Genomic DNA, 138,303 nt, shown 5'->3' with positions numbered 1-138,303 from the left:
TCATAACATATCCAATTCAAAAATTCTGAAAAATTCAAACTCCCTACAATAAAATATCCCTAACATACATAAACATACCACTATCAAATCATACCTACACATATCATAACATACCTACACATTTATAAAAACATACCTTCACATATCATATCATACCTACACATTTATTATAAAATACCTACACACATATCATAACATACTTACAGACATATCATAACATACCTACACACATAATCCCATAACATAGGGGCATCCGTGCCCAAGGTCATTGACTTCAAACCACTTGCCCTTCACATCTGTTGGTTTGAATCCCTACAGAGACCTTAGATTCTTTCATGTGAGAAAGCTATCCAGATAGCTTACGGAATGTTGCTGGCTCTGAGATAAGGTGCCCATTTGTGACTGAAATAATGCATGGAAGGGCACCTGAGGTGTTCCTCAGTCAAGCTGGAAAGTTGCCATATGGCCATTACTGTGTTGGTGTGACCCAACCCCTCTCTCCCCCTCCTCCCCCCCCCCCCCAAAAAAAAAATCCCTTAACATAATTATCTACATACATAATCACATATATCTAACCTCAACATACCTTTACACTTAATCTTATAACATATCAACAAAATAATCCTTTTTACAAGCCTACAAACATAATCTAGACTATTTTAAATCTCAAAAAAAAAATAAACACTTACCTAAAAGAAGAATAACAAGGGCAATAGCAACGCCTTTGGCGATCCAAGGATTGTTAATGCCTGTCAGCCCCATTATTGATTCACCAAAACCCATAACTGACAGAGAGCATGTCACAGCCTGTGTCAGTAAAAAAAATTATTTGCAGCATTACCAGCATGTTTTGTTTGTTTGTTTCATTTTACCCCTTTTCCCAACAGTATTTCAGTCATATAGGCGGGTAGTTTCATAACCATCATTCCTGGAGAGTTACACCAGTACTAGACTACCTTCCTCCGTGCTAAACTACCAAAGCATCTCCCGGGGATACAACCAACGCCAGAAAGGTAACTGGGTTAGTATGTTTCTACTTTCAGGATATGATAGTATTTTACTTTCATTACAACCATGCTTATTATAAGTCTTCATCGATTTTTGATCTCAGTTTTAGTCAAAGACATGCTAAAATACAGAGCAAAGCAGTGATACCAACTTGGTACATTTGTATGGCATAATATTTATATAATTTGTTACAAATATTTTTGTCAGGTTATATGGCCCTATTTAAACGGCTGTTGAAGGTTATAATGCAAACAACCATTTTTTATGGTCATTTAACATGTCAGGAATATTTATAACAAATTTATAATATAGCAATTCTCCTTCTTTTTTTAGAAAAAGTGACAATTCTTTATAAATTGACAGCATTCGAGTATATAAAACTATATAAATGTCACGATTATCCAATAAAAAGTGATATTACAAACATGCAGTATTATAAATTGCTCTATAATACTTCACCATCTTCAGTCTAAATGTTCATAAGTTTATGAAATTTTGAAATTACAAACAAAGAACTTGACGTCAATTGCTAGATAGCAAAGGCTTTCAGAGACACTACATATATTGTCAATGATGAAATTGTCAGGTAAAAAACATGCGTCAAGTCAAGAACTTGATCTAAGTCCCAGAACTGTGCTGTAAACCTAATGCAGTATCCACTGTGCAAGAAGAATCATTCTTTAAACATAATTGGTACTAAAAGTCAAACTAGTCAAAGATATTAAAATCATAACTAACAATAATTCTCTTGTAACATTACCACATGAGTAATTTCTGTTGTTGTTGTTTTTTTGTTGTTTTTTTATCATGGAACTGCAGTTAAAATTTTTCTTGCTCACATCGCTTTTCAAAAATGTCTTGGTTTCTTAAATACATGTATCTTATCAGAACATCTTTTAACAGACAAAAAAACTAAAAGTCTCAAGCAAATATTTCCTAATCTGTCTAACTGCAAGGTCATTAATTGATCAACATAAGATAAATCATACCTGAGCAAAACAGTAGACTACTCCAACACTGCCACCAATTCTGGACCCTAGGACATGAGATATAAGAAAATACACCCCTCCACTCTCCACTTTACACCTCTCACAAACACCTATACCACTGAGTGCTACTATAAGTACTACAAGCACGGCAAGTATGATAGTCAGTATAGTGAGAACAATCCCAGCATTCCCCTGAAACATGTAAATATAAATCATAACATTTCTGTGCATAGACAACTTCATTCTTAATACTCAGCACTCATTACCTCCCTTGAGATGCACAGTGATATTGCTATTATTACCTCCCTTGCAATGAGCAATATTTATTATAAGCATGGCATTTATTACCTCCCTTGAAATGCACAGCAGCATAGTATGTATTACCTCCCTTGAAATGCACAGCAGCATAGTATTTATTACCTCCCTGGAAATGCACAGTAGCATGGCATTTATTACCCCATTGAATGCACAGCAATGTTTATTCTATCTCCTTTGAACATTTTATGCTCATTACTGGCAATGGGAATCACAACAATTACCCTCAAAGTGCATAACAGTACAGCACTTATTACCTCCCTTGTGAAGCAACATAGTGCGTTTGCAACCAGCATGGATCCAGACCAGCCTGCGCATCCGTGCAGTCTGATCTGGATCCATGCTGTTTGCTATCAGTTTCTCTACTTGTAATAGAGTTGGTAAGCTAACAGCATGGATCCTGATCAGACTGCGCGGATGTGCAGGCTGGTCTGGATCCATGCTGGTCGCAAACCCACTTTGTTGGTTTTGTCATGACGCAGCTCAAATATATTTACCACAATCCAGCCCATCCTAAGGAAGATTACCACACCCAGCAAATTGATCATACACGAGGTAAACACCCCGTCCCAGGTACCAAACAACACTGGCTCACTGATGAAAAAGTTGGCCTTCCACCACATTTTCTGTATGAGATTCTGAAATATAGACACAAGGACCTCTAGAAATAGAGATATCTAATTCAATATTAACATGCTAATGGTAGGAGAATAGATAAATATATGTTGAACTTCACAGATGGAAGAAATTTGATGAAATTTGATCAATCAATTTCCTTATATTTTAAGTAAAATGTATATATATTTGTAATAATGCACTCTTCTGCTTGGCCTGTTTATTATATCTCGGAATCATTTGTAGAAATAAATGACCATTCACTATAATTTTCAAAATGAGAATTAATCATATAAATATAAATTTCAGTCTTATTACACAATTTCATATTTCTGTTAAGTGGTATGTATTGGGTTATGTGTATTCATGTAGGTGGTATGTAGTAGGTATTGTGTATTCATGTAGGTGGTATGTAGTAGGTATTGTGTATTCATGTAGGTGGTATGTAGTAGGTATTGTGTATTCATGTAGGTGGTATGTAGTAGGTTATGTGTATTCATGTAGGTGGTATGTAGGTTATGTGTACTACTTAGGTGGTATGTAGTAGGTTATGTGTATTCATGTTGGTGGTATGTAGTAGGTTATGTGAATTCATGTCGGTGGTATGTAGTAGGTTATGTGTACTACTGTAGGTGGTATGTAGTAGGTTAAGTGTACTACTGTAGGTGGTATGTAGTGGGTTATGTGTATTAATGTAGCTGGTATGTTGTAGGTTATGTGTATTCATGTAAGTTATATGTAGAAGGTTATGTGTACTAATGTAGGTGGTATGTAGAAGAATATGTGTATTCATGTAGGTAATATGTAGTAGGTTATGTGTATTCATGTAGGTGGTATGTAGTAGGTTATGTGTATAAATGTAGGTAGTATGTAGTAGGTTATGTGTATTCATGTAGGTGGTATGTTGTAGGTTATGTGTATTCATGTAGGTAGTATGTAGTAGGTTATGTGTACTAATGTAGGTGGTATGTAGTAGGTTATGTGTGTTAATGTAGGTGGTATGTAGTAGGTTATGTGTATTAATGTAGCTGGTATGTTGTAGGTTATGTGTATTAATGTAGGTGGTATGTAGTAGGTTATGTGTATTAATGTAGCTGGTATGTAGTGGGTTATGTGTATTCCTGTATGTGGTATGTTGTAGGTTATGTGTACTAATGTAGGTGGTATGTAGTAGGTTATGTGTATTCATGTTGTTGATATGTAGTAGGTTATGTGTATTAATGTAGCTGGTATGTAGTAGGTTATGTGTATTAATGTAGCTGGTATGTAGTGGGTTATGTGTATTCATGTTTGTGGTATGTTGTAGGTTACGTGTATTAATGTAGCTGGTATGTTGTAGGTTATGTGTATTCATGTAGTTGGTATGTAGTAGGTTTTGTGTATTAATGTAGTTGGTATGAAGTAGGTTATGTGTATTCATGTAGCTGGTATGTTGTAGGTTATGTGTATTCATGTAGTTGGTATGTAGTGGGTTATGTGTATTCATGTATGTGGTATGTTGTAGGTTATGTGTATTAATGTAGCTAGTATGTTGTAGGTTATGTGTATTCATGTAGTTGGTATGTAGTAAGTTATGTGTATTAATGTAGTTGGTATGTAGTAGGTTATGTGTATTCATGTAGCTGGTATGTAGTGGGTTATGTGTATTCATGTATGTGGTATGTTGTAGGTTATGTGTATTCATGTAGCTGGTATGTTGTAGTTATGTGTATTCATGTACTTGGTATGTAGTAGGTTATGTGTATTAATGTAGTTGGTATGTAGTAGGTTATGTGTATTCATGCAGCTGGTATGTTGTAGGTTATGTGTATTCATGTAGGTGGTATGTTGTAGGTTATGTGTATTCATGTAGGTGGTATGTTGTAGGTTATGTGTATTCATGTAGGTGGTATGTAGTAGGTTATGTGTATTAATGTAGCTGGTATGTTGTAGGTTATGTGTATTCCTGTATGTGGTATGTTGTAGGTTATGTGTATTCATGTAGGTGGTATGTTGTAGGTTATGTGTATTCATGTAGGTGGTATGTTGTAGGTTATGTGTATAAATGTAGGTGGTATGTAGTGGGTAATGTGTACTACTTACTGTAGGTGGTATTTTATAGATTATGTGTATACATGTGGGTGGTGTGTAGGTGGTTTCATGAAAGAAAGAAAATCAATCTGAAAACAATTACCTGATCTTCCTGGAAAAGTTCATTTTTATTTCCAACGTCTGCATGCTGGTACCCAGCTTCTCCTCCAGTATCTACACTGGCACTGTAAGGAGCTTTTGCTGGTTCCTGGCTAAGTCCATACTTTCCCCAGTCTGGAGGTGGTGGCTTCTTTCTACTCGTTCCCCCTTGGCCACCACCGGTCCCCTGTGTTTCAGGCATTAGACTAGTATGCTCTGAATCTGACATTTTTAGAAGTCCCTCACTTGTTCCTGTCCAGATTCACTGCAAGATGCATCACTTCATGCTTCACCGCATTTCACTCTGTGTACAAAACAAGAAAAGAGAGCAAAAATTACATATTAATGAAATATACTTTTACTCCTTAAAACAACAGACCACAGTGATTTTAAGAGCCAATTTGGGGTCAAAATTTGGTGTCATTTCCCTCCAAAGAAAGTATTTATTGAAACAAGAGGGCCATGATGGCCCTGAGGTCACTCACCTGTATATAGCCCCCCCCCCCCAACCCCCCCCCCACCAACGTTGCAGAGCCAATTTAACCAAAGGGCTTTTATTTGCACAAACTTGGTAGACACCCATAAAAGATGTTTCATGCTAAACATTTAAGCTCTAGCTCATTGGGCTTTTTAAAAGAAGATTTTTTTTAAAGTTTTTACTATACACATATAGTTAAAAACAATGACACCCCTGGGGCCGGGCCAGTTTTGACCCCAGGGCTTTTATTTGAACAAACTTTGTAGACACTTACTAGAAGATGTTTCATGCTTAATATCTAAACTTTAGCTATTTGGGTTTTTTCAAAGAAGATTTTAAGTTTTTGCAAAACACATATAAAGAAAATCAATGACCCCCGAGGCGGGGCCAATTTTGACCCCTGGGCTTGTATTTGAACAAACTTGGTAGACACCTTTTAGAACATGTTTGATGCTCAATATCTTAGCCATAGCTCTTTGAGTTCTTTAAAAGAAGACTTTTTAAGTTTTTACTATATATGCATATAGGGAAAATCAATGACCCCCCGGGGCGGGGCCAATTTTCACCCCAGGGCTTTTATTTGAACAAACTTGGTAGACACCCATTAGAACATGTTTCATGCTAAATATCTTAGCTCTAGCTCTTTGGGTTCTTTATAAGAAGATTTTTTAAGTTTTTACAATATGCATATAGGGAAAATCAATGACCCCCCGGGGCGGGGCCAATTTTGACCCCAGGGCTTTTATTTGAACAAACTTGGTAGACACACACTAGAACATGTTTCATGCCAAATATCTAAGCTCTGGCTCTTTGAGTTCTTTAAAAGAAGATTTTTAAGTTTTTACTATATGCATATAGGGAAAATCAATGACCCCCGGGGCGGGGCCAATTTTCACCCCAGGGCTTTTATTTGAACAAACTTGGTAGACACTCAATAGAACATGTTTCATGCTAAATATCTTGGCTCTAGCTCTTTGGGTTCTTTAAAAGAAGATTTTTTAAGTTTTTACTATATGCATATAGGGAAAATCAATGACCCCCTGGGGCGGGGCCAATTTTGACCCCAGGGCTTTTATTTGAACAAACTTGGTAAACACTCACTAGAAGATGTTTCATGCCAAATATTTAAGCTCTAGCTCTTTGAGTTCTTTAAAAGAAGATTTTTTAAGTTTTTTACTATATGCATATAGGGAAAATCAATGACCCCCGGGGCGGGGCCAATTTTTACCCCAGGGCTTTTATTTGAACAAACTTGGTAGACACCCATTAGAACATGTTTCATGCTAAATATCTTAGCTCTAGCTCCTTGGGTTCTTTAAAAGAAGATTTTTTAAGATTTTACTATATGCATATAGGGAAAATCAATGACCCCCGGGGCGGGGCCAATTTTCACCCCAGGGCTTTTATTTGAACAAACTTGGTAGACACTCATTAGAACATGTTTCATGCTAAATATCTTAGCTCTAGCTCTTTGGGTTCTTTAAAAGAAGATTTTTTTAAGTTTTTACTATATGCATATAGGGAAAATCAATGACCCCCTGGGGCGGGGCCAATTTTGACCCTAGGGCTTTTATTTGAACAAACTTGGTAGACACTCACTAGAAGATGTTTCATGCCAAATATCTGAGCTCTAGCTCTTATGGTTTTTTAAAAGAAGATATTTAAAGTTTTTTTCTTTCGGTTGCCATGGCAACCAGAGTTTTGCATGGAATTAAATTCTTTGAACAATTTTTAAAGATGACCACCAAAGGAACATTCCTGTGAAGTTTGGATGAAATTGGCTTAGTGGTTTATGAGGAGATGTCATTTAAAGTAAAAGTTTACGGACGGACGACGGACGGACGGACACCGGACGAAAAGCGATCACAAAAGCTCACCCTGTCACTTTGTGACAGGTGAGCTAAAAAAAAAATCATTTTTTTGTTAAGGACATAATATTAATGGTACTATATTACAATTTGACAACAAATAAACTGTTTCCCCCCCCCCCTTTTTTTTCGCCTCCACATTGTGGTCTGTACTGGAATATTCAGTTGCTACCAGCAGTCTTAAGGCTGATTGTGGACTGTACTGGTCATATGGGAATATTCAGTTGCTACCAGCAGACTTAAGGCTGATTGTGGACTGTACTGGTCATATGGGAATATTCAGTTGCTACCAGCAGACTAAAGGCTGATTGTAGTCTGTACTGGTTGTATGGGAATATTCAGTTGCTACCAGCAGACTAAAGGCTGATTGTGGTCTGTACTGGTTGTACGGGAATATTCAGTTGCTACCAGCAGACTAAAGGCTGATTGTGGTCTGTACTGGTTGTACGGGAATATTCAAGTTTCTACCAGCAGACCAAAGTGCTGTTTGTGATCTGTACTGGTTGTACGGGAATATTCAGTTGCTACCAGCAGACTAAAGGCTGATTGTGATCTGTACAGGTTGTACAGGAATATTCAGTTGCTACCAGCAGACTTAAGGCTGATTGTGGATCTGTACAGGTTGTACAGGAATATTCAGTTTGCTACCAGCACACTTAAGGCTGATTGTGGTCTGTACTGGTTGTACGGGAATATTCAGTTTCTACTACCAGCAGACTAAAGGCTGATTGAGGTCTGTTCTGGTCATTTGGGAATATTCAGTTGCTACCAGCAGACTAAAGGCTGATTGTGGTCTGTACTGGTCATTGGGAATATTCAGTTGCTACCAGCAGAATAAAGGCTGATTGTGGTCTGTACTGGTTGTACGGGAATATTCAGTTGCTACCAGCAGACTAAAGGCTGATTGTGGTCTGTACTGGTTGTATGGGAATATTCAATTGCTACCAGCAGACTAAAGGTTGATTGTAGTCTGTACTGGTTGTATGGGAATATTCAGTTGCTACCAGCAGACTAACGGCTGATTGTGGTCTGTATTGGTTGTACAGGAATATTCAGTTTCTACCAGCAGACTTAAGGCTGATTGTAGTCTGTACTGGTTGTACGGGAATATTCAGTTGCTACCAAGCAGATTTAAGGCTGATTGTAGTCTGTACTGGTCATATGGGAATATTCAGTTGCTACCAGCAGACTAAAGGCTGATTGTGGTCTGTACTGGTTGTACGGGAATATTCAGTTTTCTACCAGCAGACTAAAGGCTGATTGTGGCCTGTACTGGTTGTATGGGAATATTCAGTTGCTACCAGCAGACTAAAGGCTGATTGTTGTCTGTACTGGTTGTACGGGAATATTCAGTTGCTACCAGTAGACTAAAGGCTGATTGTGGTCTGTACTGGTTGAACCGGAATATTCAGTTGCTACCAGTAGACTAAACGCTGATTGTAGTCTGTACTGGTTGTATGGGAATATTCAGTTGCTACCAGCAGACTAAAGGCTGATTGTAGTCTGTACTGGTTGTATGGGAATATTCAGTTGCTACCAGTAGACTAAAGGCTGATTGTAGTCTGTACTGGTTGTATGGGAATATTCAGTTGCTACCAGTAGACTAAAGGTTGATTGTAGTCTGTACTGGTTGTATGGGAATATTCAGTTGCTACCAGCAAACTAAAGGCTGATTGTGGCCTGTACTGGTTGTACAGGAATATTCAATTGCTACCAGCAGACTAAAGGCTGATTGTGGTCTGTACTGGTTGTATGGGAATATTCAATTGCTACCAGCAGACTAAAGGCTGATTGTAGTCTGTACTTGTTGTATGGGAATATTCAGTTGCTGCCAGCAAACTAAAGGCTGATTGTGGTCTGTACTGGTTGTATGGGAATATTCAGTTGCTACCAGCAGGCTAAAGGCTGATTGTGGTCTGTACTGGTTGTATGGGAATATTCAATTGCTACCAGCAGACTAAAGGCTGATTGTGATCTGTACTGGTTGTATGGGAATATTCAGTTGCTACCAGAAGACTAAGCAAGCCATCCATCTATAAATGGGTGTAAAATGATATTTCATGGCACAAATACAAACACTTTAAAATCCAGTGTTATCAAATAATGTAGAAAGAAATAATATAAAAAAATCAAAATTTGATTATAAACAAGAAAAATTTGTTCAACGTCTTAGAGCAATTTCAAATTTTGAAGTCATAAATCTTCTCTGACTTTTTAAATCAAGGGGATCTACTTGATATTATCGTCTTAAATTATTGAACTTAAGTTTGTGATATCTATGATATGTACAATATGTACACATGTAAATTTTACACTTGTTAACAGGATACTTTGTTTTACAGATCTTGAATTTTATGTACCTTGACTAGATATAAAAAACATGTTAAATTCATCACCACATATTATATTTAATTAATGTCTTTTTGAAATAAACATACTGGTTTAGATTGCATGTTTTTCATGAGAATATTTGAAATATGACAAAGATTTACATTTTGATGATTTCATAATGAAATGAATTATCAAAATAAAATTTCACTGTAGTCAAACTATATTTGAATGTGGATAAAAATCGTAATCATCATAAATCATAACATTCTGAAATATAATATAAATGTCTTCTTCATAAGACTGTACAAGAGATCATGTTGTGAAAATATACGAGCTGGACTGACTGTTGTTGGTATAGAGCTTGGGCAATTTGTTCTTTGAACGTAGATGAAAAGTGAGAAATCAACAATGAATTACCAGTCTGAGTCATTGTTGATATCAGATGTATCCAACAAAACATCCACATGATTATATTGCAACATGGTCTGATTGCAACATGATGTGATTGCAACATAAAATGCTAACAATATGCACAACTAGACTTGGTACTGATCATTCCTGTAAAGTTTGGATGAAATTGCACTAGTAGTTTATGAGGAGTAGTCCGGACAAGCTTTTGTGTATCTGGCAACACACAGAAAAAAACACCTTTTTATCAAAGGGCCATAACTCGGCCAAAAATCGATCAACCGGAAAACCAGTGCAATATGCGCAAGGACTTGAGCTACAGATCAATCCTGTAAAGTTTCATTGAAATTGCATTAGTGGTATAAGAGAAGTAGTCCGGACAAACTTTAAAAATAAAAATTATTAAAGGGCTCTAACAAAAATCATTGAACCAGAAAACGCTGACAATATGCACAACTTGACTTGGTACTGATTATTCCTGTAAAGTTTGGATGAAATTGCACCAGTAGTTTATGAGGAGTAGTCCGGACAAGTTTTGCGATGGACGGACAGACGACGGAGAAGTGATCCCTATATGTCGCCACTACTCCGTAGAGGCGACACAAAAATCAACAAAAAGAGAAAAAAAAACAAACAAAAAACATACAACAACAATTTACCTTCTTCAGGACTATTGTTGCAATTATTTCTGTTATATTGTAGTTGTATATATTGTAAATTATGTTTTTCTTAGAGGCCCACATGGAAGATTGGGAAACCAAATGTGTAGCCTCGATAAATAAAGCCTTTACTTACTTACTTACTTACTTACTTAGTCATTTAAAATTGTTAATAATTTCCCACACGGAAGAATATTACAGTTCAACAAGTAAAAAGAAACTTCTCACACCTAAGTTTTTCTGACAGTTTTAACTGACATATTCCAATATACTAAGTTTAAACACACATAATGATATCTACTGCATTAAACCAGCTATCTTTTATAATACAATTGACTGTAAAATGTATACATTGTACACCTATATCCCCATACAAAACATAGCTACAAACCTAACAAAACATACTCAAACTGATAAAGGATTTAAATAGAGAGAAAGTCCTTAAATCATTACTGTCAATATTGATGGAAAGATAAAAGCTTTATATCACAAATTCAAAGCATTGTAAATTTATTGTTGTTGTTGTTGTTGTTAAAGAAGACTTTGTCAAAGAATTAACAGTGTTAAAATTATGTTAATTTATTTTTTACATTGAAGCAAAATTATATAATTATGTAAAATAATGTAAATTTATTTTTTAAACTGCATCAAAATTACCAGTTTTTGTAAAATTACATTAATTTATATTTTACATTAAAGCAAAATTACAAGTGTTTGTAAAATTACGTAAATTTGTTTTTTACGTTGAAGCAAAATTACAAGTGTTTGTAAAATTACATTAATTCTTTTTTTTACATTGAAGCAAAATTACAAGACTTAGTGTTTGTAAAATTACATTAATTCTTTTTTTTACATTGAAACAAAATTACAAGTGTTTGTAAAATTACATTAATTGATTTTTTACATTGAAGCAAAATTACAAGTGTTTGTAAAATTATGTAAATTTGTTTTTTACATTGAAGCAAATTACAAGTGTTTGTAAAATTACATTAATTTTTTTTTTACATTGAAACAAAATTACAAGTTTTTGTAAAATTACATTAATTTATTTTTCATGGAATCAAAATAATACAAGTATTAAAAATTTTGTAAAATTACATTAATTTATTTTTTACATTGAAGCAAAATTTCAAGTGTTACTTCTTATGTTCATTTAATTTTTACATCGAAGCAAAAATAATTTACTTTTCACTGTAAGGTAATATGTTTATATGATTTTTTTTTAGTGTGCACACTAAAACTGCTTGTTTTAACACATAATTATCTATTCCCAGAAGATCTATCCCATTTTAAAAGCAACCTTCAGCTTTAATTTTCTGTTGGAAAAACAATTCTGTGTTGTGTCAAACTAAGTTTTTCAGTAATTTTATCTTGGAAAAATGCATCACATACCTGATACCTTATTGTTTTTGTATTAACTATTTAATCCTAGCAAATTTTATTTCCCTCCTTATTATAAATTCTTTTGATTTGACAATTACATGAAACAGTTTATCTAAAAACAACATAAAATGTATTTAACTTTTAGAAAAGCTCAAGGCCCCTTTAACATATTTTGTTAAGAAAGCATTAAATAAGCTGTCATTTACAGTGGAACATTGTCACAGTGTTCTGACAATGGTAACTATGACAACGTGTATGATGTGAAGGATAAAAATACAATAATGGAAACTTGAAACTTCGCAAGCAGGAGGGGAAAAAAAAAACTTTTTAATGAAACACCAAGTACAAGTATGTTGCTGTTACCTAGAAGTTTGGTGAAATAAGCTTTAAGGACAATAAGATTTATATAATTTATGGTGACTTAAAAGATATACTGTAAAATTTGGCAAATATGGGATTTCTCAATTTAATCTCAAGGTACAAATAAACTTTTGCAGTTAATCAAATGTGATTTCCCCCCCCCCCCCATCTTATCTAAACTTTTGAAGTTTAGCAAAAAGTGATTTATTGCCCTAGCAGGCAACACAAAACGGAACATCAGTGTATAATCTAGACAAACTCAAAACCAAAGTAAAAAAGAAAGTGGCGGCATGGCCTGGCTGAGTGGTTAATGCGTCAGACTAGTAATCTAATGATCGCTAGACACATATGGGTTCCAACACAGGCAAGTTGTTGTTTCCTTGAGCAAGAATTTTTACACTCATTGCTCAGTACTGGTTGGTTCCAGGAACGGATTCAAAAGTTTGTCTATAAGCTTATAGCTTCCTACACAATCAAAATAAAATAAATTCTGTATTATTAAAACCAATAGATAATGGATGTAGAATTAAATATAGGACTGAAGAAAACTTGAACAAAAGGGAACAAATATCATTTTAAATGTCTCATTTATAACACTGTATGTTTGAAAAACGATTTGAACTGACTCAATTAAAGTGCAACAATATTAGTAAAATTTCTTTAGAGTGTCAAAATTAAAACAGATTTTATATAAACCACATTTTTTTTTTTTGGATTTGCAACATATAAGCAAAGTGTACATTAAAGTCACTCATCTTAAAATGTTCTTGGAATTTAGAATATAGACTTATTAAGTATAATCATTATACACATAGGGTGGTCTGCAGTCCCCTAGTTCCCAGAATAATTATGTCTACACAGTACTTATAATTTTCTACGGTCATTTAACTTTTTTCTCTCCAAACCTTACAAAGATAATTAATAAATGGTCTTTTAACTTTATTCTTTGAATTCTTTCATCTTTGCTCAATTTTTACTTGATCCTCCATCTATTGCACAGTCAAAGACAATTATGTGGTTAATTATCAAAGTCATTACCCATATAAACATTATAGTACTTATATATAAGCCAGCATAAAATTACATCAAAAATTTTCTACAGCATTATTAATTCCTTTCCAGCTTTATTGAGAAACAGTTGTGGACTATTCCTGTTAAAGGGTTTAAATCTATACCTTAAGAAATATTTTTATAAAATTTATCAACAATAAAATTATATTGGTTCCATTATTATATGGTTGTTTCCTGAAAAAGTTGTACCATATATTGTCTCTGTTATTTAACACACCTCAACAGAATAAAATCTTCCGGAACAAAATATTATTTTGCTATTTTAAGTAGAATTTTATCCATTAAGCAATTACTTTGAGCATGTGCCACTCCCTTTAAGGCAATTTATTGCCGTTTTTATTTCATACAATCATTTTGGAAGTATTCTTTTTTTTGAAATCCAAACAAAAAATTTTGCATCAGATATATACCTTTATACACTTTAAAATGTATATTGTAATGCCTCAACACTTCTTTCTTCATTTCGAGAAAAAAGTGGTGTACATATATAACTCTGTTAAATAATCCAGTTGTAGAAGTAAAATAGATGATATCCGGAACTTGGCAAGTGTGGGTTTTATCTGGCAGATCCATAGGTACAAACAAACTTTTACCATTATAGCTTCATGGTGCATTACCCGTAACAATACTGATTAGTCAACCTGTTGCGCTTATTTTGGAGCTGTAACTGTAAAAGTTTGTACCCAAGGCAAGGATTAAGCTGGGAAAAACCCAAATATCCTTAATTCCAGAGTAAGTCTATTATGGGAGAGGAAGGGAAACGATTAGTCTTAAAATTAACAACACTCACATTTAAGCGCCCGAAAAATATCAAAACATGTAAAATCATGGTCTTAAAACATTGGCTACTGTTGTAAAAACTATGATAACAAATAAAAAAATAAGGTGATATACTTATATATATAATATATACATGTATATATTATCTAATAAACCATGATGATATGTGATCCAACATGATTTACATATGATTTTCAGCCCAATTTCATTATACTGGTTGGTTTGTTAAATTTACATTTTCAGGCCCAAATCTAAGTGTCACAGCATGATTTTACTGCATTTGTGTGACCGCGTATTATATATTGTATACCTTAATTGGCGATGAACGGTGTTCCGAACGTGGAAGTTAGAGTCACCGTCCTCTTAATACTCTTTAAGGGAGGTGTCTTTCAACACTCTTTTAGAGGGGTCACTTCAAGTGTGCCACCTGTTGGAACACTTTCAGAGAGGTCTCTTCAAAAGTTATCTGTCCTGCTAACGTACACTGAACTAATAGATGTTATCTGAAACTCTGCAAAAGTTGTTTCTTTCCTATTTTATCTCAAACTCAAACATAGCCAGTACCCTTGTAGCTTAACAGTACACTAATGTTCACAATAGAATGATCGTTACATAGATACTGTAAATGTTTGTTTGTACCCACATAATTCTAAGACCAGGGAAGCCCCATTAAGTATCTCTGATATAAAGGTTAAGAAAATAAAAATTAGTTTATCAGAATACTGCAATAACATACCTCTTTCTACAGTCCAAGCTAGCCCTTTCACCCACTCTGTTCTGCTTGTAAGTGTCAATTTCAAAATATTTCACCACATTTTATCGTTAATATTCCAGAAAATGAATACTTCCAGAAAAAATGTTGACACTTTACGAAAATTATCAAAACATCAATGTCAATTACTTTCAGCTAGTATTATGTCCCTTACAAAGAAATTAGCAGGCCAGTCAAGTTCCTAACTTCCATTTCACAAGAGACTTTGGTAGCGAGTGTGTAATGATTATCCTCTCTCACGCACTGTGTACCTGCATCGATGACGTCCACTTGTGTAATATCTGAAATAACATTGATCCGTATAATATAATAATATACCTAGAACTGCCATCAGTTAGTGGTCTTATATATCTTATATGATGGTAACAGCATGCTCATAGAAAATTGTCATAAACTTATTGATTTACTAACAACACACCATTATAACAACTAACAATTAAATACAAGGTTTAATTTTCAGCAACAATACTAAAAAATAATCAGCGTTTGATGCTTTCTCTCTACTCTTTATCTGAAAACTTAACATAAGAGAGAGAGTTTAGATAATTGGAAACAAGTTTTTAAGGCAATTTTAAGGTCATTTATGGTATTATTTTATAACATATGTCTGTGTATAAGATTGAATAGCACTTTATTCAAACATATAGGAATGTTCATAGAACTGTTTGAACATTATATTCATAAATGCATTTTGCCCCTCCCCCCACAACATATGGTGCCATTTATTACATACAATGCAACACGTTTTCCACACACCTTTACAAAAACATGTACTCTTTTTGTCAAATAGAAATGGCATGTCCATTAAATTACTTTTCTCTACTTGTAATGAACCAGAATATTTTTATAACAAATATACCTATCTATAGCTCCTTGATAAACCTTATAGGAAAATATATACAACAGACAAAGCATTTATAGTAACCTTCAGCTTTTCTAAAGGTTAAATAATCATGTTTTTTTTAGAAATATCGTTTCATACTATTATCAAATCAAAAGAAATAAGATGAAAAAAATGAAATTTGCCTATGATAAAATACATAAACGATAAGGAAACACCCCCATTCCTCTAATCTATAGAATCCCCTCTCTGTATTTAAATTAGTAAATTTGGCGATTTGTTTTTAAAATTTTCTATTTTTAGAACAATGTCATAGACGCATTATAAATAGCTGTTGGGACGCTGTTTTGAAGAAGGCTTTACAGTGATGTCAGATGCACTTTTCTGAGATATAATTTCTGAAATACTGAAGGGTTTCTTAAAGGCCCATTATGCCTATCATTATTTCTCATAATCTTATTGATTTTGGTGTATTTTTACAGTACCCAAAAAGTTACTCCATGGCCAATAACTGGAGCCATCATTTTCATCCATTGCATTTTGACAATAAGTACAGTTATAGAGAATTAGTTATCTGTATGGAAGTCAAAATACTACTTTGTTTACATTTTGCTACTTTTATGACTTATCGCTACTTTTTCAGGTGACTAGCATCTAAGATTTCTCCGAAATCATTATTTAAACATTATAAAAAATTAATGTTTTCCTTTTCTAAAGAAGTAAACATTTATTTGTTTCTGAGGCATAATGTGCCTTTACTGGGATGGTAATTCATGACAATTTACTGCAGATTAAATGAGCCAAAAAATAATAAAAAAATAGAAAAATCTCACTGGCCAAATTTTAAACCACTAGAGAACATTTAAAGGCACATTATGCCTCAGAAATTTAATTATACTTTTATTTCTTTATAAAGGGCAACTAATTGAGTAGTATACCATTTAAATAATGGTTTAAGAACGTTTTAAATGCTTCCTACCAGAGGAAAGTAGATATAATTATTCAGTTATTTATCATAAATTTACCAAAATGTAAACAAAGTAGTATTTTGACTTCCATACAAAATTCTCGGTCACTAAAACTTTACTCATTGCCAAAAAACAACATAAGAAACAGATTGTTCAGGTAACTGGCCAATGAACTTTTTTGAAACTATTAATATACACAAAAAAAAAAAATCTTTTTAGAAATAAACAATACAAGAGGGCCATGACGATTTACGATTGTTGACGCATGACGACGGAGGCCGCAGCATCCCCCTTTGATACCAATAGCTCACCCTGAATCTTCGGTTCTGGAGAGCTAAAAGGCATTTCTGAGGCATAATGGGCCTTTAACATGCTACTAAATTAGTATAAGATATGAAAAAAAATGTGTTTTTATAGGGTTTTCTTGGGTTGTGTTTTACGTCGCAGCAACACAGTTTTTAGGTCATATAGCGAATTTCCAACTTTACTGGTGGATGAAGACCTCGGGTGCTCCTTTGTGCATTATTTCAGGCACAAAATGACATCTGAGTAGAACCAACCACATGTTACAAGAATCCAAAGACGCTGTCAGGGCTTAAACTTACAGTTACTCAGGTGAAAGGCAAATGATCTGTTGCTCAGACTTTTATAGTATTTTTCAACCCGGATTTTTCACGAAACATTATGAAAGCATGGTGTCTGATTTTTCTGATTATCAGATCAATTATTCACAGCTGATATAAACACCAAACACAAATGTACATGTATACATATATAATTATTAATAACATTTATATAATATATATATAAAGCTAACAGCAGGATCCTATTGTAAAATTGTGTCAAATATTCAGTGACCAAATGAACAGCAATATTGATTTTTCCCTCATTGTTTTACTATGTTTTCAGACAGATCTCCCCTCCACATTGCACAGATTTTGTGTTATCACAAGTTATCACTACATCTATTGGGAATCAGAAATCAATAAATTTGAATTATTAGTAAATGAAATTGTATCATAATTATATACATGTATATACAGTATTTTCAAAGACTTTTCTAAAAATAAGTGGTATTTTAACAAATTAAAGAAATCTCCCTATTTTAATATCAGAACTTTCTTCTTTGTTTATTGCAAATTCTAAAATCTCCCTCTTTTTGAAGAAAAATCTCCCACTTGATCGTCGAAAAAAGTTTACATGTATGCCATCAATTACTGTAAGATTCTGAAAACGATGTAATTTTACTGTTATTTAACTTTTTACATATTTTTCTTTTCAGATAATTATACCTTTATGCCTATTAATGAATTAATTAATATCTTGGATGCATATATATGCTTATTAATTAATTAATATCTTGGATGCATAATGAACTTATGAGGTTACTGAAAGTTCAATATTTAAAGTAACACTGTACATGTATAAAACGTTCCATTAACGTATTCCATTATAACTTCATACTCGCTGATTTTCTATAACATATGTTACTACATCCCATGTACTCTCTACACAATACATTCCAATAAACACCGTGAAACTGCTTCTATATATGAACTATCATCATCATTACAGTTACAGCTGCATAGCATCATATATAAAACATGTATAAATAATTAACATATACATCTATTCATACCTTACATGGAAACATAAATTTGTGTGTATCCAGATAAGCTCACAATACAGAAGTATTGATAAATGATCACAAAATTCTTGTCAACAGAGAAATGCCCTAGTCTCATAGATAATTTCCTCCTGCTAAAATCAATATCTCTCTCTTACTTCTTAATACAGACATTTTCTCCAATACTCTCTTATTTATGCATTGATTAATTAAGGGAAGTAACTCACTGATGCATATGAAACAAATTTAAATTTCAAGGGAGAGAATCATCTTATTAATCAATGATAAGCTAAGGGAAGTAACTGACTGATGATTAGGCAGCACACCACACAGCTTCGAATGGCCAGGGAGGATTTCATGGATATAGTGACTATTGTGGATTTAAATGTCTGGTTGTCTTTAAAATGCATTTTCAGCATGAAATTTGTTTTTGTGACATGTAATATGATCATTGGCAAATTCGAAAACATGGTTAGAAATCGCATGCTGTTAATTATAGATGTAAAGGCCGCCATTGTTTGTAAACACTGCTTTTGAACAGCATGCTCGATGAAAACAAGTAATTTTACACGGGGGTACAAACTTTCAGCAATAGGAAAAATTCTACAAGGCCAAGCACCTATTTCTTTGGGATATTTTGCATGTATAGGGAGTTGCTAAAGCAGTGACACAGTTGCTGTAGCCCATATATTTGCAGGTATTTTTTGCCGGCAGGACGAAATATGTTGTTTTGGGTCTCGGACCACTATAGATTTTTGGCTTTTACGGAATGAATTGGAATTTTTTTAACTGCCTGACTGTTGCACATGGGATGATTTCATTATAAATTTGCAATGTTATGACATATATGTTCTTAACAAAATGTGTTTTCTTTTTCCAGGTTGTGTAGTTTGGGATCAGATTTATCAGACATATTGCTTGTAGGACACTGACGGCAGAAACTTGAAATTTAGTGTGGAGTGCTACCTTAGGACAAGTTTCAAGGGAGAGAACCATATAAATGAACTTGGAGAATACCTTATAGGCTAGGCATTTTAGCCAAAAATAAGACCCAACCTCAAACAAATTCCTTCAGAAAAGATATTTGCATATTTGTTATCTACTATATATGTGTTGCTACAGGAAAAAAGTCCTCAAAAAAATTCGAAGTATAACATGCTAAAAATGTCATGTTTTGAAATCATGTGTTTTCAATTAGAATAATCTGTGAAGTTAAATAACCCAGATATTCTACGCAAATATGGTAATTAACAAAGTAACACATTAACACACAAACATGCTTTATTTAATCCAAAACATTTCAACCAATGTTGATTACATTCAAAAAGTCGCAACACTGCATACATAATACATCATCATTTAGACTGGTATAAAACATTGCCCCACCCACTAATGATATTTTTTTTTTTTTTACTTTAAGTCAGATTCCATTTAATATTCTAACAAATTAGCTCTACCAAGATTAAAGTTGTATGAATCTATCTAAATTCATATTATAATTCAAAATTGCAATACATTTTACACAAATAATTATTATAATTATTATTTATATACATTGTATTTGCATTTCTGTTCTGAAAATCAATCCTTCAATTAAATATCTTACCAGTGCTAAATTGCACTTACTTTACCATGGAAGTTTTGTAAGTAAAAAGACATTTTAAAATAAAATGAATCTTGAACTGAATGTTAAGACACTGAAAAAACACAATGTTATCTCATCATTTTTGTCACAGAGACCCGACTATCCATATAGTCTGACAACGCTACACGTGTATATATACATATTGCCCTGCCCTTGTTCAATGCTGAAATTATATCTCCACTTTTTCGGCCGGTGCTGTTGAAACCTTTAGCCTGCCCTTTTCACAGAGACACATTGTTTCGTATCTGTAAAATTGTTACAACATAATATGATAAATAAAAATGCGAACTTTGCATTCTGCTTTTAAAATAAAACAATTTTATGTCAAACTGAAAATGTAGGTACATGTACTATGAAAAGCAAGATAGATTGTGCTTTTAGATATATATTTTTATATTGAATTATCTACAAATAATCAGGTACGTATATTAACATACGTACCTGAAATAATTCATACATTAATGAGGCACGTTTAGCCTCAGCAAAAACGTGCCTCAGCTTTCTTCTTTAGAAAATATGTTTCATGTTATGTTGTTATAACAAATTTAAAGCATGTAAATTGCCTATCGGCTGAAAGAAGCGCTGACTGTGAAACATCATAATGTGCCATATAAGTAGGAAATACTGAACAAAACAGCACCTATACTTTCATACAGATAACTAAATTGGAAGTTTTGGTCGAGTGTTTAAGGTCACTGACTTCAAAACACTTGCTTCTCACGGTGTTAACGATGTAGGTTCGAGTCCTGTCTGGGTTTTGGAATCTATTATCTGACATAGCTTACCCAAACTAGCTTTATAGAATATTGGTGGTTCTACGCGCTAAAAATAATACCTATGTCACACTGTTTCCTTCACCAGTAAAGCTTGAAAGTTATTATATGACCTGTAAAGTGTTGATGTGACATAAAAACCAACAAACAAATCTCTGATCTTAGTAATTCCGAGAATGTAAGAAAACTGCAGTTTTGGACACTAAAAATAAAACACTTTTAAAAGAAAACCATTTAACTTTTTTACAAATGTGAATTCCCTTTAGAAAAGTTATATAATTATGCAGTAGCACACAAAATTGAATCTGGTACACCAACTGTGTATTAAAAATATAGAGGGTTTTTCTTTGATTTACCTGTTAATTGCTTTTCAAAAATGCTGGATCTTTTCAAACAGAACCCATTTAGCCTCTCCTAACTTGGAAATATGGAAAGCTCTTGCCACATCCAATCAACGGATTGATTTATGTTTGCCAAAATATAAAAGGCTGGACTCTCGCTAAATATTGTCTTCTGCAATCAACCACCCCATACTATGTTTAGCCCTTCCTCTGAAAATAAGATATATAAGTCCATAAAACATTATCAAAAAGATATTAAAAAGAAATAGTATTGAAATGATATAGTAGGGAAACGCCTGAGAAAATGTTGGTATGAGCAAACACTTTTGTATGTGCATTTATTATAATCATGCTGTAAAACAATGATGTAAATTTGTGTTGATATATCAATTTCTGTTGTATTACCAAACCTGAAAGACACCCAATTGTTTTGTTTTCATTCATTCAATAAGATATATCTACGTAAAAAACATTTTTCTCTCACAGCCCATTACCCCTTGTGTAGAAGTCACGTGTCTATCCATCTTCTAACTAATTATACAACAACTTTTCTATAAATGCTGACAACAACATGGAAAACATTACTTAAAATATACATACTATCGTGAAGGTAGATTATCAAGCTACACAACATTTTATTTAAAAGAAAACAATTGAAGCAAATTTAATATGTTATAATAAGAATCAAATGGTTAAGGGTCGGAAAAGATATGATTAACATCTATATCAAATGCAATTTTGAAGTCTGGTCTGTTTACACCTCATTTTAATTTTCTCTTTGAATATGTTATCTTAGTATTTAAGTAAATTTTGTGTTTTAAAACCATTTTGATAAGTGAAATCTATTGCATTTTGACATTAGATTATTAGACTTATCCAAATTGTCTAGAATGATAGAATAAAAATAGTTAAAACATAAGATATAAAACTGTGTAAAGAACAGAACAGAACAGAATTTTATTTTGGATTTGTACATAGTGCATCATCACTACAATATAAATACACAAATTGTAAAGATGTCACGTTTCTATTTAACAAATAATATAGGATTTTATATATATTATTGAATTTCATGTAAAGCTAGAGAATGAACAATAATGATTTAAGAGAATATTATTAACACTTTAATATAAAACAATTTGTTACGCAGAGTATACAACAAATCAATTGAATTTTTAGTATAAATGTGTAACAAAATTTCAAAATTCAGTTGTTAGTACTAACAATAATGTTCCTGATTTTAATCGATTCTCTCAAATATTTAGCTAGATTAGTGAGTATAATTTTATTATTAGAAGAAATCAGTCCAATATCTACACATTGACGGACATTTGTAATAATATCGTTTCACATATATTTTTCCTTATGTCAACATAGCATGGGCATATCAAAACAAAATGGTATAGTCTGATTTTATTGACCTGTCAATTATGAATACATTATAGGACTCATTTAAATATATTCGATCCCACTTCGGTATGGTCCGTGTAGTTTACGAGAATTAATGTGGAGTATATTAGTCATGGATTGAAAGTCACGCCAGCTTAATGTAAAGGTTTTCGTTAATTCACAATAGGACAGTCGGTAAAGAGAATGACTGATAATTGAGAGATCTGTGGTTCGATCCGTACTGTTACCATTGTTTTAGTACTCTTTCTTTATTTTTGCAGTATATTTTAATGGAACAGATTTGTAGTATGTTTTACGGCATTGAAAAGACATTTATTGATTTTAATCCGTTTTAATTTTAAACATGAATTCTTAAAAGACATGTTATTTAAAAAGAGTATATACATAACAAAATTAAGTAAAACATAAACAAAACGAACAACATAAAATAATCATATATAGATTCAATAATGTTGAAAGTATTAATAAGAAAAAAACATGGACCAACGCGGCCTCGAACTTAAAACACGTGTTGCACCTAGATTATAAACTCGTGATTTACGCTATTGTGCTATAACGCTGAGTACACTTAGTTTAGCGATACAAATTAAATTAAATTCCATCGTATAGCGTACATCTCACGGAACTAACCGAACATCTACCGAAGATTAATATACTGTGTGCATCGACCGTGTAATCAGTATGTAATTGACAGGTTAATAAAACCAAACAATATTCATCTTTTTACAACATAAACAATATCTTTCACTCCTTGGGGTTTTATTCTGACCATATAACCCGTTTGTACTCTTAGTGTATGTGCAGACATTCTAATTCTTGTGATGTAAAATCTAAGATCCTTTGGTAATATGTTAAGATAGTTTTCGTATGAATATAATTCTTTACAATTTTTATAAAGTTCTAAAACAGAATTACTAGTATTTTCTACAGATGAATGCCATATTTGTATATAATTATCAATAACTCTTTGTTTAAATATTTTTGGAAATAATTTACTATCTACGATATTATTTTCAAAAAAGTTTTCGGATAAACCATATATATCTAGCATTTTTTTTAATATCTGATACCCAGTTTTTTACATTTATAACAGTCAGATAAACTTAATTCATATGTTTTCCGTAAAATTATATTATCAGTATTTATCAATTTGCACCAAAACTTAATTATTCTTACGTATCGATTTATATACAATGGGTAACGCCGAGTTCGCCGTATATACGAACAATGCTTGTATTGGCTCTAACATTTAAAATTCTTTTACAATACTTCAAGTGAATACGCTCAATTATCTTTTGATTTGCTATAACCCCATACTCTCAGATGCATATGATATGATTGAACCTACAAAAGAATCAAATAATTGGCATAATAATTTGGGTTTTAAATCCATGTTATCTGTTAAGAAGTAAAAGTAATGTATAAAGTTTCAGTAACAGCTTCCTCATTAATAGTTAATAAATAGTTTTAGCTTGATTACACCCTATTGGATACGCTGTCTATTTTTCATATAACATGCTGGAATATTATCATTTCGCTTAGAAATGCATTATGTATTACAAAATACGTTTGTTTACATCAAGTTATCATATTATTTGATTTAATTATGATTTCCACAATTCATAAAACATGCCAACTCTTTGAAATAAGTCAAATTTAACATTTTAAAAAATATCCCTAGATTTTCGTGATTTTGGTCACAACACGCTTCCGTAGAGAAGAAAAATTTACATAACTTGTGCATACACATTATTTTAAATACTCAGTAAGATGTGTGGTTAATTCTGTGCCATTTTAGATAATTGTACAAAAGAAAACAATATAGAACAGTGAGTAAAAGATAAACTCTCTTTTAATGATTACCTTATTCAAAATTGTGTTTAAAATCGCGAAATTATATGACACATTTTGTCATCTGCATAATCGATTGATTGGTGGTCAATTAAATCTATCTACTGACATATTTTTTCCTAAAATTTATACAGAAGAATATAAAACTGACTAAAATTACTCACCTTTGCAATAGGAATGCTGGATTGAAGTAACTTCAGATCTTTCAACGAAAATATAATAAACGTGACGTCACCGAACGTGCATAAAGTTAAAGTATGGTGTAATTTAAGAGACACATTTAAATATTGATTTTTACTAAATCTTTATGATCGATTTTTCAGGATTCTGCAGGGAGATTTTTTGAGGACTTTTTTCTCAAAATGAAGATAATGTTTATCTTTTATTTAATCGTGAAAACATTTCTGAAGGAATTAGTTTTACCATAATTTCTATTATGACTGGCCTATTAAAAAAAATAGAATGTTGGAGAAAATGCAGTTACTTGTCATCATTTTTTGGTTTCTAATCATAGAAGTATAATGATATCCATTGTAACCATATTATATGGACATGTTAACTATAACTTTTCATGGCACAATCAATCTATAGTTCTGGGGATGTGCACCTTCTTTTACTCATGTGACAGCAAGGCTCTATATGCTTTTAGGTCACATCAGTTGTAAATCAAAAATTATCATTTTATCAAACCAAAAAACTTAATGGTGTGTAAATACAATGAAGATTTTATTATTTATCAGCATAATACAAAATTCTTTTTAGTTAAATTTTGTTGATTTACATATTTTATGCAATGAATGACTAATTACATGCAGTATTTATCATCATATTTATACTGCATGATTAATGCAAAAGGGGTATTTTTACATAGTTTGACTTTAAATATTTAGTACCGGTAGTTTATTTGGATTGAATGTGCCATCTACAATTTGTAGGTGTAGAAGTACTTTCTCTGTTAACTTAGCAATGTTTAAATTTTAAATATATTTTCAAAAATTTTATGAAAATTAGCATGAATCTGGAGACATTATCTCTAAACTTTTTGAATTTGATGCTGTATATAACTATATATACAATGAAGAATAGGTGGCGCGATAGCTCAGTTGGTTAAACCACTGACTATCACTCCTGAGGTCCCGGGTTCGATCCTGGGTTACACCCTTGGGATTTTTCAGAGACACTTTCAGTGTTTCCCACCTACATAGAGGTGTACTGGTAAGAAATCCAGGTAATTCTCGCATGTATCAGTGCTATACACTGGGCATGTAAAAGAACCAAGGGGTCTATTCAATAAGAGCTAGGGACTGGTTCCCGGATTCCCTTGTATCTTAAAGCTGTTTCTTAAATGTATACAATGTATACCTGCTTAGAGTGATCGAAAACGATTTTAAAGCAGTATGATGTAGAAAAAAAAAAAATGTAGAGAATGGAAACACAAATAATAGCATGGTAAGTAGTTAACAATGCGCTTATAATTTTTTTATGGCATATTCCTTAATTCAAACATTGTTACTATAATAAAATAGTTAAAAGTAACACCACAATGTTTGCCATGTGTTCTCATAGCCATTGAATGACTCTTACAAATTTTAGTGTGCAGGTGTTGGTTTGTTAAAATAATTAATTTGTTGAATTGATACCTAGATCATATTATTATTATGAAATGGACTCTTCACAAAGTATTTAATTTTCAACTGAAGAAAACTTTTAAATGGTAACTAGAATTCTTTGAAGAGAGAAATTTTTCATATATTTGTGAAATGTCCCTCACAGTCATCTTGTTCAGCTGAACATTAACATTTGAGCTATTATTTTATAATAGAAGATCATCCAAGGATCATTCCTATATAGTTTCATCAAAATCATAGCTAAGGAGATGCTATTTAAAGGATTTTCTGTCTTAAGCTGTAGGAGTCTTTGTGTTTGCAAAAACATTAACAACAGACAACAGGCAGAGTATGGTGTGCTCAGGTGAGCTAAAAAGATCCCTAGTACTAGTATGTACTAATAAATAATAATTGTTCCACAAATGAAGCATCAATGACAAATCAACAAAGTCCTATATAGTAGTTAGTTTGAGCAAAAGCTTTTATAATGTTTAAAAATCTTTTTTTATTTGTTAATATACATTTATCTATCAATCTATCTTCTGTTAATGTCAAATGTACCCCTCACGGGGACCTAGACATGTTGACCCTTTGCATGCTGGGAAAATTGTCGTCTGCTAATAAATTAATGTTGTATGCTTAACTTCCTTTAATTCTACTAAACTTTCTGCAATAAAAACATAAAAGGTGGCAGTCAAACAATCAGGTACATGACTAGTTTAACAAATTGTGCACCAGGGCTTTTATTATGCAGACAATGGTCGCCCTTCATACTAGTTAAAGTCATTTCACTTCCTGATTGATTTCTTACATGGGGCATTCTTGCCCGAGTGGTTTAGGACATTGACTTCAAAACACTTGCCCTCATCACTGTGGCTTTAAATCCTGTATAGGACTTTGGATCATTGTAAGGAAAAGAATGCATACACTACAGTACACAATTTAAATAAAGATCAACATACAAAAAAAACGTTCATGCAAATGAACTTAATGTTTATTAATGAAACAATTCAAGCCATATTTACGCAACACGTAAATGATCTCAAAATTATGTCTCCATTTTTGGTACATTATTATTATTTTAAATCTACTTTGCTTTCATTCTAATAAATTAACATAAAAGGGATACAAGTAAACGTCTGGACGGTTTTTTTTATATCCGAACAATACGACACTTTTGAATATTTCAGGGCAAAAAGACAGTTAAATAATGTTTCTTTAGCAAGGGTGTGATGTTAACCTTGTGTAGTTGAAGTACTTAATGTGGCTTCCCGTCAACTGTAAAAAATTATCAGCTGTTGTTGTCCTGTTTCCTTAAAATCCTTTTTGTTCATTTCCGATCCTTTTCGCTCAAAATCATGATAAACGCCGTTTTGAAACTCCGGTAACCATGTCTAAACTCTGTTATTATTTTCACTATTTTTGATCATGTATGTATCTATTCTGTCAACACCCTCGCGATTACGTAGCCGGTCCACGCGAAATATTAAAAAAGGAAATAAAAGAATAATAAAATATTATACACTATATAGTGTAGAAGTAATGTATGCAGATCATAATGGAAGGAAAAGGATTGATTAAGTGGTTTAGGTATTTTTCTCTCAACAATTGTAAGTTTGAACGGCCATGCTTCCACAGTATAACAAATATAGCATACATGTATACATTTGTATATATTTTCTGTTTTTTTTTTATTTATAACCCTTTGTTTAAAATGCTTTTAATTACTAGCCCGCTTCTTCTGGTGGAAAATTGGCCGCGACACTTTGGTTCACAAAGAAAAGATCAGGCTCGGGATCAAATTATCCTGATTTTATTTTCATTGCTCTATAAAACTAACATAGTATTTTTTGCTACAATTAAATGGAACATATTCAAAATGTAAATAATTGCTGATTTGCATTGCAAAGGACCAACCTATTTTAAGTTAAAATCAACGAATAACAAAACAAATACAAAAAAGAATTGGCTCAAAATAAGGATCAACTTTAGGATCAAAATCAATATTTGGATCAACTGTAAAATGTCCGTATCTTGCAAAAATAACAATAAATTTATTATTAAAAAATCATAAACATGTTATTTAAAGTCCAGTTTTATCAAAGTTAATATTAAATATTTAGTCTATTAGGATAAACAACGGAGAATATATGAGTTTTTAATTTGATCGTGATCCTTAGATCTTTGTGAAAACGGGGTTCTCAAAAATGTGCAAAATTCCAGGTTGTAATTATGACCGTCAAAATTGTTATACATGTATATAAACAATGCACGTCCGTGCAATACACGTGCACGATATGAAGCTTATTGCTAACGATCCCAGAGTAATTGGCAGTTGGTACCTTTTGTCAATATTATAATTTTAAAATATTTCGATTGCTTTTGATAAAAATATGCATGTATACACAACAACCAATTATTACAAAATTACAATATGATTAATGAAAGTGGGCGAATTCACATGGACTGCGCAGGCTGGTCTGGATCCATGCTGGTCGCAAACCCATTATGTTGGTTTTGTCATGACACGGCTCATATGTAAATCTCCGTTGCGTTGAAAATGTTTCCATTTCGCCGCCATATAAATATCATTTAGAATGTCCTATTTTCAACATATTCCAAAATAAAGGAAAATAAATCATTTATTAAAGGGCAATTACTTATCATTTTCAATTTCTTTTACTTATTTCACGATTTTAAGTTATTTTTAAACATAAGATCTACCCGTTATGCAAATCTTTATATTTTCCGTTGCGCCGAAATATGTCCATTTCGCTGTCCATTTAGAATCTGATATATTCAGTATTCTATATACATATTATAGGTAAATCGAGTGAAATAGATTTAGAAGGGTTTTTATATAATAATTTATATCCGCAATGCTAAAAGAAATATTTCTTTAATAATGCTTCTGACATTTACCTATCTGCAGTTTATTTATGGGGAGAAAATTCACCCATTGCAAATTTGATAGATATAGATTTGTTCGACTGTTTACAAAATGATATAGAACATTTTACGTCGAAACGCACGGTGTTTGTTTCAGGAGATTGTAATGCAAGGACATCATGCAAACATGACTATATATTATGTGATCAATTTGTGCCCGACATCGTCTCAGATGATTATTGTATTGATACAGCCTTGCCAAGAGATTAATTGACATGTGTAAAGCTACCTCCCTTAGAATAGCAAACGGTCGCTTAGGTGACGATTTTGGGAATGGTGTTTTTACATGCTATAATTATAATGGTGCTAGCTTAATAGATTATTTATTATTGTGTGAAAAAGATTTTGAAATGATAAACAATTTTCATGTATGTAATTTTAATGAATTCAGCGACCATGCTGCCTTAAATTTCGACATTTTGTGTAACTCGGTTAACGCAAATGGTTCAGAAGTATTTTTAATTACGCAGTCCTACGCATAAACCCTTCCAGCCTGCTGAATCTCAGTGAGGGCTTATCAGCTAGTAAATTACTATTAACTGTATATCTCCCATTAACACGTCCATTGAGTTGAGAGTTTTGTCATTATTTATTGCCCCTCTGTATTCTTATCTAATGGCCCCAACTTTGAAGGATCAAATTTCTACAGAAGATACAGTAACTAAATTTATCAATGTTTTTTCTCCTTTCTTTTGTATATGGGTCTGTGGCCCAATTGAATTGTGAAACCTAGCAATTATTTGTAAATATACTTTATAACATACGATATTTTTTTAAATTAATAATAAATAAAATAAAGTTCAATTGTTAAGTGTCGCTGTTACTCATCTTACTGACTGAACCCCCTCCCGGCCAGCTAAAAAAACAAAAACAAAAAACTGTTCATAGATGTAACTTTTTCTGAAAAGTGCAAGACTCTTAACTAAAATGACCAGATAAGTGATATTTTTATTATTAGCTCGAATATACTAAGAATGTGGTGAGTTGTCCTACTCACCTTGGTTTGCAAGTCAACCTCAGCGTCCGTACTTTAAATAAATGTTTATGCGCCTATAACTTCTTTATTTCTTAAGGTATCAATTTCAAATATAAATTCCTTATCATCGTCCACATCATTTGATAAGGTGCAAAACTCTAAAACCAGTATTTCCTGAACTATATCCCATTGAACTTAAAATTATGTTATATTTTACTCTAACATCTTTATTTCATATTAAAGTATTGACTTTAAACTTCAAACATGTGTTCCTTATCATCAACTTCATCATATGTGTCAATGTTTTTTAGCTCACCTGTCACAAAGTGACAGGGTGAGCTTTTGTGATCGCTTTTTGTCCGTCCGTCTGTCTGTTAACTTTTGCTTCAAATGACATCTCCTTATAAACCACTAGGCCAATTACATCCAAACTTCACAGGAATGTTCCTTTGGTGGTAACCTATAAAAAATGTTCAAAGAATTGAATTCCATGCAGAACTCTAGTTGCCATGGCAACCGAAAGAAAAAACTTAAAATATCTTCTTTTAAAAATCAAAGAGCTAGAGCTTAGAAATTTGGCATGAAACATCTTCTAGTAAGTGTCTACTAAGTTTGTTCACATAAAAGCCCTGGGGTCAAAATTAGTCCCACCCCAGGGGGTCATTGATTTTCCCTATATACATATAGTAAAAACTTAAAAATTCTTTTTTTAAAGAACCCATGGAGCTAGAGCTAAGATATTTAGCATGAAACATCATCTGGTAAGTGTCTACCAAGTTTGTTCAAATAAAAGCCCTGGGGTCAAAATTGGCCCCGCCCTGGGGATCATTGATTTTCTTTATATGTGTATGGCAAAAACTTAAAAATCTTCTTTAAAAAAACCCAAATAGCTAGAGTTAAGATATTAAGCATGAAACATCTTCTAGTAAGTATCTACAAATTGGTTCAAATAACAGCCCTGGGGCTAAAACTGGCCCCGCCCCAGAGGTGTCATTGTTTTTAACTATATGTGTATAGTAAAAACTTAAATAATCTTGTTTTAAAAATGCCAATGAGCTAGAAGTTAGATTGCAGGAAACATTTTTTGTGGGTGTCTACCAAGTTTGTTCAAATAAAAGCCATTGGCTAAAATTGGCCCTGCCAAAGGGGGGGGGGTCATTGTTTTTCATTATATGTGTGAAGTAAAAACATAACATCATGAAACATCTTCTAATAATGAGTCTCTTCCAAGTTTGTTCAAATAAAAGCCCTGGGGTTTAAACTAGCCCCGCTCCGGGGGCCTAAATACAGGTGAGCGACCTCAGGGCCATCATGGCCCTCTTGTTTTAAACTCTAACACCAATTTTTCCAGAATTATCTCCCAATGAATTTTTTCCTCTCAAAAAATGTTACTTTTTACTTTCTTTTTTATTTCTTAAGGTATCAACTTCTAACTTCAAATATATTTCCTTATCATTTGTGACAAGATTCATAACTGTAGCATGAATATTTCCAGGATTATTTCCCCCATTAAACTTTTTTTTTAAATAAAAATTGATATTTTTTAACTTTAAACAATAACATGGCAAGCTTCATAACTCTAGCTAGCATCAATATTTTAAGAATCATCATTCCTATAAGTATGACCTTGACTATGAAGGTAGGGATAGGGGTCTTAGTTGCGACATGTCGTCTTAATGTGGAAGATATTTATGCCTAGTTATTTTGTAATCCTTTGATGCATGACAGTCTTGATGTGAAAGACATGTATCCCAAGTTATTCTTCCATGCATGACAAAGTTACTTTCCGGACACAAATGTGTGAACCTATAAACTTTTATTGTGAAAAAGTGAAACTTCAAAATGTTAGTGTGACCTTGACCTCTGAGGTAGGGACGTAATTCTTGGACGCAAGATGTCGTAGACATTAATGCCTAGTTATTTAAATATCATTCCATGCATGACAAAGTTATAGTCCGGAAAGGAATGAAGTGGGGATGCACAGACAGACGGACGTCCAGACAGACAGACAGAGGGACAGTGCGATTTTGATATGCCTCCCTTCGGCGGCATAAAAATGTTTTTATCAACACCTATATCAGGTGCGATTAGATTTATAACTCAAGTCCTGTATTTCTAGAATTATCTCCATTTCATTTTTGAATTAGGGATTTATTGAAAATTAATATATTTCTAACAATTATCCTTGTTATTATAAATGACATCAACTCTAGACTTTTGATAAATGTCCTTTGTCATTACTCACATCATGCATGACAAGGTTTTTAACTCTAGTATCCTTATTTCAAGAGATATTTCCTCTTTGAACTTAGAATTTTACTTTAATAACTTTATTTACTTTTTCTTGTATCATTTTGGTACCTTTTTTGATAAAAAAGTCACATTCATCTCTTTACCTACTAGATTGAATGACAGCCTACGATAATGCTTTGAATCCATTATTATTATTACTAAACATTATTTTGCTCCTTCTGAAAAAAAAAAAAAGAAAAAGAATGTAAATCACTGAGGTATGATATAGGCCTTTAATATGAAAGTAATTTACAAAATTATTTTCATTGTGAGTTGTAAGTGATTAAAAACCCTTTTTTTTAAATACTGTAATCCAATTTTTATTTGTCTTTTGTCTTCTTTACACTAAAAAGTTAAATATTAGTTTTTCGTTATTACATCTAAAATGTTCTCTATATCTTCCAGCTTAAACTACACATTCTTGAAACATAATAGGGTCATAAAACATTCAAGGGTGCTGCTATCAGTAAAACAGTGACAAGCCATGTAATTATAATTAAATGCTCATCAGTGACCAGAGATAGGAAATTTTGGGGAAAACTGGAAATCTTGGGCTTATGCGTAGGACTGTACGAGTATATTAAATCACGGATTTATATTACAAGTAATATAAATCTGTGATTAAATGGAGGGATAATGATAAAGAATTATATCGCTCTGGTGCCTGTTTTAAATGATCTATTACTGAAATGTAATGTAAATGATGTAAATAGTGTAAATAATACGGTGAATTTATTTACGAGTGCTGTGAGAGAAGTGGCAGATCCTCTTTTCAAAAACATGGTTGTACATTTCCAAGATTTGATGTAACTGAAATTGATGATTCCTGTAAATGGTTTGATTTAGATTGTAGGGAAACAAACCAATTGTACAAAAATGCATTAAAACAGTTTAATATGTCACACACAGAGACTGATGGATTAGAATTAGTTCAACGTAAAGCGAGGTATACGTAAATATGTTGTTAGGAAAAAACGTCGTTCTTTTAAATGGCAACAAACTAGAAATTTTGAAAATTTAAAAAAGAGTAAACCACGTGATTTTTGGCGCTATTTTAAAAAGCAACAGTGTAATATTTGGTACATTGTAAAGACAATAGTCTATAATATTATAATGACATCTAAGTCATAGTATAAACAACTAACACAGAGTGTGTCTTAACTGTTTAATTAACTAATTCCAAGTGCGCTGTAGCTGCATACATTTAGGCGGGAATACATAATACAGAGAATCATGGGAAGTATAGACTTGCTATAGTGATAACATAAATGAATTACAAGTACATAATTCTACAAACAGGGAAGTAATAATTGTGAAATACCTTTGCACGATTTTAAAACATATTTTTAAACTATGTTCTCTGAAGTAAATTTTTCCTTAAAAAGAAAGAGCAGAAGATTTTAACAATGTCCATGATTTTAATGATTTTAACCCTGTTCTTTCTGAATAAGATGGAAATATTACTTTACAGGAAGTACTTAAGGCAATTTCTATGCTTAAACGAAATAAAGCGGCGGGGAAAGATAATCTTTTAAACGAATATTTTATAGAAGCAAGTGATATTTTGTCTGGACATATAACAGAGCTATTTAACAATATTTTAGAATCTGGCATTTTTCCCGAAATCTGGACAAGAGGTTGTATAAGACCATTACATAAAAAAGGAAATAAAGAAAATGTACAAAATTACAGAGGAATAACTTTATTAAGTCATCTTGGTAAATTGTTTACCTGTATTTTAAATCAAAGAATAACTAAATGGTGTGATGAAAATAATATTATCTCTGTTTTAAGAAAGGTAGTTCGACTACAGATGCTTTTCTGTACGAAATCTGCTGTGGTCATAGTATTATTTTTACAATAGCTTTATCTCTTAGATTTGGTTTGCTATATTGCTAATCATGGTCATGCAACTACATAGTTAGGTGAAGAAGCAGGCGCTTGTTTTGGTTGAGTCTATTATGTTTTGTTTAGGGGGTGAGTTGTCATACACACATTTACAATTTATATGCATGTATTTTGTTCCAATGATTGTTATTATCTTAAATGCTTCTGTGATTGTTGTTTTATCAATTCATTTGTAAATAAGATTGTTATTTATTATATGCTTTTCAGTGGATTACTGATTTATCCGTGAAAATTATATTTGATAATTTCACAGTGAAAATTATCAAAATATAATTTCACTTTTTTCAATGACGAAACTACTTTTTTAAAATTTTCCCCATGTGGTACCTCAATTTTATTTTTACTGACAATTCTGACAATGTCAGGCTGTTAAAAGAAATAGCAAAGCTGAAATAGATAAATAACTTGAATGTCAAAAGTAATAAAGAGAGAAAACTTACTTCTATTCCTTCAAATTCCAATAACAAAATTTCGTCTCTAAATTTTTTTGTTTCCTTTTTACCACAGGCAATCGGTGCGTGGCTAGGATAGTATACATGTACATGACCACGCCCACTTATTTTTTTATAAATATTTTTTTTTCTTATTAATAAAATATTTTTTATTCAAAATGTTTTTAAAATATCTTATTTTCAATAAATCAACAAAGAAAATTTGTTTTTAAAAAAATTCATCCATATATACTATTAATATAGTAAAGGTAGAAAGGTTCGCCAGCGGACCTACCACCAGGCCTTATGTTACCTCCCAGATCTTTGTTAATTGTCAACCAATTTTCACCAAATAAAGTGCAATCTACGCAGAAATGATTTCTCTTTCGAAAAATGTACAATATTAGAACAGTTGGTACGACAAAAGATGGAATTTTAAAGCAAAAATGCACTTTTTGTCTAGGTCGGCCATCGCTTGACCGAGCCGAAAGTAGACGATTTTGAACATAAATCGATCTTTTTCTTAATAACAAACTAATGTCAGTGCATGCAAACAGTTGAAATAGAAAAGGCAGCTATAATACTATCGCTTACCGGTCCAAAGTAAATCCAAAACGTCTATATTGCTTCCAAATTTCAACCAAAATTGTAAACATTATTGTAAGAGATTTTATAAAAGGACTTTTCATTACTGTAATCACATAAATATGAAAATATGAAATAAAAATAATGATAACAAGCAATTTTCAAAAGTATTAAGTACTACCATCCCAAAATGGGGAATTAAGTCTCTCTATAAAATATTGAACAATATAAATAATATTTGTATAGTCTGAAGACAAATTGAATTAATTTTAAAACTGTACCTTTAAAATACTGCTCAGACAAAATCTACCAACCCAACAATTGGGCTCCATACAAAAGGAATTACGGCGTGAATATGTCCGTGTGACAGCATTTACTTTCCTCATTTGATAAGATTATATAAATTACTATTTTGACTTAAGAGAGCAATCTTAATTCTATTATTGATGCAATCAAATACTACCACCCAAAAAAGGGCTCCATACATGAGGAAATGCGGCTTGTATTTGACATTATTTCTTTCTCTTTAAACTTAATGTTGTTGTCTTTTGTCTTCGTTTGCGCTGACATGGCTTGCGTCCGTTTGTCTTAGGGGCTATGACTACACTCTGTCCGTCCGTCGAGGTAACGAGTTTTGTATGTTCCGGATTGTAATGTCTGACCCTACGGTAGTAATTATGTCTTTGTTTGTCCGTCATTGTTGCCCAATGCGTCTTTGACATCTCAAAGTGCTTGTAAGCGTCAGTCAGTCTAAAGTCACCCACATGGCAAATGGCGTTTCTTATACGATTATACTGACCTTTAACTAAGTCCTCTACATGTTTAACAAGATCGGGAAGGGACTGAGATTTCCAGTCTACCGTTTGTTTGAGAACGTGGTTCATCGACTCACAATTGTTGTTTGTCCAGTGGCTGATGACATTGTTCTGTCTTTGAGGGGCATTGACCTTTTCTTTTATTGACGGTAACAGACGTCTTTGGAAGTACGTCAAAAACTTCTCCGAAACTCCATTAAGTTCTGTTTCAATGTCAGAGGCTAATTCGTCGTAGCATATACTGTCGTCAGCGTCAACAAGTCCGTCTTGGCCAAAGATTTTTTTAAGAATGTCGTCTCTTTGGGTCTTCGTAACAGCATCGTCAGTCTGTATGTGTCGTGCATTTTCTTCTCAGTGTCGGTGCAAAGAACATGTGTTGACGTCGTGATTGCTTTTACAAGCGCCTTTTCATCATCAGAGCCAATGACCAATTTTGACAATGGGGTATCGCGCAATTTAAGCCTTAATTGAAAAAAAGAAGTGGCTGAATGTTTCGAAGTCACTGTTATCGTGAATAAAAAGGGGACCTAAAAATATCGGAATCGGGAAATTATTACCGGAATCGGCCTGTAATTTTCTTATTCATTAACTTTAAAAAAAATCTTGCATCTTTTATAAAATATAGAAAATTAATGACATATAAAAGATTTTTATTTAAAAAAAACAACACACATATGATTAATAAAACAAGAGATTTAATTAAGATCAGCGAGTTGCTACCATACTGCCGGAATCGGGGAATTATAACCGGAATCGGCCTGTAATCTTGTTATTCATGAACTTTTTAAAAACAAACTTGCATCTTATATAAAATATAGAAAATTAATGACATATAAAAGATTTTTATTTAAAAAACACGCATTTGATTAATGAAACAAGAGATTGAATTAAGATCAACGACTGTGACAATCGGGGAATTATTACCGGAATCGGCCTGTAACTTTGTTTGTTATTCGTGAACTTTTTTTTTTTTTAATCTTGCATCTTTTACAATAAATAAGCTATTAGTGACATGTAAAGGTTTTTATTAAAAAAAAAACAACAACACACATTTGATTAATTAAACAAGAGATTGAATTAAGACCAGCGAGTTACTGACATACTGCCGGAATCGGGGAATTATTACCGGAATCGGCCTGTAATTTTGTTATTCATGAACTTCTTCAAAAAAATCTTGCATATTTTATAAAATACAAACAATAAATGACATGTAAAAAATAATTTTATAAAAAAACCACACATTTGAGTTATATAACAAGAGATTTAATTTAGATCAGCGAGTTACTGTCATACTGTGCGAATCCGGGAATTATTACCGGAATCGGCCTGTACATTTATCATTCATGAACTGTTTTTCAAAAATCTTGCATCTTTTATAAAATATAAACAATAATTGACATGTAAAAAATAATTTTATAAAAAAAACACACATTTGATAAATTAAACAAGAGATTTAATTAAGATCAGCGAGTTACTGTCATACTGTGCGAATCCGGGAATTATTACCGGAATCGGCCTGTACATTTATCATTCATGAACTGTTTTTCAAAAATCTTGCATCTTTTATAAAATATTAACAATAATTGACATGTAAAAAATAATTTTATAAAAAAACCACACATTTGATAAATTAAACAAGAGATTTAATTAACATCAGCGATTTACTGTCATACTGTGCGAATCCGGGAATTATTACCGGAATCGGCCTGTAATTTTATCATTCATGAACTGTTTTTCAAAAATCTTGCATCTTTTATAAAATATAAACAATAATTGACATGTAAAAAATAATTTTATAAAAAAACCACACATTTGATAAATTAAACAAGAGATTTAATTAAGATCAGCGTGTTACTGTCATACTGTGCGAATCCGGGAATTATTACCGGAATCGGCCTGTACATTTATCATTCATGAACTGTTTTTCAAAAATCTTGCATCTTTTATAAAATATTAACAATAATTGACATGTAAAAAATAATTTTATAAAAAAACCACACATTTGATAAATTAAACAAGAGATTTAATTAACATCAGCGATTTACTGTCATACTGTGCGAATCCGGGAATTATTACCGGAATCGGCCTGTAATTTTATCATTCATGAACTGTTTTTCAAAAATCTTGCATCTTTTATAAAATATAAACAATAATTGACATGTAAAAAATAATTTTATAAAAAACCACACATTTGATAAATTAAACAAGAGATTTAATTAAGATCAGCCAGTTACTGTCATACTGTGGGAATCCGGGAATTATTACCGGAATCGGCCTGTACATATATTATTCATGAACTGTTTTTCAAAAATATTGCATCTTTTATAAAATATAAACAATAATTGACATGTAAAAACAAAATTATAAAAAAACCACACATTTGATATATTAAACAAGAGATTTAATTAAGATCAGCGAGTTACTGTCATACTGTGGGAATCCGGGAATTATTACCGGAATAGGCCTGTAATTTTATCATTCATGAACTGTTTTTCAAAAATCTTGCATCTTTTATAAAACATAAATAATAAATGACATGTAAAAAATATTCTTATACAAAAAAGCACATACAAACAATATAAATGTACAAAGAATTTTATAAACAAAATCACGCTTGATTAAACAAGAGCTAGATGTCATACTAGATGTCATACTGTATTGTTATTCGGGCAGTTTGGCATTAGCTCGCCGATATCATGCAGAACTCTTGTAAAATTAATCAAAAGCGATTTTATTTACATTTTTCTACATTTAATTGATATTGTATATAATTTAAAAGATGCAAGAACCTTTTTTAAAAATCTTTATTTATATCCAAAATAAAGGCCGATTTCGGTAATCCTTCGCCTATTCCGACAGTATGACAGTAACTCGCCGATATTAAATATCTTGTTTAATTAATCATTTATCAATGAGATTTAATTTACAACATTCTGATGACATATCATTGATATTGTTTATATTTAATCAAACATGCAAAGAAATGTTAAAAATTGATAGATAAGGAAATTACAGGCCGATTTCGGTAATTCTTCGCCCGATACCGGCAGTTTGCCCGTTTTCGCTGATCATAAATATTTGTTTATCATTATTATTTCTAAGCGATTTTTTTCAAAATTTCTAGGGAAATAAATGATAATATTAAAGTTTTATAAAAAACATGCAAAAGTAAGATTAAAAGTTGCAAAAACAACGAAATAACAGACCGATCATCACTCGCTGATTCGGGCCGTTGGGCAGTAGCTCGCCGATATTAGATCTCTTGTTAAATTATTCAAAAGCGATTTTATTTACAAAAATCTTTTCATAAATCATTTACATTGTTTAAATTTCATAAAAATGCAAGAAAAAACTTAAAAAAATTACTAATAACAAAGTTACAGGCCGATTCCGGTAATTCACAGCCGATTCCGGTCGATTCCGGTAATTTGGCCGATTCCGGTAAGTCGTGTAACCGATTGCCTGTGGTTTTTACAGTCTGAAAAATACATTCCTTCCCCATGCTAAACTGCTCTTGATGACATTTGGGCATATTAAAGTATCCTACGAGCAATAACTGCCGTATGCTTTATGAAAAATTGAAAAGCATTGACAGCCATCACTCGTAAAATAAGTAAAATAACCCAGCGTTCCTTACAATGCCTTAGCAAGCTTCCAAGTTTTCCATTTTCCTAGCTCCTTTTCTGAATGTTTTCACTTCTGTCAACACTTTTTTTTTGTCTGTTACAATCCTCAAATAAGTTTTCTTTCTTTTAAAAAGGTGTATGACTAACAAATCCAAATTATATCCTTCTGAATCTTACACAATTATTTTCCTCTGCCGCTTACATTTTGGCTGTGACTAAAAAAAGGATTGGAGCACCACACTAAATACCGTATTCCGGTATATACCGGACAAGGCGCTTGAATGATAAAATGCTAAAATCTTGTCTTTTTACCCAACGGAATGAACTTTAACAGGTCTAATTCATCTTTTGACACCGAATCAAGTACGATAATCAAGGAAAAATGTAAAATTCGGCGAAAAAAACGATATTTGTCTATTTTGTGATCATGATTTCTGCAAGCGTCTAGAGGTACTGCTCCAATCCTGTATTGAGCTAAATCCTTTACAAAGCCAGGTCTAATATAAATTCGCAGTAAGTAACAGAAATATGGATGGATGGTTGGACTTTTTCTCCTACAATAATTGTTTGTTTTTATTATTAAAACAAGCGATCATTCATATTTTTTTAATAAAATGAATAAATATCACCGTCATTTAACCTTGATTGGCGGACTTATTTCTCAGCTCAAGACTTCTTGTTTTTAATGAGAAATTCCCTCTGAATGGGGCTCTCATTGGGGGAAACAGATTTTAATATTAACGTTAAAATTATGGAAATTTCGTTTTAACTTGTTTTAAAGCATAAAATAAAAAGAAAATTTGTCTGTTTGTTGTGTAAGATGTAATTTTATTTCATCTCGTGAACTTTAAAAACAGTATTCTCACTCGTGGCTACGCCACTCGTGAGAATACTGTTTTTAAAGCCCACTCGATGAAATAAAATTTCATCTTACACACAAACAAACAAATATCCTCTATATGTCTATTAACGGAATAATTTTAATGAACACGAAATTAGTTCACACCTACATGTGTACTGGTAACGTGATGGTTTAAGCCAATGAATACACATCAATATTATTACAATCAGGCAGAGAAAAAGTGTGCAAAGAGTAAATCGATAATCTTCATGTAATAAACAAACTTTGAATTGCAAGTATTTTTCATATCTTTTCGGCAGGATAAACTATCCGAGGAGGGCCAGGCATTTTCGTATCGTAAAATGGCTGCCATTTACAGTATCAAGTGATTGTCCCAAGCACCACCGCGACTTTGCGCGGGAATTTTAATTATAGCTAACCTCGGCGCGTCGCATAGGATAGAAAATACCTTTTTCATATTTTATTGTAATAAATATTTACAAACTGTGTCTTTCGGGGTTTTTTTTATCAATATATAACCAATAATGATGTTAATATGAATAAATAATCATATCTCAAATCTGTGACTCAAATTTGTGATTATGCTTCAAAGCAGTCAATTGACCGTGAATTTTCTTTTCATATTTTGATTTCCTTGAAATCATTTTTCTCATCTGAAGGCATGCAACTTTAATATGATGATACATTAATTACATTCCATGAAAATGTTTAAAGATATAAAATATCTCATGACATGTTTGTTCATTTTACATTACACCTTTAATTCAGCAAACATAAAGTCTTTACAAAAAGTAGTATGCAATCGTACCTATATTACATACGAATGTATGTAATATTTTTCTTGTTATATTGCATTCTATAATTGAAAAATATTTGAACCAGAATAAAAGATTGTATTGTGCTTTTATTGTTTTAAACCGTTGTTTTGATTCTATATACGGGAATGCACTTTGGTTTAAGATGTATTATGCTGGTTTGAATGGTAAATTATTAAGAATAATAAGAAGTATGTATAGCTCTGTTAAATCTTGCGTTAAGTCCTGTGGTAACTATTCTGATTTTTTTGATGTTTCGATTGGATTCCGTCAAGGGGAGATAATTTCCCCAGTTATGTTTTCCTTGTTTATTGAAGATCTAGAACTTTATTTGCAAAATAACTTAAATTCTGGTATAGATCTTCAAGACATTTGCCTAATTTTACTTTTGCTTGCTGATGATATGGTATTAATTGACGAAAATCCTCTAGATCTCCAAAATTCATTAAATAAGCTTCATGAATACTGTAATAAATGGGGATTAGAAATTAATGTAAACAAAACCAAAATCGTAGTTTTTCGTAAGAGAGGTGGTTTAAGAGCAGGAAAAAACTGGTTATATGGTCAAGATAATATAGAAATTGTAAATGATTTTAATTATCTAGGTGTCACATTGAATTATAATTATACAGGAAATTTTAAATTAAATACTCAAACTTTATATGGTAAAAGTTTAAAAGCCCTAAATTATTTAGTGGCAAATTTGAAAAAATATGAAACAAAACCAAAAATAGCCCTACAGTTGTTCGACTCTTTTATTGGTTCTATTTTAATGTATGCAAGTGAAGTATGTGTTTTTTACAAATCGAAAAAGTTAGAAAATATTCATTTGAAATTTTGTAAAACTATTCTTGGTGTTAGAAAATCTACTAGTAACGTAGCTAGGTATGGTGAACTTGGAAGATATCCGTTCTATATAAACAGATATGTGACCAAATTGTAAAATTTAGGTTTAAGATAATAAGTTCAAGTAATATTATTATAAAAAAAATTGTTAATTCATGTATGTCTGATATAAATATAGGGTATACAAACTGGTTTGCAAATGTACGAAGTCTTTTAGAAAAATACGGTTTTTTATGTATGGTTAAACCCTTTAAGCGTTAATCAAAATTGTTTTATTGTCGTTTTTAAACAGAGATTAAAAGATGAATATTTACAAGAATGGAGAGCTAGTATTAATTGTTATGATGTATTATTTTTATATAAATCAGTAAAGGACATGCAGTTTTGAAATGTCACCTTATTTAGAAAATATTGTATCAAGAAGACTAAGAATAGCTTTGACAAAACTGCGTATTTCAGCTCATAATCTTAGAATACAGACAGGTATTCACGTGAAAGAGTAGAACGTAATTTAAGATATTGTTTAATTTGCAATACAAATGAAATTGAGGACGAGTTCCATTTTGTGTTTAAGTGTCCTGCATATGAAAATTTAAGAAATATATATATATTAAGAATTATTATAGAAATAGACCAAGTATGTTTAAGTTTACTCAATTATTACAAAGTGATAAAAAATAAAGAAACAAGTATGCTTTGTCAATATATTAATGAAGCTTTCAAATTAAGATACCAGATTATTAATGCTTAGATATGTATATGTATTTCAACCTACTTTTATGTATACCTAACAGGTCCAAACTAATGAAAAGTTTTATTGTGTATACTACTGTATGTAATAGCCATTATGCTTTAATATTTGTGTCATCTCTATTTTGTTTCGTCCATCCAATATAAATTAATTATTATGTTTACTTTCATGTCATTGTATTTTTCATGTCATTATATATGTATGCTTGTATATATGTTAATCACGAGGAAACTTGTAGTTTAAATGAAATAAACGTTCTTCTTCTTCTTCTTCTTCTCCTTCTTCCTAATAAAGTCAAACATGTACAATATATGTTAAAAATATTACCAATACCAACATTTTATATAACTATTTTTCTGTTTCAGAGATAAAAAATAAACAGTCCATTGTTTAAAAAAATCTCCCTTTCGCAAAAATTCATCGGTGCAACGGTGTTATGAAAGTTATTACAACAATACAATGAATGCTTAGTATAGGTTAGTGTTTAATAATATGTATTAACAAAAATAATTGGTCAAGCCTGCCGCAGGCAGGCGACCAATTATTTTTGTTAATGCATATTATCAGTCCTACGCATAAACCCAAGATTTCCAGTTTTCCCCCAAAATTTCCTATCTCTGACCAGTGATGAGCATTTAATTATAATTACATGGCTTGTCACAGTATCACTGATAACAGCACCCTTGAATGTTTTATGACCCTATCATGTTTCAAGAATGTATCGTGTAAAAAGCTGGGGGATATAAGGAACATTTTAGAAATAAGGAAAACTTTATTTTCATAAGCTACATTTTTTTTATAAGTGTTAGAGCCCGTCTACACCTATCCAAGTCTTGAATGCAAGTATCATATTCTCTTGTATTGGATAGTGTAGACACCCTACTTGAATGAGTTTTAAAGAGAAATTATGTGACATCCAAGAAGATAATTCCTTGCAAGAAAGTTAGAACACGTTCTATTTTTCTACAAGTTTTTGGCTGTCAAGACACTGATAACACCGGTTTGACACAAAACATGTGCCCGAAGGTTTGATAGTTTCAGTTTCAGTTTATTGGCAAATCGGCATATACAATATACCTTTGGCCATTTACAATATACAAAAGGATGGCCAAGATAATACAATTTACATTTAACATAAATACAATAATACAATACAGTTATAATACAAGAACCTAAGAAGCAGCAATAATTGCAAGTTTTTCATTTCTCAAATGCATAGCATAAAATACAAATTTGGCAATATTCCTAATAGTTCTATTATTATTTGAAGACAATAATCTAGTAAATTTATTAATGCATGGAAAAGAATAATTAACATTATATTTTCGACGAAGGTTTCTATAGAGTGGACAGCATAACAAAAAATGATATTCAGATTCAACATTAAGTGAACAAAGTTTACAAGTTCGTAGGTTTCGATCAATACCTGCAAATCTACCACTTTCAATTTCAAGAAGATGGGAACAGAGTCTAAAACGAGACAATTCTTTTCTTTGATGCTCATTTGTAACAATATCTAGATACTTTTCATATTTAAACTCACATTTGAATTTTCTATAATAATATAACTTAGATTGATTCATTATTGTATCATTCCATGTTTGAACGTACTGATCACGCAGCCTTTGTTTTAACATTGGCAAATAATTCATATCAAGGTTTAGAGAATTCCATAAGTAGCTATATCCAAGACTATCAAGTTGTTTTTTAACAGACGATGACCAAGTAGACATGGTATTATAAGGTAACAAAGCACATTGTTCCAAAAATATTGTATACATGTACTAATGACCCTGGATATTTCATTATATTTAACCAGTATTTAAGAGCACGTTCTTTACATATAACAGATAAAGGAAAGCGACCAAGCTCTCCAAGCACAGCAGCATTGGAAGTCTGAGGACGAACACCAAGGACTATTTTACAAAAACGGAGATGCAATTTGTCGATTTCTTTGCAGTTATATATTCCCCAGACTTCAGATCCATACAATAGTATTGGAACAACGAGAGAGTCGAATAGAGACAATTTAGTTTTAATGTCTAGTTTTATTCTACTAAACACGGACAACAAATTGTTATATGCCTTCAGAGCTTGGTCGCTTAAAGTTTTTACAGCATTAACCATAGAACCAGTATAAAAGAATTGTATACCAAGATAACAAAATGAATCAACTATTTCAATAGGCTCATTATCAACAAACCAGGTATAGTTATGTCTAGATTTTTTTTCTTTTCAAAAAATACATATTTTGGTTTTATCTACATTAATTTTTCAAACCCCATTTTCCGTGAATACTCATATACTTGGTTGAGTTGGAGTTGTAGGCTGTCAGGATTGGTAGTAAATAGTGCAATGTCGTCAGCAAACAATAACATGTACATAGACAATAAATTTACATCATCATTAGAAAGTTGTGAGAAATTAATACAAGAAGATATATCATTAACAAATAAAATAAAAAGAAAAAGATAGTGCTGTTATTTTTATTATTTTCTGACTTTTTGTTGTTGATTCAGTGTACATGCCCTTTGAATTTCAGTAAATGATTACAATGTATTGGTCAAAGGAACAAATCAATACGCTGATACACAGAAGAGCAAAAAAAACTAAATAAATAAATAAAAATAAATACATTGTAAAAAATAAAAAAGAGCTCTTTTTCAAGTAGAGTCAGTTTTAAAAAAGAATGAACGCATTTCATTTACTCCATTCTGTTTTTGCTAATTGCATCATTTTCCCGCTTTTTTCACATATTTTACAGAAACATGATAGTCTTGCAAAGACAAAGGTATAAATCCTGGGCTATCTTAATGAGACATTTCAGTAAAAATTGTGCTTGAAAAAATGTTGAAAGGGCCATTTATTTAGCTTATCTAAATGTGACATGTAAGAAACTTGAATAGGTGTAGACACGGCCTTAAAGACAAAAAAGATTAGATTACATTTAAAAAGTTTTTAATCACTTACAACTCACAATGAAAATAATTGTGTAAATTAATTTCATATTAAAGGGATACTCAGGCAAATATATGGCAAAATATTAAATTTTCCATATTTACATAAATCACGCTAAAATGAAGTTTTTAAAACTGATTTAAAGTCCCAGCATTTTTTCTTCTGTATATATATTATATAACGTGAGTTTAAAACTTAAATAAGTCTACATATATTAAACCAAATGAAGACTCAGATAGAATCAACATGTAGTTTTCAAACAAGTCATTTGACAATAACAAACCCTGGAGGTTAAAAAGGCTGATATTGTTGGTATTGTAAGATTTAAACAAGCATAAGTCGCTCATTTGACAGGTTCTTTTACGTTTTTATAATTCACGGTGATAACTATGGTGAAATCTAAATGCTCTAACCTGACCCGCGTGGGTCAGGTTAGGAAACCAACATTTTTTTCTTTATATGGAGAAAATCTTTGTTCCCTAGACTGCTTAGATTATTCATTTTGATGACATTCATAGAATATTGGATAGAAAGTTCAAATCGAAATTATGAAAATTTTGCCTGTGTCTCCCTTTAAAGGCATATTATGCCTCGGTGATTTATATTATTTTCCTTTTTGAGAGGAGGCGAAATAATGTTTAGTAATATATTAATGGATTCAAAGCATTGTTTATACTTATCTTTCAATTTGGAACAAAAAAGAAATGTAAAAAAGGTAGAAAAATATAAACAAAGAAGTATTTAAACTTCAATACAAAATCACTTTAACTATATACCAATTGCCAAAGAACAGAAAAGAAAGATAAATTTGCCAAAGAACAGAAAAGAAAGATAAATTTGATGACCTTTAAGTTATTTTAAGGAAACCATAACTGGACAAACAGCACGCTGGACTATTTAAATGCTAAACACAGGAAAGGAAAAACAAACTGTGACAAAAATCAGTTATGATATATTTTTGTATTGGTACATAGAATTTTTGAAATATGAATTAAATAATATAAAGGGATGATTCTAAATATACTGATGCTAGAGTTATGAAGCTTGTTATGTTATTATTTAAAGTAAGAAGTAAATTCTTTCATAAATAGAGAAGTTAGAGCAAAAATTATCAGTTTTTGTAAACAAAATCAAGTTCAAGGGGAAATTATTCTGGAAATATTCATGCTAGAGTTATGAACCTTGTCACATATGATAAGGAACATATATTTGAAGTTAGAGGAAGATACCTTAAGTAATAAAGAAATAAGTAAAAGATAATTTTTGAGAAAAAAATGTATGTTCATGTGATAATTCTGAAAAAATTGGTGCTAGAGTTATAAACATTGTCACATATGATGTAGTTGATGATAAGAAATACATGTTTGAAGTCCTTAATTTGAAATAAAGACGTTAGAGTAAAAAAAATATTATTTTAAGCAAAATTATAGTTTCAAGGGGATTTAATTCTGGAATACTAGTTTTAAGATTTTGCACCTTATCACATGATGTGGATGATGATAAGGAATATATGTTTAAATTGATAACCTTAAGAAATAAAAAAAAAATACAGATAAAATTGGTAACTGCATATAAATATTCATTTAAAGTATGGATGCTGACGCCGACTTAAGAAACGAGGTGAGTAGGACAGCTCTCCCATATACCTAATATAGTCTAGCTAATAATGAATATATACCTGGTCATTTAATTAAGACTTTACTGTAAAAACATATATATCAGTAAACAGTGTTTTTTTTTTGTTTGTTTTTTTTTTTTTGTTTTTTTTTTTTGTTTGTGTTTTTTTTTTTTTGGGGGGGGGGGGTGGTTGTATTCAGTATCATAACGTGGTTAGTAACAGTGGCGCTTAAACTATGGAACTTTATTGAATTTTTATTAATAAGATGACTATTACTTATAAAGATATGTAAAAACATAAAATTCATTTAATAGCTAACAGTTATCTTGTGATTGTAAAGTATATTTACAAAATAATTGCTAAATTTCACAATTCAATTGGGGGCAGGGACCAATTCAGAAAAAAAACATGGATAAAAAAGTGAGTGTATCATGTGAAAGCACTACATCTAAAGAAATTGATCCTTCAACGTTAGGGCCATTAGATAAGAATACAGAGGACCAATTAATGATGACAAGACTCTCAACTCGGTGGACATGTTAATGGGAGATATACAGTTAATTAGTGATTTACTAGCTGATAAGCCTTATGAGATTCAGCAGGCTGGAAGGGTTTATGCGTAGGACTTTTATTAAAGCATTAACTATTTAATGATCAACATTATTTTTTTCAACCAAAAACAAGCATTGCTCTAAATCAGCGTGATAGCTCGCACCCTTTCACTCTACACAGATGTCTACACCTTGTCAAGTTGTTTAAATGTCACATTTAGATAAGCTAATTAAATGGCCCTTTCAACATATAATCGGCACATGTTTTTACTGAAATGTCACAGAATTTATACCGGTTATCAGTTGTTTCTATAAAATATGTGGGGAAAAAAACAGCCAGGAAAATTGAATGCAATTAGATAAACACAATGGAGTTAATAAAATGTGTACATCCTTTTAAAATAAAATGGAAAACTGTGAGCAAAATACATTAGTAGATTTTTAATGAAATTGATACAGAATTGTTATTCAGCTTTCAAGTTATTTCAACTAACATTTAAAATCCGCCTGATTTTGCTCATTTGAAAAAACAGGGTTCACTTTTTTCATTTTTCTTAGTTGTCAATTTAGGTTTAGCAGGTCCATTTACCAAATTGAGTTTTCCAGCCACAAAAATGTAAACATTGGTTCTTCTTTGAATTGTCAAGGAATTGTTAATCGGCAGTTCATGGTGCTATCAACTGGATTTTGGAAATATAGAGTTTGAAACAGTCAAGCAATTTATTAACAGACATTGTTTCTTAAGAGTTATAAAGGATATAACCAAGAAAAATATTACATACATTAGTATGTAATATTAGTACGATTTGCATACTACTTTTCTGTAAAGACTTTATGTTTGCTGAATTAAACGGTGTAATGTAAAATGAACAAACATGTCATGAGATATTTTATATCTTTAAACATTTTCATGGAATGTAATTAATGTATCATCATATTAAAGTTGCATGCCTTCCGATGAGAAAAGATTTGATCAAGGAAATCAAAATATTGAAAAGAAATTCACGGTCAATTGACTGCTTTGAAGCATAATCACAAATTTGAGTCTACAGATTTGAGATATGATTATTTATTCATATTAACATCATTATTGGGTTATATATTGATAAAAAAAAACCCGAAAGACACAGTTTGTAAATATTTATTACAATAAAATATGAAAAAGGTATTATTCTATCCTATGCGAGCGCCGCCGAGGCGTTAGCTATAATTAAATTCCCGCGCTAAGTCGGCGGTGGTGCTTGGACAATCACTTTGATACTGTAAATGGCAGCCATTTTACGATACGAAAATGCCTGGCCCTCCTCGGATAGTTTATTCCTGCCGAAAAGATATGAAAAATACTTGCAATTCAAAGTTTGTTTATTACATGAAGATTATCGAATTTACTCTTTGCACACTTTTCCTCTGCCTTATTGTAATAATATTGAATGTGTATTCATTGGCTTAAACCATCACGTTACCAGTACACATGTAGGTGTGAACTAATTTTCGTGTTTCCATTAAAATTATTCCGTTAATAGACTATATAACAATCTTATTTACAAAATGAATTGATAAAAACAACAATCACAGAAAGCATTTTATAGATAAATAACAATCATTGGAACAAAATAAATGCTATAAAGTGTAAATTTGTGTATGAACAACTCACCCCCTAAACAAAAGCATAATAAGACTCAACGCTAAAACAAGCGCCTGCTTCTTCATCTAACTATGTAGTTGCATGACCATGATTAGCAATATAGCAAACCAAATCTAAGAGATTAACCTATTGTAAAAATAATACTATGACCACAGCAGATTTCGTACAGAAAAAGTTACTATGTAATCATTGTCTCTGCGTGCCCCACATGTATTATCTGTGTAATAAATTTGATTGTATCAAACACCTGACCTTTAAAAAAGTTTTGAAAACCTAGATATTTTACAATTCAGAGTGCAAACCATACCTCTAACTCCTCCCTAATATAATGCATTATTGAAATTTGTTAGACTGTGGTTAGACGACAGTGAATTTTATTTAGTTAGTACACATTAACCAAAGTTAGACTAAGCAGAAATTTGAAAAATACTGCCATGTGATTGGACAAAAAATAATGTTGATCATTAATAATAATAATAAAGCTTTAAGTTTATTCTGAAATTTCAAAATATTACTTTATTTAGCATATAACTAATGCAAATTCAATAAATAAAAAGTACATTGTTTGCTAGTTTTGAAAAAAAAATCTCCGTTTCGCAAAAAAATCATCGGCGCAACGGAGATATGAGCGGTATTACAACAATACAATGCCTATAATAAAGAAACTATTGCTTTTAGATGATTTCTATAATTTCAAAATCATATACTACGCAAATTAAAAGAAAATGCATTGCTAATCGTATTTTATTTAAGAAATAATGTATCCCAAACTGTGATTTTATTGCTCAATAACATCACTGTTTGGAGTTCGGATGCGGGGAATTATATCACGAGGGCGTAGCCCGAGTGATATAATGATGCGCATCCGAACGACAAACAGTGATGTTATCAAGCAATAAAATCATCGATTTGGATATATTATTTCGATTCTAACACGACGTCAACAAATAAATGCTGCCGTACATGATAATTAGCTAAATTGCGTCTGATTTGTTTCCGTACTTATTGTCAGCGCGTCACATTTTTAGTGGTTACGTCACGTGTATAATGATTACGTCACATGTCTAAATATAGAACGTCAAACAGTGATTTTATAGCATAATAACACACACTTTCGGTTCTTCAATGTTCAATAGGGAAAAATGCGGGTCGTGTTAGAATATTATATTTTAAATTTTGCACTCCGTTGTGCCCGTTGCGCCAAAAATCTCCATTGCGTATTGTCATAAATATCATGCTCAAATGAAGATTTATCAATATTGTAAGTTCCAAAAAGCATTATTTGTAAAGATATTACCGAATGTACATTTCATTTATTTCTAAAAGTCTAAGTCATTTGTTTTTTAATAAAAAATGAATGCATATATTTTAATGCTATATATTATGTGGACAAATATTTGCAGTACATATTTTACATATTCTTCGCTGTTTGAAAATTGTATTAGAAGCATAATTATACACACATATATAATTTCACTTTAGTGTGGTTACAACCATAATTACAACATACAGGATCTTTAAATTGCTTTTAACTTTGATATAACTTTTTACATACTTCCACACAGAGGCAGTATAACAATGTTATGGAATTCTTATTTCATCCTACGTGTAAACCCTGTAATTGTACTATTGAATGGCCAATATCACCCGAATATTATTGATATTAAATATATTTTATTCGAACAACAAAAAGCATATAGATTAACATGTCAAATGGTATCAAAGAGGCACGTCTACTCTGAGTTAAACCCACGTGACTAGAGAGGGAATAAGAGAGTATATAATATTACACAACAGTATAGGATCCCGCAGAGAAGACGCAGCTATCAGCGGCCAGTGGTCATTTCGAGGAATAAGCAGCTGCGATCAACATGTGTATTTGAAGTTGTGTGTATATAGACCTGTTAGTGTCTTTTTGATTGTTAAAACTTGAAAAGTTTGGAATATTATATTATATTGAAAGGTATGTTTGCTGAATTATTGTACTTTTATAGTAAGTTCACACGGAATATATGTCTGAATACTATAGACAATATATTCGTGTGTATAAATTTATATATAATATATAACAACAATTTGTAAAAAGCAGATTTTTAAAAAGCTACTTATTATCTAGTCCTTCATTGAAAGACATCGCATTTTCTTTTTTTTTACAGTTTTTTTTTTTTACAGTTTGACGTTAATCGGAAAATGCGGGGTTTAAATCAGTCAATAGCGATTTTGAGATTGTACCCCATTCAGTTGCTTTACAAGAAGCTAGATGTAATGATTCTTACCGAACATAGAAGAAAGTTCATGTTTTCAGAAATTCATGATTGTGGGTCTACATGGACCCGACTCGATGTTCACGGTGCATATCCATATCGGTACCCTCTTTGCGAAATCTGCTCAAATGGTACGGGTCCTCTCTGCACATGCACAGGCTATTCTTTGCTTAAAACAAACCAGCGATGGATAACATTTCACACTAGGAGGTATGTTGGGATGGTGTAAAAAGTAGTTTTTAGAATATATAATCATAAATCGTGTACTGTTTAGCCAGGACTATAAATTTATATTATATATATTATATATAAAAAATATATATACTATATATAATATAAAGTCTGTGTGTGTGGGTCATGAAACAGTACGACAAGCAACTACTGCCCTTGGTATCCGGAGTCCTTTAGTAGCACTTGGACTATCCTTGGCAGAAATCTCCAAAACCCTGGTGACAGTTGGTGCATGGTTTTTAAGTCCAACTTCATTTCATTATTTTCATAAATAAATCATCCGACTTGAAGTCCCAAAATTCAGATTTTTTAATGAAATCTAATGACTCGTGACTGTCCATAATATATCCATGTGTTAAACTGAAAAAATGCGCCAAACCTTGTTTCAGAGTTCAAAAGAACGCCGACGTAAAAAAGAAAATAATTCAGCTCTTCCCAGACTCTATACCCCAGACAAAAAATAGGTTACTGTGAGAAACAATGGTTTAAAAATAATTAAAACTGATGCATGAAAAAAAAATCATGGAGATATTAAATGCTCGAACATTTTGCAGTTCAAAAATAAAATTTACTCATGAATTACTTAGTAGTTTTATGATGATAATATTAATGCACACTTTTATTTTTATTTTAAGGGAGATGTTGATAGATTGTTTATGATATATGCATATTGCGCATGCTCAATAACATGTTGATGTTAAAGATTTTAGAAGAGTTACTTTTTGGAAACTTAAAGCTACGCCAAAAATAAAGAGATGATTGAAGGTTGAAAAGTGAAATGAAAGCATTCCGTGGGCCACTGTGAAAGGGAACAGGATCCCTTTAAACATTTTATAGCAACGACGAAAACATTTGAACTTATCTGAGAGCAACAGAACAGATGGCATTGCATTGTAAAGGTCGGCCATTTGTATGTTTGTTTACATAACGTCAAACGTAGATCATCACGGTTCCGAAATGCGAATTTAATACAATGTTGGCACTCATCGCATTAGCGCGGATGAGACAAAATAATAATACTCGCACTAAATTTACGACAAACATCGAAACGAGGTCAGGTCAACAATAGTTTTAGAGAACTTTACAACCTTTACAAGCCAGATAAAGTGTGTATCTGTTCTTGTAAACTTGTTAAAAGTTTAGGTGCGGTCAGTACCATAAGTGATTAATTACAGAGGACGCAAGGGTTAGGGGATACCAGTATATATATATCACTGATATCAATTAACCATTAAGCGCATAGGGGGGACTTTCTAACAAACAATTTGTCGCTTGATAAAATAAATCATGCAGATCTTTTGGGGTATATTAAGCGTTACAGACCAGACGGTAAATAAAACAGTGCAGACTGGAGCAATGCAATGGCAGATGCCTTTACGTTTATAGACACGGCAGGGTATTCAAAATCTTTAAATATAGTTGGCGTAAGAATCAATGAATAATGTTTTGATCTATTATCTGCATTAATACCAGATACTTAATTATTACAGTAATATAAAGAAAGCTTCATGACAGGTTTGTAAAATATGGAATTATTATGAACATTTTAATATATTCTTCAAGGGATACGAGCTTAGTATGCATGCATACCAGTTAAAATTCAATTATGGAATACATTAGTAAAAGAAAATGTGTTGCACAGCCGAAACGTTTGCAATAAATAATTACTGAATGTTCGTGCTTGTTTGGCTTATCTGTTTATATTGGAATAAATGAGTGACATAGGAATAATTTAGTAAAAATATATTGACGTGCCAAAGCTCGATTCTGAGATATTTTCGTTTGGAGTCTAGAGGCGAAATATTGCCCAGACACAAAAATAGAACAATATCTCGTCGCGCAGTACAATTAGTTGGACTAACCACAGATTTATATTACAATATAAATCCGTGGACTAACATAGCGGTTATCAAAGAATGTAAAATTATAAGTTATCAGTTTATTTGGACAAATAAAAAATACTAGCGTAGGAATGATAAGTAGGTTGATTATATTATCGCATTCGGCAAAAAAGGGCGGTCGAGAGGACATTGAAAATCTTTTAGCTAATCACTGTTGCTGGTCTTGAGTAAGTTATATATTATGAGACGAATAGGGACGGCAATTAATAAATATATTTAGACTATTACGGTTATTGTTGATTTTATTCCATTTCTGAAACATTGCTGCGGAAACTAATGCAAATAAACATGTCATTACATGGGGCAAGTGTGTCAATATTGGCACACTTGGTTCAAATTTGCCCCCGGGCTAAAGCCCTTGTACGTGTACCCCCTTGTGTAATCTTTTTTCTTTTTTTTTCTTTTTTGTTACTTTTGTACTATGTAACAATATTTGCGTTGTGCATTAATTACATAAATGTACGTAGCCTACCGGCTAGAACCAAAATGAAAACCCCTGTCTTCGTTATTTGTATATTAAACCTTGAAATTTGATAAGGTTATAAAAACATTCCAGTGGTATGACAGAGAGACTGTAATGTTTGATCCATATGTTGGCATAACGTGCACTAATAATTCACTATATGCGTCATGACTTTTTAAGTCATAGAGAAAAAAACTTATAAATATCATACCTGTACTGTATATAGAAATTTGATCATTCAACTTGATACATGCAATAGGGTCATAAGATAAAAATACAGAGGGTACGACTTTCAACGCTGTGGGCGTGACCATTGAACAGTGTGCGGGGAAAAAGACATGTAGCGAGCAAAAAAAAAAAGTATTAGCAGAGCGAGGTTTCGATCCTCGGACCTCTGGGTTATGGGCCCAGCACGCTTCCACTGCGCCACTCTGCTGTTGCATACAGTTGGTTTAAGCCTAAATTAAATCTGTAATACGTTTTTGTTCACGCGTCAAGCGAGATTTGGCTACGTTAGTTCACGTTATTACGATTTGCAAAGAAAAACAATCGCAATTTTATGCGTTAAAACACATTTTTTGATACACGACTGTCAAAACATTTCCTTTTGACAAGTATGTGCCTTTAACTCCAATTATCAGGGCTTAATTATACAAATGTTCACTTCGTTGATCTACAAAAGACTCTTTATCTTGTTATTCTCGCGTACCCCACCCCCTTTGAAAGTGTCAGTGTATATCGACGTTATCATCCTCCCCTCTTTTGCATAACTAGGTCCCGTTTATGATTTATTTCCCACACTGTTACCACATATTGTTTTTTTCTACTAATAAAGTTTTAATTCATTCTTGATATCTATTTTTTTTCAGACAGTAAACTTAAAAATGTGGAGCCTGACCGAGACTCGAACCCCGGACCATTCTGAAGCTATCCAGCCGCTTACAGTTACACATCTCCCTTAAATAGTGAACAGTTCTGAAACGTCACCTAAAATTTGTCCACAAATTTCTCAGGGTTACAGAGCAAATTATGCTAAAAACTCACAGCTATATACAGTCGCGGCCCCCCGTTGAGCGCCAAATGTCAGAGTGTGAAAAATGTGTAGCCTGACCAGGGCTCAAACTTTGGACTCTGGAATACCGTTATCACAACTGTATGGACCGAGCTACCCGCCCGCTTACACATCCTCTCCCCTAAATCACTGATCTTAATAAATCAGTGCCTAAATAGGAAATAGTGCAGTGAACAGTTTTGAACCGTGACATGTTTCATATCATTTACATGTTTGACTATTCCAAGAAAAGGGAAGGCTATTGTGCTCACCCTGTGACCACCATGTCAGCGTCACACTTTATTAACTGAGTTAAGTTTTGCATTCAAGTTGGTTTCTCAGGAATGGGTTCAAACTGCATAAACTACACACTTATTTAAAAGCATATTAGGACTTAAAGGAGGCCACTGTCCAAGGCCCATAATTATAACATAGATTTTGACAGAATTATGGCCCTTTTTGAATGAAATTAGAAAATTTTGCATTATCCAGGGCTTTGTTTTACTATCAAGCACCGAAAAAAGTCATGCATGCTGAACTGCTGTCAGCTCTTGTTTTCCTTATTAAGAAATAAGAATAGGTATTAAAATTCTTATATATGTCACTGATCAGTTTATCTTAATATTTAATTTAACAATTTATTATAAGATGCATAAGTATATTAAATTACTATTGATATTATTTCTTTCAGAAATGAATTTAAAGTCATTGTTGGGCTGTGGATAGGTGCAGATGCAACTTAAAGAAATTCGGAAGTCATTACTTAAAGAAAGTTATTTGTTGTAAGTCATGGAGACAGTTGACTACAGCCAGACAGCAGAAGATCATCAAACATTTCTTGTACTTATTAAACCAACAGGTATGTATTAGTCAATTGTATGCATAGCACCACATTGCCCCAGGTAATAATGGGTACTTTGACTTGAATTTTTAATCCCCATGTATATATGCCCTGCTCTGCAGAGGTAGTCAAATGGTAAAATTCCTGCAAATAATTGTAAAATCTATCAGATCTGTGATAAGAAGTTAGAATCATTACAAGTACAGTTAAACCTGTGTATAAGACCACCTTCAAATAAAGATGTGAATAAAGACCACTTTTCAACAAACCTCAATTGATTAAAAAAAATACCAACAAAGAAAGACCACTTCTCAATAAAGGCCATGTTTCGTCTATCCTTTGGATGGCTTTTGTTCACATGTTTGACTGTATTGCATGGCCAGTTCAATTGAATAATTTTATAACAGTATTTTGTTTTACAATAATTACACAATGTACTAATTTTGATATGCATCATTTAAAGTTACAAAAAGATTATTGCCTCCCTCAAGCTGTTTGCAGTGATTGGTTCTACCTGGTATGTGACCAATGCAGACCAAGATTATCTGTCATATCTGTGCAGTCTGATCATCAATTAATGATCTGCTACACTGACAGCAATATACATATTTTGAATTTTTTCTGAAAAATGATGAATGGTTTTAGGACAGATTGAAAGATGGACAAATCTATTCAACATAGCAAGTTTGGAAAGTGTTAAATTCATAGAAACGGAATTAAAGGTAAAATGAATCTGTACAAAAAATGTAAATATGCATGACAGTATAGTTTTGAAACCATTATTACGAGTTTACAGAGTCCATTTTGCTTTGTCTTTACAGGAAAATTGTTATCATGGAAGCATTTTTCACGATGTTGGGACCGCATTTGTCAGTTGGACTGTGTAGCCGTACCTGGTCAAAAGCGTGATATGTATATACGCTATAAACGAGCATACACGAAAGAAAGTAATGAATGGGGCGATTTTCAGGCTCACAGGAAAGCAATGGGCTTAATTTCTATTGGACGTTGCTCAACGGAAGCAGAATTTGAGGAATTGTTTGAAAGCTACAAGAAAGAAAAAGAACGTTACGCAGATACATTGTATAATTCCAGACTGGTCGTGTTCGGTATGAACACAGACGGGACGGAAATAAATGAACAGCAGCAGAAATCCTTCATGATTGAAGGCATGTCACCCCCATTGACTTTCAAAATTGATTCTGAGAAAAGTGAAACCACTGACCGTTCAGACTGTGATAAAGGAGATGGAACTATTACCCCTGAAAATAAAAAGAGTAACGGACAGGTTGGTGATGCGGAACAACTAGATGACCCTTTGAGAAAGTCGTTAGATGAAAACACAGAAATGTCAAAGAAAGTCGAAAACGGGACTGGTTCACCGAAAAAGGAATTGAACGATACTAGTTCACAGATTACTTTTATTAGACAAAAGACTGAAAAAGTTGATAAAAGTATTGAATCAGTAAAGCAATCTGTGACGAGAACACCTAGTAATAATAGTTTAAGAGACAAACCAGGTTCGGAAGTGGTATTTTACCCGAGTGTTGATATGTGTGATGGTTTAGAGGAAAGTGTTCGAGAATTTGTGACATCTCTTTTCTTTGTCCTTGAAGGTAAGAGTAATTGTTCAAGTACCTGTAGTTTACAAATATGTTTGACACAAATTTAACAATATCTTGCACATTTTTTTTTTTTGGTGTTTGGTTTTAGGTGGCATCCACACAGTATAGGTTGTATGGTGACGTTTCAGCTTTACTGGTGGAGGGAGACGTCAGGAGCCCTTCCGTAACATTATTTCAGGCATAAATGGGCACCTGAGTAGAACCACTAAGTTCTGTAAGCTACCCGGATAGTTTCCTCACATGAAGGAGTCCAAAGTCCTTGCCGGGATTCTAACCCATGAAAGGGTCCAAAGTCCCTGTTGGGATTCAAACCTAGTGAGGGGTACAAATGTAAGTGGTTTGAAGTCAACAACCTTAACCACTTGACCATTGACGTCCCCATATCTTGCAATTAATTGCTGTCTGCCACCAAGTTAGAATAAAGCCATACTTATTGACAACTACTTCCCGTGAGTGGCGAGTTAGAAAATGCTATACAGTACAGTAATTTTTACTGGTTGTATTGTTAACTGAACGATGCCTAAAATTAATGTTAACTTTTCAATGAGAATCTAATCTTTTTATTTGTCTCATGTTTTTATCTTGTAAATGTACAAACTCAGGGAATATAAACCTTTGAAAGGTAAGTTCTAAACTTTGAACGGATGCTAAGAATTCACAATTCTTTACTAATTATGTAATTCAGATATAAATTATATGTTAAATAAAGATTATTTTAGATATTAATTTATTTTACCTGCCTACTTAACATACCATAACTGGCAGGATGGAAACAATGATATTTTTAAGACTGGCTGTTCTAGTGTGAACTAAACTTGAAAATATATGTAACACATTTCTCCCTGTTTAAGTTGAAAAGGATAAAATGAGCCGCGTCACAACAAAACCAACTTAGTGCGATTGTGACCAGCATGGATCCAGACCAGCCTGCACATCCGTGCAGTCTGATCAGGATCCATGCTGTTCGCTTACAAACCCTATAACAAGTAGAGAAACTGATAGCAAACAGCATGGATCCAGATCAGACTGTGCGGATGTTGGTTTTGTCGTTATGCGGCTCTAATGACATTTCTGTAATATTTCCAACAGGGAAAAGATTAGACAGGTCATTTGAACGTCTTGACAAGTCGCAGTTATTGTGTGCACCATTTGAGAAGAAAGACTTTGTGGGCGTTGATCCGGACACCAAGTAAGTTGTATAAAGACAAATATCATATCTAAATTTATGACATACCCATGCTGCTTTTGCGACTCAAAAAACTGTTTTGCACGGTCGTGCATATATTTTGCGTTGTACAAACATAGCGTTAAGTGTGCTAAATGTAATAGTGTCTTATAGTCGCATCAAGGAATAAATGATTTTTTTAATTAAAAAATGGTTCTGTTTTAGGTGTGTGATAAATAGAATTTCTTAGTCATGTAGGTTCATTACTGAATTTATTGAACTTAAATAAAATAATATTTTGCTCGCCAGAGACTAGCATAACATAATTTTATTCAATAAATTCAGTATTGAACATACACTCATTCAATATCCTCTTTATATGTACAATGTAGTTAGTTATGCTGTAATTTCCAGTTGCCTCATGTAAAATAAATTGAAACATGAAAGTATGTTTTACCTGAAATATCAACCGTCCCATTGTAAGCAATCAAATATGTAAAATGATAATATTTTGGAAATGCTTATTTCCCATTAAAAAAAAAAATAAAAGAAATAATAAAAATCAAAAACCAGTAGGACTTTCTGAAAAAATTTTTATATGGTAGTTTGGAGTCTAGAGTTTATATGAGATTGATGTGTTTTATCACTGTATTACTTAGCAATATTGTAATGGTAATATTATAGTAAGTAAAACCTCAATTTTGATTTCAGTTTTAGTTGTCAGATAATACTGTGCTTTGTTTTGTGTCTTTATCATCTGAAAGTTTACCATTTTATTTTTGTATTTCTTGTGTCAAGGTCATACAAGAAGAAATGTCAAGGTCGATTAAGAAAGCACTTGGCTGACCTCAGTTTGCTAGCTGGTCTACCGGGGGAAGCCATGTTACATTATAGCACCGCTATAGATATTCTGAAACCAGTCAATGATTGGCTATGGATGGCAGGTAAACTACAGGCTAAAATACAGAAAGATTTAAGAATCAGGATCAAGATCAGATTCAAGTTTAAAAACTTAATATTCTTCATTGTTTATCCTCATAAATTAAATATCTACCAGTACTATTAATTTGATGAAACTGGACTTGCAATAGCAAGTTTATGAAATTTTAGAATTAATTAATTGTTATTTTTGCAAGATACTGGCATTTTACAGTTGATCCAAATATTGATCCTGATCCTAAAATTGATCCTTATTTTGATCTGAATATTTTTGTATTTGTTTTGTTATTCGTTGATTTTATCCCAAAATAGTTTGGTTTCTTTGCAAATCAGCATTTTTTTACATTTTGAATATTAACCATTTAATTCTAGCAAAACACAACTAGTTTTAGTTGCAAAAAAACAATGAAAAAAAAATCAGGAACACTTGATCTTGATCCTGATCTTTTGTTAGTGAACACAGGCCAGGTCATTTAGACATGTAAAATTATATTAAGCTTGTTGCATTGAAGTTATTCACAAGGTTGTATATTGACAGTGGTCTTTGGTGTTGTAATAATAATTGATTATAATTCCAAATACATTTAATTGTCAAAATTGTTCAATTGTTTGTGTAATTTTAATTTTTGATATATTAAGAATTAAATTAATAGTGATATCTTGTAACTAAGATACTCAAATTTCCTGATGTTTTAAAGATAATACCATGGTAGATTGATTTTGATTTAGTCTCATTGTCTCTAGTAAAGTTTTATCACATATCTGTGCTGATTTTGTGACTCTGTAAAAACCGGTATTCCTCGACCATGTGTATATTAAGATGTCACGTCATTTATATTATACAAACATAGTGTAATGACTTGCATAATATTTGCGTTATAGTACACAGTAGGCATGTCAATGATAATTTGGTTAATTGTAATGAACAAAAAAAACAGTTCTTTTTCAGGTATGTGATAAATAGAATATAATATTTGTGTAGGTTCAGTACTATATTTAGTAAACAAGTAGAATCAAGTAATATTATGCTTGCCTGAGGTTTGCCTAATATAATTTAATTCAACTGGTTCACTAAATTCAGTATTGAACCTACACTCATTCAGTATCCTCTATATATATAACATACCAGGTTGTTATGAAGGACTTTGTGCAGCATCTGTAGTCACTACTCTCCGAAACTCTCAGATGACCACGATTCGAAGAAACCAGTCTTTCTCTGTGAAACGAGGAGTTGCTGGCCTTGAAAAGCCGAAACCAGGTTCATATCCTTTATCATATATTTCATCATATCTTTTATCATATCTTTCATCATGTCTTTTATTGCCTAGTTCTCAACTTGTATCTTGTAAATATTTGAATGGGCTTTTGTATTGTCACGTAGGATATCTACTTACGACCTTTTTTAGCTTAACTTTTTTTTTAGAAGAAAAAAATAGAAGTTTTGTTGTTGTGTAGGCATTCTTGTTGGCGTGCCCCAAACTTTAATGTTGAGCATAACTTTTTAAGTTCTTAAGGTAATGTCTTCATACTTGGCTACAACAATCCTTGGAACAAGACCTTCAAATAGATTGTCTTCAAACTTGAACACAATGATCTTTTAGGATCAATAACCTCTACCCCGGGTATTATTTTAATTCTTGGGTTGCTAATATGCATTATTACCCTGAGAGACGTGTAATTTCTATATATACACCCATTGGCTCCTTTTAAATTGTACCACATGTCCATCCAATATATTTTCATATTAGATTGATGCTGTAGTGTCCTATAGAGTTATTTGATATTGAACAATTGAGAGTGTATGACCTTTCTCATGTATCTTACATGATGATCTGATGACCACCTTATATGTTAACCTTCATTGTGATTTGGATTTCTCGAGAAATCTATTTTTAGTCATGCAATCAAACCGTTCTTTACAGCAGTGATTAATCTAGAAATTCCTTACAATGCGTCGGATGACGCACATTTTTGAAAACAATGAGTCCTTTAGCAAAATCAATGAGTCATGTAGCAAAATAAATGCGTCTTAGCAGAAATTTTTTTTAATAGCAGATCCTTGACATGATTTGCATGTTTTTATAACAAGCGATTAAGTAATTAAAGTGTATAAAAAAGTGTTGTTTTTTTTTGGTACTAATATTAATTGCAGGCAAAACAATTTTTATTGGCTGCTCAAAAATCTTATTTGCATTATTTAAATTTTCTTACTACTTATGTCTAATACTGTGCATTATCCATTTTAATTGTTCGTAATTTGCACAAAATGTCCCTATCACACTGTATACATACTGACGACTTTTATTGCTCCTTGTATGCCTCTGTGTAGAAAGCATACACAGACAGACCTTTTGATCAAGAAAAAAAGTCATGCACAATGTTTCCCTGATTGGTTAATCACCCTGTCAAATATTCTGATGACGTAATAGACATCTTTTTTTTACACTCCGCGTGAACTTGAGTGACCTTAGGGGAATTCAATTTACACACCTGTCAGATTATACTGTAACTTACAGCATTTCTTAAAATAGCAACATTTTTTTTCAGTTACCGATATTTATTTAAAATATTAAGAAGATTAATGATTTTTTGTTTGCTTTATTGGATTAAATTTACGGTAGTTGAAATGCTTATCTGTGTGGAAAAAGGATAAGGTAAGTAGATAACTCGGAAAAATGCTATAATAGGGAAATGGATAAACTCAAGGATATGCGTAATTACAGGGGAATGGGTAACCTGTTGCTGTTGGTACCAGTTTTGTCTGGATGACTAAATAACATACAATATAAGTCTGGCACAGATTTTAGATGCAACCTTGGCCCTTTGCTGACAATTTTCCTGTGCCATTCTCATTTTTTAGCGCCAATGGCGCAGGCATCTCTGCATATTTCACCATTGTAGGCGATTAGCTCTCATGCAAAATGGACGCTCTGATTGGCTAATGCCGATAATAGGCGGTTACCGATCACAGGGATTTAATGTTTCAAGCAAATGGGGGATTAGTCTTGCACAAGTATTCATCGGAAATTAAATTATTCAACTAAAGAAATTGAAAAATTATTCAACTGATGAAATTAAAGTAATCAAACAGTACATAGAAATCACTTATCGTGATATTTTGGATTATAATCCACCTGATTTGCATGCGTTAAATTGAACGCACATATTTTGAAACTGTGCGTCTTTTTCGATTTTTATGCGTATTTCACGCAAGACGCACATCTAGATTAATCACTGTTACAGATAAGCATTAGGCGATGTATCAAAATATTGTTGTCCGTGGAAGTGAAACAAATTGTTGATTTATGTAAGAGAAAAATGTTTGAAGTAATTTGAAACAAATAAACTGAAAAAAAATAGACTCAATTTTTAATGGGAAAGATTGTTTTGCCAGTTTTCCTGCCAACTATGTGGACATAGCCATGTTTGTTCCCGAAATGGTAAAAATTACCTGCTCTGTATTGGTTTTCCAGTGGTTAAAATTAGAAACCACATCACTTTCAAAATAAAGAAAACTTGCAGATGATTGGCTGTTTGAAAAATCATGCGCAAGTGACAACCAATTGGTCATCGTCAGGTCCTAATGCATAGCATTATAAAGAAGCTGATTTTAATCAGATTGAACAAATAGGTTATTGAACATTGTTCTAAACAATACAGGATATATTTGGACTCGCACACTGCTAAAGTTACCATATAAGCCGCACCCAACTTTCCTAAGGCTGTATAGTCATCTGAATATATTCCGGTATTGTACAGTTTAATGTTAATTAACTTGTAAGTATAATTATGTTACATTTATTTCATCGCAGGTAGTAAAATACATAGTTACTCAAATGGTTTACAAGAACTTCCAGAGGTGACGAGTAAATCTGGTCTCAACCCTGATGATATGATTGAAAAATACAAAGATGCTCTTATGTTTTACAGCAAGGTTTGTTACTAACATATAAACACATATATTTTCTATGATGGGGGGGCACCAGAATACTTATATGATTCTTCACACTGAGTGAGAAGGTCAAAAGAACTCCCGAGATAGAAACATTAGCGTACTTCTAATGAAAAATTAATTTATTGAAGGAAATTGTGTTGTATTTCCAATGAAAAAAATATTTTATTGAAATTGTGTTTTTTTTATACATTTTAAAAGTTAAGTACTGATATGATGAAATTATACAGGTCCAAATTAAATAAATTTTTGGTTGATGGCTCTGCCCAAGTGTCAGATTGGTACAGGCCTTATGCCAGAAGTGTGGAACAAAAAGAATTTATATACATTTCACAATAAAATACTTTATTATATATCATACATGTCCATATTTTTCTAAATTTAATACATGTATTGCATGGCAACATGCACACATATTAGCCACCAACAGAAAAACGGTATCACATTAAAGTGTCATCTGGAATGATATAGCTAGAGTTATACCAATTACTTAACGGTTGAAATTCAACAAGGTATATGATGATTTACTTGTCTTTGGCTCTCACGGATTTTGGTACTACCACACCAAATGAGATTCTGTCTTGTAAACACCGCTCAAATCTGATACAAGTTTCATATTAAGGCATACATATAATTAGAGCTGTCATTGATTCATTGCAAAGTATATTGACAATACATCAAAATGGGATGCCAAATATTGGTGATACACCAATATATGGATAAATACTCCTAATTTCTTATATATAATTTACTTTCATACCTGTTTAAATGATTTTAGTAAAAATACATGTTCTGTTCATACAAATATGTTGTGTCCTATTTATAAATGTCCTTTGCATAATTATTTATTTTCTGACCATTTTTTGTCATCACTGCTATGTAATGTGTACATTATGTAACAAAAGATTAGTGTTAGACATGGCCACCTGCTCTTGTATATGTTTTTTGGTGAATTTTCATAATTTAAAGACATTTAAATAATTAATCAAAATTATAGATCTTTTCAAATGTGTATCGATTATTGATCAACAAATAATAGCAACGATACATCAATATCATCTCTATCAATGACAGCTCTACTTATAATGAGGTTACAAGTTCCAGGGCTACAAGATTCTTATATGATAATGCTATTTGATTCAAAATGGTTGCCGCAGACAGTGTAATGTCTTTAGTGATTATATTATTTGTACGTATTTTAGTACAAGAATGCAGCTGTGATAGAGATGGAAGCTAGTTTTAAAGCTTGTCGTGTTCTTCTTTTACATAGGGTAAGTATTCAGGGATATATTTTGGCTTATTTTATAGCCATTCTTTTACATAGGGTAAGTATTCAGGGATATTTTTTGGCTTATTTTATAGCCATTCTTTTACATAGGGTAAGTATTCAGGGATTATTTTTGGCTTATTTTATAGCCAATATTCAGTCATATTCCCAAATCCACAGCAAAAATTCCCAATTGAAAGTAACTAAATAAAAATATTGAATAACAAATTTTAAAATCTTTGAAAATAAAGGCTTCTTCACTGTTATGGTTTCAAGATGCCACCCTAGACAGTGATTATTTGCATTTATTTAATCACTGCATAACTTAAGTCGTCCATTTTCTATCAATTTTTAACACAACATTGCTGAAATTTCCAATTCCATGAGAGTATGGGTCATGTTCCCAAAATTCTGGACAAAAAACCCTAGTATTGTCGAGGAGAAACTTTTACATAGCTTTTAACAACAGTTTATATAGGGCCAAATAACCTTTAAAAAATCTTTTTAACTTGTAATCTACATGTGGCTGTAAGAACTGTTCTAAATTGATTATAAAATACACCATATCAAAACAAACCCTTTATAGATTGAAATGACATTTTTATTTATATATACATATGAACATATTTATATTATTATATTACATACAAGAACATTCTAACATAATATTTAAACACATAATCATCAAAATAATGAAAACTTAATATAGCACATATGTGTGTGATAATATTTTACAATGGGTTATATACATTTTATACAAAACAGTCAGTTATATCAATCATGATTTATCAGTTATATCAATCAATATATTTGTGTGAGCATTAGATTTTCAGTCACTGCATAGCTAACAGTTGGTCAGTCAAGGTTCTGATCCATTTTAAGCACAATACAACTATCAGATATAAAATACACAATTTTATGACTGAGATCATCACTTTGATTACATTGTTATTTGTTTATATGTAGAATGGTGGTTGAATGTACATGTATTCGTTCACTTTCCTTCTCTTAATCATCCTTTCTTCTTCACGTTTTTGACCAACCATTTGCACTATCGGGGAGTATTCGGGAAATTTCTCAATGAAGTAGTTCGGGACTTGTCTTTTAGTGTTGTTTGACCTATTTCGTTTATTAGCAAACCATGATTTTACTTGATTGACTGTTATACCACAATGCGTTGCTAGAAGTTGTTTTTCTTCTTCACTGGGATAGGGATTAGTTACATGGTCTTCGTACCATTGGTTTAGGACGTTTTTAGCGGCGTCGTTCAACATCGAGTAGTTCCCTTTCTTTTCACTGGTCGTAGAATCACAGTTTTCTTTCTCGTCTGTGGGTGCTTTCCTCTTGCGACCTTTCCCCTGGTATTTGTATTTGATTGGATGGTGATTGCCGGTGATTGACAGCGTGTTAAAGCAGCGAACACGTTTGTTGGCCATCCACTTCTTAACTTGACGTCCTGTGATGCCGGTAGCTTTGGATAAGGTTTCAACTTCTTCATCGTTTGGGTAAGGGTAGTGGACGTGAGCCTGGTACCAATGTGAGAGGACGTTAGTTGCATCAGCGTTCAGCATACGATGAGTTCTGAACACGGGAGTATTTTCAAACTTAAAATCATCAACTTTCTTGTGAGTTTTAGTACTTGACACTGTATTGCTGACTGTATTGTCAAAGTTCATATTAACGTTGTTGTTTCTATTGTCACATGGTGTAAAACCTTTCATGGAGTGATCAGTATTTTTCTGAGGGACCGTGTTTTGAAAATCTGTAACGTGATATATTTTGTTCACATTTTTGTTGTATATGTTGTTCTGGTTACCAAGTATATTTGTTGATTGTTCACTAAATGGAGATGCACAAGAAACATCCGGTGTAATGACATGATTAAAGTCTCGTCTAAGTTCCGGAGTGAAGTTTACGGTTGGCCCGTCACACATTTTTTGCATTTCAGAGAGTGCGAAATTTAGATGATCTGGATGAGTATACTTGAAGTTCCCGTTTTGTGGAGTGCTGAAGTACTGCGTGAAATCAAAACTCACAGAATTACACGTTTTATTCTTGTACTCTTCTCTGGTGAAAGAGGTGTTGGTGTTGTCAATAATACTGCTGTTGTTAGAGCTGCTGTGATTGGTCGATTCTGTTGGAGAGTTCATACTGATTGGTGAATCACCTGTGCTACTATCTGGTAGAATACTTTCACTTGCACTAAGGTCACTAAGAATGTCAGCGCTATTGTCTCTGTGGTTTATTGAAGGCGATGTTGATACAGATGTTATCTCGGGCTCAGATTTGAGAGAATTTAGTCCACTTTGTTCAATACATTGTTTCAATAAGTCACTCTTCTCATGAACTTTGGAACCGTATAGATTTTCTGTGTTGTGTTTAGAATCTACTGTTTCAACATCAATGTCATCGATTTCGAAGTCTTCTGAGTTCACACTACAGTTAAGATAATCATCATCATTATCATCATTGGTATTCACATTGTCATCACTTGTGTTGAATTTCAATTTTCTGACAGCGTTCATTTTGTCTTCAACTGGGGCTAACAAGAGAGAGGCACCTTCATTAGCTTCAGGAATGGGTTGTTTTGGTTGAGCGACTTTATTCTCAGGTTTTAGACATGCGTTCTTGTTCATTTGTACGGATCGTCTTATATCTTCAGCTTTTTGGATTAGTTTGTCTAATTTGTCCTCAGTGGCATCTGCTAGGTTGAGTCTTTGTTTATCATAGTAGGAATTTATGGTGGCTTTGACATTTTGATCTGGACACGAATGTAAGGCACGGTAACGTTCCATCTCTATATTGCCTACTTCTTTACTGTAATCATTCTCGACCGACAGACCATCGGCACTGACGGCAGGATCTATTCGCACTTTGAGAAGTTTATCCTGAAGTTTCATATGACACATGTACACTTGTTGTCCACTGCTTGATCCAACTTGATTGGATGATCCCCAGGATGTTGATGGTGGTGGCATTGCTGTTGAAGAGTTCTGATTGGTTGATTTACAACTAGTAGGAGGAGCTTGGTCATTTGTGGGTGTGGTTTTGTGGAGTTCCATGAGATTCCAGCTTGTCGTAATGAGATTAGCTGGGACTTGCATCTGAAAGGAAGGCATAAATTATAAAATGATGTATAATTATCAATTAATTTAATTAAATTTTATGATAATAATTCAGCCTGTAAATCGTTTATAAAAATCATTATTTAAAAAAATATTTTAATATAATGTTTAAAGTTGAAGATATGAGCTTATATAATTAAGTAAAGTACCAACGTACTATAAAAGACCAAAAATAATTTTTTGTTGAAGGAATCAAGGAATGACTAATTTCATATAATTAAGAAATTTAAATAAGCAATTTGTGTGATTCTATCCTTTGATAATATAAGAAGAGTAAATTTCATACACACTTTTCAAAAATCCAAGTCTAATAATAGGTCTGTCTAAATTACTTCGTGTTTTTTGTGTGTTTTTTTTTTATCATAACCTATTAAATCAGCAGTGACAAAATTTCAGAATTCTATATTTCTTTAGAAATCACAAACATCTGCTTAATAATGTTTTAGTAATAGATTTAGAGCATGTTAAATGATAAAGAACTGAAGAAAGTAGTGCTGAATATGCAGTAATGTCTCATTAAGGTAGCAAAATGTAAACAAAGTAGTATTTTAACCTTCACATAAAATATTAATTCACTATAATTATACCAATTGCACAGAGAGCAAAAGAAGAAAAAGTTTATTTATGTGGCAAATGAGTATTTTTTTTTAAGCTAACAAATTTTCAAAAATTTAAAGTTTTTCTTTGGGGGGAGAAATTGGGGGGAGAAAAATGAAAGCATTTCAGTCAGACATAATGGAACTTTAATCATTCACTATAGTTGTTATATTGCAAACAGAGCAAAAGAAGCAAAGTTCATCTATGTGGCAAATGAATTATTTTTTTTAAATTGTAACAAGTTACCAAGCAATATAAGTTTTTTTGGGGGAAAATGAAAGTGTTTCTAAGACATAATGGGCCTTTAATCAAAAGGATAGTAGATAATAGTGTGAGACATTACCTGTAAGCATTCCTGTCGAAGTAAAGTCTGTAGATCTCGAAACATTGGGTTACTCTTCAGTCTTTTAAGATATGTTGGGTCATACATGGGGCTGACCCTGGTTGTAGATGTGGGTGAATAAAACCCGTAGAATGAGTATGGACTGTGAGGTGGCGTAATGCTGGGAAAATTCAGTGGGCTGGGGATCGCACCTGAAATAGAATAAATGATTGTCAGATCTACATATTTATATGTTATTTTATGTCATATATTTAAAGTGAAAATGAACACTAATTTTTAACTTTGATGAATTAAAAGGTTACTTAAGTAATGGTTAACCAGTCTAAAGAAACTTGGGGGGAAAATGAAGATTTAAAATAGACATTTAAAGATATGATTCATTAAATGGACTGAATTATCTATAAAATAGTGTTTTATTAAAGAAAAAAGAAAAAAAGCATGGATAAAGCATTTTATAGGCTTTAAAGTAAATTTTATAAAATCATTTTTGGTCTCTGGTTATTTAGAGAAGAGAATTTAGAATATGATTTTAAACACAGAATTTAATTGAATTGTAAGATTTTTATCCAAACTTATTAATGTTCAGTTTTATATTTTCTTCACATTGCTTGTAATAAATATATTCAAAGTAAGTGTTATATTTTTGTTGATTTAAAAATTATATATTTTCAATATAAATGCATGAATATTTTATACTAGAAATGTAATCTTTTTCACTTTGATCTTGAAATAATTGAACTTGATAAAATATTCCCTAATGCTATAGAATGAATAATTATGTACAGTATTGAGGGGGAAATAAAACGCTGGACACCCACATACTGTAATACAAGAAAAAAATATTTTATTTGCCTTACGCATTACAAGCTCATCGTCGTTAAACATTGAAAAGAAAAAACATACATATTCTTGGTATGGCACGGCCTGGGGCGCGTTTCATCGCAGGAAGACCTTATTGGAGCTTCCATGCCCCAGGTTGTGCTCTGATTGAGTTCAGGTCCACGATAGAGTAGACGGAGACCCCAGTTCCCGCCGATCAGAAAGTTTTTCTAGATCATATTCAAATTCACTCTGCATAACTAAAAACTTGAATATTATCTAACACTTTAACTAAAGGGAAGTAAATGCAACAACATCAACGTGCAAAGCCTTTTTTTGTTATCACCCCCATCTACCATTCGCATCTCTATACCATACCTTTTGTTATTGTTAAAAATTAGACTTCTCCATTTATACCCTAAAAATGATTCGCATGTTTACTTAAATTTTTGTAGTATATTCATTTACGCTAAAAATATTGATTGTCGTTACGACTATTGAGCAGAAATCGTCAATTTAATACTACACATTGTTGAAATAGAAAGTATTACATGTGTGTGTGTGTGTGTGTGTGTGCGTGCGTGCGTGTGTGCGTGTGACGAGAAAAATGAAACAATACCTTTGAATGTAATACTAGCTTTCTTTATTATTTAATATGTTTTAGTAATATATATATACACAACAGTTTTGGCTCTCCACGTACTTAAAAACTGGAAGCACAATTCAATTATATTTTTCGCTAGTATGTTAATTAACTGCTATTTGAGCCTCATTATACTTTATTCATGTTTATTACTCCATTATGTCATGTTTGTACATGGAATGAGAGAATTAAATGTTTTTTGACTTTGACTTTTTTTGACTTGGCATGGAAATTATATGCTATAGACAATTATTATTAAAATACATGAGTGAGAAAAAACAATCTAAATTCGAAAGAAGGTAAATCATAAAATTAACATAGGATATATGAGTGAAAAATAAATCAAATTCAAAGGAAGGTTATCATATAATAAAAAAAAATCAAAATGTAAATTAACATACCTGGTGTAAGGGTGTTTCCAGTGTAACTTTTACTCAGGTTTAGTGGTGTTGTAGCTGGGAAGCTGGGATACATGACTCCAGACTCCATTCTCCCTGCATCATGTAAGGCACTATAGTGAGCTGTGCTTAGATCCATTATAACTAATCCCACAATAGTAATCCTGTTAGAGAATAGCACTAATTTCCAGTCAACCTTGTATCAATGATTTACACTCAGTTCATATATGGTATTAAACAAGTAAAAGTACTCAGATAGCAAAAAGTGCAACAGAACTGCTAATAGTAGCAGTCTGAACTAAGCACTTTTAGCCAAAGCCAAAAAAAAAGTTTCTAATTTTCTTCTCCCAGTCTTTTTTTTAACCTTTTTCACTAATCACTCTTTTTTCACTAATTGAGATAATTGATTAATTTATGATTACACAGGATCAGTATTCCTCACTCTTTTTTGTAGTAATATTACAAGTAATAATAATATTATATAAAACAAAAATTTGTTTATGATTCTTCCATGCTGACTTGTAGTATATATATTAAAACAACATGAAATTCTCCACTCCCAGGCCACCTTCTCAACTCAAAATTACTGGCAGCACATTCTCATCCTACTATACAAACAACAGGTACCTGTTTGAAAAATGCAATGTTTTCTTAATTGATTATTAATGATTTCAGTCCCTTCCCCCTTTTTTTCTTAGCACATATGTGCACAATCAGTTTATCACAGGTTGCTTTAAAAACAAAGTAAGGTAGCTCTGTACAATTGCCTTAAACAGTTGTAATCTTTATGTTTTGATAAGGTGAGAATGGGGCATAGTAATTATCTAATTTATATCAAATAATATGACTTTAATTGATAATTGTAAAGCTTCTATTGTTGGTATGTTAACTTCAAAAGGCTTTGTTTGTGCTAGAGCCAGCTTCTCAACTTAGTCAGTCGTATAAAGTAAAAGATTAAGGGAAATTAAGGATTAACAATGGTAGATTATTAAGGAGTCTTGTGTCTCTAGATATGATAGCTTTTCCTCAAAATAGTTTTATATTTGTGAGAATTGTACTGATATTTTTTTGTATAATAGTTTATTCAGTATTTAACATTTTGTATTTTTACAATGTTTTTAAGCATATAAAGTATACATATGCAAAGAGAACATGGTTTACAGAAGTGTCTTTATGTGATTATCAATATTAACTTATTAATACTTAAAAAGGTAATTAACTTTTAATACAGAACCAAATATTTTATTGGCATTAAATACAAACAATATTTATAACCATACAAATATATTTAAATATGAATTGAATTAGTGATGAATTCATTTTTTTTGTACAATTTGAGTGAAAAGCATTGCAATGCTTTTAAATTTTGGAACATACTTTTGAACTATAGAAATGAATTATCTGAAGGCAAAAAAAACAACAAAAAACAAGAAATGCGAAAGGGAATGAATATAAAAATTGCACATATGTTATTGGACCAATACTGTTAACAAATATCAGAAGAATATTCCGATTTCTTGCATAGCAGACTGGCGTTTCAGTGTGTTTTACCCATGCCGGAAATTTCATCTGGCATGGGGGGTGCCAGATGAGTCGCGTGCTGTACAATGGCACGCTTAGGATGACGTCATTTTACCGTTATGAATGAAGTTGCAATTGCATACGCCGTTGTAAGAAAATAGTTACGGCTGTAATGATATAAATTTCCGTTGAAAATAAAGATAAAGAATTTAAATTATAAAAAGAATTTAAATTATAATGGAATATTGTAGAATATGCAAGAAAAAATATCTGACATATGTTTGCGGTTCGGATTGGAATATCCGTCCCTCGGTAACCCGCCCATGGGCGGGTCACCTCGGGACTGATATTCTGGTCCGAACCGTAACATATGACAGATATTATTAATCTAGTCAGTGTAACTCTCCAGGAACGATGGTTAGGAAACTACCCGCCTATATGACTGAAATACTGTTGGGAAAAGGCGTAAAATAAAACAAACAAACAAAATTTAAAAAAAACCTCAGTGGAGTCCCGTTAATGCAGTGTGTGAAATAAAAACATTTGTAAGGAATAAGTATTTAAAACAACAACAACAGAAGCTGATACAAGGCAATGTTACAGAAAGTTTTTGTAGTTTATACAATATTGATTTATTTAAAGTTTTGCCTGTTGTTATTTGAATAGTTAAAATATGTATTAATATAGTTAAAAGATGTAGTTCAGTATTTAAAAGATGTTTTTTTTTAAATAGTCAAAAGATGCATTTAAATAGTTAAAAGATGCATTTCTAAAATTTTGGGAAATATTGTTGAAAATCCATCAATAATTAAATTTAAATTTAGGAAATATATAAACATTTTTTGCCAAGCTTCCTGGGAATATTATAATTTATTATCTACAATTCATCTTATAATGCTTACTAAACTATACAGATCTGCCTGAAACAGGTACAATAAAAGCATATTTATACAGCTAGATAATAATTCTTTATAATAGAATCTTGTTTTGAAAAAAAAAATGAAAAGAAAAGTACAGAATAAAAAAGAAAAGAAAAAGTTTATAAATAAAAGGAAAGGAGCAGCTAAAATGGACAATTAAGATTTAATATAATATTTCAAATATAAACAAGCACCTTGTCACACATGTTAACATTAACATCAAACAAACAGGTGTAAAATTTGTCAACACTGTAACACTTGAGTTAATTGGTCATTATGCCAGGTAGCCAGTTTTTATTAGAGGATCAATTACAGTGTTTGCCAGATTATCCCTCTGTTTGGAAAGTAATTAAATATTAAAGATCAAGTCCTTATGTTCCCTTTAATGTACAATCAGTGTTGGAATGTGCATAACAAGGATAATGTGATAGAAAAAGAGAGAGAGGGGTAAAACGTTTTAGGAGGTGGGTTAAGGTGGGGGGAGGAAAGAGGATTGCTAGGTGATAATACAGTCATGGATCTTTGTACATCTCAGTTTCTGATACCATTAAGACAAAGAAGCAGGGATTTATTACATGATGCTAAATTAGATAAAAAGATTTCTGTTTTCTTCCAACTATTTTGCTGCATTATATTAAATTGACTTAAAACATTGAACATCATTGTAAGATCATACATAAAGCATTTGGGACCGTTTGTTTGAATAAATTTATGCAGAAAAATATATCTCCTAATTTTGTAAATTTTACTGTGGACTATGTCCTTCGAAGGCAAATTTGAAAAAAATTTGTTTTTTTTGCTCACACAAAATTGAATTATGTTACAAATACATTATTTTGTGACCTTAACAACAAACCAACATATTATATTTTTTCTTTCACATCAGCAGGAAAACATTTAGCAGTTTCATAAACAGCAATAAATTTGCTATACATATATAATAAAAATCATGTTTCTTGAGAAAATCAGCAATTTTTTAAAAGGAAAGAAGAAAGAGTGTTAGAATTTCTGACTATTCAAGCACATGATTTCACTTTACTACAAAAAAATAATAAAAAAAAAGATGAAAAATTTCCTTCAACCTCAAGTAATGTGCCTGAAATAGTTTTATTTACTGTCCTCTATTGTGCCTGAATTGTTTTCTTGAACTGTATACAATATAAGACTGTCAGGAAGTAAAATGACTGTCAGTCAGTAATTTTGTCAATTCTGCCAAGAAGGTTGGGGAGGGGGTGGCATCAGGGAGCGAGTGGCATCAGCGAGGGGGTGGCGTCTGGAATTTAAGAAAGATTCAAGTTCTATGGCAGTAAAGGTTAAATACCAAAATGCGCAGGGCTGAGTATCATAATTATATACATAATTTATTAATTTTGCAATGCTTTGAGCCCTGGTATGGATTATTCTTTATTTTCAATTTTATGTCTTTTCAGAAATATTTACAAGCATCAGATTTCCTACAGAATGTTGTGTACATTAACCTACAGTTGAGTGATGAAGATAGGGTATGTATCTTTGCTTATAATTGAGCTGCGCCATGACAAAACCAACATAATGGGCTTGAGACCAGCATGGATCCAGACCAGCCTGCACATCTGCGCAGTCTGATCAGGCTTACAAACCCTATTACAAGTAGAGAAACTGATAGCAAACAGTATGGATCCTGGTCAGACTGCGTGGATGCAAAGACATTATGTTGGTTTTGTCATTGTTCAGCTCATATTTTACTCATATAGATGTATTTAGTTTTTACTTTGACATTTAACTTTATATATATATATTTATACACATACTATTTTATTCAATGAGTAATTCAGTACATGAATATAATATTCTAATTATCACATATCCAAAATAAGAATTGTTTACAGTAAAAAAAAAATCACTTTTTCATTGGCATGCTTAGAGTGAAACATTATCATTTAGTCATTTTAGTGCGCTTTAATGCTATGTTCATACAAATGACATCACAGTAAAATATATGCACGGCTGTGTAATACCATTAGCAAGAGCAGGTACATGTATTTGATAAATATCACTCTGGTATTCTTTTCATGTTTCATGTGTACAGTTAACAAGTTGTTTCTAGACAATAAATCAAATTAAAATGATACAACAATTTTGTCATGTGAACTTTGATAGAGTTGGTTAAAGCTGGCCCGTCACCACTGTGGGTTTGAATCCAGCCAGGGACTTGGGCTTTTCATGCAAGGAAGCTATCCAGCTAGCTTACAGAGCCTCAATGGTTCTAATCAGGTGCCCGTTCATGCCTGAAATAATGCAAAGAGGGGCACCTGAGATCTTCCTCCACCAGTAAAGCTGGAAAGTTGCTGTTTGACTTTTAAAATGTGCTGATGTGAATTAAAATCTAATCAAAATATATAAAAAATTACAAGTATAACAATATCGTTGATTAAAAACACAGTTTTATTAAGTATTCAATGTGCATTTAATTTTATGAATATTTTATTATTATTACAGATTAACCGATACAGTACGTTATCAACGCTATATGCTCAAATAGGATTCAAAAGAAAGGCATCATTCTTCAAACGAGTGGCAGCCATGCAGTGCGTGGCCCCTCAAAACCCTAAACCAAACTGGGTTGTTTGTCATCAGTTACTGGTTCAAGCTTTAGAGGGTTACAGGATATACCTCGACCCTTCTGATTCAACAACAAAACCAGGTCAGAGTTACCTTCTCCTTGTATGCTACCAAGATCTTTCATGTTTTTTTTTTCACACAGCTTTTAGGTTGACTATTCAAACAATAGTGAAAACTATTCTATTCATGCCAGTGTCAGTGTCACACTTTGGTCCAGTTTTTGCATCCAAGTTGGTATTTCCAATACTACAGAAGGGAGTGGCTTGAAAATTCACACACTTATTTGAAAGTACAATAGGGGGTCACTTTTAAAGGGCCATAATTCTAACCAGGATATTGACAGAAATATCGACCTTTTTGCACTAAGACAATTCTACATTACTCAAGGTCTTGTTTTACGTTGTATTACTTTATCAATTTGCATTTTTGCAATTTATTTGCATCTGCTCCTTTGACTTAAAATAACAAACATACTATGTGTTTAAATTCTACATGCCTTTTAATGCTAATAATATAATTGTTAATGAAAAATAGATGACTTGTAGGCCCAATTGAGCCGGGTGCTTGTATTTGTTGTGAAATTGATATGTATTTTTAGCTCGACTTTTCTATGAAAAGGGGAGCTATCCTACTCGCCCCGGCGTCGGCGTTGGCATCACACCTTGGTTAAGTTTTTCGTACCACCCCACTTCATTTCAGAAGTATTACAAGTATGGCTTTGAAACTTACCATACTTGTTCACCATCATAACCTCCATCTACAGACAAGAGTACATAACTCTGTCAAGGTTTTTGACAGAATTATGGCCCTTTTTTGACTTAGAAAGTGTATTGAGCTTGGTTAAGTTTTTTGTACCACCTCACTTTATTTCAAAACCATTGGAGGTATTGCTTTTGAAACTGACCATACTTGTTTACCATCACGACCTTCATCAACAGACAAGAGGACATAACTCTGTCAAGGTTTTTGACAGAATTATGCCCCTTTTTGACTTAGAAAATACATTGAATATGGGTAAAATCCACTTATTGCCTTAACCCTTTGAGATATTGCTTTGAAACTTTTAATGCTATTTCACATCATTACCCCCATCTGTACGCAAGAGAAGGTAACTCTGTCAAGGATTTGTTTTAAAAATTAAGGCCTTTTATCGACTTAGAATCTTGGTTAAGTTTTTAGTACCAGTCCACTTGATAAAATTTATCTATTACTTGTATTATAAGGTAACTATAATACTTTTCACATACAAAGTCAAATCTATATATTATGCTGATTGTACAAAAATATACTGCTTCCTTGGCATAGATTTCTTGAAAAATTATGTTATTATGTCATTTACCAAGGTGTTCTGAGTGACGTAAAAATACCTTATTCTCTCAAAGTGGGTTTAATACTATTAAATTTATTTAAGGCTCAACTCAGTTTTTTTTTCTTTCTTACCAGCCCTCTTTTGACTTAAACATTTCAAACTTTGCTGCAGTGTTCAAGGGTATCACACAATTCAGTAAAATAATTCTTCACTAAATATCTTAATGCTCATGGCCATTGTTCACTTTAAAAATACAGAGATTCTTGTATTGCCTTTTACTGCAAAAACTTTTTTTATTGGCAAGCAATAAAAAAGTCGAGCGCGCTGTCTTACGGACAGCTCTTGTTGTAAAATAGCACATCTCACTGAAGTAAGACTTACTAACTTTCTTTACTTTACTTTACTTTACTTTACTTTACTTTACTTTACTTTACTTTACTTTACTTTACTTTACTTTACTTTTACTTTTACTTTTACTTTGTTTACTTACTTACATTTCTGGATATATGAAACTTTTTTATTTACTTATTATTGTTTTATAATTCAGGATATATGAATGGCTGGCCAGTGTTACAGATGAGGGTGTTACATGAGTTAATATACTCCGCTCGGAGAATGGGCAATGTTTCTCTAGCTATAAGGTGAATATTACACTAGTATTATACGTTTTACCTCGGAACGTTTTATTATCAACATTCTCAACATTCTAAATGTTAGCATTATAACTCCGTTTTAGTTTTAATGGTCATCTTAATACATGTAATAATGCACGGAAGGGCATCTGAGGTCTTCCTCCACCAGTAAAGCTAGATCGTCGCCATATGACCTATACTGTGTCGGTGTGACGTAAAACCCAATTCAACAAAACAAACAACAATAATTCATGTAATATATTTGTTTATGTGTGAAGCTGACCAATTCTACAAAAAGCAGTGCATTTTTGGTTGAGCTGGGTTACATAAATAGATATTTTAAGATTCAACTTTCATATATCCACAATTTTTTTCTCAGAAAATGTCGATAGTAGAGGTGCAGCATTATGCATTGTTATTACAAAATTTGAGTATACTGTATTTAGACATATTGATATTATCTATAATCTTTAATAAATATATTCAGAAGTCAACTGTTAATAAAATAATGTCACCCATGTTATGTGACATGTATGTGTGCATAAGTTTGTGTGCATTTGCTTGCTATGGTAAACTGTTTACTGGATGTATTTTACAGGTACATGACAATCTTACTGCACACCCAGCTACAGTATATGACAGTACAGGAGAAACGCGAGCTGGTGGCGAGCCTCGAGAACTTCACCTCACAGCATGAGGGGACCACACAGCCACTGGCCCTAGACTCTGGTGTGATTGTACCCCATGTCCCACTTCTCACTCTTCCACTTGTCAAGTAAGTCAGAGCATCTGTCTCTCCTTGTCATAAAGGAGAGCACAAGATGCTATGCAGCCAAAATCAGGAAAAATAAATTAAAACAGTTAAAGTGGATAGGACTACAATGAGCACATTTTACCATAAATTTTTCAAATATTGATAAAAGAAATAGAAATGAATCATTTGGATATATACTATAAAAAGTTGTTTGAAAAAAAAAAATGTTTATATAGTTCGGAGCGACCTAAAATGAGCATTTATATGATCAATCATAATATTTTGTGCTATAATATTTTATTATCTGCTATAAAAATGTATGTAATATTGGATCTTGTACAACAATTAGTGTTTTGAAACAGCCCAAAATGCATTTAAAACATTCATTTTGCATACAACCGCCTCCTCATGTTAACTCTGAACCATATTTAATAGAACTATAAATATTTTGTCTACATGTGTACAATGTTCAAATCAGTCAAGCTACTTTACAGTCAGAGAACAGTATTTATAGAACTACAGTCTACTCCACTTATAACGAGATTGGTTTTAAAGAGGTACCTCTTATAATGTACACACTACTGGTGTCCGGTCCTTTTTCCTTCTTTTTTTCCTTTCATTTTATATTGTTTATAATGAGATCGGTTTTAGTGAGATATCGGTTATAACGAGGGATCATGCGAAGTCCCGACGATCTTGTTGTATCCGGTGTGCATTGTATATTCATTTTGCCCATGTTTATTTTCAGATCATTCAAACTAATGCCACTTCAAAATCACCTAGAACCAAAGAAATTACAGTCCGTACAGGTGGTGCCAGATAATGTGTTTATATTTACACCACTTAACATCGGTGCAACTGATACTGGTGCTTTAAAAACTCATATGGGTAAGTTATCAATCACTTAGACTTACTGCAGTAGTTCCCAAAGTTCCGCAGTGTTACATCGCACTTTATTACAGTTTTTCCTAGAATCATTATTATATGACCGATATATTCCAAAATATTCCAAATATATTTCTAACGAATTAACTTAAAAATAATAGAGTCAGTTTTTATTTGGCAAGATTGTATTGCCAATTTACCTGTGAGCTATATGGACATTGCCATGTTTATTCTCGAAATGGTGGCAATTACCTACTCTGTATTGGTTTTCCAAGAGTTTAAATAAGAATCCGCATAGCTTTCAAAATAATGAAAGCTTGCCAATGATTGGTTGTTTGAAAGGCCACGAGAAGGTGACTACCTATGGGTGGATGTCAGACCCTAATGAGGAGCTGATTTTAATCAGATTGTGTATTTGCCCTGCTTTGAATTCATTCAAAGTTCATTCAAAATTTAAGATCATTTGCCTCTGTTTTTTTAGCTCACCTGTCACAAAGTGACAGGGTGAGCTTTTGTGATCGCTTTTCGTCCGGCGTCTGTCCGTCCGTAAACTTTTACTTTAAATGACATCTCCTCATAAACCACTAAGCCAATTTCATCCAAACTTCACAGGAATGTTCCTTTGGTGGTCACCTTTAAAAATTGTTCAAAGAATTTAATTCCATGCAGAACTCTTTAAATATCTTCTTTTAAAAAACCCAAAGAGCTAGAGCTTAGATATTTGGCATGAAACATCTTCTAGTGAGTGTCTACCAAGTTTGTTCAAATAAAAGCCCTGGGGTCAAAATTGGCCCCGCTCCAGGGGGTCATTGATTTTCCCTATATGCATATAGTAAAAACTTAAAAAATCTTCTTTTAAAGAACCCATAGAGCTAGAGCTAAGATATTTAGCATGAAACATCTTCTAATGGGTGTCTACCAAGTTTGTTCAAGTAAAAGCCCTGGGATCAAAATTGGCCCGCCCCATGGGGTCATTGATTTTCCCTATATGCATATAGTAAAAACTTAAAAATCTTCTTTTAAAGAACCCAAAGAGCTAGAGCTAAGATATTTAGCATGAAACATGTTCAAATGGGTGTCTACAAAGTTTGTTCAAATAAAAGCCCTGGGGTCAAAATTGGCCCCGCCCCGGGGGTCATTGATTTTCCTTATATGTGTATAGCAAAATTTAAAAAAATCTTCTTTGAAAAAACCCATATAGCTAGAGTTTAGATATTAAGCATGAAACATCTTCTAGTGAGTGTCTACAAAGTTTGTTCAAATAAAAGCCCTGGGGTCAAAATTGGCCCCGCCCCAGGGGGTCATTGATTTTCCCTATATGCATATAGTAAAAACTTAAAAAATCTTCTTTTAAAGAACCCAAAGAGCTAGAGCTAAGATATTTAGCATGAAACATGTTCTAATGGGTGTCTATAAAAGTTTGTTCAAATAAAAGCCCTGGGGTCAAAATTGGCCCCGCCCCAGGGGGTCATTGATTTTAACTATATGTGTATAGTAAAAACTTAAAAAATCTTCTTTTTTTAAAAAACCCAATGAGCTAGAGGTTAGATTTTAAGCAGGAAACATCTTTTTGTTGGTGTCTACCAAGTTTGTCCAAATAAAAGCCCTTGGGTTTAAATTCCTCCTGCCAAAGGGGGGGGGGGTGGGGAGGCGGTCATTGTTTTTCATTATATGTGTGTAGTAAAACCTTAACATCATGAAACATCTTCTAATGGTGTCTTCCAAGTTTGCTCAAATAAAAGCCTGGGGTTTAAACTGGCCCCGCTCCGGGGGCCTATATACAGGTGAGCGACCTCAGGGCCATCATGGCCCTCTTGTTAGAACATGAGCTGTGTCATGACAAAAACAACATAATGGGTTTGCGACCAGCATGGATCCAGACCAGCCTGCGCATCCACGCAGTCTGATCAGGATCCATGCTGTTCGCTTACAAACCTTATAACAAGTAGAGAACTGATAGCGAACAGCATGGATCCTGATCAGACTGCGCGGATGCGCAGGCTGGTCTGGATCTATGCTGGTCGCAAACTTATTACGTTGGTTTTGTCATGACATGGCTCATATTATATATTTTTATTGTGCAAAATGAGGTTGAAATTAAATTAAGCATTTGAATCCTTTCGACTGAAATCAGGCTAAGAATCACATTAAATATAAAATTTAATTCTGAGTACCTTTACTCGCCTATAAGACGGATCACATGAGTCTTACATAAATTATATTTATTAATCTTTCATACTAAATCATCATCCATTTAATATTTTTTTATGAAATATTTTTTGGTTTTAAGTGCCCCAGTTAATTTTTGTAAGATTTTCAAATTTGATGTTTTTTATGCTTTTGGTCCTCAGTCTATCTGCTTTAATATGTTATATAAAAATGTTAGTATTATTGCAGACTTTAACTGTATTTGTCCTCAATGTGGTCTTTGTTTCTGAGTTAGTTTTTACCACAGGATTGATTGTATTGTACATGTATTATATTTGTTCGATTGTATTTACAGATTTTAAATGGGTAGAAGGCGACATGGCCGAGGTACAGTTGCAAGTCAGTAATCCCATGCCCGATGAACTGAAGCTATCTCAGATTACGCTGATCACTGAGGGTGTAGAGATCGAATCTGTCCCAACTGCTCCCAGCATTCCCGCCGAGTCCGGATCATATCTTGTTAAAATATTGGTGCGGCCCACGTCAACAGGCGATCTTAAAATACTAGGTGTGTGTTTTTGTTTTGCTGAAATATTTCTAACCATAAAATGTTTCCTTTGTATATAAATGTCAATATGTTTGCTATTGCTATTTGGTGTGTGTTCTTTAAATTACAAATAAATATGTGTGGGGTGTCCATGGCCGAGGGGTTAAAGTCGTTGACTTTAAACCACTTGCCCCTCACCGCTGTGGGTTCGAATCCCAACAGGGACTTTGGATTTTTTCATGAGAGGAAGCTATCCAGCTAGCTTACGGAACGTCGGTGGTTCTACTCAGGTGTCCGTTCATGCCTGAAATAATGCACGGAAGGGCACCTGAGGTCTTCCTCCAACAGAAAAGCTGGAACGTCGCCGAATTACCTATACTGTGTCAGTGTGACGTAAAAACAAACAAATAAAAGTGTAAAGAAGATGAATTAGAAAAATTAGTGAATATGTTAAAGGATATTTTGACTTTAAACTGCAAAAAACTGGAACTGTTAATGATTTTTAGCGCGACTGTTAAAGGTTAAGGAGAGCTATTGTACTTACCCAGTTGTCGGTATAACACTTGGTTAAAGTTTTTGCATGCAAGTTGTTATCTTCAAAACTAATGAAGGGAATAGATTAAAACTTCACACACTTATGCCAGAGCATAATAAAAGGTCACTTTGTAAGGCCTGTATCTCTTACATGGATTATGCCTTTTTAGAACTTGGAAAATTCTACATTATCCAGGCTCTTGTTCTACTATCAAGTACTAAGAATAGTCAAGATAGCTGTCCTAGCAACAGCTTTTGGTGTTTGATAGAATGTTAATGGATAATTTTTAAAAGTTACAAATTTCACCCACGAAATTTATTGTTTGTTTAAAAATATCTTAATGTATACTTAATATATACTTAATGTATGCATTTGTATTTATATGATAATGATAATATATTTCAGGTTACAGCACTAAGGTATATGGTGCAAAAAGCAATTGTCGTTTACGAGACTGTGCAACATTTCCGGAGTCATTTTTCACAGTGACGGTGATTCCAGCTTTACCTCAAATAAACTTGACATCTTCTCTGCCAAAATCTGCCAACTTCCTCTCATTCGGAGAGGAGTTTAACATGGTGACAAGTGCGACAGCTGTATTGTATATGGGACAAAGGTCAGATTTAAATCATTAAGTTTATTAATTAATCACATACCTGTGGTGCTCTTGCGACTCCGTAAAAATGGTATTGCACGGCTGTGCATATATTTTGATGTGACGTCATTTGCGTTTAATAAACATAGCGTCACAATGCGCTAAAAATTAGCGTTATACTATAGGCGTGTTAATGAAAATGATCACTATGTCACCTTCAATGTTGATGTGACTTCAATTTCCTCTATAAAAAGTAATAACCTCTGTATAGAGTGAAGGGAGTCTGTGCAAATCCAACCAAACTGCATGCTTTACTTGTTGCATAGGGCATTTAGCACTAGAAAAGTTCAATAACATAAGAAATACCTAGAAATATGATGAAAAATCTTGAATTTTTATGCCATAAAATGTGAGGATAGCATGGGGGTGGGGGGTTGCATTTACAGTTACCTTTATCTGTAAATATGTGTTGAAGAAAGTTAATATTTTCTGTCCAGTTCATAACTTCTGCAGGCACAACATGATTTCAAAATAAATTGGTTCACATGGCCATTATTAGAAGATGGTGTGTGATGTGCAAGACCTTAGGTTCCAAGATCAAATGTCAAGATCACATTGAAAGAATAATCTTTGTGTTTTCCTCATACAAGGGAAGTGCAGTTTTATGAGTCCGAACATCTATATATGTTTGATTGGATTTCACAATTGAAAGAAGTCAATGCTAATGCTTGCCAACTTAAATTCTATATTGCCAGGACATCCATGTCCTTTGTCTAAGTGTATTATTGTTATTAGAGCAGGATGAATGATCTATTTTAAATTGGGAAGCTTACGTTTGTTAAAATCTGTTTTTCTAGTAAACAGTTGGGTTCATAATGAAATGTTACAGTCCTACGCATAAACCCAAGATTTCCAGTTTTCCCCAAAATTTCCTATCTCTGGTCAGTGATGAGCATTTAATTATAATTACATGGTTTGTCACTGTATTACTGATAGCAGCACCCTTGAATGTTTTATGATCCTATCATGTTTCAAGAATGTATAGTTTAAGCTGGAAGACATAGAGAACATTTTAGATGTAACGAAAAACAAAGATTTAACTTTTTAGTGTAAAGAGATACATATAGTTAAAGACAAATAAAAATTAGATTACAGCAAAAAAAGGTTTTCAATCACTTACAACTCACAATGAAAATAATTGTGTAAATTACTTTCATGTTAAGGTGACAACAGACACTTTCCGTGGTACTCACATAAATGTCATTTAAACCAAGTTATTTTAGTAATAATTGTTATTTATTTCATCTTTGTGCATTAAATATCGTTGATCATCATAAAAAAAAACATATTTGAAAAAAATGCCTTTGTAAATGATTGATTTTGAATAAAAATCCTAAAATTTTAAATTGTCATATCAAAGTCATTTTTTATTTTTTTGTCATCAAACTTTTGGAAAATAACCATACTTATATTATCTGGGAACCGTGTCTCAAATTTTTTCTATCTTTTTCTCAAAAAAAATTACGTAACGTCAAACATTTTATGGCGACGATTTTTCACCATACATATTACGTAATTAAAGATTAATTAAGTCGGCTGATTTGAGCAAACAAAAAATCCCTGACACGGTTCCCTCCGTAAATGAATTTCCTTTCATGTGCTTTAAACGCATGTTAATTGCCTTGATTATTAAAAAAGTTATGCCGATTCAAAGTTAGTCCGCCCCCGCATCAAACGAAGTGTCATAAATCGGCTGTTCTCTCTCGGACCCCTACGTTTCACGCTAAATAATTGCATAATACACAAATATCGCACCAGAGAGGGTCACAAGTTGCGGTAACATACTCTAACAACATTTTATGACCCAGTGACATCTGACCAAATTAAAAGCTGCTGATTAATATCAGTTTATAGCCGAAATTTCTTCAATTCTTAAGCGTGATTTACTGTTCGTCTGGGTATCTGTCGCACATGTCACGTGACTATCGGTAAAATTTGAGGCACTCAGTGGGGGAAATGGAACGCATTTGCGCCACGCTAGCGGGGTATTTTATTGTTTCCTTTTTTTGAAGTTTATTATTATTATCATCAGCATTATTATTGTTTTATACCACTGTCACTCTGCCTGTGTATGAAAATTCCGTTAAATATAAAATAAAATAACAAAAAACTGAGCTTCTGACAGTCTTTAAAGTCCATTGTAGATGTATACAAATAAGAACGGGATATTATATATTTTTTTTCCACCAAATTGATAATGCTTCACATATTTTAATAAAAATAAAAGGTATTACTCGATCATTATGATCTGGCCTTCTTGACTTCTATTATCATGAATATCATCTATGCAAGGCATAGAGATCCAGTTTCTACCGGGATAGACAATAAATTTTATACTTTGTCCCAGGTTTATTAGTACTGTGTTCGATTTACTGGCGGACAATTTATTCAAAGCATTCACTGGTAATATATTTTAATATCTTTTTTTATTGATTCATAGAGAAATAATCATCCTTAGACAATGGTAAAAATGGTTTAGAAATTTGTCATGGACCCCTTACCACAAGTCAAATAGGCGTTCACATTTATAAATTATGTCTGTTTTTGTTGTTGTTGTTTTACTAGACATTGTTAGAAAACTAGTTTGAATGTAAAGCAATCCCTTGAATCCGTACAAAAGTCCATAAAGTCAATGTAATATCTATCAGATTAACAGGACAAACAAATTATTATTTCACACATTATGGAATGATATTTTAGCAACTACATTTTTAGCTCGACTTTTCTATGAAAAGGGGAGCTATCCTACTCGCCCCGGCGTCGGCGTTGGCGTTGGCGTCACACCTTGGTTAAGTTTTTCGTACCACCCCACTTTATTTCAGAAGTATTACAAGTATGGCTTTGAAACTTACCATACTTGTTCACCATCATAACCTCCATCTACAGACAAGAGTACATAACTCTGTCAATGTTTTTGACAGAATTATGGCCCTTTTTTGACTTAGACAGTGTATTGAGCTTGGTTAAGTTTTTTGTACCACCTCACTTTATTTCAAAACCATTGGAGGTATTGCTTTGAAACTGACCATACTTGTTTACCATCACGACCTTCATCAACAGACAAGAGGACATAACTCTGTCAAGGTTTTTGACAGAATTATGCCCCTTTTTGACTTAGAAAATACATTGAATATGGGTAAAATCCACTTATTGCCTTACCCTTTGAGATATTGCTTTGAAACTTTTAATGCTATTTCACATCATTACCCCCATCTGTACGCAAGAGAAGGTAACTCTGTCAAGGATTTGTTTTAAAAATTAAGGCCTTTTATCGACTTAGAATTAAATTTATTTAAGGCTCAACTCAGTTTTTTTTTCTTTCTTACCAGCCCTCTTTTGACTTAAACATTTCAAACTTTGCTGCAGTGTTCAAGGGTATCACACAATTCAGTAAAATAATTCTTCACTAAATATCTTAATGCTCATGGCCATTGTTCACTTTAAAAATACAGAGATTCTTGTATTGCCTTTTACTGCAAAAACTTTTTTTATTGGCAAGCAATAAAAAAGTCGAGCGCGCTGTCTTACGGACAGCTCTTGTTTAATCAACCCCGTGGTCGTGCGATTTACAGCTATGCTTAATTACTTATGTTACATACATTATGTTACGTACATTGGTCGACAATTTCTTAATTTATATAAAAAAAAAAGGCTAAATAAAAGGTAGACGATAAAAATGTTGAGATATTCATAAAGATGTACAGTATTTGTACGATACATGTATTACGAGTAGTATGGAGTGGTAATTCACGGATATATGGAACTACCGATTTTCCCTCATTGATGCCCCAACAGGGGCGGAGCGTTATCGATAATGGACAGGTTACGCGAATAGCAGATAAAAATGGGATAGGTACCGTTTTAAAACGTTTAAAAACACATTTTTTGGACTAACTGCTTCAAAAATTAAATCACGAATGTTTTCAGAAAAGGTTAATAAATATGCTAAGCAAAAAATCTCTTTTTAGGTATTTTCAGTGATAATTGACTCCATTGTCACCTTAAAGGCATATCATACCTCAGTGATTTACATTCTTTTTCTGTTTTTCAAAAGGGGAAAATAATGTTAAGTAATAATAATAATTGATTCAAAGCATTATTGAAGCTTATCATTCATGAATGTGAATTTTTAAAAAAAAAAAAAGAAAATAAAGTTTTTAAAGTAAAATTCTAAGTTCAAAGAGGAAATATCTCTTGAAATAAGGATGCTAGAGTTAAAAACCTTGTCATGCATGATGTAAGTAATGACAAAGGAACATTATCTTAAGTCTAGAGTTGATGACATTTATAATAACAAAGATGATTCTTAGAAATATATTGATTTTTAATAAATCCCTCATTCAAAAATAAAATGGAGATAATTCTAGAAATACAGGACTTGAGTTATAAATCTAATCGCACCTGATATAGGTGTTGATAAGAAACATTTTTATGCCGCCAAAGGGAGGCATAATAAAATCGCACCGTCCCTCTGTCTGTTGGGACGTCCGTCTGTTTGTGCGTCCCCACTTCATTCCTGTCCGGACTATAAGTTTGTCATGCATGGAATGATATTTAAATAACTAGGCATTAATGTCTTTGCAGTAAAAGTTAAATCTATGAACAGTCTTTTGTTTTTTAGCGGGCCGAGTGGGGAGTTCACTGTTCAGTCAGTATTGAACTTTATTTATTATTAATTAAAAAAATTATCGTATGTTATGAAGTATATTTACAAAAATTGCTATGTTTCAATTGGGCCACAGACCCATTTACAAAAGAAAGGAGAAAAAACATTGATAAATTTAGTGAGTGTATCTTCTAAAGAAATTTGATCCTTCAAAGTTGGGGCCATTAGATAAGAATACAGAGGGGCAATAAATTATGACAAAACTCTTAACTCGGTGGACCTGTTAATGGGAGACATACAGTTAATAGTGTTTTACTAGCTGATAAGCCCTTACTGAGATTCAGCAGGCTGGAATGGTTTATGCGTAGGACTGGTTATACTGTACATAAGTGTAATCTTAAATGGATACAGAATTCTTTTACAGGAATATCTATCTAACTAATTAATGTTTATGTTATATTTTTGTTTCTAGTTCAGAGTGTACAGTGACATTACAGAATAGTGGTAAACTTCCAGTTGAACTGGTTAATGTCAGTCTCGAATCTACCCGCGACAATAAAGGTATTTTTTATTTCAGTTAATCAATTTTTCAAGGACTTATTCTGTAAGTTAAATCTATTATGTCTATGCATGTCTCAAAGGATTGCTTTTACCCTTTCTGTCAGTCTTTCCATTTTATTTTGTTGATTTTGTAAAGTATAATTTGACGGCCTTCAAATTATGTATAGAGTTATCACCCTTAACTTAGTAAAAAATTTGCTGTTTGACTACATTTATAAAAAATTATAAATCTTTCCATTTTATTTCTGTTGATTTTCTAAAGTACAATTTGACGGCCTTCCAAATTATGTATATGTAGAGTTATTGCCCTTGACTTTGTAAAAATTTGCTGTTTGACTACATTTATAAGAAATAATAATTGCTTTGAGTAGTCACATTACAGGTTATCATTGTGTTTACAGATTATGTTTGTGATGTTTTTAAATGGAATAAAGAGAACATTGATTCTCAGCTGCCTCTACAAGTATCTCAACTACTTTGCTTTAACTTAGCCATAAATGCTGTTGGTGAATTTCTCTTGTCATCCAAAGGTAAATATGTTTTATTTGTTGTATTTAAACACATTTTGAGTATTTACACACATGTTTAGTGTTTAAACACATGTTTAGTATTTAAACACATTTTGAGCATTTAAAAACATGTTTAGAATTTAAAAAATAAATAAATTTTAGTTGAAAGGCATGAGCTTGATAGTTAAGAGTGGATGAGCTATCAAAGAAAGTTTACTGAAAGTCTTTGGTTCTACTCAGTCACTCGGGTGCCTGAAATAATACACAAAAGGGTTCTTGAAGTTCTTCTTACACCAGATGGTCAGTAGTCATAATTATGACCTTTTACACTTTCGATTGGACATTTTAGAGTTTCGATTGGACTTAAAATCCAAAAACGAACAAACTTGAACTATGAACTTGATGGGTAAGAGTGACAAAGTTTGCACATTTGTTGTTTGATGAGGTTAGACATAAAATACTATGATGCAGCTGTCAATATGTAAGAAATATGATGGATATTTCAGGTTGTGTGAAAACTTCATCAGACAGTTTGAACAGGGGCATTAGTTTGGAAGGGAAAGGTAAGTTAAATTTAAAGTCAGTCAGAAGTATTGAGACCGGTCAAACCGCCTCTAGATTTTACATTAAGCTAAAAAAATTAAACAGTTTTGAGAGAGAAAAACATTGTTTTAGGTTGATATGATAGGTTAATGATAAACATATTTTAATCAGGAACATATAAACCACATGAAAGAATTTTAAAGAGAGACACAGGCAAAATTTTCATTTCTTCGTTTTGAATTTTTCATTCTTTAATCTGTAAGTGTCCTTAAAATGAATACACTAGGCAGTCAAAGGAACAAAACTTTTCTCCTTATAAAGAATAAAATGGTGGTTTCCTAACTTGACCCACGTGGGTCAGGTTAGAGCATAAAAATTTCACATTAGTTGTCACAGTGACCTCTGGAAACGTTAAAGAACATGTCAAATGAATGATTTAGGTTTGTTTCAATCATACAATATCTACAATATCTGTTAATGTAACTTCCAGGGTTTGTTCAAGTCACATGACTAGTTTTATAGCTACATGGTGATTCAGTCGGCAGTGAAATTTCGTTCAACATATATAGATATATTTACGCTTCAAACCCAAAATAAATAGAATTCTTACAGAAATTCATGCTGGGACTTTTACAAGATTAATGTCAATTTAGCGTGATTTGAGTACATAAGATAATTTTATATTTTTGTCATTAATTTGCCTGAGTATCCCTTTAACATGACCATGGATCACTTTATCAGTGTAATTATAAATTAATTTTATTTTAGAAAGAAGAAAATTTATTTCATGCTTTCCAGTGTTTTACTGTAATATATCAGATGATCATAAAGGAGAATGCACGACATTACGTGGCAAAATCAGTAAAAAAGTACTTTAAATCACTTCAAAAGCATGAAATAAAAAGAAAATTTATTTGTTTTACATATAAGATTAAAACATATATTTCATTCATGAACACCAGCTTTTCTATTTTCACTTGTGGCTACCTCCCTCTTGAAAATATTGCATCTGGTGTTCATTCAGTGAAATATGTTTCAATCTTACATGCAAAACAAACAGATATCCTCTATATAATTCATTGATAAAAATTAAATATTGAAATTATTTCCCAATAAAGACAGTAGTTGCCTTTTCAATATTGCTTGTGTTTCGTGGACATAGTTTCATGTAATTTTATGATGTTCACCTGCAGGTTGTGGAGACGATATTAAAGGTGGAGTACTCTGGACGACCTGGAGTAGACGAAGAGTTCTGTAGATGTTGCTCAATTGCCTTTAGTGTAGATATTTTGCCTTCTGTTGTGTTCCATAAATGGGATGTTATGTTATCTGAGAGGTAGGTATCTTAAGTGTTGATATTTTGCCTTCTGTTGTGTTCCATAACATGATATTATGTTATAAGAGAGGTTAGTTTTTAAACTATTTTACTATTTGTGGTTAAAGTCCTTGCACAGGGGACACCTGAAGTCTCTCAACCAGTAAAGCTAAAAAATCCCCTTATGATATCTGCCCCCCCCCCCCCCCAAAAAAAAAAAGAAAAGAAAAGCCAGCCTGCATAGCTCAATTGGTTAGAGCGGGAGACTTGTAATCTTGATATTGTGGGTTCTATTCCCGGGCTGGCCAACTAAAATAACTAATCAACCTTCGTACGAGACTCTAAATCGAGGTCCCCTGTATGAGTGGTGTATGAGTGCTTATACACTTGGCATGTTAAAGAACTAGGAGAAGCATCTGGAATTTGGGCATCTTTCTGTATCTTGCACTATCCTCCAAAATATAAAATGACTAATACTCTTCTGGAGGACTCTCCCATATGGGCAACTGGTGGCAAGTATAAATAAACTCAAATACACACACACAAAAAAAGCTGACATTTTACGCTCTGTCATTACTACATACATATATACATAACACAATGTTATTTGTTACATTTCAGCTCCGATCATTGTTATTTACTGTTTGATCTACAGAACATATCTGATCATGATTTAGAAATTCATCATTCTAACCAGTGTGTGTACCTTAAACATGAACAAATTAAAAGGTAAATATTTTCATTGAGAAGCATTAATTTTAGTTTTACATTACTAAGTATATTTGTGCACATTGAAATATATGCAATCATTTCTTATTGAAAAATTTGACTTAGACTTTATAGAAAATACATTTCTAATTACCTCCCTTTATTTACATGAAATGTTAAATTTGGTAATATCTTTATAAATAATGCTTTTTGGAACTTACAATATTAATAAATCTTAATTTGAGCATCATATTTATGATATAAAACCATAAAAAATTGTGTTAAAGGGTCTTTAGTCACTATAACTGTACTGATTGTCATTAAGAAACAGATGCAACAGATGATCCAGATAATTTGCTTATGAGTAACTTTTTGGAAACAAAAAATAAAAGCTTTTAGGAAATAAAAAAATAAGCATTTTTAAGGCATATTGAGCCTTTAAGTCACAAATATTGTTGTATTTTTGTACAGGATATGTATAGAGATAGAGCGTAGTGAACCAAAGCTGTTTGACGGAGATGTACACTCTAGTGTTCAATTTAGTCAATTCCTAGCCACATTTGTAGACATTAGATGGGAAATTGTATCCTTTGTTTGACTAACTTAACCAACTAATTATAGAAAATACGTTACAGTGTAGCTGTTCTTTGAAGTTGACTGAGAATTTCCATTTTATGCTCTACTACTAAAGATTGTTCGTTCCATTGTCACATGGTCTGTTTGTAGACTGGCACACAAAAAAAGTGAAATGTGGGCACATCCCTGTCCTAGAGACACATTTCTAGTTATTTAATTGTGAAAAACATTAAAATTAAGCTGAGTGGTGGGCGTAATATCCCTTAAAGATGTAATTTTAAAAAAGAACCTATATAGATTTTTTACAAATAATGTTAATCTTTGTTGGCCCGACCTCGGAGAGCCTGTGCAAATTTGTTTGAGAGATCGATAGTTTGAGCCAACCAAGGTTAAAGGGAGACACAGGCAAAATTTTCATTTCTTAGTTTTGAATTTTTCATTCATTATTCTGTAAATGCCCTCAAAATGAATATATTAGACAGTCAAAGGAACAAAACTTTTCTCCATATAAAGAATAAAATGGTGGTTTCCTAACTTGACCTGCGTGGGTCAGGTTAGAGCGCTAGCATTTCACAATAGTTGTCAAAGTGAACTCTGGAAACGTTAAAGAACATGTCAAATGAATGACTTAGGCTTGTTTCAATCATACAATATCCACAATATCTGTTATTGTAACTTCAAGGGTTTGTTCAAGTCATCTGACTTGTTTAAAAACTATTTGGTGATTCTATTGTTCAACATATATAAAATATATATATGCTTCAAACCCTTAAAATATAGAATTTAAACAGAAATTCATGTTGAAACTTCAAGAAAAGTCATTTTAGCGTGATTTGAGTACATAAGATCATTTTAATATTTTTGTCATTACTTTGCCTGAATATCCCTTTAAACTATTGTCATGTATTATATCATATTTAACATAGGACATAGACCTGAAGGTTTTCAAGCTTAAATCGGTAGAATGATAGCATAATTGTTTGTTGGTACATCAATTCATCAGATACGTTATTTCTTCTAAATAATATGAACTATAGACAAAAAAATACATACCAGTATTTTCAAGTGAGAATTAACGGTACACTGTGTTAATCTATATTCATGCATATCGTAATAACTAATTGGTTCCGTTTGTTTGGGCAATCATTTTCCAAACTTGTTGAACAATGTTCAAAATATATTTATATGTTTATTTTGGGATAATTATTATTTTAAACAAAGAATTCATATCCAGCTAGCTTACGGAACGTTGTTGGTTCTACTCACATGCCTGTTCGTGCATGAAATAATGCACGGAAGGTCACCTGAGGTCTTCCTCCACTAGTAAAGTTGGAACATCACCATATGACCTATACTGTGTTGGTGTGACGTAAAACCCAATCAAACAAACATACAATAGTTCATGATGTGATACAGAAAGTTTGGGATAAAATTTCTTTAACTTTGGTTCAGCCATCTTTATCTGTAAGTGGTAAAGTTTGTATAGACAACTTATTGTGGACACCTGAACAACAACAACTAGTTTACATATCACCTGTTTCCTGGGGTAAGTCAATATGTCTTGAGACAATTTTCCCACCTGTTCATTATAATATTGTTTTCTTACTTTAACTGTTAGAACAATTACCATAAGTCCCTCTTGTGCTGTGAAGTTATAATTCTTGAAGATTTTATTTATTGTGCAAATCAGGAAATGAAAGCAAGTTTTGTTAGACACTGGTCATAAACAAAATGTCACTGGAAAAAAAAACAACAGCTTAACTCATCTCTGAGTAAAAAAAAAAATTATTGCAGAAATTTATTGAAATTGATAGAATTCTTATTGATTCTAATATATCTTATTTGAAGAAAAGAGCATACAAAACTATGTGTGGGAATCTGCGTTCCTTATTAGGGGTCAAGTAAAGCTTGTCCTTTCTTAAAAAAACTGCCTGTTTTTTTTTAATGACACTTTTTATTCACAGTGTGTCAAGTTATAGGGTGTAGGATTTAAAGCATAATATATCTACTTTTGTGTGAAGTCAAGACATGTTTATTTTATACATGTATTTAGAAAAGGGCCATGTAGCAATTATTAATATTTTCATTTATCAAATTTAAGCATAGTATATCTTTAATATGTATAAGTATAAGTACATAGAACTTCCACTTGAATCTGGTTACAGATACAAGTTTTGAATTTTCTACAGCTGTAGTAAGATTTCTTCACTTAACATTCCATTGTGAAAGAATGTTTCAAATAGTTGAGTGATTATGGGAGAAAAATCTCAATCTCTACACCTCTTTGTACATGTATTTTCAGATGTTCGATTGAACGGTCAGCTGATTTCTCCGTTACATATAGGCTCGCTGGAGTATAAGTTAGGACAAATGGTAAAAGTGGATGTAGAAGTCAATGTAAAGCCAGGTAGGTACAAATATCAAGTTGACAAATGTGACGGAAAAAACATAATACTGACTAGGGAGAAAATATTGAAATATGAAATAGTCACTTGAATGTCTTAGGTTTTAGCTCGACTATTCAAAGAATAAGGAGTACATATTGTACTCACCAAGGTGTTGGCATCACACTTTAGTTAAGTTTTTGCATATAATTTTAAATTTGCTAATTTTTGACACACGGAAATATCCACTTATACAGTATATAATCTTTTTCTTAATATTAATGTTTTTCCGCAGAATTTGTGTAGAAGTAATTTTTCCGCAGCATTTGTGTAGAGGTAAAAGTAAGAAGTAAATTATCATGTGTCACATTGTAAAATTTGTTAAATTTTATGACATATATAGAATCTGACCTGGAGAATGACGATGCAGTTTTAACAGTATATTGTTGTCAACATTGTGATAATGGGACGGTTAATTATAACACTGACAATTATGTGTGTACTATAGGCTCACAGGCACTAGTCATTCCAAAGGTAACTTTTAAACTTGTATCCCATTTGATGACATAATTTTCTTCACCCATTTTGTTGACATGATTTTCTTCACCTATTTTGTTGACATAATATTTTCTCTCAATTTGTTGGCATAATTTTTTTCACCCATTTTCCTGGCATAATATTTTTCACCTATTTTGTTGACACAATTTTTTTCTTCCATTTTGTTGACATAATTTTCACCATTCAACTTTTTGACATAATTTTAGATTGGTGACGTATTGTTTTGTTTAGCGCAGAGGTAGGTAGTCTAGTACTGGTGTAACTCTCCAGGAACAATGGTTAGGAAACTACCCGCCTATATGACTGAAATACTGTTGGGAAAAGGCGTAAAATGAAACAAACAAACATATTGTCTTATTTATATATTATTGTTCACTGTAACCAAAGATTTACTTACTTTTATCATTCAACTTGTTAAATTTCAGATATCAGTGGAGGACACTATTTCACATTCCTGCATGTTTATGTTTACCTGTAGTGGGTTCTACAAATTTGAAATAAAAATGCTGGTAAAAGGTCAAGCCAAGGGCAAAGGTCAAGGTCATTCAGAGGTCAAAGTGGAGTCACTGCCAGAGTCTCGCACATATAAGTGTTCATCTGTGATAGAAGTTAATATAGTTGATTAAATATAGTTAGATTCTTATACATCATTTCATAATTACACACCCAGTAAACAACAGAGCTATCTCTATCTTAGGTATACCATTTATCACTCTGTCTCAACTTCAAAGTTAGTGCATGTCACCAAATTGAAGTGTCAACAAAGGTAACGTGTTGTCTAATGTTATATATTTTTGCAAACTCTATATCAAATATCTAAAATAGAAGAATGCTATATGATGTAGATTTGGAAAAATGTCTTCAGGAAACTTAAATTTTGATGATAGTTATTTACCATATACCTTTGAAAGAGATAGCTCTGTTGTTTACCAGGCATGAAAAATAAATCCTGAACTTAAAGGGAACTCCCAAAGGGAACTCCCACTGAGGTTTTTTGACGTGAAGGTGCCGACAATATTTTTTCAAGATTTTTGTATAACTAGATGTATGTGTAGACCAATAACTCATGTACAAGATTTCAGATCATTCGCTCACTCCTTTTCCCAGAAATAATTATTTTTATTGTGGCCCAAAAAATAAAAAACGTTGCAACACTTTTCATTCAAATTGGCAAAAAGAATCACATAAAACTTGATTATCAATGTAATACCGTGTATAATTATATATTATTTATTGCTTGGTTTTAAATTTAATTGTACCAGTTGATTTAAGAAAGAATTTCAAATTTTTTTTATTTTAGGCTATTAGACCTCAGTGGAGTTCCTTTAAGGTCAGAAAACAGAAAAAAAAGGGATCAGATCAAAATTGACAGACTGCCATTGGTTAATTTCACATTTTAAAATTTGAATTCAACCAATCAGATTCTAGAATTTTAGACTGGTCTCTGTTCTCAAGTTAAGTAATGATGGGACACAGTCTATGACACTGTTGTATATTGTTTTGTTATACTGCTAGTAATGTTTGTTATTGTTTAGCATAATGTGAACTGTTTTATGTGGTTATTGTAAACTAAGATATCATTTAAATCTCATGTGAGCCGTCATTTCATAAAAGCATACACAACTTCATTTCGTAAATTGACTTTCCCAGCTTCCTTTTTTTGGAACAGTTCACTATTAAACTGTTTCAGTGCCTGTCTGTGATTGATTTTTCTACAATGATTAAATGCTGAATATTCACTACTTCAATGATAAAGAATTTTCACTTATATTCCACGGACAGTTAGCTGTTTTGTTTTTTGTGTGTAAATTTTTGTAGCTAGTTTCATTTGTCATTTTAAATTGTATAATTATTTAAGTTGATTATGTTAGGTTTATCAAAGGGTATGTATTACAGACATGCAGTTATTTTCACTGTATCATGCTTTCTTGGCTCAACTATTGGAAGTCGGCATCACACTTCTTTGAAGGTTATGCTTGCAAGCAGTTATCTCCATAACTACTGAAGCGAATGAGTTGAAACTAATACACATATTTTAGAGCATAATAGGAGGTCACTGTGTAACTCTAATACAGATTTTGACAGAATTATGGCCCTTTTTGCTCTTGCGATACTATGAAGCATTAAGAATAGTTGAGCATGCTGTCTCACTGACAGCTCTTGTTTGATTTTATATGCAGAAAGCTTACTATACAATTAGCTTGAAAAAAGCACAACTCCAAAGTACTTCTTATTTCTATGAAAATTAAGAATATCTATGAAAAAGTTAAGATGTTGTCAAGTAAACTGTTTAGTTTAAAATGCATTTAATTACCTGGTTAAGTATATAAAAATGGATAGAAATCACACATTGAAAGTCTCACTGACAGAACACACATTTACTGACGGGTACATTATATTGCCAACGTATTTTTGTGCTTTTACCTGTAGCATTTCACTGCAGTATTTTATTCCAATTCTTCATTAGCTACCCCTTTTGTAAACTTGGACAAATTTACCACACCATTTCTAAAACAGCCTTTATTTAAACTTTAGTATTAGAAAAATTAATTTCTTTTTTATTTGAATTGATTTTTGTTTTTATTACAAATGATTTAAATAGAGGATGTTGAACGAGTGTATATTCAATTCTGAATTTATTGAACAAGTTGAATACAATTATTTTAGTCCCTGGCAAGGGTAATACTTTTTTTCAACCAGTTCAATAGTTTTTGTAATGAAGCTACACAAATATAATATTCTATTTAGCACATATCCAAATAAGTAACATTAACAGTAAAAAAAAGTCACTTTTTCATTGATTGCTTTATAGTATAATGCAAATTGCAATATTGTATAATCATGTTTTGTTGACAAATATAAAGTGTTTTGTAATTCTGACAGTGAAAGGGTTAATGGTAAAATTAAGTTAAATGTTAAGTATTTAGCTTGACTATTCAAAGAATAAGGAGAGCTATTGTTCTCGACCCAGCGACCAGTGACATCCCAGTGCCTGTGATGCTGTCACTCTTTGGTTAAGTTTTTATGTGCAATCTCCAAAACTACTAAAGGGAATTGGTTGAAACTTCACATACCTGATCTCTGTGATAATGTAAAATGATGGACACAGGTCTTAGTTACCTTTTTACAGAGTTATGCCCCTTTCCCTACTGTACAGCACTAAGAATAGTCAAGTTCATTCTTTTTGTTCAATCAACAGCTCTTGTTCAATAGTTAATACATAGTATAATAAAACAAGTTTAATTAAAGCATTGAAATATTGTATTTTTACGGGTTAGTGCAATGAATTATTAGACATATATATATTTAAACATAGAAATGAGAGTGCTTACTGTTTGATTTATATAAATATTTGTTTGTAAATATATGAGCCATGTCACGACAAAACCAACATAGTGCATTTGCGACCAGCATGGATCCAGACCAGCCTGCGCATCTGCGCAGTCTGATCAGGATCCATGCTGTTCGCTTACAAACCCTATTACAAGTAAAGAAACTTATAGCGAACAGCATGGATCCTGATCAGACTTCGCGGATGCGCAGGCTGATCTGGAGTCATGCTGGTCGCAAACCCATTATGTTGGTTTTGTCGTGACGCGGCTCATATATTCACTGAAGTATGTAGCATATTTTTCATAGATGTTAAGTAATCAAGTGTTAGGGTAAACCAATGCAACATTTAATAACTTGTCACTAATTAGGAGCACTATTTATGAATGAGTATGTTTTTGAAATGACATGTTCGCATGTAAAGACAGTCTGATTATTATAAAACTTAATTATTGAGGTAGGTTTCATTTTGTTGTACATAAAATAATTATGATGTAACTACAAGAAATGACTTTAATTTGTGCAATATGTAGATTAATCAAGAAAGCATATATTCATTGTTCAGTATTTGAAATATATAGACAGCTAAAACACAGATAAGCAAAAAGTAACTAATACAGTAGGTGAGCCCCTCTTCATTAGAAGTTTAATACTTGCCATGCTAGTTATTAGAGCTCTAATCCCCTCTTCCATGCTTTTAATAGAAATTCAAGCACCCTCCCCCATACTTCCATTACAAATACTCACTGCTTGAAATATTGATGTATATAAACAGGTGCTATGAAAAGGCCAGTCTTTTCAATTTGTATCATGCCCGACTATTATACCTGTAAATCTTGTCTGTTGCAAACTGTCAAGTGGGAATTAAAATACGAACATTTATTTGTTGGCATCCAATTTAGCTCTCTAGCATCACTAAAAATTTGATTTTTTTGGTTTTTCATGGTATTTTTCATACATAGGTAGCATATTTTGGTTTATTCGGGAGCTTTTGTGCCAGGTTAAACAGAAAAAAAAGTTTAAAAAAAAGAGTCAACTCCCCTGCATTCATAAAGCTTCATGTAAATAATAAACTGCCAGAGTTTAGTAATAAATTCTGATTTTGTTCCTTTACTTTTTATGCAACTGGGGCATATTGATTTTGGACTGTCTGTCCGTGTTTTGTCAATAAATTATACACAGTAAATTGTAATAAAATTGCAGTAAATAATACAGTGATGCCATGTCTACACTGTTAACTTTCCATGATCAACCCATTCACCCCTAGGGAACCCCTGAAGAAGATATTTATCATATAGCCATTATAACAGCCATTGAGACATGCAGTTACTAGAAAAGAACTTATTTCAACTGGCTAATACTATACTATTCCGCCTTCATTTCCCGTTTCAAGTTCCTGTCCTGGGTATGGCTCTGAGGGGGCATACATCTCTTAACAAAGACACATCACATATGTTCAAGGAAAATAAGTTTAAAATTTACACAGATTATTGAAGAAATGACATGTGCTAGGAGTAAATTGTCAATATTATGACGCATTTGCCAATAAATATATTGTAAAGCACTGTCATTAATCATGTATTAATCACTTTAAGACATAGAATCACTCTAACACTACATTACCATATCACATGTACTATTAATGAATCCTATTTTCTCTTCTTCCCATATCCTTTTGTATCATGGACTTTTTCCAATCCTCAAATGACAATGTTGCAATGGACAACAAACCTCTACGTCTGCACGTCATACATTCAAGATTGTCACATGCCATATTGTAGAAGCCATCAATGTCTGTACAATCCTCTTCATGAAGTGCCAAATGTCCATGAGTATCACAGTATTCAAAGAATGTCTGTAATAGTGAAGATCCACAGCAGCCTCGATCCACGTAGACAATCTCTGGTGAGGATACCTCAGCCTTTGTGTAATGGTTGATAACACCAACCAACATAGGGGTAAGACCATGTCCTTCTCCCGAGGTCATGACAGACATAAGGACCTGTCCATACTCATTTCCAACATTTGTGCACCATAGTGCAGTCTTTGCAGGACGTCCAGCCAACTTTTTAACCACCTTCTTCGTTGAATCAATTTTGATGATTCTTCCTAACACCGAGGTTATGCCTGCCATCATTTCATCCAAACGATGTAGAACATCCTGCATGTAGATCTGTATAAGCCGTCGATGCCTGGGTAAAGATGCTCTCTGTGGCGGTTCAGCGAAGGTTGGATGTATGACCAAACTAGACTCGGCTGCACTAGAAAACCAGCTGATGTGTGTCATATAGTGTATAACATTCTGCAGCCACTTTTCTCCATGCTCCTCATCAAGCTTCTTCCGCACCTGACTGCAACTATTCCCAAGTCCTCTGTTCTGCAGCAGACGCACCACTTTATAGTCACACGCCAGTTTGGCTGTCAGAATGCATGAGAACTGAACCCTATGCCCTATGTCAAGTTGTGACAGAATGGCATGGCTCAAGCTGAGAACCCTGTGCCGACACTTCATACATTCCAGGTTGTCACAGGCCATATTGTAGAAGCCATCAATGTCGGTGACTTGTCGAACCTGTTGGTTGATTCCAGCTGAAGCCAACTCTTTATTTTCACATCCAGGCTGGGAGCAATATAATCTGACCTTCCACTGTTCCCGTGGCATCCACAAGAACAAGGACCGAGCAAAATACCTGTCCACTCCAGGTATGCTGTTAACTGCTACAGACAGTTGTGGCGGATACCACCATAACTTGGACAGATGTTCCGGGACAAGTTCCACACCCCCTGATTTCTTCCAGCAGAATAAGGCCTTTGCAATCCACTGCTGTTCTACTTTTGGTAGTGTTTTCTTCCATCTCATCCTCATTCCCATTATTTGTTCACCTTAGTGCAGTCTTGACAAGATGTCAAGTCAAGTTTTTTTAAACTTTCTTTGTTGAATCTTTTTTATAGTTCTCAGAAAAACTAATTTTTGCTAGTCTTCATGTCGTCCATATGACACAGAACATCCTGCATGTAGATCTGCATAAGCCATCGGTGCCTGGGTAAAGATGCTGTCTGTGGCGGTTCAGCGAAGGTTGGATGTATTATCAAACTTGAATCAGCTGCACTAGAAAACCAGCTGAAGTCTGTCACATAGTTTATGTCATTCTGCAACCATGCTCGTCCTCAAGCTTCTTCCACACCTGACTGCAAATGTTACCAAGTCCTCTGTTCCGTAGAAGACATACCACTTTATAATCACATGCCAGTTTGGCTTTGAGAATGCATGGGAGCTTAAACCTAAATTTCAAGTTTTCAAGCTATATCTGTATTTATATCAAACAATATACCTGTGTACTTTCTTCGCTAATTGTAAGAAGGGTCAATCTTCCTACTCAGCAACTTCAGACGCAATGTATTGGCGGAATGCCGTAAGAGGTTACTGTATGACTGATGGTCAGTCTGTGTTGATACTGCTGCTCGTTCTCTGTCTTCATTCCACCTGTTGAGACCATCTACCATATATGCCTGGAACAGGACATCACTAGCCAAGGTACCTGTCAAATATATATACAATAGATCAGGTAATGTGTCAAGATAAAGGAGCATAATTTATGCAACCCATACAAAATATTTACCATACAAAAATTATTTGAAAACATGGCAAAATAAGAGTTGTCAACAAACACAGATTAGCCTAGACATAAATGTGTAAGGTGATCAGATCTGAACATTAGTTTACAATCATAATAGTTGTACAAACTACTGTGCTAAGGTTTGTATTTATTACCTGGGATGAATCTGTTAAGATGTAGGTGAAAGCTCTCCAGTGAAGTGGATCCCCGAGCACATCGGAAATTGGGCAGTTCAATCCCTCCTTTCTTGGTGGAGCCAGTCCTGGTGTACAGGGAAATGCCTGGAGGATCCTGTATACAGGCTATGTGCTTCTTTTGGGCATCCCATATGCTCTTCATCCTTGAGCTGTTGATTAGTGGAACACCAAGAGTATCCCTCCCCCTTTCACCACTGAATGTTTCGATAAGTTCATTAATCCGCTTAGTAGTTTCAGCTTTACCTCTGGTCTTTCTGCAGCAATGCAAGGCTAGCTCGTACCTACTTAGATGTTTCATGAGGCCAGCATCAGACTTGATGAAGAGGTGTTGGGTTGTCAGATCATTACGTTTTGACTTGACCAGACATCTAAGATCTTCCCCATTCCAAGGAAAAATACATTTGCTTAGCAACCCCATAAGGGGAGGAATACAACTGATGAGAGTCAGTTGTACAACCAGTTGCAATCCTCCTCATGAAGTGCAAAATGTCCAACCGTATCACTGTATTCCAAGATAATGCTGTCAACACAGTCTGTAATGGCGAAGATCCACAGCAGTCTCGATCAACATAGACGATCTCTGGGGAGGATACCTCAGCCTTTGAGTAACAGTTGAACACCAACCAATATAGGGGTAAGACCATGTCCTTCTCCCTAGGTCATGACAGACATAAGGACCTGTCCATACTCGTTTCCAACGTTTGTGCACCATAGTGCAGTCTTTGCAGGACGTCCAGCCAACTTTTTACTACCTTCTTCATTGAATCAATTTTAATGATTCTTCCAAACACCGAGGTTATACCTGCCTTCATTTCATCCAAACAATGTAGAACATCCTGGATGTATATCTGCATAAGCCATCGGTGCCTGGGTAAAGATGCTCTCTGTGGCGGTTCAGCGAAGGTTGGATGTATGACCAAACTTGACTCGGCTGCACTAGAAAACCAGCTGATGTGTGTCATATAGTGTATAACATTCTGCAGCCACTTTTCTCCATGCTCCTCATCAAGCTTCTTCCGCACCTGACTGCAACTATTCCCAAGTCCTCTGTTCTGCAGCAGACGCACCACTTTATAATCACACGCCAGTTTGGCTGTCAGAATGCATGGGAACTGAACCCGATGCCCTATGTCAAGTTGTGACAGAATAGCATTGCTCAAGCAGAGAACCCTGTGCCGACACTTCATACATTCCAGGTTGTCACAGGCCATATTGTAGAAGCCATCAATGTCGGTGACTTGTCGAACCTTTTGATTGATTCCAGCTGAAGCCAACTCTTTATTCTCACATCCAGGCTGGGGGCAATATAATTTTACCTTCCACTGTTTCCATGGCATCCACAAGAACAAGGGCCGAGGAAAATACCTGTTCACTCCAGGTAAGCTGTTAACTGCTTCACCCGGTTGTGGCGGATACCACCACCCTAGGACAAGTTCCACTCCCCCTGATTTGTTCCAGTGAAACAATGCCTTTGCAATCCACTGCTGTTCTACTTTTGGTAGTGTCTTCTTCCATCTCATCCTCATTCCCATTATTTGTTCACCTTAGCGCAGTCTTGGCAAGATGTCCAGTCAAGTTTTTTTAAAACTTTCTTTGTTGAATCTTTTTTATAATTCTCGGAAAAACTTATTTTTGCTAGTCTTCATGTCGTCCATATGACACAGAACATCCTGCATGTAGATCTGCATAAGCCATCAGTGCCTGGGTAGAGGTGCTCTCTGTGGCGGTTCAGCGAAGGTTGGATGTATTATCAAACTTGAATCAGCTGCACTAGAAAACCAGCTGAAGTCTGTCACAAAGTGTATGTCATTCAGCAACCACTTTTCTCCATGCTCGTCCTCAAGCTTCTTCCACACCTGACTGCAACTGTTACCAAGTCCTCTGTTCCGTAGAAGACATACCATTTTTTAAAATCACATGTCAGTTTGGCTTTGAGAATGTGGTCAGTCTGTGTTGATACTGCTGCTCGTTCTCTGTCTTCATTCCACCTGTGGAGACCATCTACCATATATGCCTGGAACAGGACATCACTAGCCAATTTTCCTGTCAAATATATATACAATGGATCAGATAATGTGTCAAGATAAAGGAGCATAATTGTGCAAACCATTTTTGGTGTACAGGGAAATGCCTGGAGGATCCTGTATACAGGCTATGTGCTTCTGTTGGGCATCCCATATGCTCTTCTTCCTTGAGCTATTGATTATTGTAACACCAAGAGTATCCCTCCTATTTTCACCACTGAATGTTTCAATAAGTTTACTAATCAGCTTAGTAGTTTCAGCTTCACCTCTGGTTTTTCTGCAGCAGTGCAAGGCTAGCTTGTACCTACTGATATGTTTCATGAGGTCAGCATCAGACTTGATGAAGAGGTGTTGGGCTGTCAGCTCATTACGTTTTGACTTGACCAGACAACTAAGATCTTTCTCATCCCAATGAAAAATACAGTTGCTTAGCAACCCCATGAAGGAGGAATACAACTGATGAGAGTCAGTTGTACAACCAATTGCAATCCTCCTCATGAAGTGCCAAATTTCCAACCGTATCACTGTATTCCAAGATGATGCTGTCAACACGGTCTGTAATGGCGAAGATCCACAGCAGTCTCGGTCAACATAGACGATCTCTGGCGAGGATACCTCAGCCTTTGTGTAACGGTTGATAACACCAACCAACATAGGGGTAAGACCATGTCCTTCTCCAGAGGTCATGATCTGTCCATGCTCATTTCCAACATTTGTGCACCATAGTGCAGTCTTTGCAGGACGTCCAGCCAACTTTTTAACCACCTTCTTTGTTGAATCAATTTTGATGATTCTTCCTAACACCGAGGTTATACCTGCCTTCATTTCATCCAAACAATGTAGAACATCCTGGATGTAGATCTGTATAAGCCATCGATGCCTGGGTAAAGATGCTCTCTGTGGCGGTTCAGCAAAGGTTTGATGTATTACCATACTTGAATCAGTTGCAGTAGAAAACCAGCTGAAGTCTGTCACATAGTGTATGTCATTCTGCAACCACTTTTCTCCATGCTCCTCATCAAGCTTCTTCCACACCTGACTGCAACTATTCCCAAGTCCTTTGTTCTGCAGCAGACACACACCTTTATAATCACACGCCAGTTTGGCTGTCAGAATGCATGGGAACTGAACCCGATGCCCTATGTCAAGTTGTGACAAAATGGCATGGCTCAAACTGAGAACCCTGTGGCGGCACTTCATACATTCCAGGTTGTCACAGGCCATATTGTAGAAGCCATCAATGTCGGTGACTTGTCGGACCTTTTGATTGATTCCAGCTGAAGCCAACTCTTTTTTCTCACATTCCGGCAGGGAGCAATATAATCTGACCTTCCACTGTTCCCGTGGCATCCACAAAAACAAGGGCCGAGCAAAATACCTGTCCACTCCAGGTATGCTGTTTACTGCTACGGCCGGTTGTGGCGGATACCACCATAACTTGGACAGATGTTCCGGGACAAGTTCCACTCCCCCTGATTTGTTCCAGTGAAACAATGCCTTTGAGATCCACTGCTGGTCTACTTTTGGTAGTGTTTTCTTCCATCTCATCCTCATTCCCATTATTTGTTCACCTTAGCGCAGTCTTAGCAAGATGTCCGGCCAACTTTTTTACTACCTTCTTAGTCAAATCAATTTTGATAATTCTTCCAAACACTGAGGTTATGTCAGCCTTCATTTCGTCAAAACGATGTAGATCTGCATAAGCCATTGGTGCCTGGGTAAAGATGCTCTCTGTGGCGGTTCAGCGAAGGTTGGATGTATGACCAAACTTGACTCGGCTGCACTAGAAAACCAGCTTAAGTCTATATATTGTATAACATTCTGCAATCACTTGTCTCCATGCTCCTCATCAAGGTTCTTCCGCACCTGACTGCAACTATTCCCAAGTCCTCTGTTCCGTAGCAGACGCACCACTTTATAATCACACGCCAGTTTGGCTGTCAGAATGCATGGGAACTGAACCCTATGTCAAGTTGTGACAGAATGGCAGGACTGCAGCTGAGAACCCTGTGCCGACACTTCATACATTCAAGATTGTCACACGCCATATTGTAGAAGCCATCAATGTCGGTGATTTGTCGAACCTTTTGATTGATTCCAGCTGAAGCCAACTCTTTATTCTCACATCCAGGCTGGGGGCAATATAATTTGACCTTCCACTGTTTCCATGGCATCCACAAGAACAAGGGCCGAGCAAAATACCTGTTCACTCCAGGTAAGCTGTTAACTGCTTCACCCGGTTGTGGCGGATACCACCACTCTAGGACAAGTTCCACTCCCCCTGATTTGTTCCAGTGAAACAATGCCTTTGAGATCCACTGCTGGTCTACTTTTGGTAGGGTTTTCTTCCATCTCATCCTCATTCCCATTATTTGTTCACGGTAGTGCAGTCTTGGCAAGATGTCCAGTCAAGTTTTTTTACCACTTTCTTCATTGAATCAATTTTGATAATTCTTCCAAACACCGAGGTTATGCAAGCCTTCATTCCGTCCAAACGATGTAGAACATCTGCAATGTAGCTTGGGTAGAGGTGCTCTCTGTGTTGGTTCAGCGAAGGTTGGATGTATTACCAAACTTGACTGGGCTGCACTAGAAAACCAGCTGAAGTCTGTCACATAGTGTATAACATTCTGCAACCACTTTTCTCCATGCTCCTCTTCAAGCTTCTTCCGCCCTTGACTGCAACTATTCCTAAGTCCTGTGTTCCGCAGCAGATGCACCACTTTATAATCACACGCCAGTTTCGCTGTCAGAATGCATGGAAACTGAACCCGATGCCCTTTGTCAAGTTGTGACAAAATGGCATGGCTCCAGCTGAGAACCCTGCACCAGCACTTCATACATTCCAGATTGTCACATGCCATATTGTAAAACCCATCAATGTCGGTGACCTGCCGATCTTTCTGATTGATTCCAGCCGAAGCCAATTCTTTTTTTTTTTTCACAGTCTGGTTTGGGGTAACATAATTTATTGTTCATAATTTCCATTGCTTCTGTGGAATCCACAAGAACAAGGGCTGAGCAAAATACCTGTCCACTCCTAGTATGCTACTCTGTCATGTTACAGTTAAGTATAGGGAAACACATAAGAAGTTTGCTGGCCATTGCCTGTTACTCATTATAATGATTATAACCATATAATAAATAATTATATGTTATTATAAATATTGCTCTTCTTCTTGCCTCCCATTCAGAAGAATTGGGGGTTTATTGCTTTGCACGTGTCTGTCCGTATGAAGACCAATCTGTTTCCAATCAATAACTTGAGAACCCCTGGGCCTAGGAACATCTAACATGGTATAGGGATTGATCATGACCAGTAGAAAAAGCCAAAAGCCTATATTTTTTGGGGTTGTTAGGTCAATAGGCAAACTTAAGTTACAATGACATGGCCATGGTTTATTGGGTGACATTTGTGGGGGGCGGGGGAAGCAAATATGTATATCAAACATATCTTGTATAGGTTATTTTTTTTTAATGAAACTAAATAAGTACAGATAAAACTTAGTAAAGGCATAAGCTATAACTACATATAGACATAATATAGGCAGAATGAAAATGGTGTAATAGATTTTATTTAAATTTTATACTTTGCATAATCTTAGATTACAGAAACATTTACTAGTATCAGATATCCACCCTTGAATTTGAAAATATTTACTTGTGTTTGCCCTTCCTCTTATTTATATCTGAGGCTTGATGTACCTTTAAAGATATAGTATGTGCTCAAATTTAATATTTGAAAATTGCTAAAATGTCTCTTTGTAAATATAAAATGAATGTGTTTTGTTGAGTGCTTCATTTATAAAACATCTAAACATGCTGTAAATCCATCATTAATACTTAATTAAACACATGTTCAACATTTCTAAACAATTAAAATAATTAGGATGTCAAGAGGCATTATGTACCTTTAAATTAAAGGCTTTTATAGATTTTATACAAATGCAATACCATAGGGTTCTGCTTCACTCATAAATAAAAAGTCATATCTATAGTAGCTAGTGATGTTATAAAATTATGTAAATCTATGTAAGTTCTATCTGCAATAATAGTGCAATGTGTAAATAAACCCGAAATATTTGTGTATGGGGCTTTTTGAATAAGCAAAAAAGTCATTTTGTTCAATTTTTGCAGAATTGATATTTGATACTGTTTTTCTTCTCTTTGCATTTATTATATTATGCAGTTAATAAATGTAAAAACAAGACTTTTAAAGCTGCATGCCTCCAGATAAGCAAAAATATTTCGATAAAATCAAACCTGAGAAAAATGTACTAAGATTTTAGGGAAGGTATAAAGATTCAAAATTCTAGTAAAAAATTACATACAGTACGCTCACCGCGGGTTTTGCTTTTTCCGCGATACCACCGCGGACGATTTTTTTTTATGGCGGACAAACGCGGGGGTTCGTCCGCGATGAGAAGCCTAATTCCCCGCGATCCCCGGTGTTCAGTTGTTTCCACCGCGGACAAAATTCTGACGACCGTTCTTCATTTATCGATAAAATCAGTCACCCGTTTCCCGCGGGGGAACGCCATGGTCAGTTGGTCAGTATAAATTAACCTCCAAAAATAATAGACGTTTTATTATTTTTTAACGTCATCTTTTTTACACAATGACTTGAAAATTGACCACAATCGTCTCCTTAAATGTTATTATACGTTAAATTATTTGAACGGAATTTGAAATAAAAATAATTACAGCTGTACCTGTTTTTGTTGTTGTTTTTAATATTTTTGTTACCAATGTCCACAAAACTATTCGTCCACAGTTTTTATTTTAAAATAGGTACAAATAAGTAAAATACATATTCAACTTACCCGATCATCATCACTTCGAATAAATCCTCTAGTTCTCACTTGAAACTTTTTATCACACAAATATTGTACCAGAAAATGCGACTCTTGTCGCGTTGACTGTCTTAAGGAAGACATTTTTCAGTGTAGAAAGTTATGATTAAGACAATTTATGACTACAGCTATTGCTAGATTTTTTTCTGAGAATGAGATAACTGTCGAATATGTTATATAAATCTTTAATTTAGATTAACTAGCCAATGAAAAACATTTGCTCCATTGGGTAATTTTGAGAACAACCCGGAACTTCAAAGCATTTTCAATTTATAGTAACAAACAATTCATATAATACATTAAAGAAAGCACATGTGATGCGACTTTCACACGTCTAAAATGCATCTTTGTTTGAACAGACAACGAAAAGCTTGTTTATTATTCCAGCGCTCTTGATGTATGATAACTATATATAATAAGCACCAAACGCGTTAAAAACAAATTCCGCACCCATTAAAAAATAATAATTAGGCTGCCTTTTACAAATTATAAAATTACATTATTATCCTCGGAATTAATTTCAATGAAAACTTAATATAATAAGTACAAGAAAGCAAAGACAATTACGTTCAATTGTATGTACTTAAAACTACATGTTGTCTACAAATACTATTATTCCTATGAACAATAATATCTTATGATAAAATTAAAATGAAATATTTTTAACTTGAAAATCGGTCGATGGAAGTTCTTAGAAAATAACTGCAATGTGCTCGTGTGCCTTATATACATGTATGTACATGCATACTGTTCATAATAAAATAATATTTGAAACTTGAAACATAATAAAATAACAAAAGTATAACGTCAAGTTTAACAAAATTCTGCAAAAAAAATCTATAAAAAAATAAAAAAGAACAAGCAAACAAACTATTAAAACAAAAATGAAAATAAACTTCAACAGCTGATACAAACTTCAAAACATATACATTACGCTCACACCTGTAAAAAAGATAAATCAAAATATCATTTAATGTATATTTTGGTGAAATAAACGCTTTCTTTTAATGTTTCAAATAAAATATAAGACTTTATGATCAACATGCAAATAAACAGAAACAGTAAAACGCATCTGACAATTGAAAGAGACGTCCTGGAATATTGCCTGAATAAAATTGTTGAGGGTTACGTTTTCAAAGTTTTTAAATAAGAAACAAAAGCTGGCATTTAAATTGTTGTAGTATCTTTTTCATAAATGTCATATGCCGAATTTTTCATTATTTGACTTCAAGTTTCTCACCACCATGAAGTTGCGACGACAATGATTTATCTTGATGTCGAATACATATTATACATTACCCAACACAATAACAAGAAGAAGAACAAGAAAAGCACTGCATTTGTACATGTACTTTTATTACAACAAAAAGAAAGAAAACAAACAAATTTTACATATAGTTACATATATATGACAGTACATGTAACAGTACATGTACGTACGTATACTGATGTTTAAATACAGTAATTAATTTTTAAAATTTAAGGTTTCTACCGCGTTGACCGGTGTTTGACCGCCGCGTTCCTCCGCAATTTACCACTGTGTTCCGCGGGGGAAACGGTTTCAGCCGCCGATTTATGTCCGCGGTGGTGAAAATTTTCTGTCCGCGGGGTCACGCGGACAATATCTGAGCAAATTTTCGTCCGCGGTAAACCTCATCCGCGGGGTCACGCAGGTTTTGAAAAAGTCGCGCTGAGCGTACTGTATTATGTACGATTAATTTTTCAGTATTTATCACCATATTTCTACTGCATTTCTAATGCAGTAAGGACTACTTTTGCATATAGTTTGACCTCTTTATAGTAATTAACATAGGTTGTCAGTGCCATTGATAATGTGTAAAATGCATTCTTTTGGTAACTTTACAATATTATACTGTTTAATACATTTTCAAATTTTCATGAAAATTAGCATGAATCTGAGTCGTGCTGCTTTAAGAAAAATGTCGGATACAAGTCAGATGTTTTGGTAACTGTTACTATAATGCCAGCTCATTCAACCTCATCCCACCCAACACACAATTATTGAATAAAATTGAGCCGCCCCATGACAAAACCAACATAATGGGTTTGCGACAAGCATGGATCCAGACCAGCCTGCGCATCCGCGCAGTCTGATCAGGATCCATGCTGTTCGCTATTGGTTTCTCTACTTGTTATAGAGTTTGTAAGCGAACAGCATGGATCCTGATCAGACTGCACAGATGTGCAGGCTGGTCTGGATCCATGCTGGTCGCAAAGTCATTATGTTGGTTTTGTCATGGCGCGGCTCATATTAATTAATTACTGAACCTTGTCTTATGTTAATTGACTGTTGATTATTTTGTTGCTTTATGTACTGCTTAATATTGCAGACTTATCATATATAAGTTAAACTTGTATCATTATTGTTAAATTGTTAATTGATAAAACTAATAAAAAAAAAAATAGAAGAAAAAAAAACTGATGGCTTTGTTGTTATGCAGTCAAGTGTAAGGATTTTGCTAATGAAACACTGGAGAATTGTAACGTATAATATTATGCATGCGGTTGAAACTACATGGAGGAAAACTTCAAACCACTTGCCCCTCACCGCTGTGGGTTCAAATCCCGACAGGGACTTTGGATTCTTTCATGTGAGGAAGCTATCCAGCTAGCTTACGGAACGTCGGTGGTTCTACTCAGGTGCCGGTTCGTGCCTGAAATAATGCACAGAGGGGCACCCAAGGTCTTCCTCCACCAGTAAAGCTGGAACGTCGCCAAATGACCTATACTATGTCGGTGTGACGTAAAACCCAATCAAACAAAACATGGTGGAAATGTTAACGGTGAGTCTATATACAGAGTGCAGGTTTGAAAATTTTAAGCAGTCAGAGGAAATTACAACTATGTGGCAGAAATGTTAACCATATGTCTATATACAGAGTGCCGTTGTTTGGGCCGACTCGGGTCAAGGTCCCACCACTCCGTATCTGTATCTTTTGAACCGGTTGAAGGAAATTACAATTACTTGGCAGATATGTTAACCATGACTCCTATGTGCAGTTATTTAGACTGACTCGGGTCACGGACATACTCTGGCATTGAATATGTATTTCAAAATTTCTTGTCTGCCATGTATCTTTTGAACCAGTTGAAGGCAATAAATACTATTTGGCAGAAATGCTAAAGAGACAATGTACTTAGGGTAGGTTTGGGCTTTCTTAGATTTTGCACAAAAGTTATTGGTATAGACAAATATCAGATGGTATAAATAAAAAATCTGTTTTCCAGACTAATCATGTCAAAATCTTCAGTGGAGTCCCTTTAAGTTGTGTTATGTAAAACTACAATATTCAGAGATTAGGTATATGGCATGAAGCATTGTCTAGTGGACCCCTACAAAAGTTGTATTTATCATGCTCTTTGGTCTCAAAAGTGGCTGTCGGTGGTGGGGTCACTTAGTTTACATGGACTTTTACTGTAAACCTTTCTTAAAATCTAATCTCCAAATTCATAATGGTGCTTGCAGCATCCTCTTGTTGCCTTCGATAAAGTATTGGGTCAAAATTGGCCTTGCCCGAGAGTCAGTTTAGACACCCATAGAACATATTGTGGTATGGCATTTAGGATTTCAATGATTGCCTGTATATTTAACATACAAGTATGCTATATCAAAACATATCATCAATTTTCACTATTGGTTGAATTATGCCCCTTTTAAAGGCCCATTATGCCCCAGAATTGCTTTTATTTTTATTTCTCACAAAAAATGTTTTGATTTATTTTTGGTGTCCTGTTATTGATTGCCAAAAACCTAGTTATTGGCCAGTACTTGAAGAATCATAGATCACTGGTGGGATCCAAACACAACACACACCAAAGTTCTTTATGTTTCAGCCAATCAAAAATCAGAAAGACGACAAGGGATATAGAGAATACATGATTGATGTCGGGATGGAGAAGATTTATCTGGTGAGCGAAACAGGCTTTTTTGCGATCTTTAGCGAGGCAAGATTCACTTTGGCAGCGAACCAGATAAACCTTCACTTATCCCAATATCAACCATGTATTTGATTTCTCCTGCTTTTGTCTACTTTGATCATGTTTTTAGGTTATTTAGTTTCATTCTTACTTTTCCCAATAAAACAGCATCTGTTCTCGTAGTTTTGATTTGCTGCTTACCATGTGACGTCATCATGATGACTGGATAAAGATATTTTATCCACCAAACCTTTATCCAGCTGATAATATAGACAGTGGCATGATTAAATACTAAAAGTGATGGTTGCTCCCTGAAACTGCACTTTTATCAATATAATTACAATGCGAAGCATGGAAGAAAATGTAAAATATCTATTCTTAGCATCACATATCTTTACCTTGACAAATGTACCTTCCAAGGTATGTAACTAGACATCTGTACCTAGACATTTGTCGATGAATGAGCATGTTCGAAGAAAAAATCCAAGCTATTGATCAGGTTGTTGTTTCTGTACCCGTTTATATCTAGGAACTTTTAACAGTGGTCATAATGAATTGTCATCATACAAACACAGTTTCTGAACCTGAACTTGACACATAATGATCCAATTAATGACCTTGACTCATAAATGACCTTGAAGGTCACATCAATGAATTTTGCATGACTTTTGCTACAATCGGCTATAACAGCAAAACTACCTTAAGGACAATGTCTTTAAAAAGATCAAATTCAATTTGACCTTGACCTATACCGTATATAATACGTAACCTACTTGAAGGTCAAACAATTGTAATTTGAGTTTTTTCAATTTAATTGGCTAAAAGTTGGTATTTAATGAATGTATTAACTTCATACTAGTGCACAACAATCCTTGGGACCAGACATTAAATCACCTTGCCTGCAGATTTATGCTAATTTTCATAAATATTTTGAAATGGGCTTTGAAGGTGAAGCACATACAAGATTACCGGACGGACATGGGATTACTATATGCTGCCCTTTGGGGACATAAGAAGCACTGTACCCAATAATCATTACACTCTGAGTAAAAACCATGAAGAAAAAGTTTGAGTACTGAAAAGAATCCACAACAGACATATATGTATAAGTTTACTTTTATTATTTAAGTAACATATATAACCATCATAATAATCACCTTGAACATCGAAATAAATTACTCAAATTACGGAAAAAAAAAAATACGAAAAAAATCTATCTGAATATTCATGTTATCACACTATCAATCAAATAAACTCTTTGTTTCTCACTTCTAACCAAAGGCAATTAATAAATTTTCCTTATCTATAGAATATTAATTTTTAAAACTAGATCTTCCTAAAATATTGTCTTTTTTCTAGAATGTTAAATCTTGCTAAAATATTGTTCTTTAATTTAACTGACACATCAACAATCGTCTTTAGCTTGTCCAGATTTGAAAGAATAAAATTCGGCTTCATATTCAAGTCGTTCTCTTTTCTCTGCTTGAACTTCTCTAATAAGGTCTCTAAGGTAAGGAACATCCTGTTATGAAAAGAAAGGGAAAAAAATCAATATTATTTTCAGAGGCAATTATCTTAAAGGCACTAAATTAGGCTTCAGAAATCAATATTTTTTTAAATCCTTTAGAAAGGTCAGATATGTGTTTAATAATGTATTGAAATGAATTTACAGTATCTTAGATGTCAACTACAGAAAGTAGTACTGAATGTGCAGTAATGTGTTATACAGATTGTGAAATGTAAACAAAAAAACTTTTTTGACTTTCATACAAAATACTCACTATAAATGTACCAATTTTTAGAATAGCAAAAGAAGCCAAAGATAGTTCATCTATATGGCAAATGAGTATTTTTTAATTTTTGAAACTATAATAAGGTATCAAAAATAAAATGATTTTGAAAAAATTAGAAATGTGTCCGTGGGACACGTGCCCCGACACTCCACTGTCTACTGACATACAGCAGGACTGTATGACAGAAGGACAGACAAAAGGAAATTCTACATGACTAACCCTACCCCTAAGTAGTTGGGGGCATAAAAACAACATCCAATTTTTCTAATGTTGACATACTGATTTCTGCACAACTAGACAATCATGCCGACCAACAGTCCTTTCAACTTTCATAACTTAAGGTCAAATACCTGTGAGCAATGTGTCACACACTTTGAAAATTGAAAATTTATACTAAGTCAAGGGCAATAACTCTTTCAAATCTGAAATAATCCACATGCAAAAACCTGAAGGTGCGCAGCTTTACATACATGCTGATCAACATTTCTGTAAAGTTTGTTGATCCTAGCACAAGCACTTTCAGAAGTACACATGACACAACATTTTGAAACTTTGTTTTGTCAGGAGCACTTTCTCTACAAATTCTAATAAAATATACAAGAAACCCCCTGGTGCAAAACTACAAATGCTGACCAACATTTCTGTAAGTTTCATGACTCCCGATCAAATGCTTTTAGAGCTTCCCACAACACAAGTTGAAAATTGCAATAAATCGACAAATACTGAATATATCCACAAGCAAACACTCAGGTGCATAACTACACAGTCATGCTGACCAACATTCCTGTGAAGTTTCATGACTTAAGGTCAAAAAACTTTTCTGAGCTATGCATGACACAAATGGAAAATTTCCAATTACTACTCAAGGGCAATAGCTATGGCAAAACTAAATAAATCTATGTGCGAAACCTGAGGTGAACATCTTCACATGTTGATCAACATTCCTGTAAATTTTGTTGACTCAAGCTCAAGCACTTTTAGAGCTACATGTGACACAACAGGATAATGCACGGACGGAGAGACGGACAAGGGCAAATCTAAATGCCTCCCCCCACCCTCCAATAGTGGGTGCACAATAAAAATGATAGCATTTCGTGGGCTTAATGGGCCTTTAACTATCTATACTAATCCATGAATGTTACAGTAAAAGTGAAAAAAATGACTCTCTTTATCCCCGGCACGAGTACCAAAGAAAATGTGAGAAATGACATGGTTTAGTGGTTAATGCGTCGGACTAGTAATCTAATGATCGCTAGCCGCATGGGTTCAAACTCCGTCAGGGGTAGGTCGTTGTTGCCTTGAGCAAGAAACTTTACACTCATTGCTCAGCACTGGTTGGTTCCAGGAACGGATTCAAAATTGTGTCTATAAGCTTAAAGCTTCTTACACAATCAAACTAAAATAAATTCTGTATAAACCAAATCAGAAGACTTCAGAAATTTTATTTTGTTTATATACCTTCTCAGGAGTCATCCATTCCTCCTTTGGTAGAAATTGATTGCTAGCATTCAGAGTCATTGCTCGTGATATTCTAAACTGTCTCTCTGCGGCAAGATCTGTCGACAGTCTAGATTTGGCCTCTTTGGTTTCGTCAGTATCCATACGAATCATGTCATCAATCATTAGACCTATTATAATAAACAAAAGACTACCTTACATATTTGAGCCGCTTCACGACAAATCCAACATAGTGCGTTTTGCGACCAGCTAATACAGACCAGCCGGCGCATCCATGCAGTCTCATCAGGATCAATGCTGTTCCCTATCAGTTTCTCTACTTGTAATAGAGTGGTAAGCGAACAGCATGGATCCTGATCAGACTGCACGGTTGAAGACAAAAGACACATTATTTTGGTTTTGTCATGGCGTGGTTCATTTAAAGACTAATATCAGTCATTGAATTTAAGATTTTGAATTTACTGGCCCGAATTCCAGTTTTGAATTTTTTCTACTATATATTTAACTAAATTTTCTTAAAATTTATACTGGCCTGAACTAATTTTCACTGGACATGGGCCACTGACAAGTGCTAAATTCGATGAATGTTACACAGTTGTATTTATCACTTGAAAACCATTGCCAGACAATGTTGTATTTTCTACAATGTACCAAAAATGGCTAGGAAAAGGGCCTGTTACACAGTCCTGGCAACTTTGAGATAATGGTGGTAAAAGATATGCTGGAAACAAAGCTTGACAACTCTTACTATATGCTGTCCTATTATATGTCGTTGTTTTTATAAACAGGCATAGGTTTTTTCTTATTTAGAAATCATCCAATTTAAAAGCTAAAGGATGCTGCAAATAAAAGTAAAAGAAAAAAAAATGACTTACCATATTTACGGAAATTTGAAGTGTTGTAAAGATTTTTTTCCAAGTTAGGAAATGCTGAAAAAACAAAAAAAAGAGATTAAAACGTCATTACATTATCATACGCCATAGTGTAGTCAGGTTGGTTTGTCAGCGTACGGAATGGTACGGACATATACAGAACATTATTGTGAAAGAGTTGTTCCCCTTTGTTTTATGTACGCCGTTTGTTGCCGAATCTTTAGGCATTATCAATAAACTACAAAACTCATATATTTGTGTGTTTCTATACCGTTAAACCTTACTGGCGTGGTGGCAGCAGGAAAAGGACTCACTCTCAATCTGCAACTCAGTAATTTGCGGACACTGTTGTGGACATTTCACGTCAAAATAAGTGCAAAAAAAAACACGGATAGTTCTACTCTACTGCGTAGTGACAAAACACATAAACATTTACAATAATGGCTCAAGTACGTGCACCCAAGCAATGGTGTTTGACCAAACAAGAAACTATTACATCGTTCGAGTCTTGGAGACAAAATTTACAATATACTTTTTCCCTGGATCCCAATTTTGCACCGTTCCTAGTTGAGGGATTTCAGTGGGAGCGAAAAACAAACACAAACCCAGAACGCGGATTTACTGATGATGGAGAATCAGTTCCTGAGGCAAAGAGGCGCACAGCTGCACAAAAAGTGATTTATCTAGAACTCATGTTAGGGCAAATTGCAAACTTCTGCCCAATAATTTCTCGTAACACTATCGTGAAAAATGCAACGTCAATAAAAACTATTTGGCAGACAATCCGTTTACATTTCGGATTCCAGTCAACAGGCGCCCATTTTCTGGATTTTGACAGTATACAACTTCAACCAGGAGAGAGACCAGAGGATTTATACCAGCGTTTATCAAGTTTCATCGAAGATAACACATTAAAGAAAGATGGTGGCCTATCTCATATGGGAACTGTACCAGATGAAGACGAAGAGATTACACCAACAGTCGAAAACTTGGTTGTATTAACATGGTTGAGATTAATAGACAATCGTTTGCCGGCACTAGTAAAACAGCGCTACGGAACAGAACTTCGGTCAAGGACTTTAGCCACACTTAAGCCTGAAATTTCTCTCGCTTTAGACAGTTTGCTAGACGAAATACATGCCGTGGCTGATGCAAAAGTTATGCGTTCTGCTTTTAAAGGTTCTAAAGACAATGGAAAATTTCGATCAATCTCTCGTGCCACCCCTTCATGTCCCTTATGTAAACAAGCTGGCCGAAGAACATTCAATCATTTTCTCAGCAAATGCAAATACTCCAGGCAGATGGTTCAACCCCATTAAAGGTGGCTGGCGAGACACATATAGTTCTTACCCGTGGCGAACAGAGTTTAACTGTTGAGGCATTAGTGGTTGAAAACTTAGATGTGGATTTACTTGGTGGAATACCTTTCATGGCAACAAATGACATCATGGTTAGACCTGCAAAGCAACAAATTGTTATTCATGGTTCTGATACAGTGTTTTATGCACCAGAGGTACCTGACTCGGTTTCTCACAGTGTTCGAAGGACCCAAGCTTTTGTCCTTAGGTCAAGTTCCAATATGTCTTCAATTACATGGCCGGGATCTTACCTGGAGGTCACTTTGCCAGACAACATTGATCCAGATGGCACACTTGCCATAGAGCCCAAGTTCGGAGCATCCAGTAACAAACAATGGCCACTTCCACAAGTTATTGAAGCAGTGTCTGGTAAAGTAAGACTACTGAATTCAACGACTAATCCCATCCATGTGCATAAAAATGAACATGTTTGTCAAGCTCGCCACACTGTTGACTCTTATGATACAAAAGCTCAAGACTTTCAAGAAACACCCCTGGTTCGTACTTGTCATGCCAAGATGACTACCAATAATCATTTCTCTGATACCGTATCAGTTGACCCAGATGCTATATTACCTGAAAATACTCGCCAGTGTTTCCAGAACATCTTAGAGCAATATGATAGTGTATTTGATAAGTCTCTGTCTGGATATAATGGTTTTTCTGGGCCATTCAAAGCAGTTGTTAACATGGGCCCTGTTCAACCACCTCAGCGTAAAGGACGCCTACCTCAATATGCAAGAGATAAGTTAGTTGAGCTACAAGAACACTTCGATGATTTAGAACAGCAAGGAGTGTTTTCGCGCCCAGAAGATATCCCCATTACGGTTGAATACCTAAACCCCTCTTTCTTGGTAAAAAAAGGTCAGGGAGGTTTTCGATTGGTCACAGCTTTTGCTGATGTTGGTCGTTATGCTAAACCTCAGCCTTCACTCATGCCAGACGTAGACACAATACTTCGTACAATAGGTCAATGGACATATATAATAGTAACTGACCTAACAAGCGCATTCTACCAAATTCCTTTGTCGAAGGAGTCCATGAAGTATTGCGGAGTAGCGACACCTTACAAAGGCATACGCGTTTATACAAGGTGTGCCATGGGTATGCCAGGCTCAGAAACGGCATTGGAAGAACTCATGTGTCGTGTGCTAGGTGACTTATTGCAAGAAGGTGTTGTGGCGAAACTTGCAGATGATTTGTACATTGGTGGAAACACTACAGACGAACTCCTTGCCAATTGGACCCGTGTATTAGATGCTTTACAGAAAAACAACTTGAAACTGAAGCCCACAAAAACCATCATATGTCCAAGATCCACTACGATCCTTGGATGGATATGGTCCCAAGGAAAATTTTCAGCAAGCCCACATCGTATAGCTTCTCTTTCGGCTTGTCCACCCCCTCAAACTGTCCATGGCTTACGATCATACATTGGCGCTTACAAGGTGTTAGGTCGTGTTCTACCTGGTTGTTCGCAATTGATAGCTCCACTTGACAACATTACAGCTGGTGGGAACTCTTCAGACAAAATCGTTTGGGATGAAGCCTCACTTAAACATTTTCACAACACTCAGTCAGCACTAAATTCAAACAAGTCAATTGTCCTTCCTAGACCTACAGACCAACTTTGGATAGTCACTGACGGGTCAGTTAAGAAAAGTGGCATTGGCGCTACATTATACATCACACGGCATGGCAAGCTCTTACTCGCTGGATTCTTCAGTGCCAAGTTACGAAAACACCAGGTCACTTGGTTACCTTGTGAGATAGAGGCTCTTGGCATTGCAGCCGCAGTCAAGCACTTCAGTCCATACATAATCCAGTCCAGTCAGCAGACGTGTGTGCTAACAGACAGTAAACCGTGTGTTCAAGCAATTGATAAGTTATGTAGAGGCGAGTTTTCTGCTAGTCCAAGAGTGACATCCTTTCTTTCTGTTGTTAGCCGATATCAAGTACATGTTAAACACCTTGCTGGTTCTGCCAATGTCCCATCTGATTTTGCCAGCCGCAACGCACCAGAATGTGAAAACCCCACTTGCCAAATATGTACATTTATTCATATCACTGAGGATTCTGTTGTTAGAGCGATTAACATAGAGGATGTACTTAACAGTAAGAGCCGCTTACCATTTACTTCCAGATCAGCTTGGAAAGATATTCAGTCAGAGTGCCCAGACCTTAGACGCGTTCATTCACATTTATTACAAGGCACGAGGCCTTCAAAGAAACTAACAAATGTTAAAGATGTCAAACGTTACCTCAACTCTGTATCTATTGCCAAGGATGGTATACTTGTCGTAAAACGTACTGATCCTCTTGTGTCTTCGGTTGACCTTATTGTTGTACCCAGATCTGCCATTGATGGTCTTATCACCGCCTTGCATATAAAACTTGACCATCCGTCAAAACATCAAATACTACAGGTTTTGAAGAGACATTTTTATGCCTTGGACATGAGCCAAGCAATTGAAAGAGTAACTGACATGTGTCATAGCTGCGCGTCTTTACGTAAACTACCAACAGGGTTTTGTACTCAATCCTCAGAAGACCCTCCTGAGGTAGTAGGAATGAGTTTCGCTGCAGACGTCATGAAACGTAATAAACAGTTAGTACTTGTGTTAAGAGAAACATCAACTTCATACACTGTTGCCTCCATTGTAGAAAATGAAAGAAGAGATACTATAAGAGATTCCTTAGTATGCCTGTGCACTGAGTTACATCCAATTCATGGACCTCCAGCTGTCATTCGAGTTGACGCTGCTCCATGTTTTACATCTTTGAGAGATGACGCCATACTCCATCGTCTGAATATAACTTTAGATATTGGTCGCGTGAAAAATGTTAACAAAAACCCTGTAGGAGAAAAAGCAATTCAAGAGCTTGAAGATGAGATCATACGTATCGAGCCAGATGGCGGTTCGCTTTCTAAGGTACAACTGGCGATTGCTGTCGCGAAACTGAATTGTCGCATCCGTCGTGAAGGATTATCAGCTAGAGAGTTGTGGACGCAAAGAAATCAGTTTACTCATGAACAACTTCCTATTTCGGACAGAAATGTTATTTCTCAACAGTATCAGGCACGTTTAGAAAATCACAGTGCAAGTGAAAAGTCCAAAAGCTCTAAGTCATCTGTGAAAGCCTCTCTTGTTAGTGTAGGAGATATAGTTTACTTATATTCTGACAAGAATAAATTACATTCCAGACAAAGATACCTTGTAGTATCAAAAGAAGATGATTGGTTTTACGTAAAAAAGTTCATCGGTAACCAGTTACGCGCTTCCTCGTATAAAGTGAAGCAGAACGAATGTTTCCGCGTTCCCACAGAAATACAAAATTTTAACCTTTCTAAGTACAAATTCCAGCAAGACAATGATAGTGACGATATAGACATTGACATTTGTGTTCCGCAGGACAACGTCCATATTCCGCCTTCATTAACTGCACCACTAGGAGCTACAGAAATGCCTGAAAGTCAGAGTCCTCCAAGTATTAGTGGAGAAATTGACACACATGAACCTGACACTGATGACACTGAAACACCTCTTAGTTTTACTGACAGTGCAAACTCTAGTTTAAGTTATACTAATGAGGGGACTGAATTACATTCAGAAAGACCACAGAGGCTCCGCAAGCAACCTAAATACCTTGATGATTATATAACATAGACATATACATAATTAATAAGTTACCATGTTAATAACTGTTTATATCATTGTTTTGTTAAAAGTTCATGGGTTTGATTATTAAGAGTGTTTCAATTATTAGACTATATTTCATCACTCAGTTTATCTTAAAAGGATATGTATATGTTATTAAGTTAAATTTGAAAAAGAAAGAAAGGTAGCGCCAGGGTTCTCACTAGGACTTTAAAACATGGAGTCCATGGACTCCCAACCCTGAAAAAGTTGGAGTCCAAAAGCGCGTCGCAATTAATATGTTTACAGATTAGTCATTCAATGCCTCACAATAGCATTGCTGATATTTTGAATCTTCAAAAGACTTCCAAAGTTTATAGTTATTCAACTACATAGTATAATTATTGTTTTGTTGTTAATATTTATTATGAAATTATCTTTTTATAATGCATCAACACATGGAAATCGTTTTTTTTTTTTTGTTTTTTTTTTTCACTTTTATACAAAACTAAATTTTATTCTGGTTAAATAAGTCCACTCTAAAGACAAAAAGTTTATATTTGTAAAAAAAAACGTAAATGTATATAGGCAACGTTTAGCGGAATGAAGGTCGATATTTAAAGATTTAATGTTGATTAAATATTAAAGGAACAATTCATTCGCATGTTTGGCTTGGAAACAGAGAATTTTTGCGAAATTTTAGGGTTTCTGGCGAACGTGAAATCGCCGATGTTCGGGACCAATTTTCGGATAGAATCTAAATATCAAAGAAAAGCGTATGTGTATTTTGGTTTGTTGTCCTGGCATTTCGGCACAATATCTTAAATTCTTAATACTCTTATAGAAAGTTTTTGCAAGAATGAAACTAAAGCAAAATTGTGCGTAAAAAATGCCGAAAATATTCGACAATCATTCAAAATTACACTCATTTGTCTTTAAACAGTCTTTAAACTTGCGGCGTTAATAGTCGATAATTTTATCCTTTAGTCGGTAAAATTTGCTAATTTCCAATCAACTGTTGATCAAATATATAAAATTATCACCTCGTGTTATATCTGATAAACAGCGCGTGTATACATTAGTCTGATCACTGATTGCGTGATAATGATCGGAAGCGTTATCGCTGATTGGCTAATCGCTTCACGGGTCGATGTGCATAGGACCGCCTACCTATAGACTGACACGCGCTGACGCATTTGTGTATTTGTGGTTGTAAACAATCGGAAATGTTTATGCGTCCCCAGGCAAAATTAAGCGTACGTGGAATCCTTGCTCTGAAATATTTGCGTCCAGCTGTAATAAACATGCGTACCGGGACGCCGAAATAAGCGTCCCCGAGAACCCTGAGCGCCATAGTGTAGTCAGGTTGGTTTGTCAGCGTACGGAATGGTACGGACATATACAGAACATTATTGTGAAAGAGCTGTTCCCCTTTGTTTTATGTACGCCGTTTGTTGCCGAATCTTTAGGCATTATCAATAAACTACAAAACTCATATATTTGTGTGTTTCTATACCGTTAAACCTTACTGGCGATATAATAATATATATATACATATATATGCTTTATTCTCATCAATTTGTGTTTGTTTGATTGGTTTTAAATCACGCCCACACAGTGTAGGTCATAATGCGACATTCCAGCTTTTCTGGTGGAGGAAGACCTCCGTGCATAGTTTTAGGCACAAACGGGCACCTGAGTAGAACTACCGACGTTTTGTAAGCTAGCTGGATAGCTTCCTCACATCAAAAGAATCCAAAGTCCCTGTCGGGATTCGAACCCACAGCGGTGAGGGGCAAGTGGTTTGAAGTCTTCAATTAAATATATCCAGAGATATTTGGATTTTAATTTAGCATAAAAAAAGCAAATATAATGTTTGAAAAAATGTTGACTTAAAAGTAGATTGCGATTGGCTGAGAAATCAGAAATGTCTCGTGTATAAACAGATCAAAAAATAGTTTGAAGGTCGATTATATATTGATAGTATTGCAGGGCTTTTTTTCCTTCTATAGCAGGGGCCGGTATAGGGCTGCTTCCCCAAAGAAAAATTCTTTAAAATCATGCAGTTTTCCCCAAAAATTGAATTTACATCAAGTTTTTTCTTCCCCTTTTGCAAATATACCGTGTATTTTTTCCCCAAAACTAAGGGCTGGGCTGCTTTCCCAACCTGTGAAAAAAAGCCCTGTATTGCGGAAAAAGTACGGAATTCTGGTCAGGTCATGTCTTACTTATACTGGGAAGCAGTGTTCCTATAGCCCTTACTACTAAATTTCTCCTTGGGCTACCAACTTTTCAAAGTAACAAGCCCGGTCTGGCTACTGTATTTTCAGAGGCAATATAAACAACTGTTTTGAACAAACGAATCATGCTAGTGAAATCATCAGAAATGTCTTTTGGGCTACTGAATATTCCAATCTGGTAGTCCGACCAGCCTAGTGGTTTCAAATCCGAATTTCTTACACTGCTGGGAAGTCAAAGCCCGAGGCCGCAAAAAGAACCACAGAAAAGGTACTTATTATATTGTACATATAGAGACGAGATTTTGCCCAGATATGAAAATAGCACAATATCACGTCTCGCAGTCAATTAGTTTGGCTACCTACGACATTACACTGATAGTCTGATATTTGTCTTTTTTAAACTCCGAACCAAATTGAACTGTTATCTTAGAAAAAATTATACCAAATACAAAATTATTCTAAATACATTTTTCAAAAAAAATTCACAATAACGATTGCAAAAAAACAGCAAAAAAAGTTATCATGGTCGAATCTCCACTGGGGCGAATCGTTGTTATCCAGATACAGCAAAGATACACAACTTCACAAGTGACATTACGTTCTACGAAAATAAAAACAAATAACACTCAGTACAATCACAGGTTCTTTTTAAAGAATAATAAACTTTCATACCCTTCTTTGCTACAAAAGCCGTAAATTTCACGACTTTATCCATTTTGTCAGCTACCGATTCAATCAAAGGTCAAATCACGTTTCTCAAACGCTTGCTTTCTAGTTTCTTAAGCGCCTTCGAAGCACGATTAGCACTGTATTGACAGTGGTACACAGTATATTTACCGATTATGTCACGCAAAGCTATCATATATGTCATCTAGAAGTTAGAACATAATTTGAAATAAAACATACGGATGAAAATTTTAGCCTAATTACACGGTCACAAGGCCGTTTTTGCGAGTTAGGCATTTACATTTAAGTGAAGATTATTACTGTTAAAGCCAGTAACAGATAGGGGGTGTTGAAGTCTTAGGAAGTCTGGCGGCTCTTCCCAGTAAAAAAATAAAATGTTCCTGTTAAATGGTGTGCAATTTTTAATTTTAAACAAGGGTATATTTTACCAACTGATGATTATGCCTTCAAGCTCCCGGAGTATACTGTATATGTATAGACCCTTGTTAAAGAACCTTTAAAGAGTTGCTTTAATAGTTCAGTACAAAATTTTTTTAGTTCTTCGATTGTGTTGGAAAGATTTAAGTTTATTGAAACACTCTCGAATCCGTCCGTGGAACCAACACGTACTAAGCAATGAATGTATAAATATATAAGTTTTCTTTCGTTTTAATCCCTTTCAATTTATGTAAACAATTATATATATAATGCAATATATGTTAAAATATTGAAATAAATATGTTTAAAGTAATGAATGTAAAGTTTTCTTGCTGAAGGAAACAACGGCCCTGTCCCTGGCAGGATTTGAACCCAACGAGTTGTTTTTGAAATGCTTACCCAGTATTATATTCTGAATCTCCTGTACATAAATAAAAAAAGTTCAAATTAAGATGCATATGGTACTATATCAGTACGTATTTTATATTTTAACGTTCTCTGCTGGTATGAGTGACGCTTTTCCTATAATCTAATCTAATCTACTCAGTATCAAAAGGTGCTACCTAAAATTATTTAACCTTGTTATTTATGCAATAAAATATCCATATATTAAAAAAATTTTTTTTTTAACTTGTTCGGTCTACATTTATAGACAATGTAACAAAGTTAAAAAAATATTTCTTTTTTAATATATGGATATTTTATTGCATAAATAACAAGATTAAACACATTTTAGGTCAAATCCATGCCACTAGCACCTTTGCTCAGTGAAAATATTTACTTGAAGCCAATTTAAGCTGATAATTTATAATTAACGTTCCTTTTTATAGAAATAAAATTAATAGGACAGGGCGTTAGATGGGTCATATCATGCAAAAGGCTTGGGTCACATAATCATCCAAATTATCTTGCTCGGGGAGATATCTAGGAAAAACCCGTCCTTTGATTTAATAAAATTATTTAAATCAATTTAATGTTTTAAAAATTAATTCCATCAAATTTTAAAGCGCTTTTATTTTATCAAATTTTTTCCCGGGTTTGGGGTGTTTTTTTAGCATATTCAACAGATTTTTCACCGAAGCCGCCATCTTTACAGGGGGAAGTGTAACACGTACCCGCCCCTGCTGTTCCCAAACACAGTGCACGTTTTTCAAAATTAGAATAATATTTAGGAAAGGGGTTTTTGTGGTCAAATTTTTTGTCTAAAGGGCTTATTTTTGTTAACCTATCATATCCAAGCTCTTTTGCTCATTTTCGTCTGTAACTTGTAAAATTTCATTTTTTCGGTCACATCTTTAGCGCACGTCAACAGAGGCGCCCAAGGAATTTTGCTTACAAAAACAACGAAAGCTGTGGTATGTGAATGTATTAATTGAAAATTGTTTGAGGGCATCCAATTATAAAATCTGTATTTATTTCAAAATTAAAATTTTTAAACATAAAATAGTCTATTTTAAAAGTAGTTTTTAATGATATCTGACTAGAAACTAGTTGTGTATATTTTAAGTCTAGTGTAATTATAAATCAGATTTAAAAATAACCTATTCAATTTTAACACAATTGTTTTCACCAGAACAGAATTTTAGATAGTGCTGCGCATTTAAATGTACAATTATCCCAAAAATGTAAATAGAACAACATCATATATTTATAATTAACAGGCTTTTTTCACAGATTGGAAGCACCCTGCCCTAATTTTAGGGGTAAATTACACGGTATATTTCCAAAAGGGGAAGAAAAAAACTTAAATTCAATTTTTTGGGAAAACTGGATGATTTTAAAGACTTTTTTTCTTTGGGGAAGCAGCCCTATAGCGGCCCCTACTATAGATGGGGAAAAAGCCCAATCCACGGGTATTTTTGGATTATTATAATTTTTGTACATTTTTCAGTGCTATTTTATAATACACTATATTTTTCTTATGATCCATTTAACATTCTGTTGAAGAAATTTGCAGAAAATGAATTTTTTTCGATGATCAAGTGGAAGATTTTTCTTCAAAAATAGGGAGATTTTAGAATTTGCATTAAACAAAGAAGGATTTTGTGACATCAAAAAGAGGGAGATTTCTTTAATTTGTGAAAATACCCCTTATTTTAAGAACAGTCTTTGAAAATATGGCTGCAGAAAGTGGGAGTCTCCGTCTAGCAGTGGGAGTAACACATGTATGCAATAGATTTCTTTGATGTTTTAAAGTATCCAACTGCATCTTGCTTAACATACATTTTTAGAGATTTTGTGACATACACATCACTGGTTTCCTAGCAGTTTTCAGCCCCAAATGGCACTTGCAGGGATTTTTTTGGCTAATTTTTATAGCTGATGTTTTGCCATATTCACAACTGAAAATAGTATACTATTTTCCCAATCCACAGGTGAAAATTCCCAATTGAAAGTTACAAAATAAAAATATTGAATAACAAATTCAAAATTTTTGGAAATAAGGGCTTTTTCACTGTTATGGTGCTTAAATGTTTGAAGATGCCATCCTAGACATCATGGCAAAATTTAAGTCATGCAGATTTTCCCTATTTATAAAAAAAACATCGCTGAAATCCCCAATTCTATGGGTATGTGTCCTGTTCCCAAAAATCATGGAAAAAAAATCCTGCCTTTTAACAAATAAAAATTTGTCTAAAGACGAGTACAAAACTTTGACAGAACAAAGTTAGGTACATTGTACCTGTCCAGCATAACAATTTTTCGATGTTGCTCATTTTACTTTACTTTATAATAAGAACATAGGTCTGAATGCAAATTGTAACACCTTTTCTTACTTTTATTAAAAATTTCACAGCAGTTTTCCAGACCTTTTTTTTTAAATTTAATTTAGTTCAGTAAGAAATATTAAAATGATTTCAACAAACTGGAAGATTTGAGGTATCGACTGGTTTCCTTATTGTTTATTTTTTAAATTTTATGGCAGCAATTTTAGCGTTTTGTCAATTTTGATTGCGGTCAACTTTGTAGAAAAAAAAAATAAATTCCAACAGGAGAAGGTTCCATTATTCATTTTTATGTTTTTTTTCTATAAGACTGTTTAAGAACAGGATCAGTCATCAATGGCCAGTGAAAATTAGTTCGGTTCCAGGTAAAAATTTCAAGAAAATTAAAGTTAAATACATTTATAATTTAAATAAATTAAAAAACGGGAATTTGGCCAGTAAATTCAAAATCTTAAATCAAGACGGGTAGTATATTTATGGTTGTATAATACATGATATTTTTACAGGTTGATAGACTCTGCATTTAGACTTTATCATTTTGAAGCAATTCAAACAACAATTATTTCCATGGAAACAAAAGAGTTACAAGTGATGGAAGCTGATGGTGTCAGTGAGGAAGATGACAATGTTAAGATTAAAGTTGAAGTAAGTACAATTGTCAGTGCAGTGATTTTCCTACTTATATAACAGACTCCGAAAAAAGGCCTCTTCCCAATTGAAATTTTCTTTAAAATCATGCAGTTTTCCCAAAAATCTTAACTTAAACCAGCTTTTTAAGTTCCCAAATCAAAAATTTTAGCGATAAGTTTTCCAAAAATCAAGAGGATAAGGCCTCTTCCCAATTAAGTGAGAAAAATCACTGCAGTGAAAAAATATATAACCTGTGTGCATAATGAATGTCAATCAGCCCAGTGATATTTTTTTTTAATTTTCAAAACAACCTGTGGCTTTCTGAAGGGGAAAATATAGCGTACTGATAAATCAGAAAAGGTGGGAATCATATTCCAACACCTGAAAATGGAATTTACCCACAAATCTTATAAAAATTTTCAATTTCAATTCAATTTAATATGAATGGTACATAGCAGAGGCTATCTATAGGAACTTCTTTTTGTCTTCTAGCTGATATGTTAGCTGCTGTTAAGTCATGGTTCTGGTGAAGAATATGCACAGGGCATTTTAGGGGAAAATATTAGCATTTTAGGGGAGAATATCACTATTTTGGGCTAGGGGAAACAGCCTTTATTCGGCTGTAAAATAAAGGAAATAAAATGACTGTCAGCATAAATATAGTCGGTACCTTCTGAACTGGAAACAGGGATTTTATTGGCTTATTTTATAGCTGTAATTGGGTCATATTCCCAATTGAAAATAGAATATAGTTTTCCCAATCCACAGGAAAAAAATCCCAATTGAAAGCTACAATAAAAAAATATTGAATAAAAATTCTAAAATCTTTGAAAATAAGGGCTTCTTCACTGTATGAGTGCTTAAATGTTTGAAGATGGCATCCTAGACAGTAATTGTTGGCATCCATTTAATCACTTTAAAATTTCAGTCATGCATTTTTTCCCAATTTTTAACAAAACACCACTGAAACTCCCAATTCCATGGGTATAGGTCAAGTTCCCAAAATCCTGGAAAAAATCCATGGGAAACTTATTAAATGATATCTCCAATATAAAAAAGATTTAATCATACCATGTCTGGGACTTTTCTGAGTGGTGAAGGTTGCCGACTTTAAATGTGGGTTGTTTCTGATCAGTGACTTTGGATTCTGTCATGTTAGGAAGTTATCCTGCTAGATTATAGAAGGTTAGTGATTCTGCTGAGGGTTTTCCTTGTGCCCGAAATAATGCAGAAAGGGGATCTTAAGTCTTTCTCCTCCAGTACCAGTAAAACTGGAAATTTGCTGTATGACCTTTATGGTGTCATTGTGATTTAATAAAAGCAAACAATTTAATTGATTTTGTGTTGCTTTGAAAATATGACATATAGGGGTTACTTTTATCGTCGGTGTTGGTGAACAAAAACCGGCACTCTGTACTTAATGATTTTAGAGTTATTGCCCTTTGTTGATTTTAATACTTTATTGTTGTCCCAGCCATTTCACCTAGGCTATAAAAGCTATGGACTTGAAACTACTCACATTTAGGCCTTGAGCTTAAATATTTTGCATTTGTAAGGCATTGTCTATGGGACCACTACCAAGATTGATTAAATTTTATTATAGCCCTGGGGTCAAAATTATGGCAAAGTTCAATTGTATAGAATAAAAAAAAATCAACTTCTGTTATATTAATGCATAGCATTTTTTTCTCAAATGCATTCTTGTTTACTAAGTGTATGTAATTGTAAATAATATCTTAGACAGATGTTTCTTAATATAACTTCAGGGTTTAATCTTTCGATGAGCGGACATATGTGCCAAGGAATATACAATCAATTTGGCAGAGGGTCAAGGGCAATATTTTTATCTACAGGCTTAAAATACAACCGATTTTAAGTGCATTCCAACCGATGTTATTGGTTGTCAGTCTGTTAATAATGAAAACCCTGTATTTTAATGTCAATTTGTATTGATACATATTATAATGTTGAAATGTCTTAATGCAATTAAGAATAAATTTTGCCCTGTATGATGAATGTTAATTTAGATAATTGCACACCGTATTACCGAACCAAGTCATGACAGAATGCTACAATGATGGCAGACATCTAAAATTTACTGGTTACCACATTAAGACTATAGTAATGAAATTGACCTTAATTTGTGTAATGTAAATATACCAATCAAATTTATAACATACTTGAAATTAACAGTAAATTTTATATTGTTACCTACACTACAACAAGCTGCCATCACTTGCGCCGGTAATACATAGTGAAAATGAGAAAATTTAATATATCGATGAAATGGATGCCCAATACCCTTCCAAAGGAGATTAAGATATTATTTATAATTATGCATTGTGTTGACTGCTTTAATAAGAGACTACCTTCTGCGTTTTCCATATAGCTATCTCTTAATACAAGATTGACTGTACTTTTACATTTACAGAACATGGAAGATGGCAGTACAAGAATTCTTGAATCAGAAAATGATAGCTCTCCTGAGAAAGTCAAAAGTCATGAAGTCAAAGAAGCTGACAATGTAAATAACTCGCATCCAGATGGCACAGAAAACTGTGAAATTAAGGCGGTAAATGAAAATGATGAAATTGTAGATAAAGAAACTAATAATGATAGTGACAATGATGACACAGATAAAGAAGTTACTGAAATTAATGACATGGAAGAGATGCCAGTTGCAAGTGAGTTTATAGAGTTTGAGTTCTCACCTATAAAGAAAGAACCATCGGTACAGAGGGAAATGAGTGCAAGCCCTGATGCGGAGGCTGTCATAGACCAGCTGTATGAAGCTGCACAGAAAGAAAACTCTGGAGAATTATCTAATTTGATGTTCAATGCTGATGATGATAAGGCTAGAAAAGAAAACAGTGCAGTAAAATCAGGAGAAAAGGCAAGGGTAGATAAACGAGGTGTAAATCAGAATAAAGCTATTATAAACTTACTGAAGAGAAAAACTCCTATTGAAAAAGAGCACATTGTAAGTGATTTTGAAATGAAGAAACGGAGAGTAGAAGCCGGAAATGTTGACTTTACAAATGTTAAAAATATACATAATATTGGATCCCTGCCCCTTGGTAATTTGATGTCTTTTGTTATGCCATTGGAGAATTTGAAACCTGTCACAAAAAAGAAAAAGAACCCATACAGAACGCCAACACCACCTAATTTAAATCCATCAGGAGATCCCATTTATGTAGCAAGGCACCATAAAACTCCTGTTGTAGATTCTTCAAAGCCTCAGAATGAGAACTCTGATAGAAATTTGATTGATTATTCTGTACTTACAAACGCCCTGACAAAGACTCTGGAGAGTAAACTTCAAGAAGGTGAAGACAATGATGTTAAAATTGTCATTTTTTGTAATAACAAACCTATACAGTCTTTCTCTGTCAGAAGTAATGGTAAGAAAGGAGACGACATGACTGCTTCAAAGAATCTACCACCTTCATTGTTGCCCCCTGCGTCTTCCAACTTGTCCAAATTCTCCTCTGAGAAACTTGCAAAGGCTGCAGATAATTCTGTAAAGTTAAATGAGATTTTGGTGCAGAATAAAACATGTATAGCTAAACAGATCAACCAAAATCAAGAGCTTTCCAGCATCAGCGGAGTTCCTAAGATTGGTGATGTAAAGGCTATATTAGAAAGGAATAAACGAATTGCAAATGAGAGTTTGGCAAAGTTTGCAACAACTCGCGCAAAGACCAAACGGATCCCAGATGAACAAGTTAATAAGTTACTAAATGAGTTAAAAACGAAGGGCAATAATGGTGAAACAATGGAAGCCTTACAAAAACAAAATTCGGATATTAAAAATGACTCTAAAGATGATGAAGACTTTGAGGAAAGTAATCTTGTGATAAATGACTCTGTCACGACAGATGAGAATTGTAATGAGAGTTTTACAGAGGTCAAATGCGATCAGTGTCCAAAGATGTTTAAGCATCAGAGGTACCTTAATAGGCACAAAATACGAGTTCATAGTACATCAAAGCAAACAAGCCAACTGAAAGAACCAAGGGGAAGTGTACAGGATGAATCTCATGATGATGGAATCAATAAAACAATAGCTGATCTGTTATTATCATCTTCTGAGAAAACCACTCATGGTGAGAAATTGGACGGAACTTCTGACGTGTCAAATGTGATAAAGACCGAGCCTGTGTCCGATTCTGAAGATCAGGAAATACAATCTTTACTTGCTGATGAAAATGTGATCAAGAATCTGATCGAAACGTCTGATGACAGTAAGTTATCCTCGTCCTCTCAAGAGAATCAACCCCCGCAGGTACTGGCAAAGGACCTTCTCGATCCTAGTTATAAGTCGAAAGTATTTCCATTAAACAGTATGCCACGAGTAACGGGCGATGGCCTAATTGAACCTGTCTATGTTTGCGAACAGTGCGGAAAGTTTTATCGTGCGCGTAAAACATTAAAAGATCACTTTTTACGAGAACATGCTAAAGACAAGGATGATGAGCCCCTGTATCTGTACATCACGGGGAACAAATATCAATGCCCAATCTGTTTTAACAATTATCATTCCGGTAGTGAGTTGGTCAGTCACACAAAGAAACATACAGGCGAGTTACGGAGTGTTTGTAAACTATGTGGTAAAGTGTATTCCTCGGTCCATGTTTTACGTCGACATATCGACAATATTCATTCCGACGTGAAGCCACGCCCATTCCAATGTGAGTTATGTGATTACGCAGCTACGAATAAATGGCACTTGAAGGAGCATTATAGAAGACATACAGGTTTGATTCTTATGTATATTTATAATACTGCACATTTGTAATGTCACTTTTCATTGGATAATCGTAACGTATGTATAGTTTTATATACACGGCTGTTGTAGATTTATAAAAAAAAGTCTTTCTTTATTCCTCTAAAAATTATGCTTGCTGTATTATAAATTCATTATAAATATTGCTGACAGGTTATATGGACGAATATAAACGATTGTTTGCAATATATATTACCCTTGTCTATCGGCTCAGGTTATATTTAAAAACAACAGTTTATATAGGGCCATATAACCTGTCAAAAATCTTCATAACTAATAATATAAAGAAACATTCAATAGCTTGAATGATCTCACTTTTTCATTCCATAAATTTCTGTTTTGTTTTGGAATAAGATAGTGTTTGTAATACTGAGACATTAAAATTAAATTGAGCCGAGTCATGACAAAACCAACATAGTGGGTTTGCGACCAGCATGGATCCAGACCAGCCTGCACCTCCGCGCAGTCTGATCAGGATCCATGCTGTTTCCGCTTACCAACTCTATTACAAGTAGAGAAACTGATAGCCAACAGCATGGATCCTGATCAGACTGCGCAGATGCGCAGGTTGGTCTGGATCCATGCTGGTTGCAAACCCATTATGTTGGTTTTGTCATGACGCGGCTCAATTGTTTATTTTAAGATATTCAATTCTAGAGCAGCTTATTTTAAATTAATTAATCTTCTCTTGAACCCAGTATTTAAACATATTTACACAAATGCACACTTAGTTTAATGTAGTGGTATTTTAGAATTACTTTGAAGATAATGTAACCATCCAATAATGTTTTAAATGTCAGCATGGCTGTGTGGTTAGTGCATCAGACAAGCAGTCTAAGGATCTCTAGCTATGTTGGTACAAAGCCCGTTGTTGGCAAACAATTGTTTTCTTGAGCTAGAAACTTAACACTTAACATTGCTCAGTACTGGTTGGTTCCATAAACTGATTCCTTAGTGTGTCTTATAAGTTTATAGCTTCCTACACAAACTAAAACAAATGCTATATAAACTAAGTATTGTTTTGTAAATCACAACCTTATTTGGGTAAAGGTCAAATTAAGAGGTAAAAAGTCAGTCTGTTTCTAACATGATGCTGTATTCAAACAAGTGACATATAGATATGAATAATTTCTGATTAAAGGAAAAAAAAGTCTGTCAATTTAAACTAGTAAAGTCGTGAAGCATTCAACATCAGTAAAGTAATTTATACCTTATATAAACTTTTGACCCAGGATGTCTTTCATATGGATACAACTAATGTTTTTTTGGCATTTGCTTTAAGTCCAGGTTTTACATACTCAATAAAGCTTTCTTTTATGTATAAAATAATTGAAATAATGCTTTATTCAGGATGTTCAGGTTTTCTTACTGTTCTCTTCTCTTTGAATTTTGTAGCAGTATTTAGATCACTTTCTGTGTTTGATATTATTAGTGCCTTTATATAATTTTGTCGGTAGTTTCTTAATAAAGGTGAATTTTTCACTGTGTATGTTTGAGCAAAAATAAGAAAACAAATTAACCATGCATTTTTTTTAAGGATTAAGAATATTTTTATGATAAACCTTCTTTTCCCTTTTATGCTTATGTTTAACACATATATGACTTTAAATTTGCAGGTGAACAACCATACAAGTGCCCAGTATGTGAGAAGCCATTTAGTCACCAGGGTACAATGAATAGACACTGTAAAACTATACATAAATTAGAAGTACCGTCACAAAGTGAGTCCTTTTCATTGAATTGTTTTATATGACAATTATGTAAATAACTAATTTATTGATTTTTACATAGCAAGTTAAAATTTTAACAAACAACAAAAAATTAGAGCGTTGCCATGTTTTGTGTATTTGTGACGTCGCAAGAAGCTAGTCGCTGGTGACATTAGTGACCTGGGTCACCTTCAGTGAAAGATTTTCTCAGCATAAATAACAGTTTGTAGCATTGGAAAACTCAAGAGTTTCAATAATGAAGAATTTGTTGGGGTTTTTTTTTCTATGTTTCCAATTTGTAATCGGATTTCTTTACCTCAATTTAATTCTATCGATTCAAAACCATATTATTCTGTTTACCTTATTTGATAAGATAAGGATTTAGAAATAGCACTTTTGTTGGACCATCAAGCGTCTCAGATGTCTTCTTCCTTGAAATGATAATTTGTTTACTCCCTCTTGATTTAGAAATCATGTGACCATTAAAAATTATGATCTCTTCTTTAATAAGTTGTAGGTAAGTTATTGATTTTTTTAAGACAATGTGTAAACAACAGTATGTACTTTCAACAGGACCTTTCATAAAGAATAACATCTCGGAACTCCCCGACTTGCCACATGATTCTTCGATGTCTGAAGACGGTTTTCCAATGCCAGATGGGTTTCCAACAAAGGAAGATATAAATCTTATGTGTTCGGAAAGTGAGATGCAGGGGACATCGTCCGATTCAGAGAAAGACACAGATCTTGATCTCTCTATTGTTAAAACAGAGCCGCAAGACGTAGAAGTAGAATGATTTTGTGCATGCAGTGATGTGAGTATAATGATTTGATAGATATGCCATTTAAAGACATTTTACTGGAGCGAGTTCCGCCAACAGGCGGAGCAGAGTATGAGGTGACGATTAACACACCAATTAGTAACATGTCATTTTCATTATGAGGATATTTGAGGGTCTGATGCCACAAAATTTTGTTAAGTGTGCAAGTAAAATGTTTGTTACTTAAGCTATTACACCTACCAACACTTACTGCCAAATAAATACTAATCAAATGTCAAAATAAACAGAAAAAGCCAGGTCAGTAGCAATATGTAGATGTACATTATAAATAGGTTCAGCAGTTTCTTTTAATTTTGATAATATGCTCAAATTTCATATTCGAAAATATTTATAATTGCTACACAGTCTCTTTGAAAATATGAAATAAACATATTTTAACTTGACACATAGTAGATATGCTGTGCTTTAAATTCTACACACTATAGGTGGTTTCAATATGAATATACACGTGTCATTAAAAAACTGGCAGCTTTTTTAAGAAAATGCCAATTTTACTAGACCTGTAATAGGGCAGGCAGCTTCCAATAGATAATTTATTCATTTTTGTGTCGCCTTGAAAAGGTGACATATAGGGGTTACTTTTGTCGGCGGCGTCTGTGTCGGCGTCGTTGTCGGCGTCCCCTAAAGCTTGTCCGGAGCATAACTCAGTCACTATAAGTCTGATTGACTTCAAACTTGGTATGCATGCTTCTTTCAATAACCCGAAGTGCAGTGCACAAGAACCGGTACTCTGCAGTTCTTATTTTTTGAGTTATTGCCCTTTGTTAATTTTCATACTTTAATTTTGTCCGGGCCATTTCTCTTCAACTAAAAAAGCTATGGACTTGAAACTTCATAGGATGATAGATCTCATTATTAAGAAGTGCAGTGCACAAGAACCGGTACTCTGTACTTCCTAATTTTTGAGTTATTGCCCTTTGTTAATTTTCATACTTTTCTTATTTTTGTCCGGGCCATTTCTCCTAATGTATAAAAAGCCATGGACTTTGAAACTTCATAGGATGATAGGTCTCATTAAGAAGAAGTGCAGTGCACAAGAACTGGTACTCTGCATTTCTTATTTTTTGAGTTATTGCCCTTTGTTTATTTTGCATACTTTAATTTGTCCGGCCATTTCTCCTTAAGTATAAAAGCTATGGACTTGAAACTTCATAGGATGATAGATCTCATTATTAAGAAGCTGCAGTGCAGCAAGAATCGGTACTAACTGCATTTTTCTTAATTTTTGAGTTATGGCCCTTTGTTAATTTTCATACTTAATTTTGTCCAGGCCATTTCTCCGAAAGTATAAAAAGTTATGACTTGAAACTTCATAGGATGATAGATCTCATTAAAAGAAGTGCAGTGCATAAGAACTGATACTCTTGCATTTCTTATTTTTGATTTATTGCCCTTT

General features: G+C 33.5%; 5 protein-coding genes and 1 non-coding gene across 6 annotated transcripts; 2 read left to right on the top strand and 4 right to left on the bottom strand.

The window, feature by feature from the left end:
• Nucleotides 1-689: 689 nt before the first annotated feature.
• LOC132715258 (solute carrier family 12 member 8-like) lies at nt 690-18,777 on the bottom strand (the record flags this gene model as incomplete). The annotated part of the gene is made up of 6 exons (XM_060698248.1): nt 18,655-18,777; nt 15,171-15,487; nt 5,101-5,400; nt 2,810-2,950; nt 1,998-2,189; nt 690-807 (listed from the first exon to the last, which is right to left on the bottom strand). Coding segments are annotated over exons 3-6 (676 nt in total), but the record flags the coding sequence as incomplete, so codon positions are not given.
• A 36,343-nt stretch (nt 18,778-55,120) lies between these two features.
• On the bottom strand, nt 55,121-55,192 carry Trnam-cau (transfer RNA methionine (anticodon CAU)). Its single transcript has one exon. It is a non-coding gene; the product is annotated as a tRNA-Met (tRNA).
• Nucleotides 55,193-55,247: 55 nt separating this feature from the next.
• On the top strand, nt 55,248-100,526 carry LOC132715257 (trafficking protein particle complex subunit 9-like). Its single transcript, XM_060698247.1, has 25 exons — nt 55,248-55,370; nt 56,499-56,666; nt 57,470-58,264; nt 59,363-59,462; nt 60,237-60,382; nt 61,507-61,635; nt 64,190-64,311; nt 65,532-65,600; nt 75,393-75,464; nt 76,441-76,645; nt 78,420-78,513; nt 79,103-79,279; nt 80,007-80,146; nt 82,647-82,859; nt 83,779-83,989; nt 89,107-89,195; nt 89,597-89,725; nt 90,211-90,267; nt 91,421-91,583; nt 92,184-92,291; nt 92,742-92,862; nt 94,224-94,392; nt 95,149-95,253; nt 95,634-95,764; nt 96,214-100,526. Exons 2-25 carry the CDS (start codon nt 56,597-56,599, stop codon nt 96,412-96,414), a joined length of 3,816 nt encoding a protein of 1,271 aa, XP_060554230.1. The 5' UTR covers nt 55,248-55,370; nt 56,499-56,596; the 3' UTR covers nt 96,415-100,526.
• LOC132715256 (homeobox protein 4-like) lies at nt 66,470-71,660 on the bottom strand. Its single transcript, XM_060698246.1, has 3 exons — nt 71,525-71,660; nt 69,662-69,852; nt 66,470-68,700 (listed from the first exon to the last, which is right to left on the bottom strand). Exons 1-3 carry the CDS (start codon nt 71,658-71,660, stop codon nt 66,553-66,555), a joined length of 2,475 nt encoding a protein of 824 aa, XP_060554229.1. The 3' UTR covers nt 66,470-66,552.
• A 14,326-nt stretch (nt 100,527-114,852) lies between the features above and the next one.
• Nucleotides 114,853-125,884, bottom strand: LOC132715255 (uncharacterized). The gene is made up of 4 exons (XM_060698244.1): nt 125,780-125,884; nt 117,875-117,928; nt 117,000-117,169; nt 114,853-115,270 (listed from the first exon to the last, which is right to left on the bottom strand). The coding sequence occupies exons 1-4, from the start codon at nt 125,820-125,822 to the stop codon at nt 115,154-115,156; spliced, it is 384 nt and encodes a 127-aa protein (XP_060554227.1). The 5' UTR covers nt 125,823-125,884; the 3' UTR covers nt 114,853-115,153.
• Nucleotides 125,885-129,501: 3,617 nt separating this feature from the next.
• On the top strand, nt 129,502-136,874 carry LOC132715254 (zinc finger E-box-binding homeobox 2-like). Its single transcript, XM_060698243.1, has 4 exons — nt 129,502-129,582; nt 131,999-134,327; nt 135,973-136,077; nt 136,639-136,874. Exons 1-4 carry the CDS (start codon nt 129,505-129,507, stop codon nt 136,860-136,862), a joined length of 2,736 nt encoding a protein of 911 aa, XP_060554226.1. The 5' UTR covers nt 129,502-129,504; the 3' UTR covers nt 136,863-136,874.
• Nucleotides 136,875-138,303: the final 1,429 nt, after the last annotated feature.

Source organism: Ruditapes philippinarum, unplaced genomic scaffold (genome assembly GCF_026571515.1).
Source record: "Ruditapes philippinarum isolate M1 unplaced genomic scaffold, ASM2657151v2 ctg5962_1_1_1_1, whole genome shotgun sequence".
NCBI classification, from domain to species: domain Eukaryota; kingdom Metazoa; phylum Mollusca; class Bivalvia; order Venerida; family Veneridae; genus Ruditapes; species Ruditapes philippinarum.
This window is presented reverse-complemented; position numbering and strand designations above follow the sequence as displayed.

Bases quoted from the DNA above. Each gene is read 5' to 3' on its own strand.
- LOC132715257 (XM_060698247.1), top strand. From the start codon at position 56,597: ATGGAGACAGTTGACTACAGCCAGACAGCAGAAGATCATCAAACATTT. The intron at 58,265-59,362 runs GTAAGAGTAATT...TATTTCCAACAG, and splicing joins TCTTTTCTTTGTCCTTGAAG to GGAAAAGATTAGACAGGTCA. The intron at 95,254-95,633 runs GTAGGTACAAAT...TGACATATATAG, and splicing joins AGAAGTCAATGTAAAGCCAG to AATCTGACCTGGAGAATGAC.
- LOC132715256 (XM_060698246.1), bottom strand. From the start codon at position 71,660: ATGGATCTAAGCACAGCTCACTATAGTGCCTTACATGATGCAGGGAGA. The intron at 69,853-71,524 runs GTATGTTAATTT...ATTCTATTTCAG, and splicing joins TGGAAACACCCTTACACCAG to GTGCGATCCCCAGCCCACTG. The intron at 68,701-69,661 runs GTAATGTCTCAC...CCTTCCTTTCAG, and splicing joins TTCGACAGGAATGCTTACAG to ATGCAAGTCCCAGCTAATCT.
- LOC132715255 (XM_060698244.1), bottom strand. From the start codon at position 125,822: ATGGATAAAGTCGTGAAATTTACGGCTTTTGTAGCAAAGAAGG. The intron at 117,170-117,874 runs GTAAGTCATTTT...TTATTATAATAG, and splicing joins TTCAAATTTCCGTAAATATG to GTCTAATGATTGATGACATG. The intron at 115,271-116,999 runs GTATATAAACAA...TTTTCATAACAG, and splicing joins AATGGATGACTCCTGAGAAG to GATGTTCCTTACCTTAGAGA.
- LOC132715254 (XM_060698243.1), top strand. From the start codon at position 129,505: ATGGAAACAAAAGAGTTACAAGTGATGGAAGCTGATGGTGTCAGTGAG. The intron at 134,328-135,972 runs GTTTGATTCTTA...TTAAATTTGCAG, and splicing joins GCATTATAGAAGACATACAG to GTGAACAACCATACAAGTGC. The intron at 136,078-136,638 runs GTGAGTCCTTTT...TACTTTCAACAG, and splicing joins ATTAGAAGTACCGTCACAAA to GACCTTTCATAAAGAATAAC.